The 117,269-nt window shown below is 37.8% G+C and overlaps 5 protein-coding genes across 8 annotated transcripts; 2 read left to right on the forward strand and 3 right to left on the reverse strand.

The window, feature by feature from the left end:
• Positions 1 to 3,839: 3,839 nt before the first annotated feature.
• Positions 3,840 to 7,512, reverse strand: LOC106538740 (transcription cofactor HES-6). Its single transcript, XM_014053338.2, has 4 exons — positions 7,231 to 7,512; positions 6,995 to 7,081; positions 6,771 to 6,852; positions 3,840 to 5,810 (listed from the first exon to the last, which is right to left on the reverse strand). Exons 1-4 carry the CDS (start codon positions 7,309 to 7,311, stop codon positions 5,365 to 5,367), a joined length of 696 nt encoding a protein of 231 aa, XP_013908813.1. The 5' UTR covers positions 7,312 to 7,512; the 3' UTR covers positions 3,840 to 5,364.
• A 19,003-nt stretch (positions 7,513 to 26,515) lies between these two features.
• Positions 26,516 to 31,938, reverse strand: LOC148043605 (transcription cofactor HES-6-like). 2 transcript variants are annotated; one of them, XM_087724936.1, is made up of 4 exons: positions 31,604 to 31,938; positions 30,527 to 30,622; positions 30,323 to 30,401; positions 26,516 to 27,855 (listed from the first exon to the last, which is right to left on the reverse strand). In XM_087724936.1, the coding sequence occupies exons 1-4, from the start codon at positions 31,664 to 31,666 to the stop codon at positions 27,446 to 27,448; spliced, it is 648 nt and encodes a 215-aa protein (XP_087581062.1). In that variant the 5' UTR covers positions 31,667 to 31,938; the 3' UTR covers positions 26,516 to 27,445. The 2 variants fall into 2 exon arrangements, with proteins under 2 accessions (XP_087581062.1, XP_087581061.1); XM_087724935.1 differs by having other exon boundaries at positions 26,516 to 27,858.
• Positions 31,939 to 54,641: 22,703 nt separating this feature from the next.
• CAB39 (calcium binding protein 39) lies at positions 54,642 to 89,627 on the forward strand. Of its 3 annotated transcripts, none has more exons than XM_014068594.2 (9): positions 54,642 to 54,841; positions 66,597 to 66,755; positions 72,372 to 72,536; positions 80,542 to 80,660; positions 83,874 to 84,042; positions 84,995 to 85,054; positions 85,671 to 85,736; positions 86,335 to 86,478; positions 87,202 to 89,627. In XM_014068594.2, exons 2-9 carry the CDS (start codon positions 66,642 to 66,644, stop codon positions 87,388 to 87,390), a joined length of 1,026 nt encoding a protein of 341 aa, XP_013924069.1. In that variant the 5' UTR covers positions 54,642 to 54,841; positions 66,597 to 66,641; the 3' UTR covers positions 87,391 to 89,627. The 3 variants fall into 3 exon arrangements, with proteins under 3 accessions (XP_013924069.1, XP_013924077.1, XP_087581636.1); XM_014068602.2 differs by having other exon boundaries at positions 54,642 to 54,837; XM_087725510.1 differs by lacking the exon at positions 54,642 to 54,841 and adding an exon at positions 55,169 to 55,189.
• An 8,059-nt stretch (positions 89,628 to 97,686) lies between these two features.
• Positions 97,687 to 110,053, forward strand: LOC106550665 (integral membrane protein 2C). Its single transcript, XM_014068612.2, has 6 exons — positions 97,687 to 97,892; positions 102,309 to 102,476; positions 104,794 to 104,982; positions 107,445 to 107,555; positions 108,259 to 108,409; positions 109,394 to 110,053. Exons 1-6 carry the CDS (start codon positions 97,779 to 97,781, stop codon positions 109,483 to 109,485), a joined length of 825 nt encoding a protein of 274 aa, XP_013924087.2. The 5' UTR covers positions 97,687 to 97,778; the 3' UTR covers positions 109,486 to 110,053.
• A 2,232-nt stretch (positions 110,054 to 112,285) lies between these two features.
• On the reverse strand, positions 112,286 to 116,913 carry LOC106550675 (tubulin alpha-3 chain). Its single transcript, XM_014068623.2, has 5 exons — positions 116,408 to 116,913; positions 115,670 to 115,892; positions 114,898 to 115,046; positions 113,884 to 114,564; positions 112,286 to 112,947 (listed from the first exon to the last, which is right to left on the reverse strand). The coding sequence occupies exons 1-5, from the start codon at positions 116,408 to 116,410 to the stop codon at positions 112,651 to 112,653; spliced, it is 1,353 nt and encodes a 450-aa protein (XP_013924098.2). The 5' UTR covers positions 116,411 to 116,913; the 3' UTR covers positions 112,286 to 112,650.
• Between the last annotated feature and the right edge of the window lie 356 nt (positions 116,914 to 117,269).

The raw sequence follows: 117,269 nt of genomic DNA on the forward strand, positions 1-117,269 counted from the left end.
ATGTGGATGCCCAAATAGACATTAAACAACCAACGAAAAGAAAGGGTTAGTTGGCCATTTCCAAGCCTTAATGGATAATTCCCCTTCTGCGCTTTTGTCCCTGCTGGCCAGTTAAAACTTACATGCACTTATTTCGACAATATCATCTGTACACACTGAGAACTATTGTGATGTAGGGGTTAAAGGATTGGAACTGGAGTGGGGATGACCCAAATTCTGGTTCACCCTCAATCACAGAGGCTGATTTGGTGAGTTTGACTAGTATCTGCTCCTCTGCTCAACATACCTCACAGGATTGTTGTGGGAAAAATAGGAGGAGGAAGCATCAGGTATGCTGCTTTGAACTCCTTTTTCAAAAAAATGGGACATAAAGCAAATAAAAACATTTCCCCCCTCCATTGATGTTGTATACTTAAGTATCAATAAGCTTCCTTTGAAGCCTTTTTACCGGGATCAAAATTATTCACAAGAAACTTTACTGATGTTAAAGTTAATTGCTTTAGGGATCTTCAGTCTATTTCTTACTTGTTGCAGCATGATAGGGTAAGGGATGTATATTGGTTTACAATCAAATACATTTAAAATCAAATGATTTTCAAAGTATTGAGAATCCTTGGCAAATTTAGCATTATACCAATATAATAAATAACTGTCCAGTAAGATTGTTACAAAATTTTTATTCCTTAACAAACAACAAAGTAATTACAAAGCATAATAAGACAACAAAGCAATCAGTAGAGGAGGAAAGAGGAAGTTAGGGGAAAAAAGAGAAAAAGGGTGAATACTCCTTGTATAACTGCTGGAAATCACATTTCCCCCATCCCTTGGAGTGTTCCTCTTCCTGCCTTTATCAAGGAAGTGTCAAATCTGACACCTTTGCAATAAAGAAGTGAAAGTTTTTGAAAACCTTGTAACACCTAATCAAGGGATGTAAACTTTCTGTAAACCTAATTTGTGGATTAAAGTATCTCTAACACTTCTCAAATGTCTTTTTTGTCATTTTAATTATAAATTAGCCAGTTGAAAAAGAAAACGATGAAATGGTCTCCAACCTACTTTTCTGAAAGGGAGAATAACTTTACATACTTATCTTCTATTTTAATTCTAGTGCCCTAACCAGTAAACAATGCAGCAGAATTCCACTTTGTTGTTACTGTATTACTCATAACATCCTTTTAAAAAAATCCATTGACATTTCTCAAATTCTGAAATCAAACCTCCCTTCAGTTTGAAGCACTACTAATTCTCTCCCCCTCCCCCCCATTAGAATTTGTTAACCTGAATAGAGCAGGGGAACTGCAGCAACAATCACTGCAACTCCCTTTCCATGTAGTAGCGAAGAGATCATCAGCACTATAACTGGTTAAACTAGTTGATTTACTGTAAACTGAGGCTGCAAATCATGCTCCTAGGCTTTTAGTAGATTAACATTACTAACATAACATTAACAATTGGGTACAGTATTTACTCTTAACATTGCTATTGTTTCTTCATTTCTAAGAAGCTTAAGAGTTCTTGAAGAAAAGATTGTGTATAATTATCATCCTTTATTTCAGACCGTCCCTCACCTTTGAGTCCCATCTCCTGGATAACCCTATATTTTCAGTTAGGGAGTTTTCCACTGATCGACTCTACCTTGCATATATGACAGATATTATATGTACGCACAACATACCTGATTCAAGACTATTACTATTGATGTCGTTTTGAAGCCATTCTATCCATGGCAAAACTGAGAGGGTGAGTTCCTGGAGTTTATTTTTTTTTCATTTAATTTTTATTAAATATTTTTAAGGGAAGAAAACAACTAATATGAATATAAAGTAAAAATTCTTGCACTTTTAGATTTCTCTTTGATCTCTTTTGTTTCTTTTTCTTACTTTATATTACTTTGTAGTTCCTGAAGTTAACTATTGGCTTATTTTGATGGCTTCTTCTCACGTACAAAAATGCTTTTGCACATGAAATATGTGAGAGAACTTTTCCACATAAAGATAATTTGATAATGAAGATTTTGCAGTTCTCACATAAAACCATAGTGCAAAATATGACAGGGGCAGGATTTTACCATTATCTGCTCTATCCTCTGAAACAGAAGAAATGGCCAACTTATCTATTATCTATATCCAGTGGTGCTGACATAAAGTGTATATGTAAACTTTTATTGTTGCCTTTTCACTGTACCTCCATAACCACAAATATTCATTGGTGAGGATGGCTACATTTTAAATAATTGGAAGATTATTTTAAATCTTCCAATCCCCAGTTCTCTGTTTTATTGTGGCCAAATTGTCATGTGTTTTCCCACCTCTGGCTGCAGCCTCCTTTGCTGCCATACTTCCAAGGGAGATGGGGCAAAAGTCCAGTTCAAAAGGAAAACACATAGTAGGGTGAGAAGAAAAATCCTCTTGCAAGACTTAATTGAAGTCTGTTCATTTGTTCCAAAGTTACTATCTCAACACATTGTACTATGTAGTGTTTTTTGCAAATATACACAAGCTCAACTAAGCTCTCTTTGTAGAGCCTAATGACATTCACTTATCTTATCCATACTTTCACCGAGTATCATTTTGACATGCTCATATACCCCTTCAAAAGAATTGAGGTTTGTAAATGATAATTACATTTCAGTCTTAAATGTTTATACGTAGATCTATAATCTTTAGGACACAAAGTTTCTCTTTCATTGACACATGCACACAATTTTTTAAAATGATGGACACAGGACCTAGGAGAACACTGAAAGTTTCTTCTCCATAGATGGAACAATTTTAAGAATTCATTACCAACAGACACATTCCTCAAGTGTTATATAGTTCATTTGAAAACAGAAGTTCTAAATATATGAGACAATCCTAATGCTTTCATCAATTAATGTAGTTCACTATGTGCAGTGTAGTTCAAGAATGAATTACTTCAAAAGCTTCCAAATTATCCTCTCTCAGAATAGCTTGATAATAAACGTGTTTACACTATTGCTTTCTTCATTCCAGATGGAAGATTACAAAACACCTTTTATTACAATTTTATTATTTAGTAACATTTAGTTTCTGAGAAGTATTCTATTCTGGTCTGTCTCCATGTATATCAAAATATTTTCTCAGCTCTAAAGTTTGAGAACATCCTTTCCCTCTCAAATTTGAAGAGCATGGTGCTGTAAGAAGATTCTAAATAACAAATTGTATTTTGTTACATTTATCATTTAGCGATGCTTTATCATGGCTAAAACAATGACTCTTTGACATAGATTTTTGACATTTCCCATGGAAAGGGGACTCTATAGCTCCTCATTACAATATATTCTCATGGTTGACAGAGAAAGAAGCTAAGGATATAAAACCTTTTTTGTTCTTTCAGTGTTTTTAAATGCAAACAGCCTTAATACTGGAGGCAGACTATGCTTAATGGAATTTAATTGCATTACTGAATTTAGGTGAGTTCCCTTGCTCCAAATACTCATAGAAGTATCATCAGTATATCATCATTTTAGCCATTGTCCATCCAATGCAGGATAAAGGCCTCTTCTGCATGTTTCCAACCAATATGGTCCTGAGCTTCCTTTTGACAATGCTTGGGCCCACAATGCTTGGGGATGTCGTCAATCGATATATGGTGTTATTTCCACTCTTGATACTATTGCTTGATTTACACAAGAAAATCTTGCTCTATCTACCCTAGAAGCAGAAAGGCCCTTCCAAGAAAGCTCATTCCTTCTTGGGGAAGCAAAAGGGGAGAGAATGGTGACAAATTAGCACAACTCTTGGGCTAGGCTTTGAATTCAGACCATTCACATCAGATGACTTAAAAGGCAATTCACAAAGCACACACCTTCCAGTCAGTGTTGTTTCTGCTTTTTATTGTTCCACATAGTTAACAAAAAGAACTACTACACAGACAGTCCACATCTTACAAGTTTATCCCCCCTTCTTCCTAAATTGGAGCACTTTCATAGGTTAACAACTTCTGCAATCTGGTGCCCCCAAAACACTGGATCTCAACCGTCTTTGCTGGATATACTGGCCGAGGATAAAGGAAGCAGGAATATCAGGTTGAGAAGACTGCCATAGATATCTATGATATGAAGGCTTCCTGGAAAAATAACAGTAAGAGTACTAACTTCTTTTCTTCAAAGATAAGTTTCATGAGGAAGGGCACAGTGGAAGATTTTTGTTTTAAATTGTGGTTATAAGCTTTCTGAACAATTGTGTGTCATTAACTGATTTCCATTCAACCAGGTTTCATTTGTCCAAACTGTCAAGACTTGTTAATTTTAAATTGGTTTCTATGCAAATTTACTTAGGTTAAGCACTACTCAACAGTTATCCTTGCTTCTAAATGAGCATGTTTGGATAGCTTGAAAATCTGCAGATATATTTTCAAAAAATGAACCTGGAAGATATAGAACAAATCTGAGGAATTTAGTGTGCTGAAATCAAGATCAGTCCAAGAACAAATGAAACATTCCAACTTCTCTGGACTTGAACAGACAAGTTCAGTACAAGAATTAAGTGCTTAATTACCAATGTTTGCACTCAAGGATACATATTTGTTAATCACTAACATGGAATTGAATATCCACAGCAGAAATCTTGTGCCTTAAAATACAATCACTGAACTTTTATTTTAAAGAAGATTAAAATAAAAGATTGACAAGCAAATATACATATTACAGTAAAATTCATATTCATTTTGTGCTAGATATGCACAAAACACATTTCTAGAAGGCACCAATGTTTTAAAAGTTTACCTAATTCAATCCTGGTTTCCAGTTTCCTCTTCCTTCACTGAAGGAGAAATCCTAGAATACTAAACTTAGCAAGAAACTAGCTGCACCAATCCCTTTCAGGGATTTTTCTTGGCTTTATTTATTTATTTATTTAAAATCTATCATTAAAATATATGAAATTCTGCATTAATGCTTTATTCCATACCTTTAATTGGATTAAACCAACAAGTTCTCAAAATCCACAAAGGCTTTTTCTTAGCCCAAACTACATGGTATTGGAGGCATTTCCATCCCCCACAAGAAAAAAGTAAGTTGCAAAAACAGTGCTGTGCATCAACAAAAGAGCTCTTTTGCATACACTTCCATATCTTTTAACCCACACACCTTAGTAATAATTAAGAAAAAAAAGACATACAAATTTCAGTTCTCATACTCACAGATGAAACGTTAACTTAGCAATTCAATCTGTCAGGATTTGACAATGAAAGAGTGTCAGCTATACAGTCCTGCATACAATAGTTTTATGACATAAATGCACTATCTGAAATCCTCACCGTCTATATTCCAATGGCTAGAAGAACACAGTGCTCAAGTATTCTCCCTATTAGGTAGATCTGCGTTGGTTCTTGTGAAGTTTATTACCATGGTCTCCACAAAGATTTGGAAAGGCTGGAGGAAGGCACATTTTGACTCCTAGACCTGTCCAGTCCATCCAAAGAGATGTGGCTTTGCTCTGCCTCTGTGTCTTCCAGATCTGAGCAAATCTCTTCACTGGAGGAAGGTGAAGGAAGAGGTGAAGTGAGACTGGACATGCTTAAAGTTCCATGTGAACTTCCAGGCATTTGAGAAGGCCCATCTCCACTTGGCCACTGGCTGATGGAGGGATCTGATAAGACATCCACAATCAGATCTTGAAAACTGCCTTCGTTCAGCGGCATTGACTCCAAAAGGTGATTCAAGAGCTCTGCTGCAATGGTAGAATCAATCCCAGGACAACTGGAGACAAATGTATGAACTTCATGCATGCATTGAATATATCCAGCTGCAAAGCGTTCACTGGCCTCTCGTTGCATTTTGTCACCATCTGAGATGCAAGTAAACAAGGAAACAAAAACAACTAAGTCACAAATCACCTCTTTCTATTTCTTCCATCAATAATGTATTTGAATCAATCCCCTCCCTCCTATCTGTCTTCTCATAAAATCAACTAGATGTTTCAACTGTATTACACTTGCAGTCATGGCTGTGAAAAACCCTTTTAAACTAACATTAAGATCTTGAATGGAAGGATAGTCAGAATTCATTTCAAAATTTATTGGAAAAGCCACATTATTTCCAAGGGGGAACATCTAATTGAACAACCTCCACTTTCAGAAGACAAAATGTAGCCTTTCAGTTTCTGTGTGTAAAACTCCTAAAAATATTTTTATGACATTTTAAATTTTTTTCACTTTTATGAAGCTGCAGGGTTGCAAGAGACCCGGGTGTCCAGTTAATTAAGATTGGGAAAAATAATTTATCAGTTACGGATCTAACATAAAAGATACAGGCATCGGGAAAGGATACACTGAATTAAATGTAAGTGCAGTGGCTCAGGGTGGCTGGAAAGTCAGCAGACCAAAGTGCCATGCAATGTGGTGAACCACCCCCTTCCTTGTCCCAGGTCCTGCAATCCTAGCAGTTTGGATTGACCTAACAGGTCAAGAAGGAAGATCTTTGTTTTGTTCTAAAAGAATATGTTCAAAATACCAATATCAACTAGGGCCTAAACAAGTTATAAGAAAGGAACAATGTATACTGTCCAAGTGAAGGAAAGAACCCAATCACAGAGCGCTTTGAAAGATATGACTGCCTTTCCCAAAGAGTAATTACAATTAGTCCAATTACAAACTCAATGGAAGCAGCAGCCTATATTCTGGCAGGAACGGGTCTTTTAGAACTGTTAGCACCCCTTGTGCGGAAAAGCCAAGCAGAGGGTCCCTTTTCATGTAGCCAAACCCCCGGAGGATGAGGCGCAGGGACGACGGAGGCAGCCGACACTCACCTAGCGACCTGCTCTGCAAGACTCCCTGCACTCGCTTCACCGTCAGCTCCAGCACCTCGGCGTTCTCCATCTTCGTCTGGAACTAGAAGGAAGCAACACGCACAGCCGAACACAAGATGGTCAGCCCGAGCCTTCCCCTCCCCTCCCTCCCCGCCAACCCATCTCACTCCACTCCCCGCGTAAGATCCCCACCCCTGCCCCGAAACCTTCGCCGGCCAAGTCACCTCGGTTTCCGACAAGATCAGACGCAGCTCCTGCAGGCTTTCGTTGATTCGCGCTCGCCGCTTCTTCTCCACCAGCGGCTTCCTTGCCTGGCCAAGGCGGGAGGAAGCAAAAGGAAAGGGCGTAACTAGCAATCGCTGCACGCGCGTGTGGATGCCTAGGCGAGCCCGCTGGGGTTTCACCCACACGAGACCACCCCTCCCACTCCCACCCCTCCCTCGGCTCCCAGGCGCCTCACCTTCCTATCTCCTCTGGCCTGGGAGAAATCCTCCTCGTCCCGGCTCGATCGGGGTTTTTTGGAGAAAAAGGAAGGAGCCATGGTGGTACAGGGCAAACGCGGCGAAAGCAAAGGACAACCAGACAGGACGGCGGGTTAAGGGGGAGGAGAGGAAAGGAGAAGAGGCGGCTCCTATCGCAGCAAAGCCGGGCGACCCCCTCCGCCTTTTTCACCACCACCAAAAAAGAAAAAAAAACCTCTCCTGGGGCCGATTTGCAGCTCTGAAAGCCCCACTCGGCGCCCCCTCCCGGAGCCGCCACCCCAGCCGTATTTATAGCATCTGATTTACATGTCAATGAGCCTATTGGACGCCGCGCGCAGAGAGGAAGCTCAAATGTGGACCCGAACCACCAATAAGAAGCGGGCGCTTTGTCTCCTCGGAGGCCGCCGAAGCGGCTTCCCCGGGCCTCGCAGGAGGGGAGGAAATCGGACCAATGGACGTGAAGTCCCGTCCTACGTGCGTGCATGGGAGTTGAAGTGGGGGGAGGCGTCGGGATCGGTTGTGCGGAGCGTTTTGTGTTGCCGTTGGCGTGGTTTTTTTTTTTTTTTTTTTTTTTTGCGGAGCCTTTCAGTCTCGTCAGTTATAAAGAAGGGCGTGCTCGGTCTTCCCAATAAATCTCTTTACTAGGTTGGCTAGAAAGTTATGATTCCAGAATCTGGCCAGGATAAAAACTGCATATTAGGGAAACAGATCTCAGAAATGCATATATTTCTGTATACCCTCCTCCCCTTCAGACACTGAGATTTGGGGAAATTTATTTGCGTAACAAAGAAATGTTGACCGGTCTCTATATACAGTGGAAGTTTCCCTCTCATATTCAGCCTTTGGGATTTATTTTATATTCAATATTGTGTTGATTTACATCTAAACTTGGAAATCTCGATCTATTGAACTGAGAAAGATTTCATTATTTCTTAAGGTTTTTTCTTTTTCTGCCAAACTAAACCTGACAAAAGTGACTGTGCTATTACAGAACTTGATAAAAGTGACTGCCTGCTGTTACAGAACATCTGGATTGGAAGGATCTCTGGGAAGAACAGTGGAAGCAATTTTATGGAGTGACACAAAAATAAAGTAGTTGCAGCTTTATGCAGAAGAACATTCACAAGGCAACACTTGTTCTTGGAACGAATGCTAATATAGCAGCACTGATAGATACGCCTGGCACATCACTAGCAATTCTACAGAGGCTCACTGTCAATACAATTGCTCACTGCTTTTTTTACTACACAGGTACCTCAACCTACAATAGTTTGCTTAGTAACCGTTTGAAGTTACAACAGCACTGAAAAAAGTGATTTATGATTTTTCACACTTCGCACAGTTGCACATGATTTACTTTTGAATACTTGACAACTGACTCACATTTATGTTGGATGCAGTGTCCTGCCGTTGTGTGGTCATCTTCTGCAACCTTCTAAGAAGCAAAGTCAATGGAGAAACCAGATTCACTTAACCATGTTACTAATTTAACAACTGCAATATTCACTTAACAAATGTTGCAAAAAAAGTACTAAAAGAGGGCAAAACTCACTTAACAAATTTCTCACATAAATTTTGGTCTCAAATTTCAGTCTTAAGTTGTGGGCGTACAACCATAGAGCATACTCCCAGAGCGGCAACAGCTGGAAGACTCGGCATCCTATCTCTGTGGTTTGGAAGCCGCAGAGAAAGTCATGCTGGGGCAGTGGCAGCAGGCGGCGGCGGCAGCAGAGGTGCCCTGGCTCTGGGCCTGTGAGCGGGGAGCGGAACAGCCGCTCGTGCAACCCCCCTCTCCAGCCGTGCAGAGCGCCATTCACTGACCTAGGGGCATTCCGAAGGCGCTTTCATCAAATGCACAGAGAAGCTGGACTGATGTATAATTTAAATTGGGATGACATGAGGGAGGAAGATAAGTTGAATCCATATGATAATATCATCAAATCTATTATATATATAGGCAGACCATATGCCATAGTTGCATTTGTTCCAATCCACTTGACAGAAATGCTCAATTGAGGAAATTAAGCCAGACATTCAGGAGATTGAGTTAACCATTTATTGAAATTTATTGACAAATCAATAGAGACAAATCAATTTCCAGGAGACATCATTTTAAAGACCACATAAATAGAACTATAAAACGCCACTGGTTGTTAATAATACCTTACGGCTCAAAACACTCAAATGTATTATTAATGTGCTGCCAGAACTCATAACGGACAATGATGCTGTGCTTTTTTAGATACTGGGTGGCATGTCCATATTTACATACAGAGTTCAATCCAACCTGTGGTAGATTCTCACAAGCAATTAAGAACAGCAAGACGATTATATATCACAGGTATCAGACCCTGTAAGAAACCCAGATGTCTATTTTTCCCCCATTTACACCAACAACGATATCACAGGTTCCAACAAGTACAAACACAAGATTAGAGGGACCCTCATGTGCTCTGCTCCAATATGGTAAATGACATCATCTGCTAGCAACACCTCTCTCGATTCTACATGGGGCATATTTGTGCAAAATAAGTCTTGGAACAAATTTGGCATCAGGACTCAAAGACAATGTTGAAACAGCATTTTAGTCTTCTTGGACCAATGACGTGCGGTGAGCTTCAGGACCGGTGAGGCAAGCGCGAAAGCCCCACTGAAGCCCTGGCTCCGCATCCGCCATAGAGCGGGACCGGGACTGGCTCTATGGCGGACAGCGCCGGGACTTTAAAGTCCTGCCGTCGGGGCCCTGCCGCCACTTTAAAGCCATGCCCCCGGGCACCGACTGCTCCAGCGAGGCTTCCAGTTCCATCCTGATGGGCGGAGAGGGCGAGGGAGGACTGGAGGCGATGGGCGGGTGGGCAGGCTCAGAGCACCGCTGCATCGGCAGAGCCAGCCTGAGGGACGAGGGGCAGCTGAGCGTCCATGGCGGCAGGGCCCCAGCGGCAGGGCTTTAAAGTCCCGGCGCCGTCCACCATAGAGCGGGACTGGGTCCTCCCTTCTATGGTTCACCCAGCCTTCGCGAACTGATTGTTGACAGAGGGGAGAGAGGAGAGGACTGCTGCCCTCCGGGCCAAGAGTCTCCAGCTGCGGGCTGTAGCTCTGCCTTTAGCCAGGCTGGGCGCTGGAAGCTAGCTGGCGCCCGACAGCCAATGGCTGAGCGGCCCCAGGGACAGCTCCCAACTGGCAGCGAAGCGAGGCTGCTCAGGCAGCTGAGGCTCGGTTACCCCTCATCCCTCAGGCTGGCTCTGCTGGTGCAATGGCGCTGCTGAGCCCACCCACCCGCCCGTCGCCTCCAGTCCTCCCTCGGCCTCTCTGCCCGCTGGGATTGAGCTGGAAGCCTCGCTGGAGCAGTCGGTGTAGGCGCGCATCTTCAAGATCATCGTCATAGGGGACCAACGTGGGCAAGACCTGCCTGACGGTCCGCTTCTGAGGCGGCACCTTCCCCATCAGCACCGAGGCCACCATCAGCGTGGATTTCAGGGAGAAGGCGGTGGAGATCACTGGGGAGCACATCAAGCATGTCCTGCTGAATGACCATCCCAGAAGGCATGCCGGCACTTTAAAGTGCATGCCGCCTTGGCCCACCATAGAGCGAAACATGTCCTGGTTTGTAGCCGGGAGGCACGTTGGCACTTTAAAGTTCCATGTGAAGTGCCAGCGTGCCTCCCAGCCACAAACCAGGACATGTTTTGCTGTATGGCGGGCCGAGGTGGCATGGTTTTAAAAATAAATAAATAAATAAATGTGCCAGCCCGCGCTCCAGAAGAGGCGGGTAAAATACACACACACACGCACACACACACACAATAAAAATGAATTACAATTACTTTCGTTACAAATAATTTTGAATTCCTCCCCCCTGCCCCCTCCCTCTGACCCACATACCTTCCAGCTGCGTCAAAAATGCAAGATTTGGTCTAGCCAGGGCCAGGCAGGCTAGGATAGTTGCTGCTAGATTCACCACGTGAATGACTCTGCTTAACTGTTTTAAAAAAGCCTCCAAACAAAGTGCCCTCTGCAGGAGGAGGCGTGCCTCCTTTGCATAAGGAATTTTTCACCTTTTAACCCTTGGTTAACTCTGAGCAACGGTTAAAAGGCGAAAAAATCCTTATGCAAAGGAGGCCCATAGTTCTCTCGTCTCCCCCTACAGTTAGCACTAAGCAGAATCAGAGTCACTGTGACTTGGAGTCTGGCAGCAACTACCTTGGCCTTTTTAATTATTTTAAAAATTATTTTCTTTTCCTCATGAGACTGGTGAGGCCCTGCCTCCCCTGACTGCACGTCCCTGTCTTGGACATTGTGGCAGAACTCGAAGTGACTGTTTTGGAAAAATGGATCTGTGACTTCATCACTCATCACTGAGTGAGATCTGAATTCACATACATCAAAAGGTATCAGGCAATCTTAGAAAGTCTGCAAGAGCCTATTCCCTCTTCAACACAGCGTCCTGTGCTCCATAATGGAAACATCTAAGATAAATAACAAATAATGATTATTCCCTGTTGTCAAGCAGCAATAAACCATTTTCTATAAACAACTGCACCCATTATGTCATGTATTCTAATATAATCATAGTGATATTGTGACTTAGCATAGAGGTAGTAGGTCTGCTTGACAAGCTGTATGACAAAATGGTTTATAGATACAACTTTAGCTATCATTACATTTCCATTATCACATTCAAACTAATAAATCGTGCCTTTTCTTGTCATTGAATTGCCTATTCTTCACTTATATTTCTTAAATGTATAAATGAGTTGCATTATTGTTCTACACATTTATCTATCTCTTACAGTTTTTCCCAGTTTAGTGCCTTCCAGAGTGCTGAGTCCCAATTTCCCCCCCATTTTTTAAAAAAAAGGGGGGAGGAACCATTACAATACTTAGTCCAGCAGAAAGCAAATCAAACTAAAACTGCTTTTGTTTTTGTTTTTTAAAAATGTATCAGAATGTCAAATTACAATTACATGATCATAGGAACTAGGAAATTTGGGAGGTCTGCATAATTCAGTTTGATAATATTTGAAAAGCATATACCTTCCCTGCTTATCTTTCTTAAGTAGAACGGAGAAAATCCTAATAATTACACTAATTTGACTGACTGATTTGGTTTCAGCAAGAAGGTTCAAAAAAGACAAGGTAGTGCCATATGGTCAAAGACCCGCACGCTACCTGTGTCACTTTCACAATGCACTTTAAAAGGCTGGATTTTCTATTGCACAGTCACCTTTGACTTTGACCTATCCCTGTGGAAGTCATTGGTGATGGGATGGAATCCATCCTCAGGTGCTAAAAGATCTCAGCCCACTAGGAAGAAATATATTTTTTTCCAAAGATTAAATAAAGATAAACTCTAAGAGTGAACAGGATTTTTCCTGAAAAGGTAAATGTAATGGTTTGTGGCCTTTGGAAACAGGACAAAGCCACAAACTAGGCAATGGCAAAAAAAAAAAAAAAAGAGACATGTGAGCCCACAGAAGGGATAGGGGCGCACAAATATTTCAAAAGGAAACCTGCTTAGTTTCTTGGATTGTAAAGGTTGGGGAGAGCGAGATCTACTTTCAGTCTTGCAAAATTCTGCTAATGTAATGTTATAATAAAATAGAAGTAATATGTTGGGTATGCTTCTTGTCTGGACTACCTTGAAAGTCTGACAGGATTATATACCAGCAGATATCTTTCCAGGATAAGGCATGCTATATAAAAACCCAACCCAGCCCAGTCCATTTTATTTTTATTCTTGATTTCTATTAACAACAACAAAATCCCTTTCCCTTCCTTTTTAGTTAACTACTGAGTATATTATGCTATCATCTCCATGGCTTATTCTGATTCAAACTTTAAACTGCAGTTGGTTTTATGCAAAATATCAAGCATTAAACCGCATTAATAAGAACTTTATTTGGGCTCATGCAACATACCAAGCCAAAACCAGCCAAACTAACCATATTGTAGCTTAGCACAAAATATGAAGCAGGGCAGGATCAGGACAGTGAATAAGTAACAGTAAGTTATTATTAAAAGTTATTTTAACTGTCACTGAAACTTTTTCTTGTAGTAGTCTATTTGTTGCTGATCTGGCGTCTTTGCAAAACTACAGATTCAATGTTCAATAATTCTTAGCTCTGCTGACAGTGCTTACAAATGTAGCATGGAAGCATGTAATAAATTAGTTCCACATTTTACAGAACCAATTAATCATTTTGAATGTCTTGCTCCTTCTATTTACCTATTCACAAACTTTTATCACTTGGCTTTCCATTGCAAAAAAAAAGTAATTCAGGAGAATTCAATAGAACAAAAATCACTGAATGCTGAACCATTGTTTATCTTTAATGAATATTCTCTATGATACCTTAATAACTGCTTCAAATGTGCCTATTTACCCCCAAGATGAGACTGTAATCATCATCAAGAAAGGCCACACAAATTTCATATTGATATGGCTGAAAACTTATCTTCTTCATTCATTTTTGCTGCTGGCATTTCTTCTCAAACTAAAGAATGAATTTCTGCAGGTTTGTGAATGTAACTTGATGGTGATGACAGTTGGCAGCTGCAATGCTGTCAACAAGCAGAATCAAAGGAAAGCATTAGATCTTGTCCCTAAGGAGAACAACAGGTGTTCATTCTGTCTTCTTTGTCTCCTTTTTGGTCTTCTCTCTCAATGCTCCCAGTCACTTAGGCAAAAGATGCCATATTTTCCCTTATCAATAAAATGAAATATATCTACTGTAGATGTAGGATGAGTTATCAAAGGCATGGACAAGCTACATGAAGATGCATTCAAGTATATTTTTTTCCTATCTAACATTTTTATAAAGCATTCTTTATTATTGCCAGCTGTTTTATTTAATTGTTTAAAACTGAAATTAAATTGTTAACTGTAAACCAAGAACTGTAAACTTCTTTTTCCACAAGACATATAGATATGCTGTTAATAAAGGTGATGGTGGTGATACTATTAATTTTGGCTCAACTCAGAATTATGAATTATTGGTTATCATTATGAATAATTGATTATCATTATGAATAATTGATTATCAACTATTCATAGCTAGTCAGTTGCTAATTCAACTGACTAACACGTAAGTATATAATAAACACCCTGGAATAGGCAAGCCAAATGTTTCTTTTAAGTATTGTAAAAAACTGCATGGTCATTTATGCATAATCATAAGGGAACATTTGTGTGGTGATGGAGGTAAATTTATTTTTATTACTATAAACTTGATGTTTTGCCTGTATGAAATGACAAACATGCTTTTTTCTATGTTATATATATATATATATATTTATTGTCTATTCAAATTTTAACATTAAAATATTTTTTAAATATTAAGCCAAAAAAATTCTAATCAATTTCTGGATTAGTCTCTTAAAATAAATCATGCTAATCTCTCAACCATATTGATTTATTAAAAGTAGAGATTCATCAATATTTAAGTGCCTTAAGGAGCTTGTGTAGTTTATGGTACAAAACATCATGAACAGTCCTAAAGAACCTTTGTGTGTCTACATTCAATAATAATTAGGGCTTATGGAACAGCTATGAATATTTTATTTGCCTGGGAAATATATCACCATAGATTACAATGTATAGGATCATCAAGAGGTGTGTTGTAATATAATATAAGGTAACTATAGGATAACTATATAATTACACATAACTATAATAACATTATAGTAACTGTAATAACACTATTTTTACATGCCTTTCAACTTTTGTATTTCTGCTATGGTAAAGTAGATTTCAAATTTTGTTTGATTACAAATACAAACAAAAGAGCCAATGAAGGCCTCTTTGACTGTGTTTCCTAAATTGTAATCTTGGTGGGCCCCAAGTCCCACTCAGAAGTCTGCAAAATCAAAATTAGTCACCATACTATGTTGAAAAACAACGTGTTATAATCCTATCGAAAATTATGACAAGTGGTAGCAGCAGAGAATGTGTCAATTTTAATTTTAATATGGTAAATATTGATAAATATAACCCATACAAATAAAATCTCTTTTGGTGTTCTCCTTAATTTTTAAAAGTAGGAAGGGGTCCTGAGAGAAAAAAGTTTAAGAGACCCGCTTTACACTATGGCAAAATTTGTAAGCAAAAATAAAGTTGGCAAAGGTATGTAAGATGCATTGGCAGATAAAAGAGACTGTAAATGACATTTTAGCTCTAGGTATGGAGGAAATGTGAAATAGACTAAAAATAATTGCAACTTAATTCCTTATAGTAAACTAGGAACTGAGGGCAACTCTGACAAGGTTCCAAGCTTCTATTATTATACCTTACAATAATGAAATACGGTTTCAGTAGTCCTTTGTGTTGTCAACAGCTACCTCCTAGCTGAAAATGTCGTTTCTCTTGTCAAAATCCTGAAGAAGATGGTGACCATACAGTTACAAATTAATTTAGAAGGAGCTGATTATTTAGATCAGGGGTGTCAAAGTCAATTTCATTGAGGGCCACATCAGGGTTGTGTTTGACCTTGTGGGGCCAGGGTGGGTTGCCTCCTGCAACCCTCTGCCAGCAAAAACAGAGCTTGCGAGGGCTGCCTGCAGCCCTCCTGAACTCTCTTTTCACAGGCAGAAGGCACCATGGCCAGTCCTTTGCTATTTCCAAGGCGACTCCATGGGTCAGATCTAAGCACCCTGTGGCCTGATCCAGCCCCCCGGCCTTGTGTTTGAAATCCCTGATCTAGATCCATTTCAGTTTGGCTTCAAGTCTTACTGCTGTCTCAAGTCAAGCTTGATTGGGCTGAATGATCATTTGTTGGAAGAGAAACATGAGTGCTACTGGTTGATTCTTCTGGTTCTCTGATGGCTTTGGCTTTGTTGCTCATGGGATATTGCCAGAATAGTTGAGCAAGTTCAGAACTGGATGCCTTATGCAATAGCCCAGCCACGAAAACTGACACCGGACCCAGAACAACACAGGACACCATCATCAATCACCCTCACCAGACTCAAACCCAAACCCATCCCATAGACAAAATGCAACCACCATCCAGAAGCCAAACCACGGCGGCATCACCAACTGCTGTACCCCCCTCCAATCCCCACACAAAGCAAACTGACACATGGCATGGACACATGTCCAGACCGCAAACTCGGAGCCAAACCAAAGCCCGGGATGTTACATCTGCTCAGGACATTACATCACAGAACTCAGGAGGTTACAACGCAAAGGTTCAGGACACAGCCAACTTCCCAGGATGTTGCAGCACAGGACTCAGGATATTGCTACACTAGAGCTCAGGATGTAATCACACAGCCCTTTACCAGGTCATTACAACACAAAAGACTAATGGGCACACAGCTAGTACCTCAGCCATACAGGATGTTACGAAACAGCCAACTTATCTGCATACATCAACTCCATCAACTAATCAAGATGTAACAACATAGCCAACCAACCCGCTTACAGCAACAAAGCCAGCACTGCACACACCCCCACCAATATTTATAGAAAAATGGCAGCTCCAATCACACTTTGCTCACACAAGCATGAAGCCGAAAGCACCAGCCTGAAGATAGCAAGTGGGACCTCGTCAAAATGTTGCCAAATGTTGCCAAGATACTCTCAATCTTACATGGGAAAAGACCTCAATACGCCAAGACCTGCATACCTGTACCCGTGAAAATCTATGAAACCAAACAAACACACACACACAAACACACACACACACACACACACACATATACACACACACACACACATACATACATACATACACATACATACATACATACATGCACTGTAGTGGATAGACAATGGTTAAAATGATGATGATGATGCCACAAGATAAGATGTCTTCTCTCTTTTCTTCAGAACAATTGGAGTTCTTTCCCTCACATTACTACAATATTACTCCAATTGTATTGTGATTGAGTGAGGTGCAAAAATTGATCAATTTTGTTGTAATGAAATGGGATGGTGATGCTAGATATTCACTAACAAGACAGGAAAAGGAAATAAGCCATATTTTTCAGCAAAAAAGCAGGCTATTCATTATACTAGGTTATAAATTGGTTTTATATTAGATAGTTGTATACGCCTGGATTTATGGTTTATAATCCATGGTTAGTGCAGTGTGTGAACCCACACAATGTTTTCTTTTGAATGTGTAAATAATGCTAAAATTGTAGCTATGGGAGTTTTATTCCATATATTACCTTATATCCGGTCAAATGGAGATGGCCTAATTTTTAAAAAGAAAAATTTGCACTTTCAATACTAGTTTGTACTGAACAAGCTGTAAATGTATTATCTGTTCCTGATACTATAACAATATCTTCCAGGATATATTGTATATAAAGCACAATTTCATTTCAAAAGATATAATTTTGAAGAAGTTACTTTTGTACTTTATTCAAAAGTATAAATATAAATATCAAGAAAAACAATTACACTAAGAGCAAGAAAGTAATCTGAAGGGAAAATAGATTTATCTCCTCTCTTAGAGATTGAAAAGTAATCCCACATCTCCCCTAATCTCCATGGTATAAAACTTCAGAAGTTGTGGAACTAAGCTTCCATGGTTTCCATCATCCCTGATAACTGGTCATACTTTGTGGAGCTAAGGAAAGTTAGATTCCAACAAAGAAAGGTCATGGTTTGTCATCTCTATCTTATCCTGTGATAATAATTATCTAGTCAGTTGAACTAATAGTAGAAAAAAACATAATAAAGTACTGATTTAAGACTTGGTCTTAAAGCCCCTAACTTGCTTTTCTGCTTTACTTTTCCTTTGTTGAAAAATAAATGTCCCATGCTTAATACAACAGGTATGTAAGACAGTCTTCTACAGGCTGGTCCACCAAGCTGTACTGTATAACATTCTAGTCATTCCCCAGACTTTTAACTTTTTTAAACTTGCGTTAAATTCATCCTGCTGGCTTTCTTTTTTTTTTTTTTGTTTAGTTAACTTTTGTTTGGTTGGTTTTTGTATCAATGAGTTTGGGCTGCTCTCTACTGATTTTATCCTTCACTGGAAAAAAAAAACCACAGCAGCATTTCAGGTTCCAGTTCATATGTACACATGAAGTGCATAATAAGTATTGTTGGGAGTCAAAACAAGTTTTGTGGTGGGAAAAACAGCACTGAATGCTAGAATTTGCAATGCCCTCTGTGATTCCTTTGACCTTATACCCTTTCTTGATTAAAATATTAGGGCACTGGTGCTGTTGTTTTTTCTTTAAACAAACAGACAAATACTAGGAAGTCTGGCAGAAGGATTTAGCAGATCTGAGACTTGTCTTTCCTAGCCCCTCCCTGCCCCCAATCCTCCATTCTGTTTCCCCTTCCCCCACCCACCATCTGTTTGCCTCCTATTGTGGAACACTTAGCTTTCCAGGTCCCTCTTGGCAGCCGCTTCCATTGGCTATTTTGCATTAAATGCACTTCAAGCAGACTACTTGTCTACTTTCTCTGCTGCCTTCCTTTCCCAGCCTTGCTTCCCAACGTTTCCATCAGTCAGACCTCTGAAATTTCAAGGATACTGATATCTGACAAGATTCTCTAGGGCTCTAACTAGGCGATGTTCGAAAGCTTCTCCCAAGTGTTAATAATGACATTGTTTTTCATTATAGCTCCATCCAAAGCAATGGGCAATCAACCCTGAAGGATAAAATGAATAAGTGTTTGTATTTATGTGCTCATGCCCGCTTTTCAGTCCTAACCAATCCGTTTATAATGAACATCTGCTGTGAAATTATCTTCTCAGACATGCCATGGAAATATGTTTTCTTTCCATACTATTTTCCTCTCTTTCAAGAACATGAAAATCTGCTATATACAGTGTTAGGCCTACCATTATTAACCCTGAACTACTTCACATATTATTTGTTAAATTACTAATTGGTAGAGTAAACAACAATGGTTTAGTTCATTCATCCTAATAAGCCATAAATAAGGGTAGCAAACTATTTTAGCTGCTTTACCAAACACATTAAGGCAATGGAAACAACATATGTTTGACTTTGCATGAAGGATATCCAACTTTGCTTTTTAAAAATATTCTGTTTATGTCAGAGAAAGAACTATATGTTCTTGCCCAATTAAGTTCTATGTCCTTTCTGTTTTTGATCTGTTGAGTTTTATATTGTAAGCTCAGAGGCAAGGACTTGTCATCAATAATGATAATAACTATGCTGTATTCTCATGATTTTACACAAATGCAGAGGTAGATTTACTGTGTGACATGAATGAGTATTGTCAATATACTCATCTGGTCCTATTAATTATTGTTTTAGAAGGCAAATAATGGATATTTTTTGTTCAAAAATCATTAAATTAAAAATCTGGAGAAGAAAGATTATTCCATATACCATATCCAGTGTAGGCAATCTAGGCATCCTATGAAGATACTGTATTGTCTGCAAAGTGAAATTGAATATCTTCCACAATAAATAGTCCTGCTGATACCATAGAACTGCCTGCTGCACTTCTAGAGAGGAACTTGGAAGAAGACCAGTATCTAAGAATTGTGTCATGACTCCCTCTCCTGGTACTGAATGAGTAATGGTATGATAGGAAACACTAGACAAAATTCATTTTTGATAGTTCATTTGAATTTAAGGGAGGAAAAAAAACACCAAAGTTTCTTACAAAAAAATCTTGAGCAAACATAGAAATCATGCAATATGAAATGTGACCCCTTTCTTGACCAGTTTTTCATTTAAAGAGAGAATAGAAAATCATCATTCCCACAGTGGAAAGAGAAACTGGGTTTCTTTAGATATCAATGAATGCCTGCATGTGTGTGTTTAAGTCAGTCTTGACTTATGGCAATTGCCTGGAGAAGTCCATGGAAGGTTTTTTGGCACTGTCTAAGGCTGAGAGAGTGACAGGTCCAAAGTCACTCAAATGGCTTCATGTCTCGGGCGATGCCAGATGTCAGAATCTCCTGATGTCTAGCACAGTGCCTTTAATCACTACAGCCAACCGACTCTTGCACATGTAGCACTAAAGGTAGGGAATTTGATCATAATAAAAATTATTCAGAATAGTTCATTTTTAAAAAGATATCAGAAGGTTATAGGGTTTAACTAATATCTTAAAGGGCAAGCGTATGATGAGCTCAGCAGATTGAACACAGCCCAATAATTGAATAAGGTGGGTCCACTGGTGTGAAGCACAAGATCTTGCAACTGAGTAATGAAATATCAAAAGAATAAATACAAGAGACCTGGTTTGACAGCAATGAGAGGAGGATTTAGGAATCCTAGTGATCCTTAGTTTACTATGAGCAAGAAGTTTACTATGATCCTTAGTTTACTATGATGCAGCAGCTAGAAATGTCAATTCAAACTTGGTTTTCATTAACAGAAACAATGCCTTCATATTATGGAAGATAATACATTAGTTTTGTTGTACTCTGCACTGGTAATAACACACTTGGAGCATTATGTTTTGAACTGGGCACCACACCTTAAGTGGGATGTAAAGAAGGTTCAAAGAGAAGTTGCTAAATGAAAAGGAGTCTGGAAAGCAAGTTTGATGAGGTATGATGAAAGGAGATGGACATGATTAGCTTGCAAAAAGGAAGTGCTAAAGGTTAGTATAGTAATAGTTTATAAGTATCTAAAGGCTTTCATGTGCAATATGAGGTGGACCTGTTCTCTGTAGAATAGAATAAAATAGAATAGAATAGAATCATAGGGCTGGAAGGAACTGCTGAGGAATCTAACCCTCTGTCCAAGACAGGAGGCCTTACACTATCTTTGGCAAATGGTTGTCCAGTATTTTTCTTGAAAACCTCCAGCAATGGAGCACCCCAGGGGTGGGTTTCAGCTGGTGTTATACTGCCTGTTCACTCATGCGTGTGCTTTGCGTTTGTGTGCTAGATGCACACTGCACAGTTCAATGGGGGGGAAAAAGATGGCAGTAGTGACCAGGGAACCGGTTCAGGGGCATGACCAGCCTGGGTCACTGCCAGTTCTGTAACCCAGACTGGCGTGCCACTACCAGTTTGGCTGAACCAGGTGAACCAGTAGGAACCCATCTCTGGAGCATCTCCAATTCCAGGAGGCAAGGTATTCTATTGATTAATTGTTGTTGCTATCAGAAAATTTCTCTTTAATTCCAGGTTGAATCTCTCTTTGATAAGTTTCCACCCATTGCTTATTTTCGTATCCTCAGGTGCTTTGGTGAATAAGTCAACTCCCTCTTCTAAATTGCATCCAGTTTAGTTCCCTATTTCTAGTACTGAAAAAGTGACTAGTGTAAGAGTTTTAAAACTAAAACTCACTCACCTAATCATACCCAACGTCTCTGGACAAAAAGAACTACTTTTCCTCAGCATGGACACTCTCCAGCTAAAATGTCTAAAAGAAATCAAGATTATCTGTGGAAGATAATCAAACTTAGGGCAGGATAAGGAGTAAAGGTTGAAATTAGAAGATTTATTAGGAGGAATTCCTTACAGTGAAACTGTTCAGTAATGGAACAATCTCACTAAAGCAAGGTGAACTATTCCTTGATAGTGGTTATTAGAAGAGAACTAGATAGCTATCAGTGAAAGATGGTGTAATTGAGATCTGCTTTGCAGGAGGTTGGACAAAATTTATTATTTATAAAGTCTTAAAGTTAATAAAACCACTATCATCATTTTCATAATTCAATGCCTAATAGTGAAATTTCTGAACACAGTACATAACATGTTCCCTGATTACATTCTTGTAGTTATTGAGGCAAGTTGTTTGTTCTGTCAATACTTAAGTCATTGGGATCAGTTTGATAAACAATAGGAAATAGTCTGCTAAGAAATAGGCATTGTACCATATTGTAAATATACTTTCTTCATTTGCACTCAAATATTCTGAACTCTTATTAAAATCAGGTAATTACATTAACATTGCCCTAGTTGTGTTTTGCAAGTAAGAACACAGCTGCCAAGCCCAGCTATATGAAGTATTTAGGCAGGAAAAGTAGGATAACAGGTATAATGAGCTCTTGCATGTAGTTATGAGATCTTATAAATTTAATTGGCTTTGTATCACATGACTTTTTGCAAGCATCAACATGTTAATCATGGTGAAATTTGTGAGCAAGTCATGAATGGGCTGTTGCTAAGCTCTATTACAAGACTGTTCCTGGCTTATAAATTGTAGTAAACTTTAAGGAACTTTTTACATATCCACCAATGAAGCAACATTGGCTGCGGTTATTCAACATATGAAGCCATAATACAGGCAGACTTTTACATACAAATGAATAGAGAGCTTCTCCGTTACAGTCATATGTCATAATGGCCAGTCATGTGGCTGACTGAATTTTACAATCTTTTTTGCGGTGGTTGTTAAGCAAATGCTACGGTTGAAAAGCAAACATTGTCGTTAAGTGAACCAATTATATTGGTAAACCATTGCTGGTTTTATTTTATTGCTGACACTTCTGTAAGTGTCAATTTTCAGAAAAACCATCATAAAATGCGATCATGTGGTCATAGGCTACAAATGGACATAAATACAGTCATGTTGCTGAGTGCTCAAAGTTCAGTCAAGTGACCCAGGAGATGTCCCAACAGTCAGAACTTTGAATCTGGGTAGTTATCCCCTTTTTGGATTGGTTGTAACTATGAATGGTTGCTAAGACTACCTGTGTTGTTTTGCCTCGTTTGGACTCAATATGTTGTAAGAATTCAGGTGCTGTAGTTCCAAAATGATAGTTTGTGGCTTTAATATGTTACTACACTCAATTAATGGTTCATTAAAGCATGGGTAAGCAAGCCACAACTCAATGAAATGTGTAAATGTAACAATCCAAAGCCGTGCTTTTGCATTCAAATTAAAAATGGCAAATGCAACGGCTACTCTGAATAGTTTGTTTAAGATGATGGCTAAAGTTTGGGCATACTTATCTAGGAAGAAGCCCCTGTGAATCAAGCAGGTCTTATGTTTCAACTAATTCATTGTACGATCAAAATAATTCAATTACAATAAAGAATAGTTAAAGCAATAGTCTCTCCATTGGTTTACGACCACAATTGAGCCCAAAATTTCTGTTGTTAAGTGAGACATTTGTTAAGTGAGTTTTGCCCCATCTTATGACATTTCTTTCCACTGCTGTTAAGTGAATCTCTGTAGTTGTTAAGTTAGTACCATGGTTGTTAAGCAGATCTGGCTTCCCCATTGATATTGCTTATCAAAAGGTTGCAAAAGGGAATGACGTCACCTTGGAACACAGCAGTAGTCATAAGTATGAACCAGTTGCCAAGCACTGAATTTTGATCACATGGTCATGGGGCTGCTACAAAGGTCATAAGTGTGAAAAATGGTCATAAGTAACTTTTTCAGTGCTGTTGTAACTTTGAACAGTCATTAAATGAACTGTTGTAAGTTGAGGACTACCTGTATATAGTTAGGAATATGAGATACTGAGAAAGTAGATGACCAGGCTCAGCCCGAGGGAGGAGTCAAACGCATCATCAGTCTCCAGTCTTTTCAACCCACAAGAGCTTAGTCCAGTCCACCTCAAATCCATTGACTCCTACCTACCATCTATTTCAGGGGTGTCAAACACAGGGCCAATGGGCTGGATATGGCCAGCGCAGGCCATGCCCATGCCCACTCCAGCTTCACAAGTGCAAAAACAATCCCAATACATCATGATACAGCCAGCAATGAGATTGGGTTAAACATCCCTAATCTATTTGCTTTGACTGTTATTAATTCAGATTTTTGTAGAGCGCTTAAACTTGCAATAAACCTTTATATTCATTTGAATTGCTTTGACTTCCTGATTTTTCCCACACTTGACTTTAAGGGAAAAAAGAGATGCAGCTTTGAATAGGAATATCAAAGCACTTATGCTTAATACCATGGACTAAAAAAAGGAACCAATTAATCAATCCTGACCCAAATGGAAGACTGACTGCTCCCTTGAGATAATGATCAATTTAAATTGTCTGAATAAATTTTGCCACTGTTTAAATCCAACTGATTTTTGGTGGCTCACAATAGTCAGGCAATGTACGTCAGGTAACTGAGGATTTAATAGCTGCCATCTGATGTAAGGTTGTAATCTGTAAGCTGATACAATGAGGATGATTGAGCAATATATGGTATTGCCGCTTTAAGACTCTGGTGAAGACTCCGGAGAGGTGTCTATATATAAATGGCCATTAGAGGTCACTTTTTTCTCATTGTGTATCTCATTTCTCTCCTTGTGTCCATACCTGAGTGGTAAGGGATTTATCATGTGTTTGTCTGTATATATGTATATATAAACCACTATTAATTGTCTAAAGGCTCTGTGTGCCGTGTGCTTTGTTTTGCTCCTGGGTTTATCTGAGTTTATCTCATAATAATAGTCATACTGCCAAAACTCTGACAGTACAAGGGTAAATGTTATGATGGTTATTGCACAGTCAACCAATTGTTTAAATTGCATTTGGCATTCTTGTCCACCTATCAAGTCCTTCCCAAAGATCTGGAACAGACAGATGTTTTTGTTTAATAATATTAAAGGTATCATAACAAGATGACAGCTGTTTCAGGTAAAGCTGCCTTTTGCAGCTGACTGGTGATGATTTTGTCAATGCCTATGGTGTTCAAGTGGTGCTCCAGATGTTTTGGAATTGCACCCAAGGCACCTCTTACTATTAATACTATCTTTGTTTTCTTTTGCAGCAGTTGTTCTACATCTATTATTATGGTTGGTTGCACTGTCAGCCAAATGTTTAGACTAGATTTGGCATTTTTGTCCACCTTGGGACTTGGACTTGGGATAGCAGATGTTTAATGGTATTAAAGGTATCATCACAGTGGGCCCATCAAGAGAATAATGAGGTCTTCAAGGCCTTATGGAGTTCTAACAGGGTGTGGACAAGATGCATTTTTAGGTGAGATCTCATTCCAGAGCCAGGCACCATGACATAGAAAGCACCTTTCCCAAGCCCTGATAGATTGCCAATGTTTAACCAAAGAGACCTAGACTCAGCCAACTCTGTTGGCATATACTGACCAGGCAGAAATCTATGGGAGATGGGTCACACATATGTTTAATAGCATGAACATGTCATTCCTTATCTAAAACGGTAATGTTGACTTAATATGTGGAATTAGGTTCAGGCTTCCAGCTATTTTAAAATACGGTAACATTTTTTTTGTTGCAAAGGCTGACTTTAAACAAATATATTTAAACCACAGCATTCAGACAGCTGAATACAGCTTTTCATACGTATTATTGAACTGTGGTAAAATTATAGGATTAACTGGGGTGATGGCATTATTAAGTAAATAGTATCTAATCCATGTTATGCATTAAATGTACTAACTAGATTTGTAACCTAGGACTGTACTTTAGTTTTAGGTTACAAATCCGTTCTCCAGTTACGACCACAATTGACCACAAATGACTGTTGCTAAGTGAGATAGTTGTTAAGTAAGTTTCTCACATTTTATTATGTTTCTTGCTGCCGCTGTTAAGTGAATTACTGCAGTTGTTCAGTTAGAAAAACAGTTGTTAAATGGCTCCCTCATTGACTTTGCTTGTCAGAAGGTCGCAAAAGGTGATCACATGACCCTGGACACAGCAACCATCATAAACATGAGTTAATTGCCAAGCATCTGAATTTTGATCCCATGACCATAGGGATGCTGTAATGGTTGTAAGTATGAAAATGGTCATAAGTCATTTTTTTCAGTGCTGTTGTAACTTTGAACAGTCACTAAATGAACAGTTGTAAGTTGAGGACTACCTGTATATGAATAGTCTGGTAGCACTCTTTTATGTTAAGCATCCATTTGATTAACAGAAATGCAACAACATGTTTTTGCAGTGTGAAGATGCCAGTTAGTAAAGAGTTTCATGTCCCACTGAATTTTTCATAGACACACTACTAGTAGAAATGCTGGTAGATTAAAGGAAAAGGATTGTGTGCCAAAGTTCTAAAGTGTTATGCATCCACCTATATGAAAGAGAAGCAAATGATCAGCTCGTGGCAACATAACGTTTCTATGAACCTGCTGAGAAAATAAGAGTGATTAAACACTGATACTACACAAACTAGGAGACATATTTGTTTTTCATGCAGATAGTTGTTGTTAACACTCTTCAGGAGAGCAGGATAAAAGAAAGAGATTCCCGAAAAGTAAAAAGTTAAACTGTAAGGTCATAACATTCATTCATCCAAAAATTCATTAAATCTGTAGGTACAATTAGCATCACATTTCTGAGGAGGATTATTAATTGGTATGCAGACCATTTGTTGAAAGAGTCCCTATCCAACCTGTGGATGCCAGTAACCACAGGTTAGCTCTGCTGATGAGAAATTATGGGATAGTGTAATATACATACTTTTAGTGAAAAGAAATATAGAGACTTTTTAAATCAGAGGACAATTGGAAGAGATATTATTATATTTAGGGCTCCAGAGCTCTCCTGCTCTAAGGAAATGTAACCATGTAGTAAAAAAAAAATCCTAAATGCCTCCCATAACTAATACATTTGTAGGTTAACTAAACAGCCTACAAAAATAGAAAGCAATATGTTCACAGACCTCCTGAGGCAATATATTTTTTTATTCTATCGAAACTTTGTGAGGCAAACCATTTTTTTGTCCTGAAGATGCCAGCTTCTACAGTCAGCAACATCAAACCCTGTTCAGAAATTGAATTATTTGAAGTGACTGGTGAAAAACAAGTGTTTTAGAAGTTCCTCCATTTGTTTTCTTTAAAGCATTTAGCCAGCAGAAAACAAGATGCCAGAGACAAGACAATTTTTTCATTTATTTTCACAGAATTAATAGAAATAAGGTTTTTTGATACATTATTGTTGTGGAGGGGATGGGTAAGAGGTTGGATGGGAAGAGTGCATGTGTTAAGGAGAGTTTAAAAAATTATCATACAAACCAGAGGCAAATGAGAATGGCTTGTATTTGTTTCTATTTTTATTAATCCTTTGTTAATTTTAATAACATAGAAAAAGGAATTTTTTGATGTCATATACTGTGTACTAAGCAGCCACAGAGAAGATTCTGTAAAATAATTTAGATGTATTCAATAAATACAATATAATAGCAGCCTTCTACAATGCAGGCTACATAGAGATTTCTTCCGGCTTGAAGTACCCTGGTCTTTAGTACACCTACTGGAGCAGACATGCTCCAAAAAGTGTTTTAAAGAGACATATCTATAAGATACATATAAAAGAGGGTCTAAAATTAGAAAGGATTTTCCCCCAACATATTTTTACCACGGTCTCCACATATCCGATGACCCCACGTTAACACCATTATGTGCAAAATGAGGTTGCAAAATCGCCCTGGGATGCGGCAATTCATGCTGATTACATCGTGATGATGGTTGTGGCTGAAATGACTTTTTCAGTCCCAGTTTGACTTCAGTTGGATACATCTCATCCTGAGATTGGCTAGAGCCTGTTGTATTTCCATTGCCATTGACTGGAGTGGAAGGGTTCGGATTCTCCTTGCAAGTCTCCTCATTGGATTTGGGCAAGGATTTCAATAGGTGGTTCAATAATCGTGCTCCAAGAGTCTTGTCCATCCAGTCACAAGTCAGGAGGAGGTTGTGGACTTCATGCATGCACTGAATATATCCAGTGCTGTACCTCTGCTGAGCTTCAAGACCCATTTTAGAATCTGCTAATTGAAGAAGAGAGATGCTTTCAATCATTTAATGCATAAAAACTCAAATCTACTAGACTGACTCTTTCCCCATAATATTAGGTACTACTCTGATTTTAAGTTCTTGCTTTGGATCATCTATTGGGATCTAATCATTTGCAAATAGACATGAAATGGATTAAAAACGAGATTATAATTATTCTTTTATCTTAATACAAAGGAATTGTAGAACTTTTGGTACTCTATGAGCTATTTGTTTACAGATGTTTCACTACCCAATGCCATGCACTGATGATGTTATCTAGCTGGGTAATGATACGTCCACAAGCAAGCAATTAAGCTCAGAGAGTAGCAAGGACTGCACAATTCAACACTGAGCTCCATGCATTGTCTTCTATTGGAAACACCTATGAATGTATTAAAAAGATTCTAGATCTAGTTAGTATAAGAAAATCTTTTTGTGCATGGGAAAGATAAGTTGCTTCTCCAAATAGCACTTTTTGAATAACGTAAGAACACTCTACCATATATTACATAAACTCGACTGACAGTGAATAGAAAGTTATCTCAGTAGGTACTGTTAGGCATGTAAAGAATAAGGAGAAAAGAGTTACATGGTGCTCATTATACCAGGCCTTTTTCAAATATTCAGAAAAAAAAATCCAAACTTCTAAACTGCTTTTACAAGATGAATGGAGCAACTACGGTACATTAATGATACATATCATTGATACAGGGAAATAGAATAACCTAGAAAAGATCTTGTTGGTTACCAAGGAGAGAAAAATTGAAACTAAGGGTGATTGAATGTATTGGTATCCAAGCCTCGTGTTGAAATTCAGTTCTGTGCAGAGATATGACAAGTGAAATTAGTTGCTAAATTCAATAGCTATCCAATGCTTCAATTTTCAAGAAAGACTAAGACCCCCCATACGTCTTTCTAACCAAAAGATTTTGGCAAATATCACTGGAAAACAAAACAAAACAAAATAGCATTCACTACTCCCAAAGCTATTTCATTTCAACAAAATTCGCTTCAGAGCACACAGGACCCTGCCATGCTCCAAAGATTTATACATAAAATCCTGGCAAGGGAAAATATATGAAGCCTACATTGATGATCTACTGATCTTCTTTTGGGACAGCTTACTACCAGAAGTGTAGATTACTCTTTGCTGGCTGGGGAATTCTGGGAGTTGAAGTCCGCCAGACTTAATGTTGCTAAGTTGGAGACCCCTGCCCTACAACATGGTAGAGTAAAAGGTACAGCATGAAAGAGTAAAAGGCAGGGGTGGAATGCTGCTGGTTCGGACCGGTTCTTCTGAACCGCTAGCAAAAAATTCTATGGTTGCCCAAACTGGTATTAAAGGTTCCAACAATCAGCTGTGACAGTGCCACGCGATTGCGGGAACCTTTTTATTTTACTTTGGCAGGGTTGATTCACCAGCTCTTTAGGGAAGGATTCCCCATTCAGCCTCGAGAGAAAAGAAGCATGCGCTTGCTCCTGGCCTTTTTCCATTTGGTGGAAGCTTCAAAGCCAGCAAGTGCACGCTTGGGAAATCCTTCCCACCAACCTGGAAGGAAGCCATGCCCACAGAACTGGTGGCAAAAAAATTAGATTTCACCACTGGTAAAAGGTATCTTCTCTCACATGAATTATTGAAGTATGAGGTTTTTCTTATGGAAGAAAGAATTCCATATACTACATAGACACATTAAGCAAAGCAGTTCAAACATAGCATCTTTAGCTATGAGTAGAAGGGGATTTGAAAGAGAAGGGGCTGTTCTTTCTCCCAGAGCTATGGTACCAGCAGGAAGTCTGTCTTGCAGCCTGATGACAAGCCAATTGCTCCAAGGAAATAAAAGGCTTGTGGTAAATAAAATCAAGAACACAGACTGTGCCAAGAGAGTAATTCAAGGACCTTAGCAGGGGGCCCAGATAGAGCCTCTGCTCAGACTGAAGTTCAGAAAATTAAAGGACCTGGAAAGGGTTAATTAAGTCAGGAAATGAAGGCTAGGGCACATGGGTAATCTGGCTGAAACAGTAGTATGCATTGTGTTGATAAGACAACATTATGACATTAACTATGAAGAACACACTGTATCCCCTGAACAATGGGGAAAGTGGGGGGAGCTCAGGGAGGTTTGTATCTGAGAATCTTGAACCCAATAAAATTCAAAAACTATTTGTGTGCTCATCTTTGGTCATTTCCCAAACAACCTTATGTTATGTCATCATTTTATACAAAGTACAACTTCACTGAAGCTAAATAGGTACATACAACCTTGTTTCTTCTCTCTCTCTCTCTCTCTCTCTCTCTCTCTCTCCGTCCCTCCCTCCCTCCCTCCCTCCCTCCCTCCCTCCCTCTACCACTCTCATTCTAACTTCATTATTTCTTTGAATTACTTTGCCAAGCTATTGGGCTGGTTTTCATATACAAAACAGAAGCAGCTACAGCCAATATACAGAACATCAACTCACCTATATTTATGTTGTGTTGGATATTCTGGAGATGTTTTACTGTCATTTCCAAGATATCTGCTTTTTCAAGTTTTGACTGCTATTTTAAAATGAAATAACAACAATTATTATCATATTTGATAATATTTGAAAGCTGCTGCAAAATGAAATATAGATGGAAATAAAGAAATGTGGGAACAGAAAAATGTTAAAATCTATGCTTACATCAAGCCGAAAGGCTCCAACAACTGTTTCCTTGAGCTGGTCCAAACAATTGTTAATCCTCTCTCTTCGCTTCCTTTCAATCAAAGGTTTTCTTAACTGAAATAATTAAGGGAGAATATTAGGAATGGCTTGCTTGACTTGAATCCATATAGGCCTTCATTGGAAGAAGTTATTTTCCAAAGCAGATTCTTTCATCGTACAATGGAACGACATATATGGGAACTATCACACAATCTTTATGATCAGTATTTAAATAATTACAATTCTGGAGCATTTTCTATTAGGCACATTCACATAATGTAAATTTAAATCAATACAGTCAAGCAAACTGATAGTATAATTCTATGTGCATATATTCAAATTCAGTCTTAACTTTAGTCAGTGGAGCATATTTTCAGATGTATCTATATGGGGTTGCAGTGTTGTAATTTCTAATAATCCCATTATGAAGAAAATGTGAGTGTAGTTCCTAAAACTTAGAAGTGCAATTTGCTTTCCCTTTATCTCATGTATTGTAACATCAAATTTTATTAATAGATTTGCATTCCTTGGCTATTTCTTTTATTTAGCCTAATTAGCGCTATAGGGAGGTAAGCTTTTTTAATGAAAATCATAATCAGCACATTTCCCAAGCCAGCCATGCCCTGTGCCTTTCATTTTTCTAACAATATATATTTCAGTTTAACAGTCCATAAATGTAGTCTGCTTTTATATAGCTCTGTTTTTCTACTGCATCCTACAGCTAAAGTCGAGCTCTATTATGTTGTACATTAAGTACATAAGAATATATAAATAGATTGTTCCACCCTCAGGATTTCTGCACATACAGTTTTACCTTGGGTGTTCTACTTGCTGCATGCACTTTTAGATTTTATTTCTATCAAGGGTCGGAGATAAGCAATTTTCCTACTAGAAGGAATTCTTGGAAAAGCAAAGAAACACATCTAGATAGCACACCTGTGAAGACAGCCTTTTAACAATCCCACGGAGCCACTGGAATAATATGGCACCATTTGTTTGATCCCTTCAGAGATGGCAAGCTTCTTACAATGAATTTATTTATAAAATAATGCATACCTTCCTTTCCTCTTTGGTATTAGAAAGTTTCTGTCCACTACTTGCTAGGGTTGTAGCTGTCATTGTAGTCCTGCACGCCTGCCTGAAGGCTTAGGGGAGAAAAGGGAGAAAGCCCTATAGCAACTGGCTTCTCCTGTTGTCTTCTGGAGCATTCTCTGTCATGAGAGCTGCACTCTGCTAGCATTTATAGCTGGATATTAGCATGTGAATGAGGGAATTGCTTAGCTGGTCTCCTTTTCCCACAGAAGGGGTTGAGGCCAGAGGCTTGTGACCATCAATCAAGGCTGACAGGTCACTACTTATCAATGGCCAGATCTCACACACACAGTGCCTAAAGAACGACAGATGTCCAGCTTCATGAAAGCTTTGCTTGGTAGAAATCTTTTGTTTAAGGAGGCAGAAAACAAGTGCCAGTGATTATTTGGCTCCCTTCTCAATCAGCACTGATTCCCAGGGGAAAAAATACCAATAATCTAAACCATAACCAACTGAGAAATACCTGGGCTGCTAGGATTAATAGATATACCAGCTTTGAATATAGATCTTTCTTTGCTCCCTTATTTTTGTGCCCTTTGGAATACTTGAGGCAGCACTAAAAATCTTCAGGCAGGAACTCTTGTGTATTCTTATTTCACGCATTGAATACAAATGTGTACAAATGACAAGTGAGTATTACGCACTTATCGTATTTACAGTAAGTGGAATGTTCTTGAGAACATGGGATTGCACAACTCAATATCTTGCAGCTTCTGAATATTTTTCCACAGAATGAATCATCACCACAGGAAAATAGTGGCTGAGACGTTTTGCCTCTCTGCAAATGTCCATGTGCCCATCAGAAGCAGGGTTGAGCAAACTACATGATATCAGACACTGGATTAGGGCAAAGTTGCTTTGTCTACTCATTGACTACAAACAGACTTTCTGTTTCATTATAAAAGTATGATGGAGAAGTTATTGTTGCCACAGAAAAGGTTGGGGAACACAATTTGGAATTTTTCTGTAACAATAATTTATAAATAGAATGCACATTCCAAAATTTAATAGCAGACTTAAAAATCAGTGTCATATATCAGTAGCCCTAAAGTGACTTGACGATTATCAGTCCTAAGAATGTTTATTTTAGATCGGTTTCATTGTGGACATTCAGTTTCTTCTTAGGAATATCGTTGTCATCGTCATCATCATCATCATCACCACCACCACCACCATCATCATCATCACCATCATGAGTTGGAAGGGAGCTTGGAGGTCTTCTAGTATAATCCCCTGCTCAATATGTATTAGCTCTAGGTTTCTAAAATATATATTATTGTTTTAAATTGTATCCAATCTTTAAAAGTTGAAATGCACCGTAAAATAATATTTAAAACAAAACTTACTTTGAAAAAATTACGGTAAAGCAAGAAAGAAGTTGTTAAACTCTTTTCCAATCCATCACAATATATCTTTAATTAATACAACAGATTTCAGGACTGGAAAAAAAGAAAAAAAATACAACAGATTTCAGGACTATGGCAAACCTATATATAATTATTTGATGTGTTGTATCAAGGAAGGTTAAATGATGTCAGTTTCTATCTGCTAACACTATGGCTTCATATTGTATAAAAATGCCTTAATTTTCATGGATAGATATTTTTTTGCAAATCACTTCTCTAATCTATAAGTTTAACATTAAGAAATATAATTCTAACTTTAGAAGATTGAATTTGAAAATGTCCATTGGAAAAACAATTTTAAAAAGTAATAAGAACGAACCAAAAGTGTGACATTGGTCCACATGTTTTTCTACATTAGGAAAGTTTTGTTTTATTGAGCAAAAGAGCAATTTTTATACATTAAGTTTTTACGGTCATTCCTACACTCTTGATACAATCAATCAATCCAATATTTCAGAAAAACCTTTGCTTTTTCATTTTTTTGCTGCATGCAAACATGTAATACCTCATCCATCCTGGAGGAGGATTGTGGGGCCTTCACATTTTTCTGGCTCACTTAGATCTAATCAATATTTCTTCAACCTCAGAAAATAGCAGAGAGGAAATTACTGTAACTTGCTGATCCAGGAACTCATCTTGAGTTAACCATAATACATACATACAGGACAGGGGTGGGTTGCTAATCCCGTTCCAACCGGTTCCAGCCGGCAGCGTCCTCGTGCACGCGCGCAGTTCACGCATGCGTCTTAGCGCCTGCGCGATGCTCTAGCTGCTCGCGGAGACTCGCGCAGGTGCTGTATGTGCCATCCAGCTGCTCGCGGAGAATCGCGCAGGCGCTGTATGTGCCATGCGCCTGCGTGGAAGCGCAGAAGCCTTCAAAGACCGGTAAGGAGCGTGGGCGGGTGGGTGGGCCCTTCGCCGTTCCCGGAAGTTACTTACTTCCGGGTTCGCCGACCAACCGGTTCGCGGGGACCGCCGCAAACTGGTTGAAACCCACCCCTGATACAGGAAGAAGGAGGAGGAGGAGGAGGAGGAGGAAGAGAAGGAGAAGGAAGATAAGAAGAAAAAGAAGAAGAAAGGCCAAAACATGTGGTTTTGTTTTTAACTTGCTGAAAAATAGATTATGACTTCAGTGCTAGAAGTAAGATGACCAGATTTTCAGATTGGTAAAGAGGGACACCTTTGACTGGGGGAAGGGGGGGGCTTGATTAAAAATTTTATACGGAGCAACAAAAATTTTCATACAACGCAAAAATAGTATTGTAATATTTTTTTTATTTCAGCATAACTACAATTTACAAATATAAATTGTAACTGTTGCCAAACATCAAAATTTTCATCACGTGACCATGAGGATGCTGCAACGGTCGCTAAGTGTGAAAATGGTCGCTAAGTGTGAAAAATGGTCATCAGTCACTTTTTTCAATGCCATTGTAACTTTGGTCACTATACCACCTTTCTTGCCACAGTTCTTAAGTGAATAACTGCACCTGATAAGTTAGTAACATTAGTGAATCTGGTTTCCCCATTTGACTTTGTCAAAAGGTCACAAAAGGCAATTAAAATGACCCCAGGACACTGAAACCATCATAAATACGAATCTGTTGCCAAACATCAACATTTTGATCGCGTGACCATGAGGATGTTGCAACGGTCGCTAAGTATGAAAATGGTCGCTAAGTGTGAAAAATGGTCATCAGTCACTTTTTTCAATGCCATTGTAACTTTGGTCACTATACCACCTTTCTTGCCACAGTTCTTAAGTGAATAACTGCACCTGATAAGTTAGTAACATTAGTGAATCTGGTTTCCCCATTTGACTTTGTCAAAAGGTCACAAAAGGCAATTAAAATGACCCCAGGACACTGAAACCATCATAAATACGAATCTGTTGCCAAACATCAAAATTTTGATTGCATGACCATGAGGATGCTGCAATGGTCGCTAAGTGTGAAAATGGTCGCTAAGTGTGAAAAATGGTCATCAGTCACTTTTTTCAATGCCATTGTAACTTTGGTCACTAAGCCCATTATACCACCTTTCTTGCCACAGTTCTTAAGTGAATAACTGCAGCTGGTATTTTGTATTTTGGATAGAATCTTTTTTTAAATAGTCTAAGACAATTTAAAAAAAGAATCCACACAGAATAAATTGAAGTAAAACATTTCAAACTATTCCACACAGAATAAATTTAAGTAAAACTATTTTTAAAAATTCTATGGACAATATATTTCAAAGTATTGTGCATAGAATTTTTAAAAATGGTTTCACTTCAATTTATTTTGGATAGAATCTTTTTTTAAATAGTCTAAGACAGTTTAAAAAAATAATCCACACAGAATAAAGCTATTTAAAAAAATTCTATGCACAATAAATAAAATATTATTTTAAAATACATTAAAAAAATAAAAGAAAAAAACCCAGCTCACTTACCAGCAGGCAGGAACTCCAAGTCAATCCAGAATGATGTAGATGTTAATACAAAGAACTGAGCAAATTAAAATGGTGAAATTAGTCAGGGAAATATTTTTCAAAGAAACTTTGCCACCATTTTTTCCACACAAGCCGACCTCCAACCTCCGTGCCCTTCCCCTCTGGAAAATCCAGGGAGGAACACTTGCGACTTCTCTAGCCAAGTATTTCCTGGAGCTCTATGGTACTGGGTCATCTTTTCTTATAAAAGTAAGTAAAATGGGTGGGTGGGGGGGGGTCCATTTTCTTGGTTTAACGTTTTAATATCTTCAATGAAAGTACTGAGACATAGAGAGGGATTAGACAGAGTGTCTTTTGTCTTGCCCCGGTTAGAATTTCTTAAGCAAATCCACTGGGCTTTCAACATGAAGCCAGAAAATCGGGACTTTTTAAAAACGCCCCGGGACACGGGACAAATTGTTATAAATCGTGACTGTCCCGCCAAAATCGGGACATCTGGTCACCTTAGCTAGAAGAGATCTCTTTTGTATTGTCTTTGGTGGGAGTAATATTTCCTCAGAATTAGGAACAATGAAAACTATCTTAGAGAATCACCCCTCTTGAGAAACATGTGGGTTATAACAGTTCAGTGACTTTCCAGTATAAATAAGCTTGGCACTAATTCGAAGTCAGGAAGTCTATGGTGGAAAGATAATTGTGAAAAAAAAATTATTTTATTTTTGGCCATATGAAATTTGTTGAATGACTATTGTCAAGTCAAAGTTTATTACAGTGATCAGAAAAAAAGACCAGAAAAAGTTAAAAACACTCAAGGAATATCCAGTTAAAAATTCTAGAATAAAATAAATAAGAGATAAAATCTATATTAAAATCACAATTTAGCATCCAATCAGTTACACACGAGCACATTACAGCACTGTCTAACCATACTATAATATAAATCCTTAATCTGTGAGGCCCGTAGGAATGACTACTGAAAGGTACATTCCCTTCTTCTTTCTAGCATTATTCCCACACTATGGCAGGGTCCACTTGTCAAAAAAACCATCTCCATTTGGATTGACCCAGCGTGTTTTCAGAGGAGACGCCCACATCATAAAGGTACATTCTAAAAAATATTAAAATAACAACAATGCAAACTTTATTAATTTGTACAATTTCAACAGACCACTATTTTGTTTAGCTATTGTAAGTTACAACTTTGTTTATATTGTGTGAGCAGTTTTGTGTCAATATATTGAAATCACAACTGGAATAATTTAAAGACTTCTTATGGAGATGCACTTTTAATATTATAAAGGAATGGGACTTTTATTTAGAAACATGATTTTGTCTGCTATTTATCTTAGTTCCAATAAAGAGCTAATCTTATATTTAAATTATAGAAATAAAAACATGCTCCGTTATTTCTGCATTCAGGATAGCAACTTTGGGCTACCAAGCTCTAATGGGATCATAGTGCTATTTGGCTGAATTGCTACATAGCACTATGTGGTACATTTTTTATCCCTATCTAATTGACTTAGCGGAATTGCTTGCATACACAAACCATTTTTAATTGACTTGACATGACCCATGGCTCACAACCTATACTAGTTGGGTTCCCAAATCATACTAAAGCAAAATCAAACCAACTCTCAACTTTGCAAGGTCAGTCCAAGCTATAACATTCCAATATATCTGTTAAATTAAAAAATAAAGACGTATCCAGTTAAAAATCTCCCATTTGTTTACCTTGTCCCTTTTTCTGTACATGTTGTATGATTCCAAATATGTTACTTTTGTAGACCAAAATATATTATTCCATGTGATTCCCATAAAAATATTCATATATGGTAGGAACTACAGAATGAATATCTTTAGCTGGATATTAGTTTTTATTTTGCACTTATGGTTAGCATTGAAACTTGGAAACTGGGTAATTATTCTTATTCAGGCAAAGTATGACATTTTTCTGTGTAATTGAGTGGGAAATAGGAATGCAAATGCAAATGTGTCTACATATTATTCAAGGGTCTACTCTGTGACTTGCTTTCTTCTCCTTTTTATGTTGCTCAATGCCCAGTTTTTAGAAAAAAGAAAAGAAAATCCTTGAATTGCAAAGCTATGGATTTTTTCTGTATTTCTTAAAGCAGTGGAGAATTCATCTTAACTCTCCTTCCTTTTTCAATATGTCTGAATATTTCACATAATTTAAAAAGAAAACAGCATTAAACATCTGTTCCTATACTTTTTTTAAGAAGAAAAGGAGGCTTGAAACTAGAAGACAAAACAAAAAAATATGGCAGATGTTAGTCAATCCCCTCCAAGGCAGATGTCCAGGTTAAAAAAAAACCTTTAAAAATCAGGTTTAAGAATTCATGGCTCCAACTCTTTTCTGACTTAGGACACGCGACTGCTTGGCTTGTGGAGGAATGTGGGAAAACTCTAATTCACAAAGAACTTATTCAAACCAACCTAATAGCCATGAAGAATCTAATCGCCAGCAGGAAAATGGACAGCAAGTCCACCAAAGAGGCCGGTAGAGAAAATTAACCCTTTCTGATTTGGTATGCAAAATAAAGATAGAATTCCCACATAGCTTTATTTGACATGGTTGGCCATTCCCACGTTACACAGCAGCTTTGTCAAAAGATTCTATCTGCAGTATTAATCTGTGCAATGTCCAAACTGCTGGGCTAAGGATTCATAATTTACAGAGAATTCAACTCCATCAGATTTTTTTTTTAAAATCAATTCTTTCAGTCAATGATTCTTAATTTTCTCCTTATATTAGAATACATACCCCAATCTTGGATCCCATAAGAGCTTTCATGTCAAGAATGAGCAGTTCAAGCAGCTAATCAGTTTATTCCTGTTGACTATGGACTGACTTTAACCTTAGTTCCATAAAGTCAGAACTTATGCAGTACTATGTGGTTGGTGGGGATATGAATTAGCAGAAGACAATCAGAAATATCAATGCTTATTGAGAGGAATCTAGTCAAGCAGACTCTGAGATGAGCAACTTAAGTAAAATATCAATGGATGAATGCAACTCCTTCCCTTACTATTTACAAACTACCTGGATCTGTCAATGTTCAGTAATCACTTAAAGAGTTATAAGTCTCTCTCTCTCCATCCATCCATCCATCTTTCTATCTATCTCTATCTCTGTGTTTTCAACAGAATCTGTTCAGTTTCAGAATTCCTTAGGACATGTTACTTTAAGTGGGATTGAAAAGGGAAAAGTCTGTCAGGGCTTAATAACATTTCAAGTATAAAGCTGACCTATTGACAATGTTGAATCCATAGTTTCCTGTTCATATTACACATTAATTCCAAATAGGATGATTTTTTTAAAAAAAAATCTACCTACATAAATATATTTAATGATACATTTTCTCTTATCCAGGCTCAAAGATCTAGAGTGGTTTGGCCAGTATAATGTTTTCCTCATAACAATCATGAAGTAGACTAAAATAAAATATCTATGATTGCATTATATGCTTACTCATATTTAATTTAACTATATTTTATCTCAATACACTAATTCTGAGAATACAACACACTTGCCACAAAGGCTGGATTCATACAACACAGTTAGAATGATATGTGCAACCTAAAGGGGTAGTCAATATCCCTCCCATCTCATTTTTGATTATAAACTGTTTGTATTGTTATTGTTATTATAGATATCTATTTCTTTACAGTTTTATTATTTTCAATGTTGTAAGTGGTTCAGAATTACATATGGCAAGACAGATGGCAAATAAATTTAATAAATAAACAAACAAACAAACGTTCAGTTCTGCATATTTAATCTGCATTTTGTTTCTTTGGCTGCATTAAATAAATGATACTAATCTGTCAGTTGGCTTTAGCTTAGTATGTGTTTTCAGTGAAATCATCATCACTACTAACTTAGCATTCTGTATTAATTTTGTCATTGTGTCTTATCAAATACATCATAGTTAAAGCAAACATAGTTTCATGTGATTTGTGAACCCAGCCATTATGGTTTATAACTCAAGAGATATTAATACTTAAAGTAAGGTGTGAACCAGCAACTATTTTCAATAGCCCTGAATAGTGGCTTGTTGATTGGAGTTAGCAGCAAAGGTGCATAAGAGTTTCCACAACTATTCCTATAAGAGAAGAGGCAGGTCAGTGAATCATTAAATCAAAGCAATGCTCTAAAGCTTTACACAATCCTAGTAGCTACTTTATCGATGTGTATTTAGTCACTGAAGTATAGTAGCCCTCATTTATATGAACTTTCTATTTAAGCTGAAGCTTTAATGTTTGGAATGGAATTAAATTAAATTTTGTGAAACATTATACTGCAGTACATAGTAGTACTGCAGTATAAGAAACAATACTGCAATAAATAATACAACAAGATCTTCCAAATGCAGGGTTGATACTGGTACTATCACAGGAACATTTGGGCTCCTTTTGAAATAACTAAGGTGTTACATATGTAAATGGGGAGTGAAGCTGGTGGACAGAGACTTCACTCAGGTCCATCTCTTAAATGGGAATTACCATACCCAAAGATCATTGGTCCACTTGAGCGGCAGGAAAATAGAGCAATCTCAGTGGCTGGGCTGCCTGACAGGTCCCTTTAAAAGAGGGAGCTTTCGGAGACTCTACTTCTATTCAATAAAGAGCTGAAGTCAATGCTAGTCCTGTCTCTTCATTCAACCCCAACTTAATATAAGGGAACTACTATCTGCTTCCATGAGCTAAAATGCAGGTACAATAACTTAACACAGACATTTCTCATAATCTGGGCAATCCTCAAATGTATAAAATCCAAATCTCAACAATAATCATGTTGGCTGGAAATTATGGAGATTGCTGTTGACTTACATGGAATTTCCCCAAGCTGTAAAATGATATCTCTAAGTGTATCCTGTTACTGCTATGTACTTTGCATTTAATTTTTCCAGGTGCTACATTTTTGGAATAGTCCTTTTAACTAGTGTTTCAGACTGTTATAGATTAAGAAATAAACATCCAGTATCCGGATGTTCTATTTACCCCACTGAAATATTTTTTTTTAAAAAAAATGCAGTTATACAAAACCAGAAGAATGTCATGCCATTATTAGAAACGTATGTTATGTGAAAGAAAGAGAGAATAATTAAGCATTCTTTTTTTAAAAAAAATGTACAATTAAAAAAATATATACTAAGTTGGAAAAATAAGATAACATTATTTTAGTATCTCAGATCTTATATATATTTACTTTTACACAGAGGAGATGCTGCTACATGCTTAATTATAAGTCAACCTACTGATTTGAAAATTCTAAATTATACTTTATAAACATCTTCCAATACACCACATCGAATACATGACAATGCATTTTATGTAATCTAGTCAGACCAACCAAATTGGCAGTGAATCATTTTCTGCAGTTTCATCACAGATCACAGCCCCTGGATCAAAAGGTTAGGCTTCGGTCCCAGGAAATGACATGGTTAAGCAAGAAGGTCAACTGCTGGCTAAAGGCAGATGGTGGGCCTGTATCTGCACAGTACAAAGCTCATTGTATCTCAAAGCAAAAAATCTTTTAAAGTAGTAAATGCAACCCTAAATCAGGATTTTAAAATGGAGTCAAGCTCACATCCCATCCAGGCAGTCCTTCAAGCAATGTGTTTATGCAAAGAGCAAAGGCTTTTTCACAGCATTAGATGCAGTCTTTGACTGCACACAAAATCATTATGAATTTCAGTGGGGGGAAATGAATATATAGTATAGGATGAAAAGCATCCATCCAGCAACTTTGCTTTGTTTGATCTTTTAAAATATTGATAAGAAACAGCACAGAGCTCAACTGAAGGATTGGATCATTTGGTCCAGTGTTCTCCTAGTTGATAGGAGGCAGCTAGAAGCTTGATATCTACCTATAGATCTGAACATAGATGGTGTGCCAGAAATTAAATCCCAGATATTCTGCTTGTATGATAGGACTTTGCTAATACAGTGGGACTCAGGTCATGAACTGCTCAGGCCATGACCAAATCGGATGCCGACTAAAAAATCTGCTAAATGTTTTACTCAAGTCATGGACACATCCTTGGGTGCGGATCAAACACAGCTACGGTGATTTTCCCTGTGGCAGTGATTTCACCTTCTGCGCCATTTTTTTGGGTGTGCGTACATGCACAGTCAGTCTTGCTTCTGGTCCCTACCAAATTGGGTGCCAACTGCAGTCCTGGAACGGATTATGCTTGGCACCCGAGGTCCCACTGTAGGTGATTATTCCCTGCCTTATAGTTGGGTTTGGAGATGGTTAATAGTGATGGCATTTCTTTACACATCTTCACAATAGGCTATGTTCTATGTTCTGTGCACATATTTTCTTTTAAAAAGTTAAATAAACTCACTTCACTCTATTTAAAATTCCTGATAAATTTACTGGTAATCTTAAATATTTTAAAAGAAATAAAAAGAACGAAGTAATAAAAGAGTCAAATAAGGCACAGTTCTACATAGTATAATAATTCTATGGTCCATAAGAATATGGATTTCAGACACTATAAGTATCGTGTTCAAAGTTGGACTCTTGACTTAGAGGGTGAACACTAATATCAGATTCTTGCTCCTTCTTCTTGGAGTTGGCTCCTTCCAATATTGGTGGAATCTGATACTGTAGTGAAAAATGACACTGAAGTGTACTGTAATGTGCTCTACATGGGGCTGCCCTTGAAGAGCATCCGAAGACTTCAGCTAGTCCAGAATGCGGCCGCGCGAGTGATCGTGGGCGCACCACGGTTCGCCCACATAACACCGATCCTCCGCGAGCTGCACTGGCTACCTGTTGGTCTCCGGGTGCACTTCAAGGTCTTACTCACCACCTATAAAGCGCTCCATGGTAGTGGATCTGGCTATTTGAGAGACCGCCTTCTGCCAATTACCTCCCTGCGTCCCATCAGATCGCATAGAGTTGGCCTCCTCCGTATTCCATCCGCCAGTCAGTGCCGACTGGCGACTACTCGGAGGAGAGCCTTCTCTGTTGCGGCTCCGACACTATGGAACAATCTCCCCGTGGAGATTCATACCCTCACCACCGTCCAGGCCTTCCGTACAGCCCTCAAGAACTGGCTAACCCGTCAGGCCTGGGGATAATCTTATTTTGCCCCTCCCGAATGCTGAGTGAATGTTGAGTTTTATTGTTTAATTTACTTTGTGCACATTTCTTTTTTTGTATTGTCCTACACTCCCCTTCCTTTTTTTGATTGTAAGCCGCCCTGAGTCCCCTCAGGGAAAAGGGCGGCCTATAAATAAACTACAACAAAAAAAAAAGTGGGTATGATTGAGTTGGGCAGGGGCTGGAGATACTTTGAATCCAGATTTTACACTCATCCACCCCTCCATTTTTACATGTTTTGTGTGTAGGTGTGGAGTGACAGAACTAAACCAGTCTTTAATGGTTATCTCCAGATTTTCCTTGTCTTTGTTTCCAGTTATATAAATTCTGGTATATGAAAGAATTAGTTAACCAAACGTATAAATAATATACATTACAGGTAGTCCTTGGCTTACAACCATAATAAAACCAACAATTTCTGTTGTTAATGAAACATTAGTGAAGTGAGTTTTGCCCCATTTTATGACCTTTCTTGTCACAGTTGTTAAGTGAATCAATGCAGTTGATAAGTTAGTAATCCGGTTGTTAAGAAAATCTGGTTTTCCGTTGACTTTACTTGTCAGGTTGTCAGAAAATGGGATCCCATGACCCTGAGACACAGCAATGGTCATAAATATGAACCAATTCCAAGCATCTACATTTTGATCACATGATAATGGGGATGCTGCAAACATTGTAACTGTGAAAGATAATCATAAGTCACCTTTTTTTGGTAACGTTATAACTTTTAATGTTCACTAAATGAACAGTTGTAAGTGGAGGATCATCTGTATTACATTGCATGCATTGTCCTGGGCTCTCTTAATTTGGTTTTATTTCTGAATCAAATAAGTTTTGCTAAATTCTTAAGCTGCTATATTCAGCTTATTTATTAGACCTTTGTCAAACAAACCAACCAAAAAACAGTCAAACAACCCACTAGTCTTATCACCATCTTTTTCAGTCTGCTACCTTCCCAAAACTAACCATACTCTGAAAAGACCATGGTATCCAAGAACTAAGGAAGCAGTGTCATTTGGAGAGTTAATAAAAGATTTGGGAGTACAACTAACCAGTTGTACTCTTCCATTTGATCATTCCATTTAGAAAATATAGCTTTTCATTATCATGATGAATATAAGAGGCTCTGAATGGAGATTTCACCCAAGATCCTAAAGGTCTAAGCACATTCTTGACCACATACAGTAGCCTGGGATAATTATCAGAATTCTGCCAGCACAGCAGTTTCTGAATCCCAAATGCTCTTTTTGGGGATTGAAGATCTTCAATGAACTATTATATTATGGCAGAAAAGATATCAAGTATAGGTAGATTAACTCCAGCGGATTTATCACTAAGATGTTTTGTGCATTCTTTCACACAAGCAGTCTATTTTAATGACTTGCATTCTTCATGGACTACCTATAGAAAATAGCTAAATGTTCTCCATTTTGTAGTCTAAGCCTTTCTACTAGAATTCAACGTGTGTACAATTGGGCTTATCTGGACCAACTAGACTGTTTCTCCTGACAACTAACTAGATAGGAGATTAAGCATTTATTTGGGGGGGGGGATTACCACCATTCTACAGGCTGGCATTAGAGCACAAAATTTGTGAGCCATGAAAACTGGTCTGACCTTATAAAAATGTATAATATCTATTGAAGCCTGTAACAAGCTCTGTAATACCTGTCAAGGGTTATAATCCAATAATGCATGGAATAGGGATATACTTTAGGAAAGGTTTCAGGAGTTTTAAGGAATGAATTGAATGCCTTAAATATTTACACCCCTACTGTCCTTTAAAAATCTCCCCCACCCAGAAAAGAACAAGAAATCTAAGCCTACCACTCTATTGTTTCCTATGCTGACTTGGTCTTCAGGAATAACTGGATCCTCTTGTTCTGTAGTTATTAAAGGCAAGAAAGCTCTTTGTCCATAACAATCATTTGTATGTGCTTTAATTCTTTCTGTTTATCTTTAGTTATTAAACAAGCAAACATAAGGGTGGTATTAGTGCTATAATGTTCTATAGTTTGATTATGACTCACTTTTAGGTGTTAGGAGCCAGAATATGACAAGAACATAGGGATAATGGAAGATCTCATCCAATGCATCTAGATGACAAAAGTTTATGGAAAGCTATTTCAGATTATGAGAACATTACCCCACAGCCTTCATTTTTTAATCTTGTACCACAACTACATATTTCACAGGACATAATTTGCATGCCACATAAGAAACATGCAGTTGCTAATACTACTCGGTGACAACTGTGTTACAAATTACCTAACAAGATACCCCATCCGAATCTTTATTAGGAGGAGCACAGTTGCAGCATTAGGGCCATGAGGGCAAGTAATTGAAAACAATGTCAGAAAGATTCTGGAACATTCTTAGATGAAGAATTTGGCAGAAGTGTATTTACATTAATGACCAATGTTTTCTTGGGATGTTAGACAAACACTGATATACCAGGAAAGAGGATGTAAGAGGAAATGAGAGAAGCAGTCCCTACAACGTTACTAAAATATTTAACCAAAATCTAGCAATAGACTGCAAGCATATACTGTATGATGTAGAAAGAACTCTCACCCAGAATTAGTCATAGCCTTCAAGATATTACAATTCTCATTAGTCTCAAGTTGTATAATGGTGAGTAAATCTGGAATTGTAATTATTCAATTTTTGGTTTCCTGTCTTCGCCAAAATGTATTCAAAGACAGAATTACATCCCATTAATATCTATTTGTTAGATATTCATCCAGGCCAGCAACTTCAAGAAAGATGACTGAATAAGTTGCATATGGCCCTGGGTATGAGTATATGCTAGCAACCAGGAATAGTTAATGAGATGTAGTATGAGAGAAGAATAAAATGACAATAAATATGACTACCTCATACTAAAGACTAGCAATGATATTGAGAATTATCTAATAACAAAAGTAATTTGTGGACGAGGGATTAGGAAATACTTTTCATTTATCCATCTGTAGAAGGAGACAACTTTTTAGTTCATTGCTAAAAAATAGTTACAGAATGTTCTTTATTTCGAATGAAAAATCAACATGTATTTTTCCAAAACCCTTTCTTTTGCTTTTAATGTTGATGTTCACTTCCCTTTAATTGAAGAGAGGATGTGGGAAGTAGATCTACGAAAGCCATTGTTATGTTTAATTTAAAACATGACGGTTGTGTTTAGAAGTACAGATCAAACAGAAAATAAAATATTACATTTTGAAGAGCTCTCTTAAAATGATAATAAGGAAAGAAACTACCTTTTGGTCTCCTGTATTTGCATTCCTGAGTCTGCAGTCATCCAATGAGGTTAAACTGTTTTCCAATTCATTTATTTTTATGTCTCTTTTCAAACTTGCTTCCTTTATACAGTAACACCAGTGCATATGGATTCCCCCTTATATTAACCTCAGAATAATGTTGTGAAGATCATTGGGATGAAAGACAAGCAGACCCAAGAGTTTAATGCTTAATTGGGAATTTAAAACGAGTGGTTCCTACTACTGGTCATAGTTGAAGAAACATATTTAAGAGTCACAGCCTTCCTAGATCTCCATTTACTTACATTTCTGAAAGCCATTTACTTAAAATGAACTACACTAATTAAAACTTATTCCAAACAATAGGATTTGTGCTTACAACTGTGGCAATGGCTTTGACCTAATGCTTACTAGTATTATACATACGGTCATAAAACCTCCTTCCCTATACATTTAAAATACCACAGCAATCTAGTATAAAAGTTGGGCTTATGAAGATCGGCAATTCTTGGTCACCCAACCTTACCTGAATTGTTGAAATGTTTCATATGTATGTGTCTAGGAATGTCTGCATGCAAATTAGAGGCTCCAACACATGTCCATCTCCAAATTGTGTAGTCTTACAGTTTTATTCCCACTATTGGGTCTGGGAGGGATTAGTATGTGCTATACGTGATGCCTGAATTGTTTCCCAGTTTGCCTTCTCCAGAAATATTACTCTTGTTCCTAGTAAGCAGAAAGTGTCGGTCTCAAGAACTGCCATATAGATATTCTTGATTTTACACAGCTGGTATTTCCAAGGGCACATACTTTCCACTAGATTTCACAAGTTCCTGGAAAACTGGTTTTGATAACAAAGTAGAAACTGTCTATTGGCTGAGTAAGTCACTATGTACATTCTACCCTGCCTGAGATAAATATACCTTTTTTGTGCTCATGACACAACTTCCTTAAACTTCTTGGCTTGAATGTGGGCCAGTAAATGTGTGTGCCAATACCACATCCTGATTTCTAAAGCTGAATGACATCTCTCACTTAGCAAGCTCCCTTCAGTAGTCCATTGGATATTTTTAGCAGTGCAAAGAACAGAATACACTTTGAATTTTCTATGTGTGAATTCACAAGCAACATTTTTTAAAATGGCATCAGTAATGCAACCTATTTATTAATGAGTTTTTAAAAGAAGTTTGTTTTCCTGTTTGGATTGTAAATATGGAATATTTATTAATAAAGGGAAATGTCTTTAAAATTCTCAGAAGTCATATTGCTTTTCAGTATATAATGCAATTTCAATTAGTACAGCAGGATATAGTACATCATTTCCTTTATTAATACGTAAATGTTGTCCTGTACTTACAATCCTAACCAGAAAATAAACCTCTTAAAATGCATTGGATTCCTTACTCGTCTTGCAAACCAACAGAACTATACTATTTTCATGAGTTTTTTTGTTGCTAGCATAAAGAATGGAGTACAAGTATGAAATATTGACATACCTGGCTTTTTAAATATATTTTAACATCTTTTAAAGAAAGAGAAAAAAATGCAAGAGCTTTTATAATCAATCATATTCCTTCCCTCCTCTTGGGTTTTAGTTTCAAAATGTAGTCTTCGTCGTCCCCCCCCCTCCCCCCACCCCTTAGGGAGATACTGCTGGATTAAAACACTCAGGTGAACAGATGTCTCAGGAGGAAGAAAAACAATTATCTTCAGCAAGGAAGACAATTAGATTGCCTTAGAGGATTATGGATTCTCTGGCTGGCAATACACTAGGAGTCAAAACTCTACTTGAAAACCAACAAAATGTATTTTTGATTTAATATGTATGAATAACTATTTATGATTTGAAACCCATGATCTGTGAATCAGTGTACTATGTGGAGAGAGCCAATTATGACTTAGGCAACAAACAGTAGCTAAGCACCAGTGGATTAGTATAAAATGAAGGAACTTCTTTTACCTATTTTACTGCAGAGATTAAATATGCACATTAGGGATGCTGAGCAGTAGCTTTTCTGCTTCAAAAGGATCAGATTAAATGATCTTTGAATTCCTTGTCAACTCTATTATTGTGAACTTGTTTTTAAGATGCCATGACCTTCATATATTGAATGCATTGCTTTTTCAGGTTTAGAACCAATCCTAGCAACAATGACTTCCTTCTGCCTCATGTACAGCTCCATTGTTTCCAATTCTAGCATAGAGTCTGTTCTTTGAAAGAGCCATTGGAGACTCTAAAAGGAAATGATTTCCTTGAATTGCTGTTGCTGGGTGTGGGTGGATTATATCTTGTGAGCACAAGCTTCTCTGGAAGAAATGATGCAGCTTGTGCCAGTGATACAAACACAACTGGTTTAAAACAACAGAACAGCCTGTGAGATATGAGAAAGCCCTAGATTCTTGTTAGCCCCACAGAAGCAAAAGAAGTGGCAAAATAGTGTGTGTGACTTGACTTTTGATAAGCTTCACAATGCAGTTTTGTGTTGTGACTTTCCCCTCAATGAATCTTTTGTTGCCACTTTTGTCATTCTTATTTTTTCCCCTTTAAAATATTACATGCACATGTTTATCAGCTGAAGTCAAAAGTTTTAGAGAATTTTTTTTTAAAGGGCAACTATCCAGTAATATAATTCAGCTTCATGCTCGGAACCTTCTCTTTTGCTGCTCTGCATCTCCTTTCCCTCTTTTATATTCTTCTTCTTCTTCTTCTTCCTCCTCCTCCTCCTCCTCCTCCTCCTCCTCCTCCTCCTCCTCCTCCTCCTCCTCCTCCTCCTCCTCCTCCTCCTCCTTTTGTCTTCCTTTGGACTAACCACAAAAGTTCCCTCCCTTTTTCTTTTTCCTTTGAAACCTCAGAGGAATTAGCATACATTTGCATTGCATTATCCCTGTTGGTCTGCCTTTTGCATCTTTCTTTTCCATGTAGTTTGAGGCAGGATTTCTCTTTTTCCTATTTTCTTGGAGTGGTGTGTACAATAGTAGTACTCTAAGGCTTCAGCTGGTTGCTAAGCATTACTGAAATGAACTTGTCCATCAACAACATGAGGAAGAATGAATCTGAGGACTGTGGCAAATCATTAGGCATTAGACATGTCTATAAGGTTAAATGGCACACATCTTAAGAGTTTTAATGAACACAGCACATCATTTCTTAGGAGACAATGCCCTGAGATATTACAATTATTCCATGATATTCTATGCATAGATTTATTACAATTTTGCTACAGCTATTTACTAAAAATCCACATGTAGATCTATTACTTCTGTGGCAAAGCCAAGCCATTGTTTTTGCTAAAGCCACCTACATGACATCCCACTTATTTACATTAAATAGGTCCTAAATATAGGTGATAGGCAAATCTAGTGAACTGTTTTCGATCAGATCAGAGTCAGAAATGACTGAGAGGGAAAAAGATTATCTACTATGTGGTATCAATATGGTTAGAATCAGGGGTGGGCTGCTACGGGTTCGCCCAGGTTCGGTATAACCTGTAGCTAATGTATGGCCAGTTTGAAGAACCTCCAAAAAGCACCCCTGGCTGGCCCCGCTAATGTACACAGGAAGAGACTCTTTTCTAACATCTTTTCCATATATATTCCTTTGCAAGGATAACTTGGAACTACAATTTAAATCTTTTCAAACTATATCCTTTTAGTGTTTGGAGCATGGTTAATAATAGTTTAATTTTAATGGAAACCTAAAGATGCTTCCAATGTGAAGATTCTCAATTGAAACTATGTTTATGTCTGTCTATATGTTGTAAAATAAGGAGTTTTCATTGTATTCTGATTGGTGTTCATGGATGCACTTTGCTAGTCTTTTGCCTGTTTGTCCTACAGTGGTTAACAGTTTTTTGTCTTCTGGGGCTACTGGGTCTTTTGTCTTACTTAAGATGTTTTAGGGGGCTTTAGTTGGTTTGTATACTACAGTGGTGCCTTGTGGTTGTAATAGTCTGTTGTTTTCGACATGTTTTTGATGTATGGTTGAGTGGTCAGGCACTTTTTGATAAAGTGGCATGAGCATTCATTTTGTTGGAAAATGTCCTAGTGGTCTGTTTCTTTTTTCTGGCATTCCTGGTTGCTGCAGTGTGCTTGTGCCTGTCTGAATAATGTTCTTACACAATTCCCCTTGTGGAGTTACTTTACTTTAATAGTGGAACACTTGGTTAATGTGGGTGATTTTCAGGGGTAGGTTTCTCGCCCCGTTCCAACCGGTTCAGTTGGCACAGGGCCGGCGGCGTCCTCATGCACGCGTGCAGCGCATGCATGCGTACTAGCATCTGTGCGATGCTCCAGCTGCTCCTGGAGGATCATGCAGGCGCTGTATGCGTCCTGCGCATGCGTGGAAGCGCAGAACTTATCAAAACCGGGTAAGGAGCGCGGGCGGGCAGGCGGGTGGGCCCTTCGCCGTTCCCGGAAGTTACTTACTTCCGGGTTCACCGACCAACCGGTTCGCAGGGACCAACTGCGAACCGGTTGAAACCCACCCCTGGTGATTTCAAAAACATTTGATGGGCCATTTGAGAGCAGAGTATATTAAACTATACTCAACTTTAGACTGATTCAGTATAACTGTTCTAATGGGTTATCTTCCAAAGCAAAGCAATAGTGGTTTATTACAAGAAATGGTTCCACCACAAAACCGCATTCAACTAAAGGGCGCTCGACGAAACCACGTAGCTGACGTCATCACAGCGCGACAACAGCGCGGAGAAAAAAGCACGCTGTAAACGCTAAACCTAAAATTGGAAATTGGAAATTAGAAAATTTATTTATAGGCCGCTCTTTTCCCTGAGGGGACTCAGGGCGGCTTACAACTCATGGGGAAAGGGGATACAACAGTGAGACATAAAACAATACATAATTAAAAATAGAACACAACATTCATCATTCGGGTGGGGATGGATTACAATCTAGCCCCAGGCCTGACGGGATAGCCAGATTTTAAGGGCTGTGCGGAAGGTCTGGAGGGTGGTGAGGGTACGGATCTCCACGGGGAGATCGTTCCAAAGGGTCGGAGCTACTACAGAGAAGGCTCTCCTCCGCGTAGTCGCCAGTCGACACTGACTGGCAGATGGAATTCGGAGGAGGCCTAATCTATGTGATCTAATTGGTCGCGAGGAGGTGATTGGCAGGAGGCGGTCTCTCAAGTACCCAGATCCACTACCATGAAGGGCTTTATGGGTGGTAAGTAGCACCTTGAAGCGCACCCGGAGATCAACAGGTAGCCAGTGCACCTCGCGGAGGATAGGTGTTATGTGGGTGAACCGAGGTACACCCACAATCGCTCGCGCGGCCGCATTCTGGACTAGCTGAAGTCGCCGGATGCTCCTCAAGGGCAGCCCCATGTAGAGCACGTTGCAGTATTCCAGCCTTGAGGTCACAAGGGCACGAGTGACTGTTGTGAGAGCCTCCCGGTTCAGGTAAGGTCGCAACTGGTGCACCAGGCGAACCTGGGCAAATGCCCCCCTGGTCACAGCCGACAGGTGGTGATCAAAGGTCAGCTGTGGGTCCAGGAGGACTCCCAAGTTGCGAACCCTGTCTGAGGGGTATAGTGTTTGACCCCCCAGCCTGAGTGATGGAACACTTGCCAAATTATTGGGAGGGAACAGCCACTCGGTCTTATCCGGGTTGAGTACCAGTTTGTTAGCCCTCATCCAGTCCCTAATGGCTTCAAGGCCCCGGCTCATCACGTCCACCGCTTCATTGAGTTGGCACGGGGCGGACAGATACAACTGGGCATTGTCCGCGTATTGATGGTATCTTATCCCGTGCCTCCGAATGATCTCGCCCAGCGGTTTCATGTAGATGTTGAATAATAGGGGGGATAAGACCGAACCCTGCGGCACCCCATATGTTAGGGGCCTAGGGGTCGATCTCTGCCCTCCAACTAACACCGACTGCGACCTGTCCGAGAGGTAGGAGGAGAACCACTGCAAAACAGTGCCTCCCACCCCCACCTCCCACAGTCGTCGCAGAAGGATACCATGGTCGATGGTATCGAAAGCCGCCGAGAGGTCAAGGAGAACCAGGATGGAGGCATGGCCTCCATCCCTGGCTCTCCAGAGGTCATCGGTCAATGCGACCAAAGCGGTTTTTGTCCTGTAACCAGGCCTGAAGCCGGACTGGAATGGGTCAAGGTAACTAGTTTCCTCCAAGGTCCGCTGAAGCTGGGAGGCCACCACCTTCTCGACAACCTTCCCCACAAAGGGGAGGTTGGAGACTGGACGATAATTGTTGAGAACGGCTGGATCCAAAGATGGTTTCTTCAGGAGGGGTCTCACCACCGCCGCTTTAAGTGCGGAGGGGAAGAGTCCCTCCCGAAGGGAGGCAGTAACAACCACCTGGATCCAGCCCCGTGTCACCTCCCTGCTGTTGGCAACCAGCCAGGAGGGGCACGAGTCCAGTACACAGGTGGAGGCATTCACAGCTGTCATGGCCTTGTCCACATCCCCAGGGGCAACATTCTGAAACTCAACCCAGCAATGGTCTGCCAGATTATCCTCCTGTGCCTCGGCTGGATCTGCAAAGTCGGAGTCCAAATCCGATCGAAACCGAGCAACTTTCTCCGCTAAGAACTGGACATAGTCCTCAGCCCTACCCTACAGGGGGTCCCCCGTATCCCTCCTATTTAGGAGGGAGCGGGTTATCCTAAACAGGGCGGCTGGGCGCGACTCAGCGGACGCAATCAAGGTGGCGATGTACGATCTTTTTGTTGTCCTAAGTGCCCTGATATACTCCTAATCCCTAAACCTAACCCCCCTAAACCTAATCCTAAACCTAACCCTAACCCTTAACCTAACGCTAAACTAATCCTAACCCTTAACCTAACCCTAACCCTTAACCTAACCCTAACCCTAACCCTAACACTAACCCTTACCTTAACTTGAATCGGCTTGCTTTCAAAGTGCTATTTAAAGTGCCCTTCTTTCTCCGCACTCACTGTTGTCGGCCTGCTGATGAAGTCAGCGACGCGATTTAATCGGGCACGCTTTAGTCTAGCGTGGTTTTGTCGTGCCACAACAAGAAATATATCCAGAAAGTTTCCAAATTTCTGCAGAAAATCTAAATGTTGAACCATAACTAAATCATGGAAGAAATAAAATATAGAATTCTTCTGTCTGATTGAACTTTTTGATCTTATAATTTCAAGATCAATATACGACCGATATGCTGAAACTTAAAAAAACACCACCCTAGAGCACATCTAGGGTTTGAAGTTTGAGCATTATGACTGAATACTCATATTATGTCTACAAATTCGTTTTGAATCTAGTATGTCCACCCATTCTTCAGGTCAATGATTTCCAGATAGACTAGAATTACAATTTCCAGTATCTCTAGGTTAAAACCCAGTCATATTTAGATAGCATGAAGTTGGCAAAGACAGCATAGTACATACCTTTTCCATTCAATTCCAGGTAAAACCATCTGTTGAAACTTGAACACTGTAACATAATTACAACCTAGTATTATTTTAAATGAGGCATACACAACCTTAATATATTGGCTTTGAAAATTTGCTATTCTCTCACAAATATAGTGAAGAAAATGTTAGATTAGAAACCACACCCTTGGTCTCAAGAGGCTAAAATAAGCCTGGTTAAAAAAGCTTTCCTTAGACAAAACCACAAGTTTCACTGTATTTTGAAGTCACTGAATGAATGCTCCAGTTGTCTTTCTTCTAGCAAAGGTAATTCATAAAAACTATAGCTATGAGACTGAAACAAAGGAAACAGTGCAATCCTATACTTGGATCATCAAAGAAAGAGTCAGTGGTGGCACTAAGTCTTTAGTTAAAATATGCTCAGTAGCCTATATCTTCCTGTTGAGTTTGTAAGTTACATGTAGCTCAAGGCACTTTTTGCAGGCTTGCCACCCAGGTGAAAAGGAAATAACCTCACCTAGTTCTTCAGAAGCAAAGAAAACTTCAAAAGTGCACATTCGAAACCCCACCTTACGCTGCTGAGTCAATCAGCCAAAAAAAAAAAAAAAAAAGCAATGATACAAAAGATACATGGGCTAAAACTGCAATTAAAGTTTAACTTTTCTCCTCCTGAAATCCCAGTGAACCACTTCCCCAAATATTTATTAAATACTGATTTGCACCACACTAAATTGTAAACTAACCAAACACAGTTTGCTGAGTGATGTGATGTGAATGCTGAGCCTAGGGCTGAGTATTGTATAAACACAGATAGTTGCATTAATTCGGTAAACCACAGTTAAATTAACCTTGCCTATAAAGGTATCTGCACGGGCACAACCCAGTTAATTGTGAGATGAGAGACTTCTTCTTTCTGCAATCTTAATGTGTTGGGGCAGGTTTACGTTCACATGACATACCAAGGAACAAACTAGCCAAACCCTATTTTAACCTAGCTTGCTGTAAAAAGCCCGGACTATATAGTTATTTACGGTGCAGCAGGATGTTGTGCAAAACCAGAGAACGAAGCAGGGCTCCATAGTTAAATAGCCCTTGGTTGCCAAAAGCCTCGATAAAATTGAGAAACATTTGAATTACAGGTCAGACTGCGACTGGAGCTACCGAAGAAAAGCCCACCGCGGACTTTGCCCAGGTCCGGCTCGCGGCTCGCCATTAAATTCTCCTGGCTAGCCGTGAAGAGCGGCCGGGCGGCACTTGTGGCCGCTCTGATCCCTCCGCGCCGCAGAGGGAAGCAGCGAGCCGGCGTTCCGACGAGAGCTCGAGCTTCCTTTCCCTTCCCGCCACTGCTCGTCTGTCGTTAGTATCCGCCGCCGGGCTGGGAAGGGAAGAGAAGGCGAAAAGAAGAGCAGAGAGAGAGAGAGACAAGGGGGTCGGGTCGCTGCACAGCCAGGACCGCGGGGCGAGGGAGGGGCCAGCAAGGCCGACGACTAGTCGGCTGAGGCCTGGTCTGAAAGCGAGCCGACCTTCCAGCGACAGCAGGCCGAGGCCGCCCGTCGCCTCTTCGCCGGGGGAAGAAAGTAGGTAAGCGCCGGGTCTGTTCGGGCCTTGCGGGCCGCAGCTGACCAAGTCCAGCGCGGAACGGAGCGGAGCGGAGCCTGGGGAGGAGGAGGCCCGTCATGAGAGAGCATCCTTCTCTCCTCTTTGCTTTTTCGAGGCCTGGCCGGGCGGGACAAGAGGCTCTCTGCCTTCCCAGCCGCCTGGTCGTGGAGTGGGCGAGGGAAGCGCGTCTTGGGCGGCGGTGTGTGTGCTCTGCGGATGGCCTCTTAACCCCGTTGGGCGGAGGGAAGAGAAGCAGGTTTCTCGTCGCCGTCGTTTCCAACAGTTGAGGCTTCTAAGCCGCCTTCGTGATCGTCGCCGGGGAACTGCGAGGTGGGAATCGGTGCCTGATTCACTGTTAATTGGGGTGCAAAAGGGAGACGCAACCCTGCAGCTCTCCTGGCCCTTTGGTGTAGGGAGAGGCGAGCATTGTTAGCTATGTCAGCCAGATCCAGGAAAACTTTATTTGCCTATTGGCCCCCGTCTCTCCGTCTTTAGGGAAGGAGAGACTTTGTTCAATCCGGAAATGTTAGGTTTAAAATATATACATATACATGCGGCCTTAAAAACTGAAAGGCAAAGAGATTCTCGTTAGGTTTGTTCGTCCAGTTTAGTGTTGCTTTAGAAATGAAAAGTTATTTGCCTTTCTCTTGCAAAACTATTGAGCAGAGAGGCCCAGTTTAGGTAAACATATCTACATCGATAAAAGTAGCACATCTTAATTGCTAGATACGTTTCATAAATGTTCTAGGCCTGGGATTATGTTTAAATATTTAAGCGTAGTACTAGTTGTTGTTCATGTTACGAGTGATTTACTATATAAGTTATTCCCGGTGGGTGCTCTCTTCAGTTAATTGGTTTGACTTACTGGTGTGGGTATTCATCGCACTCTAAAGCTAGATAATTGTGGCTTTCTAATGTTTATGAAAATGCATGCTTCTGGATTGGTTTTCATAGAGCTGAGATTTATTTTTTTCAGTTCCTGGTAAATGTATGAAGAATAGCAGAGGGAATAAAAGGCAATGTAGATTTTTGTTTGGAAATTGTAGGTCAAGGTCTTCACAAAATGCTTTGCTTAATGGAATTGCTTCTTTAAGTAAAGTTTAATGAATATGTTTCAAATCATACAGAAGTTACAAACATGGACTATAGACAAGCTGATTCTAAAAGCTGAGAAATGAATCTGTCTCTCTCCCTTAGAGAGAGTGGGGTAAGATCTGAGTAAGTCTTGATCAAATGAGTTCCTCTTTTTTAGTGGAAAAGCTGATAATAAAACTTTCCATGCTGATTAGTGGATGCAAAATAGAAGATTAAAAGTGTAAACTTTTCGTTCTGTTTCTAAAAATAAAACAGTGATAAAATATAAACAAAAGTATCTGACCATTTAAATTACATTTTCTGATAAAATGTCCTTGTAAACACATTCCAAGAAATGGTAAAATAAAGTTTGCTTTGATAAGATTTTATATGATATATGCTGCAGATAAGGCTAATGAATTATTGGATATATATGAAATTAATTAAATTCTAAATTTATTTGTAGGTACTAAGAAAATGGTAGAAAATTGAATAGGAATATTTTTCTATGTAAGAAATTAGTTGATGTAGTTTCTCTTCAATGAATCCTAATAACTTTCAACAAAGCACTATTGTTGCTTAATAACATAAATCAAATACTTTGATAACAGTTCTAAATGTTTGACAAATATAACGATCATAGAGTTTCTTAAATTTAGCTTATTTATTTTCTCTCAGTATTAGTGTTTCTTCTGTCTCTCTTTCTTGATGCCTGTCTGGTGACATTTGGGACAGCTTTTCATGGGGCTTGAAAGATGCACTTAGAATGGAGTATTGAGAAACCTTCCCTAGTATGGCTTTTTAGATATTGGCCATTGTTTCCACTAGCCTTGTAAATATTCATTGCAACTACATGCATTTTGGAAGTCACATAACAGCTTTCTATACATGCATGCCTACTGACTGTTTCAGTGTTAAAAGACTTAAGAGATTATATCATGTATTACTGTTAGTTACAGGCCAAAGACTTGTTCTGCAAAGTTATGTCAAGAATGCTCTACCTCCCTGAAATGTCTAGATTCCTAAGATAAAATGTTTGTTCAGGAGGGGAAGAATGCTTCTGATTCTGATATGATTGACACTTTTTAATATTGGTTTTTAAAATTGTATTCTTACTATAGTTTTATTTTAATAAAGGCTACTTAGATACTGTCTTAGTTCTATAGTTCTTTATAAATACTGGCATTTTAAGTAGTCATGAATTCATGAGGATCAGATTAATATCTGCAAAATTAAATAGCCTTTATTGTCATTATACAAAATAGATACAACAAAATTGGTTCACTAACACTATTTAAAACATATAGTTCCTAAGGTATATTTCTATTACAGCTTGTTCCCTTGAGAACAATTTCAATGCATTTCTTTAAATTGGAAGTCTTCTTACTAATCACACATGTATTTAAATCATATTGGAACTAGATTTTTAAAATATTTAATCAGCCTTAGTATGTACATTACTTAATATAATTATTTGCAATATATTGGAAGACAAATTAGATTTTCCACAATTGAAGTCTAACTGAATTTTCAGTGTCTTATATTTAAGACTGATTTAAGAAACCCATGATTGATTCTTAATAGAAAAACTTTAGGTGCTCATGATGATTTTATGAATGCTGTTTACTTGCAAATCAAAACTCTTAAATCATGTGGCAAGTAGCAGAATTTTGTTTGGCATTTTGCCAGAAATGTAGGAAGTTTAAGAAAGTAAAGAATACTGGTTTCCTTTTTCATTATTGCAATTTACATTGATTTATGTAGTCATATGTAGTCTGTATATCTCTAATTTTGTTTTAAAATGAAATGGTGTAATGCTTCTTTGCTATTTGTTTGAAATAATAGTAAATTTGATTGGTTGGTTTAGAAACTACAACAGTGTAGGTATATATTCCAGGATCAATTTCTATGTCATATTTCATGAAAAAATAGGTTCTGAAGTGTTAATAGTATGTTCTGGTCTTTTCATTGAATGGACACCTATTTTTTTAGATTAATTGAAGACCAGCCACAAATAATCTACTTTTAAAATTTCTATTCTAAGGGGAAATCCAGTAGTTAAAAGCACATCAAGATAAGTATCGTAAGATTTACAACTTGCTTTCAAAATAAAGCATCTTTATTTCAGGAAATATTTACAGAATAAATATTAAATCCATGACACTGTGATGAATTCAGTTATAGTTACTTTTCCTAACATTTAGGTAGTGTAAAATCAGGCAATATTGTGATTTAAATGCAGTATATAACACTTGAATCAGTATAGATTTTTAGGATCAAGTTGACAATTTTGTAATCAAATTCAATTATTTGGCAGAGAAGTGTTCCAATTACAGGTAGGATATCTGGAGGCCCTTTCACTCCCTTGTGCAAATAAATACTCTCTTGTTTTATCTAAACAACACCTGGTAGTTAACTGAATTCTGACACCTCTTTCCTGGTTTTGCTTGTAAGAAACAAAATTCCAATCATATTAGGGCTGCTTCATAAGGCTGGACTATAGTGTAAATTTGTGACTATCTTCTACACAACATTTTTCTAAAGTTACAGAAAGAATGGAACTTATACTGCTACATTTTGTTTGTTGACACAACTTAATTTGTATCACAGTGCTGACATAACCTTTCAAAATGCTGTAGTTTTTATATTAAATTATTTGTATATTAGTCATCCTTGCAAACAATCCCAATCTGATTTACAGATTCTTAAATCATTCCAAATTAAAGTAAATTGTTGAGATGTGCTGTGACACACATTTCTAATGCATTCTTACATATTTATATTATATATAAAAAGAAAAAAGCTTTACAGATAGTCCTTGCTTAATAACCCTAATTGGGACCAGAATTATGGTGGCTAAGTGATATTATTAGGTAAACAACATGTGAATGCACTGCTTAGCAATACCAGTTTCAGTAGTCCTGGTTGTTGTCATTAGCCAGGACCTCACGCTTCTCCTGCCCTGCCTCTCTAGTCTCCAATTCTCCTTATCTTCCTATCTCCCCCATCACTGCCCCATCACACTGCACTCTATCCTGCACCTTGGCAGTCTAGAGGTCAAAAAGATCAGAATAGTGCAAGCAGGCCAAACAGTGGTATTCTCTATGACACTTTAGGGAAGCAAAAATTGGAATTTGAAAAAGTAGGACAGAAAGAGTATTGACTCTTCTGAATTTTTAGTGGTAGCAAAGTCTTGTGAAACTGTCATGGACAGCCAAGGAAACAAACGAATGGATCATCACGCAGAGCAATCACAGCGGTCAAGGCACAAATTATCTTACTTTGACTGACTATGGAAGAAGAGGATGACAAATGGCATGGGGAATATACTGAATTATGATGATAGAAATAACATTGGAAGACATGAAGGACCAGGTTAGGGACATATCCTAATGAAGATTATCTATGTCATTGCTAAGAGTTGACACTGAGTTCATGGCATATAACCAGTGAGTTAAAGATTGATTTTAGGGTCATGACTATCTCACAGATGTTTTATTCAGTAAATTTTCAAATCTTTGAATAGAAATAACTCTTGCACCTGAGTTATAATACTGGCAATCTTGTATTCTAAATGTGGCAATTATGACAAATAACTTTTTTCCCATTTTTGTCTATACTGCTGTAGGCCTTTGTATTCCTCCCTAAATGTCTTACACCTGTACATTTATGGCTGTTGGCCATTAATAGTTAAACATTAGAATGTAGCTTATATAATAATATTATAAAGTATTAGACATCAGTTGTAGATAGTTTATTGATTAGAACCATTCCTTAGGTGGAGAAAATGAGGATATTTACATCTTATAAAATTGCTTCAGAATTGCTAAAGGATTAACTATCCAGAGATAGATTTGTCAATGTAGTATGGTAGCACTTTTATACTTTGCACAGCAGCAATTGCATTTATGGTGCCAATTATTGTGATATTATATTGGTAGGTACAGCTATTAGCTAGGGGCAATTGTTTGCCATAGGCAACCAAAATATTTTGTATCATTAGAATTCATGATTGCAAATGAAGTTTTGTCATGCATAATTTTCTTTTGAAACTAGTGCTTTTTGCAACTTATATGACTGGCTCCATGGTGTCTAGGGAAGCTAAACATGTGCTTTGCGAATCAGTTACAATGGGTGTTTTTGAAGCTATCCAATTTGGGCACATATACTTTAAAATAACAAAATATTGGAACAGTGTGGAATTTATGGCATCCTCTGTCATGAAAGACTCAAGCAGCCCTTTTGTGTGCTAAAATAGTATATAAATTCCATCTGCATTAAGTACAGAGCTGTTGCCTTATGTTCTCCTTCACCACCTCCACACTAAATATGAATTAAATAATTGTATAATGTCCACAATTTATAGAATAGTCTTTTTGTATTGCACTGTGAGCATTGGAATAATGTGCAGTTATAGAGACTTTACATTTGTATCCCCACCCCCACCCCAAAAGGTCTGTGATACTAAACATGCAAATAAGAAACATTCCTTTTCTTTATCATTTTCAGAATTGAAATATGCAGAAAATATTTTATATTACTAGCGGAAATTACATTTTCCCAGCTGTGAAGCAGTACAATTTATAAATGCAGATCCTTGACTTATGACCCCCATTAGGAATGGAATTTCCATTGCTAAGCAAGACAGTTGTTAAATGAGTCATGCATGATTTTTCCCTATGGTGGTTAAGTGAATCACTACAGCTGTTAAAATGAATTGCACGCTCTTTAAGCAAAACTGCCTCCCTCCCCTGCTGATTGTTCTTATGGGAAACCAGCTGGAACATTGCAAATGATGATCACACTAAGCCAGGATGCTGTAGCCACATGACTGTAGTGATGCTGCAGTAGTCATATATGTGCAAGGACCACGTGTAAGACTTTATTTATTTATTTATTTCAGTGCTGTTGTAACTTTCTAAAGAATTGTTTGTAAGTCGAAGACTACCTGTATTTGTAGTTCTGCTTCATGTTTTGAAAAGGGTTTTCAGACACCGTGGAATTGTTTTATGTACAGATATGTACATAAATTATTAGGTTATTAAAAAGTTGACTAAAGGTCACCTCACATTTTAAAGAACTTCTTCAATCAGCTTGCAATATGTGCATAAAATTTTCATTAGCAAAAGTATTTACTTACCAATAAAACTTTGTTCAATTATGTGAAGTGAATAAATTGTTCAAAGTTAACTTGTATTAATTCAGATAATATAAAAAATAATATATTTCCTTTTAATGTCACCTGTATTATAAAATCCTACAGTTCTTTTATTTTTAAAATGAGTTAAAGTGAGGATGGGGAGTATAACATAATAAAGTTGTGTTATAGTAGGCAATTGCTAGGTTTTTGCCATGTCACTCAAGATTTGAATGAAAGAGACTGACAAGCACATTGATTAGGTAAAAATATATTTTACTTTGTTGAATTGTTGAAATGGTTTAAAAGCACTCGATACAATTTCATATATTTAATTACCTTGTTGATTCAAGTTGAAGGAATAATTCAGTCAAATTGTCATTGAATTAAAGCTTCCCAGAGTCATATTAATAACATTTGTGTTATCTAGGTATTAATCCTTCAAAGAAGAGTAACATAAAAATTGTTACTGTTTGATTAATGAATATAATGAAAATATGTCAGCATGCTTGTGGAAATAGTTAATAGAAATACTTTAATGATTGGTATTTATATAGCTTGTGCAAAGGATGATAAATGCAAAATGGACATTGAGTGCATTGCCATTAATCTATGTAATGATAGTGTATTAATTATAATTATAATCCATGTATAAGTTCTTATTTGGTGTAGGCACCAAGTTAGAAACAGGGAGTTTGTGAATTTGAGTCCTGCCTTAGGCACAAAGCCAGGTCTGTGAATTTCAGTCCTGCCTTAAGCACAAAGCCAGGTGGGTGACCTTGAGCCAGGCACACTTTCTCAGCCCTGGAAAGGAGGCAGTGGCAAACCCCTTGCCAAGAAAATTGCAAGGATTTGTCCAGGCAGTCTATAGGAGTCAAGTCTTATTTGAAGGTATAAAAAAACAAGACACCCCCTCCCCCTTATTAATTCTGGTACGGTATTACACAAGAGGTACACTAATAATAGTAAACATGCATGCACACAGTGTATGATCAGGGATATATGAAAACCAATTTATGCAAGGATTCATGAAGCAAACTGTAATGTCCAGTTAGTTGAATTTTATGATTTAAATGGCCCCATATAGTTCTGATTCTATAAACTGCCTTTTTAATTCTATCATCATTATGCATATTATATATAACAAACCAAAGAAGTTGGTGTGATGGCATTTAAAATGGGACAGTTATTGAATAAAGTGACTTAAAACTTATACCTTATGCCTTTCTATAAGGGCTAAATGCTTTATTCTTATCATGTTGAACATTATTAGTATTCATTATTAACAATTAGGCAGATAATATATGAAAAAATCTTCTATTCTTCTTTATTGTGCATGATACTGATATCCCAGCATGTTTGTTTCGGGATCAAAGTTACTTGTTTTGGGTTTACATGTACTATTGAATGAAAAACAATGCAAGGAACTGTATCTTTGCCAATAGTGTCACATGATCACCATGAATACGATCATTGTGTCAGCATTGCCATCTGCCAGTTAACATTTAAATCTAGATTAGTAGCTGCTACTAGCTATTCAGTGGTATAATGTGTACATTTCGACCTTCAATGTCAGAACATTTCACCTTTAGGCATGTTTATAGTTTAATTACACCACGTGTCTTGGATGCATCCTAATTTGGAAATTTTCTAATAGAAATAATTAGCCATGAATTCATAGATTGAAGGTAATATCCTTCATGATTTAAAAAAATAACCGAGCATATTCAGTTCAATGTTAAATTGATCATAAATTCTTTTTAGGCAAATATTATCAATTGTATTATGTTTGAAAATAAAAAAGCATGGTATAATCTCAATCTCTTAATGATGACTTTGGGCTTTCACATATTTTATTAAATCTCCCAATTCACCTGGGCAGGAGGCAGGGCCAAGATCTGTGGGTACCTCGCCAGGCCCAAAGGACCCAGTGGCGTGAGTTGGGCGGGAAAGATAGATGGGCAGGGACAGTTGCAGTGTCCCTGTGGTTGGTTGTAAGGACAGGGCACTACAGTGACCATAATGTTGAGTACACATTGTGTAGGTAGTCCTTGACTTAAACCATAATTGGGTCGAGATTTTTTGTTGCTAAGCAAGGTGGTTGTTAAGTGAGTTACATCCTATTTTATATCTTTTTTGCCTTGGTTGTTAAGTGACACTGTAGTTGTTAAATGAATCATATGGTTGTTTAGCTGATCTATCTTCCCCGATTGACTTCCCTTGTTGGAAGCCGGCTGGGAAGGTAATGAATGGTGATCATGTGACCTTAAGATACAACCATCATACAAAGCTAAATGCAGTCATTCTTTAGGAAAAGTGCACTTTAATTTTTAATCTTTGATTGAAAGAAACTAGTGGATAGTACGGTCCTGTATGTGTATTCTCTTAAATGTGTTCATGTCTCCACTCCTAAGTAATAAACAGCAGCCTTAATTTAAAAGAAAGAAGGTATAAATTCCTTTCCTTCTGAACAAAGTTCAGCTGCAGAAGTTCTAGAATCACGACTTCAGGGAAAGTGGGAATTTGGGTAGGTGTCTGTGAAATTATGTTACTTTTGTTAGAATAAACCTTTTCTTGGTATTTTTAAGTATTTTTCATCTGTTAAATTATTGGTGATTATGAGATGTGTTAAAACTGCAAAGTTAATTCTTCTTAACGTATCAATATTATTTATAGCACACAGCAGATCTACCTTTCTGAAAATAAGCAGGCTTTGAAGGTTTTATGTCACCAAGAAAAGCTACGTGAAGTTTGATATTAGCTATCTCTTGGTGTAAGATGGGGGATATAAAATGATTAAATACCTACTTAGTATGTATGTCAAGAGTTCATTGAGTTTTGTACTTTTTAGCTTTCCCAATGATTGGTCACTCCTGACTTGCCTCCTGGATGAAATCATACTCAAAACATTATAGCCTGCAGGCAGGACTTGCTTTAAATTTTAATTGGAGAACTGGACAGGAAACAACTTTACCTTAACGCTTCCTTTTCAAAATTGCTCTACATATGACAAAGTAGTAGTTAAGATTTGAGTATTAGCCAAAACAGCCATCCACTGTTTGAATATGATTAACATTTAGACTCTTGTATATGTTTATTTTTTAGAAACTTTTTAATTAATTGTGTATCTCATACTAGTAGTCCAGTTGCTTAGCAACTGTTCAAAATGCTGAATGAATGTTTACTTATGCCTAGTTTTTGTAGTTGCAGCTTGTATTGCCATCACAATCAACATTTGAGTGCTTGACAGCCACTTATAACTCAGGGATGCTTCGACTTCCCCTTTCCACCTATCTTCCCTCACCCCCACCTTCATCTTTGCCCTTTTTGCCTTCCTGTATAGCAGAAACCCTTGGCAGCAGCCCTCAGCTGGTTGCCATTGCTTTACAGAAAACCTCTGGAAAGCTTCTGAGATCTTCTGAAGCATCATAAAAATTGGAGGATGGTACAATCAGATTTGCGAAGGAGGCCTGGTGCAGCCAACAGTTGCCTTAGGATAGGGTTGGGCTGGCCTCAGCAGCAGAAGGCAGCTATGGTCAGCTGGACATAGCGGGACCTTGGAGTGCAGGGTAGTGGAGGCGATGGGACCATTGCTCTGTGATACTGGTGTACCTGACCATGGCATGGAGCTTGAGACAGCACTCCTTGGCAGAGGTGCCACTAGGGGTGAAGCTGAGGTTCAGTAGCAGACAGCTGAAACTGAAGACTCCAGGCCTTACTTCAGTCCCAGCACGGCTGCTGATGTTGAAAAGTAGAGTTGTGCAGGGTGTTATTTAACTTTCCTATATTCATAAATATCACATAGCTCCTAATTCTTCTTATCTGTTTCCCTTTTCCATAAAATAGATTTAAGGAGATATATTTTATAGCTTCTTGAATATTATGCACCTCTGTGCATGTTTTTGATTTGGCACTTCTCACCTGCTGACAAAAAATGACAGGTGTTTGCTAAGTAGGTTTCTTTTTATTCTGTCATTCATAAAAACAAGGAATATAAAACTAGTTGCTTAATAATTAATGAAAAATATTTTCAAATAATCAATGTCTGTGGTATTGGCATGTCTCATAGTATTTGAGAAATAGTAACAGATGATTTGGAACAGGTATTTTTCCAGGATTAAAAATATTGCTTTAATTATATTATCTAATTAGAATATTTTAATATTCATTTTGCTATGTATTCAATAATCTAATGTTATGAACCCCTATCTTCTAATGTTCAAGAATGCTTTTCTGCATTTCAAATATCTCTGCTGGTCAATTTCTCATTTAGCCTTCATTTTAAATGATGTTTCTTAACATTTAATTGTTTACATTTGTTTCCAATAATTATTTAAATTGCTCTATGAACGGGGCAGCCCACCAAACCTACGGTAATTCCTCTGGAAATGTTCGAATTCCACCTCAAAAAGTTCCCAGCCAGCCTTAACTATGTTGGTTGAGATTAGTGAGGGATAGCTAGGCAATTATGTTTTTCTTTCTGACTACATTTCATGGGGCTGCTATGTAACCTTAGCTTCACCAAGCTTTTTTTGTAAACAGCCCCTTAGCTTTTTTAAAGAAAAGGCTGTTTTGTTCCTTTTTGTCCAACAGATTCCTCTGGAAGCCCAGTCATAAAGTAACTTAAGGGATTAATTATTAAATAGCACTTTCACCTACTTGGATGCGGAAAAACTAATTAAATAAATTCAGGTTAAACTTGATTCCTGTGCCGATAACCTTACAAATAATCTATCTTTTCGGCAACAATATGGAAGTGACTTTCCATTGCCTTCTCCCAGGATGTCTTTTTTGACTTATCAGTCATGCCTCCAGACATGGTATTCTTTGGAACTGTCTTGCTCAGCTGCTAATGAAGCCTGATCTTGCTCAGTTTCTAAAGCAGATACGTTTTGGGCAGTAGCTACCACCTGTATATTTTATAAAATTAAAAAAGAAAACTGCAAAAATTGTGTGGAAGAGTTCTATACCAGCTGTCCCCAACCTTTGGGGTTTCAAAGACTGGTTCCATGGAGGGTAGTTTTTCTGTGGGTCAGGGAATACATGGTTTTGCTCATTGCTTGTATCTTGTGCATATATGGATTGGGCCTTGCTTGCTTGCATGGTCCAGTTCCTGGCAGGCTACAGACTGGTGCTGGTCTGCAGTCCAGGGGTTGGGGATCCTGTTGTGTAAAGATAATATTTTGCATATTTAAGATGCTTCTGATCGGTAGTTTAAAATAAGTGGTTTTTTTGAAAGTTTATTGCCCAAAATATTAATAAAAGTCACAATCGGTTTTGTAACTGTAAGATATTAATTTGAAAATTAATTAATTTGGGAAGGATAAATTATAATTTTATAGAGAATGCTAACTTCTGCAGAACTAAAGTTATGCTGTTATACTCTATGCATTTACTTCAGTGTTCTGCTTTAATTTGGAGCTGAAAATCTCAGGCTCAATTCTAACAAATGTTATGATGTCCACTTTTTGTATCCAGATGTTATATGCTTTCTTTACTACTCTTAACTCTCTTCTTAATTTTCAGATAAAAGAAGACTTCTAGAAGAAAAGACCCTTGTCGTTTGCAAGCATGCCATTTCCCTTTGGCAAATCACACAAGTCTCCTGCAGACATAGTGAAGAATTTGAAAGAAAGCATGGCAGTTCTAGAAAAACAAGATATTTCTGACAAGAAGGTAGAAAAGGTAACATTTACATTTACTTTTTATGAACCTGTCCTGGAGGAATTGTTTAACAGTACAAATTTTCCCAAGCATTTTTGTTAATCCTCAGCAGCAGAATCTGTTGTTTTATTTTTGGCAAATAATGATTACTGCCTTTGTAGCAGCTTTTCTGGACATTACGTGGGAAATGTATTGCTGTTCAAGCTTTTCCAACACATTTGTTATCAGCACTACTTTAATAGCATTTATATTTTCTCTGAAAATTTTCTCTGCTCCTAGATAAACATTTAAAACACATTTCAACAAAAACTTTCCTTACTTTCCTGTCTGCGTTTTCACTGTCACCTGATTTTTTTTCCTAGTTGATACCCCACTGTTATTAATCTATTACTAGTCTATTAATCTATCAGAATCCCTGTCCAACTAATCTGCTTCTCAGTTGAAATGGTAACTTTATGTTCACGAAATATTTCCTTGGACTAAATGCCTAGGAGTAGTAGTCATGAAGGAAGATTTCATTGTCATAATGCAATATTTAAATTGCAACACTTCTGAGTTAGGCCTGGAATCCTTCACACGCGGTTCTTGCTTAAAATATCTTTCTCCAATAAAAGTAGTCCTCAGCTTATGAACGGTCATTTAATGACCATTCAAAATTACAACAGACTAGGAAGGGTGCTTTACAGCCCATAAAGCACTCCTAACCTTTCTGCCCTTTCTGCAATCACATGACTTTGGGGAGAATGGATTTACATAATGATTGCAGTATGATTCAGACCTATGATTTCATGATTTACATAATAACTGCCATTAAAACCATAAATTGGGTCCAGTTGTGAGTCCCTTGACTAATGACAACAACAATTTACAACTGAAATTTGGTCCCATTGGTGAGCACAAGTCAAGGACTATCTGTATCTTCTTTCACTTTTCAGAAAGAGGACTGGTTGATTAAAAGAAGAAAGTAGTCTTTCTGGCTTCTCCTTAACTAAGAATTCTGTTTCTTAGTTTAAAACCTTCACAATCGGAGAACACAATTTTCCTCCATTTCCTGCTTCAGTTTTGGAAAGCCGAAAAAAATCTATATTCCCATTTTCCTATTATGAAAAGTAGTCTAGTATAACCACATAAGCACATAAAAACAAATGGATTTTAAAGGAATTATTTCAGGAGATAGCTAACATTACTTTTGTATGTGTGTACCTACTTACATATCATATTTTTCAGAGTATAAGACGCACCTTTTTTCCTCAAAAAAGAGGGTGAAAATCTGGGTGCGTCTAATACACTGAATACAGCATTTTTGGCCTCCCAAAACCCCGCCCCCTTTGAAAAAATGGATGTGCAGAGGGTTTGGGAGGCCTGTAAAGTGCTCCTGTGGGCTGTGGAGGGCAAAAACAAGTGAAAAATTGGCCGTTTTTTGCTTGTTTTTGCCACTCCACCACTCACAGGAGCACTCTCAAGCCTCCCAAAACCTATGTATGCCCTGTTTTTTGCAAAACAAACAAACAAACAAAAAACCGGGCCCATATTACAAAAAATGGACCGTTTTTTGCTCATGCCCCTGCCCCCAGGAGCACTTTGAAGGCTTCTCAAACTCTCTGCATGCCCCGTTTTTCACAAAAAATGAAGCATGCGGAGGGTTTGGAAGGCCTGCAGAGTGCAAAAACTTTTTTTATAAATTTACTTCAAAATCTTGATGTGTCTTATACTCCAAAAAGTAAGGTGTATATATACATTTTCCCCCATATCTAGTGAAGATGTAATTATAGTGAAATAATTGTTTTCAAAGTTAAAAATTCAAATTATATTATTATATGTTATTTTTTAAATATTTGTTATGCATTTTAATATATTTGTTTTATATGTATACTGCCAAAGTTCACATAATTGAAACAGTATAAAATCTAATAAAATTTATTTAAATTTAAATTTATTATACTTTATGAAGTATGGATTGCATGCAGAACTTGTTGCACTGGTAAAACAATTTAAATGATTAACCATATTTTTCCTGCATATATAAAGCAGGGGAAATGAGGAGAGGTCATTTTACTTTTTCAAATTTATAATTCAAAATGAAGTCATAAAACCAATATTGCATTCTCCTGACTTTCTCATGGTAATTCACAGTTTAAAAAGGCATACACAGTATGCACCTGTACAATTTTTATGAAGGGTAATTTTTTACGCAGTGTAATTTCATAAGCAGTTTTCCTCAAAAAATGTTGAACAGAAGCCAAGAACAAACTGTAGTTTGAGTCTGGTTTAGAGACAAACTTGTATCCTGACTTGAACATAATAAGCAAAACACAAGGTCTTTTTGTTTTTGGTTTCAGTTATATCCCTCGAAGGAGAGAAACCTTTTCTTGGGATTTTGGGAGCAGAATCCTAAATAGATCCATACAAGTGTGGCTGGTATATTAGGGTGATTTTTTGTCTGCTTCTGAATATATGTTGATCTAATTCTATCTTTTTGGTTAACCTCAGCATTTATTTTTAAATGGGCAGTGTGCTTGTGGTGTGTAAAATTGCTCTTGATGCTATAAATAGTTAACTGTGTGAGCTTAATTAACTGTCTGTCTCCTCTTTCTGCCTGGCATTTTTTATCCTTCCAGGAGATTATGTTTAGATGATGCCTGATTTTTTTTTTACATCCTTCAGACATTCATCATTACCACTCTAATGTCCCTAAAATAATGCCCTTTGCTCCTACCAATCTATCTGGTTTCCTTTTCCTTTTCCTTTCATAGAATCGTAGGGTTGGAAAACACCTTGGTGGAGGTCTTCTAGTTCAATCCCCTGTCCAAGACAAGTGTTCTTATACTATCCTAACAAATGTTTTGAAAACCTTCAGTGATGCAGCACTCATAACTCCAGGAGGCAAGCTGTTCCATTGATTAATCATTCTCAATGTCAGGAAATTCCTTCTTCTTTCCAGGTTAAATCTGCCTCTGATGAGCTTTCATCCGTTGCTTCTTGTGCTATAGAAAATTGATGTCCTCTTCCCTATGACAGCCCTTCAAGTATTGGAAGACTGCTATCATGTCTCCACTGAGCCTTTTGTTCACTAGTCTAAACATAACTAGTTCTCACAACTGTTCATTGTATAATTTAGACTCCAAGCCCCTTATTATCTTTGTTGCTTTCTTCTGCACTCTTTCTAGGGTCTCAGTATCATTTTTTGTGTTATGGTGACTAAAACTTGACATAGTATTCCAAATGTGGCCTCACTAGTGCAGTATAGAGTAGTACTATCACTTCCTGTGATCTTGATGCTATTCCTCTGTTGATGCAGTCTAGAACTGTGTTGGCTTTTTTGGCAGTTTCAGCACACTGCTGGCTCATACATAATCAGTGTTCCACCTAGCTCACTCTCAGTTATACTGTTGAGCCAAGTTGCTCCTATACTATACTTATGCCTAAGTACAGGATGTTATTTTTTCACCACTGAACTGCATCTTCTTGGATAGGGCCCAATGATCAATCTGTCACAATCCTTTTGAATCTTGAGTCTATCTTCCAAAGTGTTGGCAATTCCTCCCAGCTTAGTGTCACCTGAAAATTTGATGAGTTTTATCCCCTCATCTACATCATTTATAAAGATGTTGAAGAGCATTGGGCCCAAAGCAAACTTTGAGGTACCCCACTTCATGTTCCTTTCCACATAGATATAGTTCCATTGAAGACTGTCTATTCTGCATTGTTGTATCTGCCAAGAAGTATACTGTGGTCTACTTTGTCAAATGCCTGACTGAAATTCAAGGATACTATATCCACAGCATAGTGATGACTCCCCCAGATACCTCTCCAGATGCCAGCTTGGAGGAGGGTGAACCAGTTCTGGGTATGTCTGGAGAGGGGTTGGTCAACAGCTCCAAACATCTGTCTGAAAGGGATTTGGCTGAAGCACAGCTGCAGCAGGACAGCCCTGAGACTTCTGGTGGGGAAAAGCATGCCACTGCAGATGGTCAGCAATGAGGAAGAGGAACCCTTCAATACTTGATCTGAGAACACATAGGGCAGAGAAAAGGCAGGAGCAGTGAAGCTGGATATTTAGCACAGCAGACAGATGGAGGCAATGCTGGGAACAATGTGTTCATTTTCTAACTGTGTGGAACCCTTCAACACTTGATCTGAGAACACATAGGGCAGAGAAAAGGCAGGAGCAGTGAAGCTGGATATTTAGCACAGCAGACAGATGGAGGCAATGCTGGGAACAATGTGTTCATTTTCTAACTGTGTGGTTCCTAGATGTTGTGATTCCTGCCTTGCTTTGGATTGATACTGTGCCTTGACGTGGATCACACCTTGTGAACTCTGGATTTTTCTTGCCTTGTGAACCCTCTTGTATTGTGGATTTGGGTTTGCCTAGTGGGTTCATCTTGATTGGGATCTTTCAAGTGCCTTGTGGACTCATTGGCCATTGCTCTGTGGACTGGCAACAGACTGCTTTTGGCTGGACTTAATTGGGACAATTCTGGGGTTTTGGTGAAAGGAATTGCTGGGGGATATTAATAAACCCACTAAACTACTGTTGTGCGTGCGTGCGAGAGAGACAGAGAGAAAGAGAGAGAGCGCACAAACACTTCCCTGTTTAACTAATTTAGTCATTTTATTAAAGAAGATAATGAGGTTCATCTGACATGATCTGTTTTTGACAAACCCATGCTGGCTTTCAGTAATTGCTCTGTTCATTTCTAAATACTCATATTTTCCCCTTTCTCTTTATTTTCTGGAGTATTGAGTTTTGTGACTGGATATTCCCATCATAAGGGAATATGCAGGCCTTTCCAAGGTGACCATTTGGTGACATATATTTGATATGTCAAAAACTAAATGTATTTAAGTGTACGAAATAGCTTGGGCACCTGTCTTTTTATGGACTATAAAAGCCAAAAAAATTAAAAGCAAACAAGGATATTCTACTTGTATTTTATAGGCTCATAAATAAGAAACTTTATAATAAAAATGAAGGTGTGATTTGGAAGTATTTTAATGGAGTTTTGGAGAAGTAAAGTGGCTAAACGAGATATCTTCAATTCCTGAATTGTTCAGGTTAATATTTGGGAGATCAGGTATTTTTCCAAAAGGCAACTGGAATTTCTTGTTTTATTTTTCCTTGAAAACATTTCACTTCTCATCTAAGAAGCTTATTCGGTTCTGAAAATCTCCAAATACATCTGGGAGATGTTTTACAATGATAAAGATGCTATTGTTTTAATAAGTCATATTGAGTTTTTGGTATTGCTGAGAGAATTTTTTTGAAAATTTGGGATTTCAAGAATTTCAAATAAGGATTTGATTCAAGAGGTAAGTAAATTGGTTTTTTTTTTGAAAGACAGTCATATATTAATAATACTATTATTTAATGACTAAATATGTTCTTTGGCATTAATTTTATGATATTTTGTAACATTAGAGAACCACCCTTTTAAAATGCAGAATGAGAAGCCCCTTCACAATTTGATGAATATGCTACAGATTTTCTCTTTCGTTAGTGTTTTGTTAAGTTGCTTGCTGTTTTCTTTGAATCTTATTGTAAATATAAATTTCAAAAGAAATGAAAAAGCAGTAAAATTAGTGAGCAAAAGATTTTCAGCTTTAAAAATAACTAGGCTTTTTTCCCTTGTACAGGCTACCGAAGAAGTTTCAAAAAACTTAGTTGCCATGAAAGAAATTTTATATGGCACCAATGAAAAGGAACCTCAGACAGAAGCTGTAGCTCAGCTTGCTCAAGAACTATACAACAGTGGTCTTCTTAGCACCCTAGTCGCTGATCTACAACTCATTGATTTTGAGGTAGGAAAATATGTACTAACGGTAATTTCAGATTTGAATCTCAGCAAAGACCAGAGTAAAAAATTTTTTTTTGTAATTCCATGTGTAGAATATGGGGAGAAATTGGGTTTCTATTGGATTTATGGATTATTCCTTGTATCTATTGTAAGGCCTTTTGAAAACTAAACTAATTCATTACTATAAAGCAGAACCCCCCCCCCCCCCACACTGTTGTCTTTTTAGGTATAAAAGGATTTCTTCGTACATATAGTTATATAAGATTATGAAACACACACAGTTTGTCAACAAGAACTGAAAGTGCCCTAGAACATTCCAGAACTGGCAAGCATTTTGCATAGTTGGGTACTCATTGAGGCCCATGGACAAGTTGAGGGATTCATTTAAAGAAAAAAAAACACCTCCAGCAACAAGATGAATGAATCGTTTCCCCAAAACCTGACTATGCCAATTAATTCCATTTGGCTATTCTATTAATGGGAAAATAAAAACTGCTGATAAGCTATCATTGTGGGAATGTGGTTTCTCTCTCATTATCTATATTATTAGTTATATGTGATTTTTATATAACAAACTATGAACTCTGGATGACAGGATGAAAAAAGTTAATGCCAATTGGAGTTTTTTGAGAAGCAAACCACTTTCTCTTCTCTGTATCATAAGTGACTTGTATTTGAAAGCTCCCTGTGTTTCAGAAGCAATAAGAACTGGAACATGTCAGAGAGGTCCAATCTGGAAACGAGGAATTTCCTGACAGTGAGAACAATTAATCAATGGAATGCTTTGCCTCCCGGAATTGTGGGTGCTCCATCGCTGGAGATTTTCAAGAAAAGATTGGATAACCATTTGTCCGGGATGGTATAAGGACTCCTGTCTTGGGCAAGGGGTTGGACTAGAATACCTCCAAGGTCTTTACCAACCCTACTATTCTATGAGGAACACATGTTCAAAAACAGATGTTAAATGGGAGAGTGCAAAACTTGTTGCCTAATCTTTGAAGCCTTGCCTTTATCTAACTGTTTTGATAGAATGAATTACATTTGTATAACCTAATAATGAAATATATCTTTAGAGATATGCATATATACTTTTCTATCAAAAGGATGTTTTCTATTTTCTTGTGCGCTGCTTGGAGAGTCCAAGCATGGGTTAACTACAGCCAATCTGCCCAGGACTGAATTGAAACTTTTAGCCACGCTTCTTGGTGCTGACCAGTCTCCAGTTTTTTTCAATTCAGTCAGCCCAGTGGACGGGCTTCAAGTTTCTCTTCATCCTTGCAAATAGCTTGGACTCTCTCTCCATTTTTTTATTTTTTGCCTTTTCTTTTACCTACATTGCTTCCTTAGCACCCCATCAGCCAGTCATTCAGCCGCCCGCCAGGAGCTGCCCTGCAGAGGATCAGGGCCCCGATCGTTCAGTAGAGATTCAGGAGGTTATTTCCAGGGCCATTTCCCAGGGGATAGAAGCAGGCATGCAGCAACGGGCTAAACACCTGCACAGGTTCCACCCAGACTTGGCCCAAGGTTCGACCCAGGTGGCTCCTCTGGCCCAACGCCCACCATCTTCTCCTCACTCCCCATTGGCAAGTGAGGATTCGGCCTGGGAGGAGGAAGACATCCTGATCCAGAGCCTGAGTTTTCGGGGGACGAGGGGGCTATTCCTGACAAGCCCGCGTTTACTGGTTTGTTCAAGCATGCCCATTTCAAGACTATCTTGAATAAGGCTAAGGCCTCAACCCATTTCGGTTCTTCCCGCCCCCCGCCCCCCCCAGTTCAGACAGCCCCTGATCCCATGGACCTTAGTGAAGACCTCTTCGAGGAGCCAGTCCCAGCACAGGAGATTGTGCCTATCCTGAAATTGTTCCTCAATGTCATGCAGAAGCAATGGGTACAGCCAGGCACCCTTGCCACCCCTAGTGGTAGCGACAGGAAATTATATAAGGTGGATACGAGTCTGGAGGACTTACTGAAGCTGCCTCCTGTAGATGACCTGGTGGCAGCTCTCACTTCTTCCTCATTGCTCTTTCCCGATTTCCTGGCTCAAAGCGGAGGACAAAAGAGCAGAGAAAGACTGCCACAAGACCCACCAGGCAGTGGCTTGGGTGATTAAGACATCAGCCTCTGCCTCCTTCCTATCCAGGGCCTCCCTCCTTTGGTTGAAGCAACTGCTTACCAAACCTACGGCTGGGGACACTAAGTTAAGACAGGATGTCAGTAAGATCATTGCGGCAACAGAATACATGGCTGACGCCACTTTGAACGCCGCTAAGTTTGCATCTAGGGCCAGAGCCTCCAACAGCACCACCTGTCGCCTTTTATGGCTTAGACACTTCCAGTGTCCAAGTGGAAGCTTGCTTCTGCTCCATTCAAAGGGGGCAAGCTCTTTGGGGAGCCCTATATCCTGTACTTATTGAAAATAAAGATAAGAAGAAGATCATACCTTCAGTCACAAAGAAGTCTTATCGTAAGGGTTCTACAGGGCGGGGCATAACCTTTTCCTAGGGGGTCACAGCAAGATCGACAGCAGTTTACAACTTCCGCGACACCTCATTTTAAAGCCCATAAAAAACTGAATTGAATGAGCTATTAAATGTTAAATTTGCTTTAAGAATGGCTGGAAAATTCGATTCGGAAGAACAAAGGATCATTGACAGAATAAAATGCATTGCCTTTCGAGAGGCTCGCGATGCTGGAGCGACGTTTATCAATCGAAAATGGATTGCAAACAAATTGAAACGTCATCCGGATTGGGTTACTGATAATTGGAACAAAACAGCCCAAGAATGTTTCACAAAATTTGGAGAAGGGCGTCCTCTGCAACTGTCCCAAGAAAGCAAAGCCATCATTGCAACTGGCAGTCGCAAACAACGAAAAGGAAACCGAAAAGTGGCCCAAGAAATCCTTCAAATTCGTGGAAAACGAGTTGATCAAAGGACAATCGGCCGATATCGAGAACGAGAAAGTTTGAAGCCATTCCACGTCATTTGCAAACCATTGAAAACTCAAACACACGTTCAAGATCGGCTTTGGTTGTGCGATTGGTTGTCTGAATGGACCGAGGAAGATTTTCTTCATTTGGCGCCATCTGACGAATTCTTCGTTTATGCCATTCGAAAACCGAATTTCCAGAACGATCGAATTTGGGCTAAAGACGTCGACGACATCGCCAAACATGAACGATATCGACAAATCGTTCGCAATCCGACTTGCATTGGGATTTTCGTCATTTTCACAGCCAAGAAACTGCATTGGGTTTTGAAGGATAAAGGGGAATCCTGGGATGGCAGTTATTTCCGTGAGAAAATTTTATTGGAGAATGTCATTCCATTTCTCAGTGATCCAGACAATGTCTTGGTGGTTGGTGAGGCTGTCTTTCTTCATGACAAAGCTCCTTGCATGCGTGCAAATGCGACTCAGCAATTGTTAAAGGAAAACAATGTTGAATTTTGGGGCAATGACGTCTGGCCGGGAAATTCGCCAGATCTCAATCCGGCAGAGAACATTGGGGCCATAATTAAGGATGAAGTGGAAGCTCTGATGATTCAGGAGCAAGGTCAAAATCAATATTCGGTTGAAACTTTGAGAATGAATTTGGAAACTGTGTTGAAAAATCTGGAAAATCGAACGGAACTGTTTGAAGATTTGTTGTGTTCTTATCCACCTCGTTTGAATGCTGTTCGAAGGGCTAATGGTGGTCATACTGACTATTAAATCGTGTCAATAAACTCAGTTTTTGATGGGCTTTCGAATGGTGTATGAATTATTTGTGTTGTTATTACAAGTGTTGCTGTGACCCCCTAGGAAAAGGTTATGCCCCGCCCTGTAGCTTCTATAGAAGGCAGCCCTTGGAACACAGAGCTGTCTTCCAGCTCCAGTTCCTTTCAACGTTCCTTTTCCCAGGGTGCGGACAGGTCCCAGGACTGTCAGCCTTTTCATGACAGGGGTTGTCAGCAGAACATCTCCAAATGTCCCTTTCGTGGAGGGTCTGGCTCCAGACCCTTCAGGCGAAATAAGTGACCGTCAGCAGATGGCTCTCATCAGAGAGCGTCTTCAACTGTTCCACACCTAATGGGAGCAAATCACATCGGACCAGTGGGTCCTGCAAACCATCCACATAGGTCTGACCTGAGTTCCTATCCCCTCCTCGTCACTTCATTCGAAGCCCAACCCCCTCTTGCCCGATCAAGAAGGCTCTCATGGAACAGGAGATCCTTCATCTCAGGAACATCAAGGCCATAGAACCGGTTCCACCAGGACAGGAAGGGACAGGGTTTTATTCCATACTCTTCCTTGTCCCAAAGAACTCCGGGGGTAGTGGTGGTGGAGGGGAATGCTAGATTTAAAAAAGCTGAACCATCACATAGTATACAGGAGGTTCAAGATGCAGTCCCTCCAGTCAATCTTGGGCTGCATCAGGCCGGGAGATCTACTAACATCTATACATCTTAAAGAGGCATACATTCACGTCCCCATTTGCAAGGCTCACTGCAGATTCCTTAGGTTCTTTTATGCAGGCCACCACTACCAGTACAGGGTTCTTCTGTTCAGCCTGTCATTGTCCCTCCCCCCAGATGTTCACCAAAATCCTTGCAGCGGTAGCAGCTTTCCTCAGATCTTGTCCAGTGCGGCTTCATTGCTACATGGACGACATCGTCATCCAATCATCCCACCAACAAGCAGTGCAAGACCTTCAGTATACAATGAGAATCCTCCAGGATCACAGGTTCTCGGTTAATAGAGAAAAAGTAATCTAGAGCCGACCACCAGGCTGCAGCATCTTGGCACCATCATCAACACCGTGAGCTGTTAGGTCTCCCTGTCACCACAGCGGATGGCAAGCATCGACTGGGTCCTGCAGATACAGCAATCTTCTCAAGCCACGATTGTTCAGTTGTTCCAGCTCTTAGGCAAAATGATATCCTGCCTGTCCATTATGCCCTGGGCGTGGCTTCACTCTCGGCACCTCCAGTGGCACCTCTTACCTTACCAAAGGACTAACGAGAGCAATTATTCAGCATTGATTCCGGTCTCATCGCGGGTATGTCAATTCTTAAAATGGTGGCTGTCTCCCGCCCTGTCCAGGAGCACCTTCAAGGAGGCAGACCATCTTATCATCACGACGGACGCCAGCCTCTTTGGCTGGGGAGCTCACCTCCACAACCACATAGCGCAAGGCAGGTGGTCGACAGCCGAGATAGCACACAGCATCAATTGGCTGGAGCTGAGAGCAGTGAGGCTTGCCGTTATTCACTTCCATAGCAGCATCCAGGGACACCATGTGATGATTCTTATGGACAATGTAGCGACCAAGGCGCACATAAACTTCCAGGAGGGCACACGATCCAGATCGCTGATGGCAGAGGCCAAATCCCTGGGAAGGTGGGCAGAAAGGCATCTATGCTCAATCCAGGCAGAACACATCTCCAGGGTAAACAACATTCAAGCGGATTGGCTGAGAAGGGCCACGGTCAACCACTTGGAGTGGCGCCTGCATCCGGACCTGTTTCAGAGGTTCGGCCAGCCGCTGGTCGACCTGTTCGCTACCCCGGAGAAGACACCTTCCCAGGTTCTTTGCCAGGTTTCAAACCCCGCAAGCCGAAGGGGTCAACACTCTTCACTGTCTGTGGCCACCAGGACTGCTATATGCGTTTCTGCCATTACCTCTTCTCCCCAGGGTGATTTGGAAGATCCTGTCGGAGGAAGCGGAGGTCCTGTTCGTGGCTCCTTTCTGGCCCAGACAAACCTGGTTTGCCGACCTGGTGAGTCCCTCCGTCAATCCACCTTGGCAGATTCCTCCTGAGTAGGGGCAGACTCTCCACCAAGGTCATTCACACCATTCAGGCATCCAGACGACCTTCCATGACCATAATATATGACTCCACCTGGAGGTCTTTTGACAGCTGTTGCACAGCACACGAGGTGGAGGCGACCTTGGCTATGGTTCCACAAATATTGAACTTTTTGCAGGACAGACTAGACCAGGGCCTGGCGCCTAACACTCTCAGGAGTCAGGTGACTGCCTTATCCACAATTCTAGCACCTGAGGACGCTATGTAAGTACATCAAACGCATGGCTGCATTCCGACATTCTGAATCGCTCTTCGTATCTTTTCAACCTGAATCCCAAGGCCGCAAAGTTTCTTCTCCTACCATTGGGCATTGGCTGCGGGCATGCATTACCTTAGCCCACATCCTCCAATCCAGTGCCACGCCATATCACCGCACATTCTATGAGAATCGCCACCACCACAGTGGCCTGGGCAACCCAGGCACCAATAGAGGAGATATGCTGGGCGGCAACTTGGACTTCCTTGTCTCCGTTTGTTCGGACAAATTGGACAAATTTGCTTCTGCGGAGGGGGAATTTGGGAGGCGAGTCCTTCAGAGCATTCATACCAGTGGAGAGACCCTGGAGTCAGCAGCTCCCTGCCCTAGTGACATTTATATCCCACGCTCGGACTCTCCAAGCAACACACAGGAAAATGACCATTGGCTTACCTGAAAGGTCCTTTTCTGTGCGCTGCGTAGGAGAGTCCAACCCCTCCCTGGAATCTGTCTCTGATGTTCGTTGCAGACATTTTGGACTGGCCATATGGACATCATTACAATCTTGTTGTGGATTTATAGTATGGACTTCGTTGATCAACTTCTCAGCCCACAACAGTTCCACGCCTTCATTGAAAAAAACTGGAGACTGGTCAGTGCCAGAGGCGTGGCTAAAAGTTTCAATTCAGTCCTGGGCAGATTGGCTGTAATTAACCCATGCTTGGACACTCCTTCGCAGCCCACAGAAAAGCCAATGGTCATTTTAGACTAAAATTTAACAGTACATTTGATCTTCAGTATTCTTGACAGATACAGAATATGATTATAAACTCTTTCACATTGAAGACAAATGCTTAAAAACTATTAAATTTTTGCTGTTTGCATCAAAAACATGGAACTTTTCTTTTTCAGCACTGCCAATGTAATATGTGTAATTATTATCATCATTATCATGATGAAATTATGTCATTTAGAAGTAGAAAATAGTTCAAACATATAAAGTGTTGCTGTTCCTCATAATCAAGTTTCTTATGACAACTGCTGGCATTGATGATGAATCCAGAAAAAAAATCACAAGACTTGAGGCAGAGTTGGCAGGGGTATTGAGTAATGTTTGATTATTGTGATATTCACTTTGAGTGAAGTAGTTTCTAGAAACTTTAGTCAAAGGGAAAAACTATTCCTGTTTTGGAGTCAGTTTGCAATGGAATTACAAATATTTGTATTTGGACTGTAGTCAGTCAGTGCCTCTTGTCTTTCTACAGAAATATATTTTGCAACATTTATTCCTGTAGTCTCATCTCTGCTCCCTTAGTAATATAACCAACAACCTTTAAGAAAACATTTGCTTTCTTACCTCCTGTGAATAAATACAATGAAATACAAAGAAACCTAAATAATATATGTAAAAGGAGGAGAATCGTATTGCCTATGTGTATAGAATAGAGAATTGTGGTTAATACAAACACTTGTGTGGCTTATTCCTTCAAAGGGATTTAAAATATTCTATTTTGATGTGCCAACAATAAATTTAGAGCTACTCAAGATGAACATGGTGTAAACTATGATGACTGGAGAAATTGGAGTCTTGGTGGCAAATAGAAATATTCTTCTATAGCTTTAGGATGTAAATATCAGTCACAGATGAAAGCAGTAGCTAAAGGCTTTTATTGTTGGAGAAAATAAAATCCTGCATACAGAAATTAGTTTGGTAAAAATAAGGCAATAAAAAGTTGATAGAGCGTTGTAACTAACTAACTATATTGGCTATTCAGTCGAGAATAAAAATATATATTTAATTTATAAAATATATAGTTTATACAAATAGTGATAAAATACAAGTCTTTCTATTGAATCAATTAGTTTTTGCCTTTAAAACACAAAGTGAAGTTATATATTTCTAATGTTATTTCTGCACTGTATGTAATGTACCAACATAACATCCTACTTTGTATTTTTGATAGGGCAAAAAGGATGTGGCTCAAATATTTAATAATATTCTGAGAAGACAAATTGGTACTAGAACACCCACAGTTGAATACATCTGTACTCAGCAAAATATATTATTCATGCTGTTAAAAGGGTATGTATTATATTGTAAATATGAGATTATTGTTGTTTTTCTCTTGTAAACTAGTTTATATTTAATTTTCTACCTGGGTAGGGCTGTAGTATTTCTACCTTAATAATTAGTTGTAATTAAAAAGGTTGCTGTCAACTAGTTTGTAGACCTAAAGAGCTGCTGGTATTCCTGTAATTAACTGCAGTGGCTGGAAAATTCGGAACTTCAATTACTTGTTAAAGGACCTTCTACCTCCCAACATACTACATACAAAAGCCCGTTTCTGCCAAATTTCATGCCTGGGCTCTGCCAATAGTCTTGTCAGCATAACAATGAGAAGTTTGGAAACTTTTGCATCTATCATTAACCACAATTTATTATGTCATCTTAACTCTGGGCAAACTGTATTATTAAGTCTGATTAGTGGAAATGAGGCTCGTTTCCATAAATCATAACGAAAGAATGGGGTATTATACTAAATTAAAATTAATGAGAAATGCAAACATACTAGCAATATGTTTTCATCTTAAACTTACAGTTTTCCTGCAAGACAGAAGAATTAGAATTTCTACTTCTATGAAATTCTTACCACATTCAACTGTAGCTTAGCATTGTTTTTTTAAAAAAATATATAGTCAGTGTTTTTCTAAAACCTTCCATGCCATAGTTTATGGGAGATAGATTTAGGATTTCTCTGAAAGACTTGAGTCAAATATCCCTGTGGAAGAATACTCAAAAGTGTCTTATTTGAAAGATAAGCTTCACTTTCTTTCAATATGTACCTTCATAGGTAGCCTTTATGTATGGAATTGTTCTTCTTAGTTTGTCTGTGGGTTTTAATTTTGTAATTATTTGCATATTTGTCACCTTATTATGCAAATTGGCTCTTAAATATTGAACATTTGCTTATCATTCATTGTCACCTTATTAAGCAAATTGGCTCTTAAACATTGAACATTTGCTTATCGTTCACAAAGTAGACCGAAGTCTTCCCACACAATGCACTCTGTGTTTCTTGATATACAATTCATAGCCTTGTAGCAATGATGAATTATTGGTTCAGTTTTCTCAAATAAAAAACAACTCATTGTGTATGTTCCATACCAGATTGCTATTTCCTCGGCATATATCATGTGCATTATTATATTGGAGCATCATGCTTCATTTGTGTTCACAGTCACAAACAAATGTGAAACCTTTCAACAAGTTAATGAATAGTGATCTATTGTTGCTGTTTAGCACAGAGGGATATTTATAATTGTTTTTTCCTACGTCTGGGGGAAATGAAATCTCTTCCTGTCATTTAAAAAAGAGTTAAGCAATGTGAAAAATAACAAAACAGAATAATTTGTAAACAGAAAAATACTTATTTCTTTTGAGCATTGTTTGCTTCTTACTTAACACATGAGCAACAAACACGATGCATTCAAAACTTACAAAATGTTGCTTATTCATTCAAACTCAGCAAATAAATAATATACCAAAATTCCACCAAATTTTAAGGTCAGATAGTTAAGCTGTAAATTACTTAGAACTTTGCCAGTGAAACCAGCACATGTGTAATTGAAGTCTGGATATTATTCGGAGTATGATTGTATTATTCTTGGAATTCCATTCATGAATCTATTTTGAAATCTCTCTATAGAGGCTTCTAATATGAATGTAAAAATAGCAAATCTTTGGACACCATTTTGCCCCTTGGTTCTTCTTTGAACATAGCAGTTGGCAAATCCCTTCCCTTGCACAGAATCCACTGAACTTTATATACACCCAGAACACTCTTTGATAAAAAAGAGAAAGGTGAGATTGTCTTGGCTGCATCTCACCTATCCAAGCTTCATGAGCCTGACATTAGCAATGGGGGTGTGGTGGGGGTGGGTGGGTGAGGGAGAGTGAGAGTGAAAGATTGGAATGTGAGGAAGATGGGAGAGATGGAAGCCCAGCTGAGCTTTGTGAGAAGTTACAGACAGCCAAGGTCAACTATTGATATGCAGAGCTGGGAATTGAGAAACTGTTTCCTAAAGAATATACTAATTGGACATTTAAGATAACTGGGGGATGGGGAAAATTTACTTTGTATTGTTTGCATGGAAAAAAATAGTAAAATATACTCTTGGCAAAAACAAATGCCCAGAAGTCTTTTTTTACTAGATGACTGAGTGGGACGGTTGACATAACTACATGACAGAGCTTTGCTAAAAGAAAAAAGACCTTGACAAAAGCAGTGATCAAGGAGAGTAAGTTAGCAAAAGATGAAAAAGAGAAAAGGAATAAAAGCACACATACCTGTATAAAAGGGGATACTTGAAACACTTTTTACCCAGAATAGTTTTTTTTCTTCCAAGCTCCAGTTGTATCCATAGCCTCCCATATATTGAAAACCTGTTGTTTAACAATGTATTATGAAGGCAGGAATGACAAAGATGATTAGCCTCCTAATTTTATTTCTTTATATTTTGTATTTACTATTCATCCGCCTTTATTATTTTTATAAACAACTCAAGGCAGCAAACATATTCAGTATTCTTCCTTCCTCCTATTTCCTCCATAACAACAGTTTTTTGAGGTTTGTTGTGTTAAGAGAGAGTGACTGGCTCAAAGTCACTCAGTTGGCTTTCATGCCTAAGGTGGGGCCAGAATTCACGATATCCCAGTTTCTAGACCAGCACCTTAAATCATGACACCTAACTTGCTCTCAGTTATTATCTCTAATAATGTGAAATTGGTAAAGACATCCCTGACATGGCTTCAGCCTTAGTTTTATGCTAACTGACCTATCAGCATTTTATGTTGGTGAACTTCACACAGAAAATCAGATTGTACTTTTTCAGAAAAATTATCTAAAACAATCAAGATTTTTTTGCTTGTAAATCCCTATCATCAAAGATTTTAAAAAAAACTAAGTTAGAAGCTGCACAAGGTGCCACAATAAACTTTCATGACTTTTTTTCAATAGCTGTTGTCCCTTTATAAAATTTGAACATTGACAACTTACTTGCTTGCTGTTTTCATAGCATTTATCTGGTACTGTTTCCATGTATGAAGCCTGTCCATTTACAAGATAAATGAAAAACTAGGAGGGATATCTGTCTGAACATACAGACATTCATGAAACAGAAGTGTTGTTCCAGTAAATATGAACTTATATTTTTAGTAGACAATTTAGGACATACATTAAATACCTGCCTTGACTGTAGGACTGTTTTGTTGATACTATATTTTTTACCTAAATAGATATGAATCTCCAGAAATCGCTCTGAATTGTGGAATCATGTTAAGAGAATGCATCAGACATGAACCACTAGCGAAAATAATCTTGTGGTCAGAACAGTTTTACGACTTCTTCAGATATGTGGAAATGTCAACATTCGACATTGCTTCAGATGCATTTGCCACTTTCAAGGTTGTATTGTTTATATTTGACAACACTTAAAAAATTTACACTATATTGCCAAAAGTATTTGCTCACCCATCCACATAATCAGACTCAGTTGTGAGCGAATACTTTTGGCAATATAGTGTATATCATAACTGCTGTAATTCATTTTGGAAAATATATCAAAGAATCAATCAGACAGCTACCAAATAACATTATTAAAATTACAGAAATAACACCAATGTTAAAATGTACCCCAGTCTTTTAAAAAAGAGATAAGCAAAAACATGCGGCATTTCAGCTGTTGAATTCCAGCAACATAATGATGAGGTTTTATAGGAATTACAAACTTTGTAATATTGAGAGGGGAGGAACTGCAGGTTCTCCATCCCTACTCAAGTGAAAATTGTACTAAAATTATGGTTGTACTAGTTTTCCTCAAAATAGATGAAAGCTTCAACTGAGTTATATGGCATATAAATAATTAACTAAATGGAAAAGAATTCAGGTAGTCTTTGACTTAACAACAGTTCTTTTTGCGATTGTTCAAAATTACGACAACACTGTAGAAAGTGACATGACCATTTTTCACACTTAGGATCGTTGCAGCATCCCCATGGCTACATGATCAAAATTCAGGCGCTTGGCAACTGTTTCAGATTTATGATACCTGCAGTGTGCTGGGATCATGTGATCACTTTTTGTGACCTGACAAGTCAATGGGAAAGCCAGATTCACTTAATAATCATGTCCCTAACTTAACAACTGCAGTGATTCCCTTAACAATTGTGGCAAGAAAGATTGTAAAATGGGGCAAAACTCACTTAACAAATGTCTCACTTAGCAACATAAATTTTGGGCTCAATTTTGTCATAAGTCGAGGACCACTTTTATGTTAAAAATTGCTTTCAAACATCCTGAAATTTTCTATAAGGAGAGGAAATATCTTTTAAATAACAGCATATTTTCTTATTTTAAGGATTTACTTACAAGGCACAAATTGCTGAGTGCAGAATTTTTGGAACAGCATTATGATAGGGTATGTATTTTTATTTCTTTGTTATAATTTTTTTTCAACTATCAGAATAATCATAAAATAAAAGAGTGAAAAACAATGAAACATTTTCTGTCCAGACAAATATTTTTATTTTCAGCGTTTTCTGGTTTATTGTACCAATACAAGTTGAACCTGGGATGTAAGGATTTTTCTTAGGCTTGGACAGGAATTTCTTGTAATTGTCTTGATCATGCTAAAAATAAAATTGTTCTTGTAAGAAGCAAACAACATACTCTCACTGTGTTGCCATTCCTGGTAGTCATGCTAATATGACAAGTATGTATATATATAAAACAACCTTGCTCCATCTACTGGCATAGGTAATGATAAAAATATAAAGCTGTTTGTTTATAAGCTCAGATTGCCTGAAGAATTAACTGAAAACTCCCATCAGCTGCAGAATTCAGAATTCAGAGGTTTTGTATATGTAGTACAAGAAAAATGTTAAAAAACAATTAGAACAGTCTAAATGCATTGAAATTCGGTTTCTATGATTCGCATCCAGTCCTCTCTGTTTTTATTATTTTTAATTAAATGAGTCATTTGGGATCATTCTTTTGATTGGAAAGGTCATAATTATTTTTCTTCTTCTATCCAGTTCTTCAGTGAATATGAAAAATTGCTCCACTCAGAAAATTATGTAACAAAACGACAGTCACTTAAGGTAAAAAAAATATCACTGTGTAATGATATAAGAATAATATGATATGATGCAATGATATTCTGTTCTTTTACATTAAAATAAAAAGTGTCAGGAGAATTCTGAATTTTAGGAAATTTGTATGCTATATATGTAACTTGTTAATACCAATTCTACAAGAATACTTTGCCAGCAAATAATTACTAAAGCTTTAAGCATGTAATATAAATTTATCCTTTTTACTATAAACACTACTCACTTTTTTTTAATTGCTGGCAGAAGTACTAAAAAGATTGTTTTGCCATTTTCTCCCACTTCTTGCATCTCTGGTCTAATCTGGAAGAAGACTTCCATATTTGTTCCTTGTCCTTCCATTTGATAATTATTTATCCATAAGGCTATGATAATCTCCATTTTTTATGATTTTTGGACCCAATTCAGATAATCTTAACAGTTCACTTGACAGAGAATAGGGCATAATAGTAAATTAGCCTATCACTACTTATCTTTGGAAAATAACAATTGTGCAAGGGGAAATGCAACCGTTGGCTCTGTTAACTATTGCTACTTGTGTGCTTTATAGTCCTTATGAAAAAACAATCCTGTTTGTTTATTGCTGTAGCTACTTGGTGAATTGCTACTGGATAGACACAACTTCACAATTATGACAAAATACATCAGTAAACCTGAAAATCTCAAGCTAATGATGAATCTTTTACGGGACAAAAGTCGCAACATTCAGTTTGAAGCCTTCCATGTGTTTAAGGTAATGCTGATTTACAATCACAGTAATACAAAGTTGCCTAGTAAGATTTGAAAAAATGGGAAAGGGATGGAGCCAGGGATATTTTTTTTGTATAAGTTTCAGAATCATAGTATACACGTAGTCAGCAATTCATAAATCCATCTAATTATTCTTATTTTTTAAAATCTAAACTAAACTGTGATCTAAACAGATCTAAACTATGGTATGAATACCTAAATGCTGATTTTAGTTTCTTAATTAAGTTCAGTCTATTTATAGAACTTTTAAATAGGTTTTCTTTGTATTTTGCTAGGCTTTTTGTGGATATGTGACCTACTTCCCAATTTGGAAAAATCATTGGAAACACTGCCTAAAGAGCAGCATGGTGGTTCTTGCCTCACAATCAGAAAGCTGTGAGTTTGATCCTAAGAAAGCAGCAGATATTTTACTCTCTGGCCACAGAGAGAAAATATCTGTTCCAAACACCCTGTAGGGGTCAGTAAAGGCTCAGCTCCATTGAGTCACCCCACCCAATGCAAGAGAGTACAGGGTCATTGAGAGAAAGAAAAAAATGGAAACACTGCCTACATTGTGTAATTGTGATTCTGACAAATTCTTATGCATGTATTACATATGGTACATTGTACTTCAGTCTTTGTAAATTTCATGCATTGTATAGAGAAAAACTTATTCATCTGTTAATATTTTCTAATAATTTTAATTTTTCTGAAAATTGTATTGCAGGTGTTTGTAGCCAATCCTAACAAGACGCAGCCTATATTAGATATTCTCTTAAAGAACCAGACCAAACTTATTGAGTTTCTCAGCAAGTTTCAGAACGACAGGACCGAGGATGAACAATTTAACGATGAGAAGACCTATTTAGTTAAACAGATCAGGGATTTGAAAAGACCAGCACAACAAGAAGCCTAATCTTCTATAAACCCCTAAAATATTAAATCCAAATTCAGCATTTGCTGTTAGATATTCAGCATCAGGCACTCTTATCACTTCATGAGGAACATTACTGCTAACCGCTGTTCAGTGAACAGTTTGTTTGTTTTTCTTCTCTTTATTTTTTTAGTCCGAGTTGACAAACCTAGCTGCTGCTTTCTTGCACAATGTGGACTTTCTTGATATTTGTGTCTGAATTCAAGCACACCGCTTGTTTTTGGAAGTCCAGGGTGGGGGTGGGATGGGAAAGATTATTGGTTCATGAAACAAACATATAAGGTAGTTTGAGATAGGAGAGAAGGTAGTAGACTAGTTTATGACAGGGTGCATGCTAGCAAATCTGATTCAATCCATGTTTGCACTTAACCTTGTATGAGATGCGAGCACAATGTGATCTGTGCATATTTGGCACCATAGTATAAGATTATATGCCTTGATTTTTTTTAAAAAAATGTGCAGTGCTTTAATTGTAATCAAAGGGGAAATGTATCTAAGATGTGAGCTTTCTGGGATGAACATTGTCTTGCAAATAAAATTGATACTGAAACTTGGCAACTTCTAAGAATGACATCTCAGAGTTCATGAGGAAAATGTATATATGCCTTTCATTGCTTTATAGTTTGTTTTTGAGAGTGATTTTCTGAGAATTGAGATGTAGACTTGGAAATACATTATAAGAATTTTTGTTAATTTTACTTCAAATTGTGTTTCAGACAATAGAGCTTAGCAGTGACACTTTGTGTTTCATTTCAACAATGCTTGTTTTCTTCTGTATATAACTCCTACGCTGCTCATTTCTTTAAAAATGATTTAATTTGTACAGCAGAGGAATGTTAATGTATTAGTCTGTAACTTTTACCTGATACTGATACTGAGTTTTGAAAAATGAAAGCTCATGTAAAATGATACGTTGGATCACATGAAAATACTGATTTCACATTTCTTAAATACTGCAGCATTAAAAAGAATCCATTTTTCTGTATTTGCAAGTATAATGCAGTGCCATCAATTAAAGTAGACTAAAAATATAGCTCTGGAACCCACTAAACCTGTATTCCTCAATGTTGGCCTTCTCCATTTATATTAGTGCTGTGTTTGGCCAATTGTAAATTATAAAGATTATGCTAAATTAATTTAGATTTGTTTTTCATGTGGGTATAAAGAGAATCTCTCTTTTCATATCGTTAGTATAATAGTTGTGTTGTATTTAACTTATATTTTCCATTCAACAACCATAATTTTCATAACTGTCCTAGTGTCAATATCCTGTTCCTTAATGCTGCAAACTATCAGTATTTATTTTTTTTAAAGACTGATTTTGCACCACTTTTTGTTACTGTGATCATAACAAAATGCTAAATATATCTGAAGTATGTTATCAAAATCTTATCTATACATAATAGTAGAACTGAGATCACAACCAGCCAACTTTTTGAATTGGGAGAATGAAAGTTCAAATTCCGCATGATTGAATCTGACTGAAAATGCTATACAATTATTTATTGTTTTCTAGCATCTATATGGTTAAATTATTTTACAAATGATTAATTTGCTGATTTAGCTAATTTTTAAAGCCTTCATGATGGAAATTGGAATACAGTCCAGCAAATAGGATTCTGATAATGTTGGATATATACCTATGTTTCTTTCAGCAGTCATTTGTCTTTTGCAAAATGGTCTGTAATATCTATTGGAAAAAATCATAACCCTCTATTGAATCATTTATTTAGACAGGCAAAAACAACCGTAGAGGTGGTAATATTATAGATCAGTACAGTACTCTGACCTTTTTTATATTTTGGTTTAGTATAGCTAAGACAATGAAATATTAGGTGGCAAGTTATTCTCCATTATGCATAAGGCTTCCACTTTTAGGGAAAAAAAATATAGACATGCTAAAAGTTGTATATCTGTGTGTGTATATATATATCTATATCTATATGTGTGTGTATGTATGTGTGTGTACACACACATCTATCAAAATAGATATATGAAAGTTAAAAGATGGATCTGGATATTGATTTTGCTTCTCTTATTATTTGGCATGGGACAAAAGGCTATACTTTAAAAAACATTAATCCTTGGAGTGTTGGCTTTCAAAAAAAGTTGTATTTAAGACCATTTGATGTGCTATTCATATTAAAAACTATTGTACTGGAAATGGTTTCTTATCTGTGTGAAGGCTTAAAGATATTACTAAAAGTTATTTAATGTGACCTGTTGGGGTTTTTTTTCTAAATGTGTACAATTGTAAATTTCCTTCCATGAAAGCATTTCTTCAAATGAATGCATTTCTTATTAGAAGATCTGGCTGGCCCTTTAATTTAAATTGAAATAAAATTTTGAAGAAACACAAATTGTGTGCTATAATATGTATCAAGAAGGTTCCCCCAAAAGCGAGTATTTTTCCTAAGAAGTATTCCGCTTCTTGTAAAACATTGGCCATGCATTTAAAATTGTCATACAAGTAAACAAATAATATTCAACCAGACATATTTACCAGCTGTTCTGTTCATGGTCTACACTGTTGTTAGAGTTCTTAAAACTATTTTAGGTTAAATTTTGATCTTGCTAATAGAAATGATCAAATGTATTTGTAAGTTTTTTAAAAAGCTAATTTTTTAAAGGACCAATTTGTGGTTATATCTGTTTTACTATCATTGTCTTCTCTAAAGTATCCAAACAACTATTTATGGGTGAACATGTTGAGAATAGTAAGGTATCTGAGCAATCTTCTTGCTATTACATTTCCTTGAAGAGATTATTACTAACTTCAAGTTTCAGTATTTAGAATAGAATTGCCATTGAATATTATATATAAATCTATGCCATATTATACATGGTTTTGGAGTTCATTAACAATTACTTAGGCAGACTCCATATATCGATTTTCTGTAAGAGTAGTACTTCCTGTTTCCTAAAGATATACTCACTGTTAAAAAGCTTTATGCAATTAAAAAAACAACACTTAGATCTGCATCACCAAAAAAGTCATTGTTCCCTCCCCACCCCCAAAAACTTTCTTCTGGGCCTTATACAAAAGTGTATTAAAATTATTTATAATATCACTCTTGTTCATCACTTAAATTTTTGACTTTGAAACTTAACTGAAATGTTAGAATACAGACTTTAGTACATCTTGAAATAGCATATTTATAAAAAATAACATTCCCTAATTTTTACAAGAGTCTTGATCTAGTCTTGAATCTTCTTTTGTCAAAAATGCACTATAACTACAAGCTGGCAGAGGAGCTGATAACCTATAAACTTAACAGAATGAAGTGGGCTAAACCAAACCTTTTTGTACCAAGAAGAAAGTATGTTTAAATATTTGGTGTACACACAACCGGGCTGCTTCGGGTGGGAAGCATATAATTAAAACATGCCTAAAATCAGCACTGCATATCCTTCGTCTTTCTTATCCTCATCTTAACTAACCTTTGGGGATGGAGTGGGTGAATGGGTAAGACATGCAATGGATATATGATTTATCAGTTTTACTATTGAAACTAAATCTATCCTAAAATAATCAATTCATGCTTTACTGCTATCATCTATTAAATTACAGATAGTCCTTGACTGAATGTTTGAAGTTACAATGAAATTGAATTTTGAAGGCATTCTTAAAAAGGGGTCTATAGTGCAATGTTTTTCTTAATATGTCTCCCTGACCAGGAAAAAGCGTGGTGGCGCAGTGGTTAGAATGCAATACTGCAGGCTACTTCTGCTGGCTGCCAGCTGCCTGCAGTTTGGCAGTTTGAATCTCACCAGGCTTAAGGTTGGCTCAATCTCCCATCCTTCCAAGGTCGGTAAAATGAAATGAGGACCCAGATTGTTGGGGGCAATATGCTGACTCTCTAAACCGCTTAGAGAGGACTGTAAAGCACTGTGAAATGGTATATAAATCTAAATGCTAAAAAGAAATCCTAGTAAAGAAATATCTGGAAGGCTAAATGAAGTTGTACTGAGGCAGTCATCAGAAAGGCCATGTTTTTAGTTTAGAAAGCTTCAGAACCCTGGTCCAGCTGCTGTTGGTCTATCGGAGACATAACCATATTTTATGCTAGCCTGCTGTTGCCCCTGCCATAAGGACTTTGCCTTACAGGCTATTCTCCCCTCTGAAAATAGAATGGCCCTAACCCTTTGGCTTTTTGCAAAGTTTTAAAAACTTTTTAGAAGTGTCTGGAGCTCAGAATGTATTAAGGATCCTGTTGCTTGGCTTTACTATTAGTTGATTCATCATCATTGCTGTTTTTTGTATTTATTTACTTTTTGTAAGCCGCCAAGAGTCATTTGATCTTGACTGATTTGATTTGACTGAATTGAATAAATGGATAAATAATAAATACTACGGTAGTCTTGTGCATACATATCAAAAGCTCTAAGCTGAGGACATTTGAGAACAAACAAAAGGCAACATTGTGAAGTTAGTATAGTAGCAAAATTAGATTTTCCACAGAATTATTCCAAGTTAACCAGAAATATCTGCTTCTAATGCTAGTACTTTACATATTAAGTCCAGAAATGAATTTTGTATTTTGAAACAGTTTAGCAAACTTCGATGAATTTATTGCCTGGTAGTTCAGGTATATACGTTATCTGTCACCTAGACAATGAAACTGGCTGCCATAGAAACTGGAAGGCATCATTTCTCACCAACTAGATTTTATCCCAGCTGAAAAATAGCTCAGTTTTAGAGAAGTAGTTGAGCCATCACATTTGAAGGACGTGTTAAACTCTTTTTTCCATAAATTAAGTTTATTTTCATGGTCCTCTCTAGAACTCTCAGAGTAGACCACACTGTTAGTGATTCAATCTACTTGTTATTTACTCTGAAACAGAAACCACTGTATTCAGTGAGGAGAGTTCTTGTATATGTGTGCACAAAATTGCAATCATACAAAAATAAAAATACAGATTCCAGTGTAAGTATCTCATCACTGAACTCTTGCTTTGTAAATTGAGTAACTAGTAATAAACTAAAATTTGTTAGTTGATTGATCAGCTGAAGAATATCTCGTACTCTTAACATAAAAGAATCATTGAGAAAAAATTACATATATAGAGATTACTAAATAATATACAATAAAATTTTATCCCTAGCCACACAAACATAGAAAGAAAAGAGGGAGATAAGAGTCTGGAAAATTTTCTCATAAGAAAACAATGTGAACAGATTGCTTGATTGTTCTTTATTGCTCATTGTTTAAAAAAGGTAGGCTATAGGTTCAAGAGTCTTAAATTGATTCCTAACAACCATAGAAATCAGTCAGAAATGGCTTTAATTTACCAAAAGCTAAACATGAATGAACTGTTTTTTAATTCAGGCTTTGAAACAAAAGTTATTTATATGAGATCTAGTAATAATTTGATAAAAGCCCCAATAGAAAGTAGATTTAACTGGTATATAATGATAGCTTTTTGTGAGCAGAAGAGCCGAGATGGTATCTGCAAGCAAAGTGCTTTTCAAAAGGCAACTGGACTTCGTTTTTTTTCCTTGAAAACATTTCGCTTCTTATCCAAGCACCTAGGTGTCTTTTGAAAAGCACCATGATCTGGATGACTGAGAATTTCCATAGACATCTAAAATCAATATTTTGCTTAAATGTCTTACACCATAAAATGCAGATGTAGGAACTGATTTTGACACAAACTGGACACTCAGTAGTTGCCAATATTGCAACTGTGGAGGCAACAAACAGGATAGCTGTTCAGAATTGAAAAACTATTTCAGATTTAAAATAATGGATTACAGATTTGTTTTTGCTTTCTCTCCAGCAAATCATCATCATAGAAAAATGACACTTTTGCAATGATGTCACAATATCAAATACATATGCACTTCTACCTCATATTTCATATGCATATTTCCTCAGCTTCTTCATTGAGTCCTGATTATTGATGCCCATGGCTATTACATACAATACAATACAATACAATACAATAGCAGAGTTGGAAGGGACCTTGGAGGTCTTCTAATCCAACCCCCTGCCTAGACAGGAAACGCTACACCATTTCAGACAAATGGCTATCCAACATCATCTTAAAGACTTCCAATGTTGGGGCATTCACAACTTCTGGAGGCAAGCTGTTCCACTGATTAATTGTTCTAACTCAGGAAATTTCTCCTTGGTTCTAAGTTGCTTCTAAATTGATTGTTTCCACCCATTGCTTCTTGTTCTGCCCTCAGGTGCTTTGGAGAATAGTTTAACTCCGTCTTCTTTGTGGCAACCCCTGAGATATTGGTACACTGCTATAATGTCTCTCCTAGTCCTTCTTTTCATTAAACTAGACATACCTAGTTCCTGCAACCGTTCCTCATATGTTTTAGCCTCCAGTCCCCTAATCATCTTTGTTGCTCTTCTCTGCACTCTTTTTAGAGTCTCCATATCTTTTTTACATCATGGCGACCAAAACTGAATGCAGTATTCCAAATGTGGCCTTACCAAAGCATTATAAAGTGGTATTAACACTTCACGTGATCTTGATTCTATCCCTCTATTTATGTAGCCTAGAACTGTGTTGGCTTTTTGGCAGCTGCTGCACACTGCTGGCTCATAATTAAATGGTTGTCCACTAGGATTCCAAGATCCCTCTCACAGTTACTACTATTGAGCAAGGTACCACCTGTACTGTACCTGTGCATTTTTTTTTGTTGCCTAAATGTAGAATCTTACTCTTTTCACCATTGAATTTCATTTTATTAGATAGTGCCCAATGTTCAGGTTTGTCAAGATCCTTCTGTATCTTAAGCCTATCTTCTGGAGTATTGGCTATTCCTGCCATCTTGGTGTCATCTGCCAATTTGATGAGTTTCCCATTTATCCCCTCATCCAGATCATTGATGAAGATGTTGAAGAGTACTAGGCCTAAAACAGAGCCTTGGGGTACTCCACTGCATACTTCCCTCTATGTAGATGCAGTTCCATTGAGGACTACACGTTGAGTGTGGTTGGTCAGCCAGTTACGAATCCATCTGGTGGTGATGCTGTCTAACCCACATTCTTCTACTTTATCTAGTAGTAGGTTATGGTCTACTTTATCCATACTTTTACCACTTGTTATCAAACATTGAAAATAATTATGTACACATTATGGAAAATCTGAATGTTGAATTCAATAGTGCTAAAATGAATTATCATTGAGTATTATAAATGAGTATTGAGTATTTCATCTGACATATTCCTTAACCATCAGTATGGAAATATCCTCTCATCAAAGATTAAAATGGCTCCAACCTTACTAACCTTTTGTAAGGCCCTAAAAACCTGGCTATGTTTCTGAGCCTGGAGTGCTGAATATGCTAAGGGCCATATTTCTTGGCAGTATTGTTAACTGGCTAAGTATCTTGGTTGCTCTATGTACACACACACACACCCACACACACACACACACACACACACACACACACACACACACACACACATACACACATACACACACATACACATATATGTTGTATTTGTGCTGATAAATAAATAAAGGGAGATAAAGGGAGACTAGTATAGAGGCAGTATGCCTCCTCCCATATTTGGGCATACCAGGGGTTGTGACACTAAATATATATATATTAATAATAACATTGTTATAACATAAATAACATAAAACATTGTTTTAAAAAGTTTTTATTGTTTTTTAATTGTAAGCCACCCAGAGTCATTGATTGAGATAAGCACTTATAGAAATTGAATAAAAAATATCTCTTGTGCTTTAAGAATTACTGATCACTTATACTCTCTCACCCATGCTTTCTGTAAAAACTGCTTATCCTTTGAAGGAATATAGAACGTTCTATAAGAAAACAATATCAGTTCCTGTTTTAAACACTGAAATAGCACTTCTCTCTGTTTACAAGGAGACCCCAATTCTTTAATTCCAAACTAGAATGTAAATTTCTATAAATATTATAAACAGAATAACATAATCATAGCACCTTGAGTATACAAAGCCTTCAACAAAAGTATCCCAAACCAAATAAGTAAGCAAAACAAATAAACTTTTATCTTCCCAAATCTGCCAAATTTGGGATGGAGGACAGCAGGTTTCAGCTGAACCCTGGTAAGATGGAAATGAATTGGAATCCACAGCTTTATCATCTTTAATTCTGGATGTGGTGGCAGTACCCCAGACAGTCCCAGTTTCCAACTTGTAGGCTTTGCCTAGACTTGCAACTCCTACTTGAAATGCAGCTGGCAGTTGTGGCTAGGAGAGCCTTTACACAATTTCGGGTTCTGCACCAAGTGCAACCTTTTCTGGATTGTGAGGCTCTGCATTCAATTACTCATATCCTATTATGCATCTCCCATGTGAATCATTGCAACCTATGCTACATGAGGCTACCCTTGAAGAATATTCAGAAGCTACAATTGATCCAGAAGGCAGCAGCATGGACACTTGTAAGACCCTAGGTTGGCACATGTAACACCCACTCTTACACAGACTGCACTGGCTGCAGCTTTGCTTCAGGGTCCAATTCAAGATATTTGGTCATTACCTTTAAAGCCCTTTATGACGTAGATCCAGGATATCCGAAGAGCTGTTTTGCCTAAATGGGACTGTCTCACCCACTTGCCCTAGTGTTGCAAGAGGTTTACTGCGGACCCCGTCAGCCAAGAAATTGCAGCTGGTGGGGGTCCTGGTGAAGAATCTTTTCTGTCATGTCTCCCGCCCCACCTTGGAACGTCTCGCCACAGGAGGTGAGGCCCCACCGCCCCAATTTTCTGGCCTTCAGTAAATACCTTAAAACTTGGCTATAGTGGTTGGTTGACATGGAGCCCTGAAGAAGTTCTTGGTTGGAAGTGGGTAATATAATAACAGAGAAGTCACTACCACTTCTCCACTCTTGATTTTTTCCCCTTTGTTTTAATATTTTGTAATTTTAACCTGTTTTCATTTATAATTGCTTTTTACATCGATATGTTTTATTATGTTGTAAGCTTCTCAGTCTCCTTGAACTGCAAGATGAGCAGCATATGAAATTGGTAAGAAAATAAATAAATAGCTAGCTGTCAATTCCAATCCCTCCCCCCCCCAATTCATTAAGCTAGTAAGTAATAATAGCAGTTTAGCAATGACTGGTGAGTATACAAGCAGCAAAAATCCCTAGTGTTTTAATAAAAAGAACAGGATGGCCTTTTTATGCTCTGGAATTCCTACTGCATGTCAATTAGACTGACATTCTAGATAGCTGGTTTTTATCCCGAAACAGATTTTACTGGATTTTATTAACCCTCTTATAGGTGGTTCACCAGATTTCAAGCGGCTTTCACTCTCAGATTCCACCCTGTGTTCAAACATTCTGGGTAGAGGTGAAGCTTCTTCAGCTATGAAGGATAATGGGGAATGGAAGGATTTATATTCCTTGCTGACAGCTGGTAATTTGCATCCTTTTAGAGGTTGTTGGACATTCTAAAAACGCTTGGAGGTTTATCTGTGTCCTCAGGGTCACCTGAGTAGTGCTCCTGGTTCCTGTAATCTGCAATATTTTTCTCTGGAAATCCATTCCTATTCCCACACCATTCCAAAGGTGTTCATCCCAAATTATATACCTAAAAGTCTGTAGAGATTCTCAGTCATCCAGGCCATGGTAGTCTCAAAGGTGTTTTTTTTTTCCAGGAGGCAACTGGACTTTCTTGTTTTTTTTTTCTTTTGAAAACGTTTTGCTTCTCATCCAAGAAGCTTCTTCAGGATAGTGGGGAATGAAAGTACTCAGGTGACCCTGAAGATGCCTCCAAGTGCTTTAATGACCCTCTAAAAAGATGCAAATGACCAGCTGTTTGCAAGGAATATAAATCCTTCCATTCCCACTATCCTGTCAGAGCTGAAGAAGCTTCTTGGATGAGAAGCGAAATGTCTTCAAAAGGAAAAACAAAGTCCTGAAAAAAAAGCACCTTTGGGACCAGCATGACCTGGATGATTGAGAATGTCTACAGCACAGGTCTTCAAACTGGGCAACTTTAAGACTTGTGGACTTCAACTCCCAGAATTCTCCAGCCAGCATAGCGACTGGAGAATTCTGGGAGTTGAAGTCCACAAGTCTTAAAAGTTGCCAAGTTTGAAGACCTGTGCTCTACAGACTCATTCTGGGTAGAATTAAGGAAGGCTTTTGCGTAGGAAGTCCTGAGTTTTTCAGCATGTGCGAGGCGAGCCTTCCACCAAGCCCTTGCAACCAAAAGGCTAGGCTTCTGCAAAAGAGAGCGTGAGCCTTCCGCCAATGAAAACCCGAGGAGAAACGGAGCTGCCTGGGTGGAGCTGTCGTTTCCCTTCGCGGAGGCGGGATCTCAAAAGCCCTGATCTTCGCGGGAGACGCTTGCGCGGGTTGCACGAAAAACGGCTGGCAAGCTCGCCTGGCCAGTTGAAGTCCAGCCATGGTGAAAATCGGCTTCCAGCCGGTTACAACTGAGCTCAAGCCGGAGAAAGAGGCGGCAGTTGCAACGCGCCACGGGGCCCCAGCAAAAGGCCTCGTCCTTTCTCAGGATGCGGTAAGTACGTAGGAGACCACAGGGGCTTTTTTTGGCGTTTTCAGGTCGGGTTTGCATTTCAGTTAATGATGAATAAATGAACGCTCCCAGGAGACGACGATATTGTGTTGGTTTAAAAAAACACCCACACACCTTAAAAATACTTGTGTTCAACACCCGCACTAAGCATAGACGCGTTTCTGAGCGATTTGGTAATCTTTCCGAGGATGAAGCTGTTGAATCGCGCAATATGGCTTTACGGTATTTGAATAAAACAGGTAAGATCGAAGGTCCCGCGGAGGCTAGAAGTGAAGAAAAGCGCTTTCACCACAAATCATTCGAGCCCGGGTTCAGAACAGAAGTTCCCTTCATAGAGGGAAGGCGTAGTGTCTCTTTAAAAGTGATATTGGGCTTATCGCTGGCTAGTGAGCATTTCCGCAGGGATGCCAGAAAACCAGAAGTGGTTTCAGCTAATGAAGCAAACCAAATAAAAAATCTTCTTTCAACTCTGGCACCTCATATGCGCTGATGATCTCTTTCCATCCCTTTCTGCCTGCAGAGTGGAAAATGTGCTGCTGGCTGGGTATAAGGAGAATTTATGAAGTCAGTGTACATCAGGTTGTACAAGGTTCCACGCCACATCCTCTAGTCCAGTGTTTCTCAACCTTGGCTACTTGAAGATGTCTGGACTTCAACTCCCAGAATTCCCCAGCCAGCGAATGCTCTAGTCTACAAGTTATGTCTGCGGTGTAACAATTTGCAATCAGGCCCATATGCAGTCAGTTGCAACTCTCTGGATTTAGATAACTGTTTCCCAGCCCTAAAGGATCTTTTAATATTGATAGCACAAGCAACCTTTGCTTGGAAAAGGTTTATTAAATCCCCATCTTCCAAATATTTATCCCCTGAACGTATAAATGTGAAATTATTCTAAAGGATCAGGATCAGAGCCTGGTGCCTCAGTGCCAGGATTGTAGGATATGGATTGTTTTATACTTAAGACGTTTCGTTTAAATAATGTCAGATGAAGCTCTGGCAGAAGTCTGGTGCTTCTCCTCCCCTCTGTCCTTGTCCAGTCTTCCCCAAACATTCTTTTATTCTATACGTTTGTGACTCCAATTCCTGTACAGTTTCATGTTTGAATTCATGTGAGTTGCAATCCATAACATTTCGGAAGGCACCAAGTTAGAGACGGTGGTTTTTACTTATTTCACCTGATAGAGTGGATCCTTTTGGTGAAAGCCAAGCTATGAACTTCTGACTAGATTCTCTGTTCCTGCTCTAGGATTGGCTCGGCAAATTTGAATGATATAAGTTTCAGATTATTCCCTTTTCTTTGACATGGATGAATGACTAGTGTTCTTCTTAGAGTCTTGAATATCTCCAGTTATAAAACCAATGGAAAAAGGCCAAAGTTTTCTGGGCAAGCAGTGTGTTTGTTACCATGGGGATGTTCTCTATCAGGCCTTCTGAGGGATTGTTCTACTGATCCTGTGTTCTTTTTAAAAAATAATTAGAACCTGACTTCATTCTTTGTTTGTGTTTTTATATAATATCTCTACTGTTATCATGTTGGGGACCTATTCCAATAATTGCAGAACATTTCTCTATTTAAGATGAAATCAAGTTAAGAATATTTCTAGTTCTTCTAATTTCTAATCTACATCAGCAGAGGTAATCTCTCTACAGATTTCTAATCTGTAGTTTGCATGTGATCATGTTGATCGCTTTTTTTCAAGCTCTGTGGTTGCCTTCTGCTATGAATTGTAGTTGCATTAGTAAGTGAGATTTAAAGATATAACCAGCTCTACTAATCTTATTTTTAGGAGGCACATTCTGGCTAGACCATATGTGGTGTTTTGAGTAATTTCACAGTGAGGTACATTTCTGGTATTTGTTCCTCTGTATTTGGGAAAAGAGTTTATAGTTTATAGATTGCAGGCATACACTGCTTATACGAGTTCTATAGAGTTAAAAAGACTTAAAGGAGATTGTCACTTTAAAAAAGAAGTATTAGATTCATTTTAAAAGGTTTATTTTTATAATATTAAGCTTTTTTCTGTTCCCCAAGACTTTTTTTATTTAATTTATTTTAATATGGCCTAGATCAGTGGATCTCAACCTTCCTAATGCCACGACCCTTTAATACAGTTCCTCATGTTGTGGTGACCCCCAACCATAAAATTATTTTATGTTTTTCGTATTTTTTCAAAAATATGTGTTTTCCAATGGTCTTAGGCGACCCCTGTGAAAGGGTCATTCAACCCCCAAAGGGTCCCGACCCACAGGTTGAGAACTACTGGTCTAGATGTTTTTTATAATTGGAAAAAACTAGTGTATGATACGCTGAGGAAATTTTGGTTACTTGATATCATGATATGTATTAATTTTACCACTTTCTTAATTTCTTTTTCCACTTCCTTGAAAGACTGGGTGCTGGAGTTATGACACTCAAGGGTATCTGCATACCCAAAGACAATTCTCTGGTGCTCACCAAGTTCTGATTTTAATTTATTTTATATATTTATTTAAAAGTAGCATCCTTCGAAGCAAGTGACATCTTCAAGCAAGTATTTCTTTATGTAATTGTTGTGTCCAAAAATGCTCTAGAACATGGGTGTCAAACTCGCGGTGTTATGTTGCCATTACGTGATGTTTCACGATGTTTTTCCCATTCGTGGAGCTGGGATGGGCATGGCCTGCATCTGATGTACCTGGCTCCCCGGTCACCAGTTTCACACTCCTGCTCTTGAAGCATACAGTCTATAAGTAGCTTTGTTTGAAACGTGCCTGTGTGCCTAGAGAAAATAAGTGGTATATAGTACCGATAAAAAAATTCTAAAAAAGATGGAGTCAGAAGTGAGAAGTAATTTTATCTGTTGAGATTTATGATTTTTTTCTCCTTTTTTTATATTGCAATATGCTTATTTCTAATTACACACATACATACATATAAATATATGATGCATAAGCTGTGCTACTATTAGGCCTCCTCCGAGTTCCATCTGCCGGTCAATGTCGACTGGCAACCACGCGGAGGAGAGCCTTCTCGGTGGCAGCTCCGACCCTATGGAACAATCTCCCCGTGGAGATCCGTACCCTCACCACCCTCCAGACCTTCCGCACAGCCCTTAAAAACTGGCTTTCCTGTCAGGCCTGGGGCTAAAGATTGCAACCCGCCCGAATGGTATGAATGTTGTGTTTTAATGATGTTTGTTCTATATGTTAAAAGTTTGTTCCCCCCCCTTTTTAAGTTGTAAGCCGCCCTGAGTCCCCCCAGGGAAAAGGGCGGCATATAAATAAACTTAAATACAAATACAAAAAAAAAAAAATACAATACTTTAATTTTTGTTGATGGGAGATCTACAGACATCCATCCCTCTTTGTATTATTTGACTGTAGCTTGCTGTTATAATGTTGAAATGGTATTATCATTGGGTAGGCTGATCTCATGCACATTGGAACACACAGTGATATCATTTGTTTGTTTCAAATTTATGTTCTTCACACCCTTACACAAACGTCTCTGAGGCAATATGCAAAGTTAAATTAAAAGACATGGGTTAAAGAACCAGAAAGTGAAATGGCAATTGATTGTTGTTTGTTTAAGCTGCTTAGGAAGGTTACATGTATGTTTGTAAATATGCTACATCAATAGAATAAAAGAATTGGTTAGATTACGCTAGTTAAGCAATTCCTTGCAACCTCTTCCAGAAATCCAAATAAAATATCACCATCATAAGGTTGTTAGCCTTTGCTTTTATGCATCTAGTAAAGATTCCTCTGGTAATTAGTTCTGCTGTTAATCTAGTCTTACTCTTAGAAAGTTTTCCTTAACATTTAGTCAATATTTCCCTGCAACTTAAGTCATCTAGAAATAGAGCTTCTTTTTCTTCTTACAGTAGCTTCTTCTTCCTACTTATCAATGCTATGAATCAGAGGTGGGTTGCTGCCGAACAGATAGTAGTGGCGGCAGGAGGCTCCACCCACCCGCCCAGACCAGTAGTAAAAAAATTGGCAACCCACTTCTGCTATGAGTTTATTAAAAATTGATATTTTAATTCAAGATTCATGTCTGACTTAGTTTCCCTTCCAATAAAGAATTCAAGTATTAAATTATGACTTTTTCCAATGTTTGTTACTTTTGGTTCCTTGATTTAACTATTTCTTAGTATCAAAATAAGTTAGCTTATCCTATTGTGTTTCTTTCACTTTCCAAGGAGAAAGTGATCAGCAAGTCATGTCGAGCATGCAGTATTTCTATCTTTTATTACCTTTGAAGACATTATTTTTCCTTCTTGGGAAGCCTGTTGTAAAAGAAAACAGATGTACACAACACGGAAGAAGGAAGCTTGGCATAGAACCATCCTGCTCAGGATATTCTGCATTTACTGTGCTGTCCATTAATGAGTGACCCTGTTCCTTTTCTTTAAACAGGAGAAGCAGCCCTTATCTTTGCCACAGCAGAGTTGGAGATCTCTAACTTGCCTCTTCTTTTTGGCCTTGGGATTTTTGTTGTTACTTCTCGGCTTGATCTTAACATCGACGTATATCTACAAATATTTATCTCTCACTCACTCAGTTGCTCACATGGGCATGGATATGGTATGTATGATTTAGTTCAAACCATCCACACGATCGGAGGATTAACATTTCCACCTTAAAGCTTATAAAGTAGTTGCTCTTCTGATCTGCTTCAGCTACACAATAATCTGAGACAACTGAGCTTCCCATTTCAGATAGCCAAAGTAGTTTCAGCATACGCTCTCCCTTTGTATAGTTTCTAACCCAATATTTGATAGATCATGTCTCATATATGACAGACCCTGACAAGCATATAATTTCCAGTATAGCCAGAAGAGAAACATTGCTAAAATGACATAGTTCTCTTTAGTGATAGTAGATAATGTTCTACTATTAAACTATAATTCATATTCATCAGCCATAACTGATCATGAATTTATGCCCATTAATACTTGCAAAATTAGTTTTCTCTTTCTGTGAATGGATGTTTGATTTCACATCGAGAAAGCCTTTTGCTCTATGTCCACTGAATAATTTCCATAGGGCTTTAGTAAACAGACACTTGTTTTGATAGTTTCAGCCTTTCCCCATTACCTTTCCTGGAGACTTATCCTTGCTTGAGGATGTTCTCTTTCTATAGTACTATTATGAACAAACTTTGCATGGTAACTGCTCCTTGTATCTGTAGAACATGCCACTCCTACCCATGCCAACTTGCTTTTCACATTCCATTTAGCCTCTTTTTTGACATACATGAGGGAGTAATACTGCTTCACTACTTCACCCCACTTAGCCACTTAATTTCATTTAATAAGAGAGCAGCAAAATGTGCCTTCCCTATCTTGTTTATTTCCTGCTCACGTTCCTCAATGGAAAAATATGCTTAAATCAAACAGTAAAAACAAGCATTCAATTTTACTATATTTGGATCCAAGATGATCTCTTCACTTAAAAAGTATAATTGACAATTTGTGTAAATATGGTATACAGAATATCAGATGAGGCTTTTGTAATCTGCTTGATATATACAAATGTAACAAATCCCATCAGCATTTATGAAAAATTGCAGAAAAGCTGCTTTAGGAAGCTGCTCCATTGAAAAGGGATATGGATCTATTACAGTCAATTGCAAGTTGTTATTTGCAATCATGTTTACAAGAATTATATAAGGATGCAGTGGCTAAGAAGCTGAGCTTGTCGATTAGAAAGGTCAGCAATTTGAATCCCTAGAGCCGCATAATGGAGTGAGCTCCGTTATTTGTCCCAGCTCCTGCCAACCTAGCAGTTCAAAAGCATGTAAAAATGCAAGTAGAAAAATAGGAACCACCTTTGGTGAGAAGGTAACAGCATTCTGTGTACCTTCGGTATTTAATCATGCCGGCCACGTGACCACAAAGTCCACATAGTACATGACAGCGCTGGCTCTTCAGCTTTGAAACAGAAATGAGCAGCACCCCCTAGAGTTGAAAACGACTAGCACATATGTGCAAGGGGGACCTTTACCTTTACCTTACAAGAATTATATGTGAGCATATTTGTTTTTATTCTGCTTTTATTATTTTTTATAAATAACTGAAGGTAGAACACACTTCTTCCTCCTGTTTTCCCCACAACAACAATCCTGTGAGGTAGGTCAGACAGAGAGTGACTGATCTAAGGTTGCCAGTTGGTTTCGATGCCTAAGGGCATGATTAAAACTCACAGTCTCCTGATTTCTACTCTGATGTCTTAATTAAAAGACAAAACTGAATACTGAATAAAATAGAGAAAAAACTGCTTTTAGCAAGCAGCAAAAAAACCCCACCACCACCACCCCTTGGTAGAAAAAGAATTAGACTTCTTTTTTGTGACCAAAACTCCACTCACGTGTGTTAGAGTTACTAGACTTGGACTGCAAATATATGTACATTTAGCAAGGAGTTAAGTGTTATCTCATTATACCATCTTGTGGGTTTTTTTTAGCTTAGAGATGATGGATTCTCCAGTGGAAGTTTACTGGGCCAGGTTTTATAACCTGCTCCAGTAAAGGGACATTTATTTGGAGGAAATAACATTATAGAGCTAGGCAAAGCTTAGTACCTAGCCAACTGCATCCTACCAGGTGATATATTCAGAAGTATGAACCTGGGTAGACAGAAAGAAGTGATCTCAGATTAGCAATTTCATAGATACAGAGAAGACAGAGCGATAGGCCAAAACAGGACAGAGAGTATGAATAAGATCAACACTTGGTTACAAATTTCTTACACTGAATTGTGGTCAGCAGGAAAAAATATTACTTAGTTTTAAGTCTGTGTCATTCTGCAATCCAAACTCCATTTGTATATTTAAAAAGTTTAAAAATGAGGTAGTAACACAGCCAATTTAGCTTGAGAATTTTTTTATTAAACTATTGTAGCAAAGGACAGAGTATTACAATTATGAGGAAGGAGGTTTGGAGTGTGACTACTTTGAATTCGATGATTCGTCTGAAACCAGGACAGTGTATGAGGATGTGAAGATTTTCCTTGGAGAGGAATATGAGGAAATCAGCATCCCAAGGCCCAATGTTGGGCATCCTGCAGACATTATCCATGATTTTCAGCAGGTAAGAAATTAGGCTGCACAGGCTTTGAAAGAATGTCTAAAACAGAAATAAAGAAAGGTATAGAAAATACTTTTTTTGAAGTTATTTCCTACAGCACATTTTCCAGGAACTCCTATCATATATAATACTCTTCATTCAGTATACTTTCATAACACATTTCAGATATAGGTTGGATTGAAAGGTAGGGAACTGGGCAAAACCAACCAGAGATTTTATTGTTGAGTGGGAACTGAATGTTTCTCACCATTTGACATTTAACATTCTAAGCCAGATGTTTCCAACCCATGGCTCAAAGGCAGCCGTGGATAGTTAGTAATGTAACCTTGCAAGTTCATAATAAACTTTTAACATTATTATGTGATTTATACATATTAACTAAATTATATATTATATATGTGGCCCAAGACAATTCCTCTTTGCTCAATGCAGTTTAGGCAAGGCAAAAGGTTGGACATCCATACTCTAAACTACATAGTACATGGCCCTTTTGAGATTTGATAGTCTGGTGATTCACATTGGCTATCAGTGGGTCACATTGCTTTTCTAAGATAGAAAATACTGTCACAGGTCCCCTTTAATATCTAAAATGTAATTATCAAATGGTGGCCCAACACTGCCACCTTAACGAAACTCTGTCTCAGCAGTTCAGTAATAATACGAAATATTCATGTTGGAGAGACTCAATTCAATTCTAAGCATTTTAAACAACTTGATGGGATAGGCATATAATGGGTTGGAATGCCATGATATCAAACTTATTTTCATTTGATAATCTTACAGTTTTATAAGACATGAAGAAACAAACAAGATCCTGCTTCTTTTATTGGGGGATAATGTGGTTTTAATTGTCATATATTTACTGATAATAACCCTGGCATCACTCATCAGTGGAATCTTTCAAACTGGCTGGTCAGAACAGGAATGCTCAATGAATAAGGCATCTCAAACCTAATGGTTTCTCTGTTACAAAAGTCTTTACTTACCTTATAAAATGCAAAGTTCTCCAAATAAAAGATGTCCAGGTATCTTTCCATCAACAATGTCTACAGACTGCTGCTTCAAATCTTCCCCGTTAACAAGAATGTGAAAATGTAATTTTGTAATCCTATAATTCATCTGTAAGTCTAAGACTTAAATACTTAATATTCCCATATTTCTGAGAACCATATCAAATATATGGAAATATTTAGGAGGGTGATAATCTGGCCAGATCATTAATCAAAAAAATATATCTGTGGTTTTATTGATTCCCTAAACTTGGGTCTGAACTGCCTTATTCATTGTCCTCAGCCATAATTGGTACAGTTGAATTTGTGTTCATCATGCAAGGTGTGTGGATTTAAATGTATAACTACTGTTGTAGCTTTTTCCATAACACTTAACCGTATGTCCAATATCTTGCTAGCATCAAATTTTAAGATCTCCTTTGTCCTTACTTAGAAAATGCAACATGTTCCATTCCCTCCTGATAAGGTAGTTTAGCCCAGCACATCAGCCACTTCAATAGTTTTATTAAGAATTGCACTAATAATAAAAAACTGATAGAGTCATATTCATTATTCTTGGTCTAGCACATTAGCTTGACATTTGCACTTTTGTAGGTACTAGAGTAGGGTACCTGGTCTCCCACTGGTGAAAAGAAATAAATTATTGTGAACAACCTGTTTTTATAGTCTTAAGTTTTTATATATCCCTGTTTGATATCTCTCATCACAAGTATATAATGGGATGGTACTGTAAAGAGAACAATGTACTTTAATAACCTTTTTTTGATTTTATTTAATTTTTGGCCTCAATTGGATATGTGTTACTAGAAATTTTGATCAATTTTGATCAATCTCTCATTTATAGCCTTTTAGCATGTGTGCTTGAGTGTGGGGTTTGTGTTCCTATCCTATTCTGGCTCTTTGAGTTTCTTGAATGGGAAAGCAGCTTCCTATGAAAAAGAGTATAAAAGGTTAAGTCATATGATTCTAGTACCCTTTTCTCTGAGTGTCAAAGTGATTGACATTGGTTTGTCTCCTAATACAATCTTTGCAACAATAAACTTTGTGAAGTTGGGCTGTGCGTATCTTCATGTCAGCATTGATTCTTGGTATTAGTCCCTACATTTTTCTTAGCAGAATTCTTTGGAAGTGGTTTGCCATTCATTGCTTGCTAGGGCTGAGAGGGAGTAACTGGCCAAGGTCACCCCGCTAGCTTTGTGCCTAAAGCGGACCTAAAACTTGTGGTCTCTGGATTTCTACTCCTGATGCCTTAATTTGTCCTGAGACAATACATCACCCAGTGAGCACCAAGATTGAGTGGGGACGTGAATCGTATTATTTCCAGTCCAATTCAAGCACTGTTACCTTTACCATATACTAGTTTTAAGCATCCCAGATTCTTCTGTGAGAGTTCTTTAATCTGTTTTGAGCTCATTCAACCCCTTTTTAACCTGATTTTATTTGGTGTGATTTCAGGGATTCACAGCTTATTATGATTGGGTAGTAAATAAATGCTACATTGGCGAACTAAATACTACTATTGTCATGCCGCTTAAGCATTTCTGGGAGCTGACACTTAATATAAAGGTCAGTAAATAATCTTTTTTATTCTATATTTGATTACAGCTATATTCTATAACCATTGCACCCATCCTTGGAACTGATAACGCTTTCACTTGTGGTTCCAATAATAGTAGCCAGCTTTGAAAAGCTGTAGTAGGTTGATGGACTTTAGACTTTTGACTGAATGTTATGAATTGAGAAATTATTATACAGCATCAATGAATTATCATGAGAAAAATACAAAAGTGATCATTTTGTAGCACTAATCCCATTGTTACTTCAGTGTATAGGTTGAGATGAATAAAATATTGTTGCTTGAAGTAATACAAGTATAAACTTTTATTGTCATTGTACTTAAATACGACGACATTGGTATTCTGGATCAAAAATCCATGGCCTTCTCCAATTCGAAGAGACACTTGTTCGGCAGGCTGAAGCAAAGAGGCAGTCCTGGAACCAGCGAAATCTGGGGTCTGGGCAGGGGACAGAATATATCTGCCCTCTGTGGAAGGATTGCCACTCCCAAATTGGCCTTTTTAGCCACACCAGATGCTACTTTAGGACCTCTTTCCAGAGCACGATACCATAGCCTTTTGAGACTGAAGGATGCCAATGGATCAAAAATTCCTGAACAGTGAAAATAAGTTGTGGACTTGTTGAAGAGATGTTTCTTTCCAGATGTTAAAACAAGCAATTTCTCAGTGAATCGTAACTTTTTTGATTGCAGAAGGGGGTATATTTGTCACAAAGCAATATGATCCAGGAAGAGCGGATGGTGTCACAACATGCCACTGACCCAGATCTGTTTGGCTCCTATATTCATAAACTCTGCCAAGGGAAAGAAACCTTCATGTTGGGCCATAGAATAGCAAGAGGACGTAAGGGGAACATCATTTTATTTCTTTTTCTGGTTTATTTATATTGTGCTTCTAAAATGGACTGTAAATTTACAGCAGTTATTTTTAAATTCAATATGTGATATTTGCAAAAGGAGAAATATACTGGTAGAGTGAAGCTATTTTTAAAATAGTACCTAACTCTAAACGAATGTTCTTGCATATATATTATCTCATTAATGAATTATTGTATGTATGATAATTGGCTCATCCACACAACTTCCTTGCCCTGGATTGAAGATACCATTAATTCAAACTTGCTGAGTATCTACCCTCATAGTTGAACCTTCATCTAATAGCATCCCAGGGTTGAACAAGGTTGAAGCCTATCCAAGATACACCATCTTGAAAGCAATGTTTCTTGAAAGCAATGTTTCCTTTTGGAAATTAGAAGAAAATCTCCTATTCAGGTATTCTAAGAGGTCAGTGACCTGATGAGCTCCAGTAGTCCCACTATAAGACCATGTCATCCAAACGAACGAGCTTCTAACTGCTGGCTGGTTAATTAGGGATAATAGATCTCCCCCCCCCCCCCACAACTCCTGGCACTTGGTAAATTAGTGTTTGTATTTTGCACAAAATCTAGTATCTTGTATCGTTACCTCAATGAGATGGGCAGCTGTCTACATTGTTTAAATAGCCAGCTATAATTGCAAATGTTCAGATTAAGGAAGGAGAAATTTATGTTCTTCACTGACAGTTTAAAATTCAGTGTTTAAAAAACAAACATTTCTGTAATCAGAACACTTTATTCTATGTAAATCACTGTGAGAAAACAGCTTTTGAGAGTTGGGTGTATTAATACATGACAATGCCAGTAATGTCTGTGTCCCTTTCTGTGATTTGTATTGTTTTTGTGCTCTTATTTCTACACACTTAATTTAGAAATTAAATGGTTGTATTTCTTTTTTGTCTCTAAATCTCCAAGAAACTTAATTTGACTTTCTTTTCTGGGTTTTTTTCCAGATATCCATCAGCGAGCTACTGAGAAGTGTCATCACATTCGCCATTTTGCAAATACTTTTGTGGTTGACACAGCAATTTGCCAATCATTGTGAGAACTGCCACTCAGATTTTTTGTATCTTGGGCTTTGCTTCATTTTGTAAAGATTTCTAAGAAAAAAAGTATGCCTACTATAATGTGTTACTAAATTGTTACGTCGCTGGCGTTTGATACTGGACCAATGCTTTATATATTAATCTTCATTAATTTTTAAAAGACTGATAATAAAACATAATATAGTAATATAGCCTTTTCAGAGTACATGATGCTCTTTTAAGTATAGAGTTGGGAACAGGAAGATAATGGAAAAAACACAAGAAAAGCTGGAATAGAAAATTTCAACATAAATATTGTTTTTGTGTCTTTTGGCCTTTTTCATAGACAATATTGTATGAGGTATTTCTTTGTAAAGGCATCTGCTGACTATAAGAAAAAGCAAGAGCATAATAAAATATTTTTACAAACTTAATATTTAAACCTTGCTTTGCTACTATTTTCTATTAAATTGATCTCAAGGCAGATCTTTTAAGAACCCACTTTTCTTAAATCAAATTTTCTTTGGTCATTGAACTTATTAAATTGTGAAAAACCCAAACCATGGTAATGCTGTATTTTTTTTTTTTTTTTAAAAAAACATCACTACTGTAGGATAGCCATCTCCAACCTGCTTGGGAGCTTTTCTAATTGAAGTGTCATACTTTTGAAGGATGGACATCTGGTTGGGAAAAGCTGCTCTGGCATGAAATAAAATATTTAATGCTTTGTATATTTTATCTACAAAACGGAAATATTTCACTAAATTATTGTTTTTCTGGAGGACTTTTTAATTTTGAATAAGTTTGTTAATTTTTCTAGTTATGTGTGCTTGCTATCAACCTCAAATTATACTTTTGGTGTACTATTTAAAGACCTAGTTCTCTTGAAAAGTTTATAACCCTGCCAAAGGTGAAAAGAATGAAATATGGCTGCAGCAAAAGGGCAGGGTTTTCATTCTTTTAGGCTATGGAATTTTTCTAATTCCCTGAAATCCCTGATCAATAGGCAAAGCTTTAGAGACTGGAAATAGGTTATATTTGACTGAAACTTCCCCCCCCTTTAGTCTCAGAATCCTATTATCTATATATTCCTGATATGATTTTTGAAACCCTTATCATAATTGTTTTTCTAACAATGACTGCTCATTTCATAACATTGGTCTACACGGGTTGTCATGACAAGTCAATTTTGCATTTCTTTCAATAGCATAGCTGTTTATTAGTTGTGTCATTTGGAAAATGTGATATATATATAAATCCTTTAATGTGTTTTTCCTATTGCTTGCCTATTAAGTCTACAGCACAGTACTTTGTTTTAACTTACACCGTTTATCTTTCATGAGATCAAGTTCAATGGTTTATATGGCAATAGCTGAATATTCAAACTAAAAAATAAAGAGGCTAGTAAAGAAACAATGAAAAAAACCTTAATTACCACAATTATGTCCCCTCAAATCTGTCATCTCTTGCCCACCAAATAAATCTCCAAGATGATCCGAGCCAATCTGGACCCTTTAGGTTTTCTAACTATGCACTTATTACTGCTGTGATTGAATCCATCTACATTATACCCAAGTTAATTTCATCTACAAATTTGCTAAGCATTTGTCTCTTCACATAACTTACTGGAGTATAAGTTTAATGAGGAACCAATGACAATTTGTTGAGTACAAATATAATTAAACCAGCTATGTATCTAATTGTTCAGACCCTCTAGTTTCCAATAGTTTAAAACTAGTCTATCAAACTTTAAATGTATAAAAGATGCATTGATTAAAAAGATGAATGCTATCACTGATAACTTTATGTGACAACATCCCAGAAATATATTTGCTTGACAAAGGCCTTACTGTAGAGCCAGGGAGATGGCCCTGAAGCTAATATTCAGCACATAAACAGAAACATTACTTTAGTCCTGGAAAGGTGATAGTATTATGAATCCTATTGACCCTCCAATTCACTTGGTTATTTGGGGTGCGAAGACCATAACTAGCAACAATCTATTAATATAGCACACTTCAATAAGCTCAGCTGTACTCTTCCTGAGACTTTTATTGCTTTAGTATACTTAAAAAGGTTGACACTTTCTATTCCAAACCATCACCCTAAATGAAAGCAGTACAAGATCTGATTTTTCAGAAATAATTTAAGTGTACAGCTGAATATAGCCTGATAATAGTTAGGAATAGTACAATTCCTTGATTTGAAAATAAAGGCCAATGAACTGAATAGGGCTTCCCAATAGATAGTCTAGTTACCTGTAATTTAAGATAACCAACACATGCACGTTACTTAATTTTGCCATGCAACTGATCAAGCCCATCTATGTCATTTGCATAATTCAATTAAGTAGATTACGTCACTTCATGCTATTATATTTTCAGGCCTTTATTAGCAAGTGACAGAAAAGTTTGAAATCTGATATACACTATATTGCCAAAACTATTTGCTCACAACTGAGGCTGATTATGTGGATGTGTGAGCGAATATTTTTGGCAATATAGTGTAGCTGAGTTTATCATAAAATGTGTTACTGCTGCACCTAAACCTTTAAGCTGTTTATTAGCTAGCAGAATGTAAGAACCAAAATGTTTCTTTTAATGTAAATCAAGTTTGTGCTAGTCTTAGGATCAATATGCTTAGTTGATTATGTAGAATATTCATCCATTTCATTTCCATATACTAAAGATCAGAAAAGCTGCAATACTATCTTTATTTTATAATCTCCCACTTTTATTTCCAACCAGTTCTGAAAATTTAATGAATAAAAGTGAAGATGAACGAGTAGACCAAATCCACTGATAAGATTGCAACAAGATAGTTATTCACATTACTTTAATCAACATAAAATTCCATATACACAATCAATGACATCGCCAGTATCATTTTATTATGTACATACATTCTAAGATGCAATAACACTTTGACTATTTCAGAATACTTACTTTATAAGTTTTTAAAAGATCCTGTAAGAATAAAAGGGAGAAATAAAGAATGGATGTTTTTGAGACAGTTTTACAGAAAACTTATTTATGCTTTGCTCAAAGTTTATAGAAACTGTTTCAAGGGATGATTTTAAAGCTATTTTAAATAATAGCTATTAAACTTCTTAGAACACTTAAATGTTTATTCAGAACTGAACACGTGAACCTGAAAGTACAAAATATTGAAATATATATCATAGCTTAATATTCTTCTCCTTCTTCAGCTTCAGCTTCCACAGAATCAACACCAACTTCTTCATAATCTTTTTCAAGTGCAGCAAGATCCTCTCGGGCTTCAGAAAATTCTCCTTCTTCCATTCCTTCCCCTACATACCAATGCACAAAGGCTCTCTTGGCATACATTAAATCAAATTTATGATCAAGGCGAGCCCAAGCTTCTGCAATTGCAGTAGTGTTACTCAGCATACATACAGCACGTTGCACCTTGGCCAAATCTCCTCCTGGTACCACAGTGGGTGGCTGATAATTGATGCCCACCTAGAGGAAGGAAAAAACATTCATTACATTTCCCTCAATAATGCAAGGGATTTTCAAATTCTATTTTTTTCTTTCCCTGCCTTTCCTTCTCCCTGAGCATTTTGTGGATAAAAGCATAATGGGAAACAAAAAATTAGATATGAATTCTTGAATCAAAAAAGGAGCTAGAGAAAAAGTGAATGTATTCACATTTACCGCATAAATAAAAAGAAAACCCCTAATCTATGTAAATTGCCTCACTTTTATCATGAGAAATACATTAATAAATTGAAATACATTAATAAATTGAATTATGGTTTAATTCTCTTAAATATACTAAAGGTATAAGCACACTAGCTTTCATTTAAAATAATTGTTTATTTATCCTAAGTATGATTGTACTAGTCTAATAACTGAAAAAAGTGCAATTTGGTGTGCAGCATTTATTTATTGAATTTATTTGCCACCCATCTCATAATGAAATGACTGTTCATGTAACATGATTTACTTCACTGAAAGCCAGCTGCAAGACTTTGGGTTAGTCACTCTCTCACAGCCCAATCCATCTCAAAAGATTATTGTACAGAAAATAGGAGGAAGGATTATTTGGTATGTCTGCCACCTCGTTATTTTAAAAATCTTAGAAGAATTTAAAAAGTCGGCTCAAGTTACGTAAGAAGCTCTACACTTAGCACCACACAAACATTAATAAAATAAATGCTGTTCAGCATTTTCAGAATTGGGAGAACGATGATCTGATCTGGGCAAGAAAAATATTACTGCTATATTCATGTCTGCAACATAATCCCTTTATGTGGAAACAGTTATTAGGTAAATACAATCTTGTTCATATATTATATCATGCTTTTATTACTTTATATTAGGAAGTTTCCACCCAAATCATTGGAGTTCACTAAGATTATACTCCATGTTTGTTTATATTCAACAATATAGTACCTTGAATCCAGTTGGACACCAATCCACAAACTGAATAGTACGTTTTGTCTTGATTGTTGCAATAGCTGCATTGACATCTTTTGGCACTACATCACCTCTGTATAGCATGCAACATGCCATATATTTACCATGGCGAGGATCACATTTTACCATCTGATTAGCTGGCTCAAAACAAGCATTAGTAATCTCAGCCACTGACAACTGCTCATGGTATGCCTTTTCAGCTGAAATGACAGGAGCATATGTTGCCAGGGGGAAATGGATTCGTGGGTAAGGAACAAGATTTGTTTGAAATTCTGTCAAATCTACATTCAGAGCACCATCAAAACGTAGTGAAGCTGTGATAGAAGATACAATTTGACCAATGAGACGATTGAGGTTGGTGTAAGTAGGACGTTCAATGTCAAGATTGCGTCGACATATATCATAAATAGCTTCATTATCCACCATGAATGCACAGTCAGAATGTTCCAATGTGGTATGTGTGGTAAGGATAGAATTGTAAGGCTCCACCACAGCAGTAGATACTTGTGGAGCTGGGTATATTGCAAATTCCAGTTTGGATTTTTTCCCATAGTCAACTGAGAGTCTTTCCATTAGCAAAGATGCAAATCCAGAGCCAGTACCTCCACCAAAACTATGGAAAATAAGGAAACCCTGTAGACCAGTACACAGATCAGCCTACAAAAAGACAACCCCCCAAAACCCAACAAAAAGTGAGGTCATTGATCAGAATACTTAATTTCAACAGTATAAATTTAACATGCTATTATTTGCTACTGTATTCATTTAAAATATTTGCATTAATACCATCCAGTCAATTAAAATTAAAAAATCAATATAGTATACTTAGTTTTAAATATGCATTCCTTAAACAGATCAAATATTTTTAAACATATACTTTTGAAAATAAAAGACTAGAATTTCTATGCTCCTGACTTCAAAATGGTAAAATTTCAAATTTCACATTTTTATTTGCAAATATTTTCTAATTCACATCTCATAATGACTCACCAATTTTCGAATGCGATCTAGCACTAGATCCACAATCTCTTTCCCTATGGTATAATGGCCTCTAGCATAATTGTTAGCAGCATCTTCTTTTCCAGTAATGAGTTGCTCAGGATGAAATAACTGTCTGTAAGTACCTGTACGGACCTCATCTTTGAGGATTAAAAAAAAAAAACCTTAATTCTAATTCAAAATCCAGAAGTGTTTTATTATTTCTAATAATATTCCACACTCAAGAAATAATGTACTTAATAGAATAACCAAGTTGGAAGGGATTCAGCTGTTCTTATTCCTTGCTAAGCATATGTATTGTTTTTACATTAGATCAATGAGATAAATTCTGGTTAATATTTCTGAACAAAAGATAGGGCTTCTTTTTGCAGGAATTAAAATTAATCATAGACAGACAGAAGACTCTCGGCATGAAAATATGTCTTAGTTCACTTCTGATGACTATATGGATATATATAAAAAACATAAAAAAATAAATAGTGTACTTCTATTCTTACTTTTATTAATATGAGAGGGTAAATGAAATAACTTCCTATGTTACCTTTTTAATAAATTAATAAAATCAATGTGTAAAGGCAAACTTAATTTAGTGCCGGATTATTTTAAAATAGCTTTAATCAAAATTCAAGTTTATTTAGCATTCCCCCTATTTTTATTACTTCTAAATAATGAAAACATTGTATAAATATAAATTATTATTTAAATATAAATTATTTCTGATAATTCACATGTTGATACCACCTTTCCAAGCCCTTATACATACCAACAACAGTTGGCTCAAGGTCCACAAAAACAGCTCTAGGTACATGCTTGCCAGCACCGGTTTCACTAAAAAATGTGTTAAAGGAATCATCTCCACCTCCTATGGTTTTGTCACTGGGCATCTGACCATCCGGCTGAATTCCATGCTCAAGACAATACAATTCCCAACAAGCGTTACCAATCTGAACTCCAGCTTGTCCAACGTGGATAGAGATACATTCACGCTATTTAAAAAAAGTTAATTTTTTTTAAAAAGGCATGATTAATGCTTATTTTTGAAAGTATGCGTAATAATAAAGCACTACAAAAATGTATGCTGACCCATTTCTGTATTTTGATAATGTACCCATTTGATTTCTAATGTCTGTTTTAAAATATGCACTATTTTAATGATCAATTGCCCTTAGGACACCCAGGTTTTAAAAAATGGTCGTTGAAAATGGTTTCTCCCTTTCCGCTCGCCTTTCAGCCTTGTGCCTAGCCAAATACAAGATAATACAGCGCCAAGCAACCCCTGATCTCCACCGAATCGCGCTTTTACGAAGTACGAAGCCTCGACCGAGGCGAAGCTCGCGCGGGAAAACTCGCATGAGGCGACAGCATTCTTCCACGAGTATATCATTCTCGTACCCTACGCTCGCGGTTCCCTCATAACATTACTACGCCAAGAGGCTTAAAGAGCTGCCATGACCCCGCTCCCCACTGAATGAAGCCCAGCCACCCAAGCCCCACTTCCCACCATGATGCCTGACGAAGATGGCGAGGTTCAATGCTTTCCCTCAGAGGTTCGACGTTCAACTCCCGTTTGAGGGTGGCCTCAACTGTCGACCGTTAAGAGTAACGGTTCCCGACCGCGAACATCCAACTGCAGTCTGCTACTCTCCATTGGTGGAGGCTGTTCAGCACCTGGAACCTGATTGGCTGAACAGGTTTTTTGTTTTAGTCTGGGATGAACTTCTAGTGATGACGAATTGGAGATCTGTGGAATTTTGAGCGGGAAATGGGTTCTCCGAGTGGGCATCTGTTAGGATCGAGATTTCATGAATTCTCCTGCCGCAAGCCTCATTTTTTTAAAAAAAGTGAAATTCATTGCAGTGTGGTTCTTGCTATTTTCTGAGGTATTGTTTCATTGTTAGATTTTTTAGTTTCTTGAGAGCCGGAGTTCAGATGTTAAAGTTAATGAGAGGCAACCTCTGTCTGTAGGCTCAACACTAAAGTAAATATTGTATATAGATAGATTAATCACACACACACACACACACACACACAGAGAGAGAGAGAGAGAGAGAGAGAGAGAGAGAGAGAGAGAATAGATGTAGATGGATGATAGATAGGCAGGGGGGCAGATAGATAGCTAATGGCATCTGAAAAGAGAAATAGAAATATTTTTTTCCTGAATAACATTCAGTCAAATATCCCAAATTCATCTCTCTCCCTCCCTCCCTCCCTCCCCCTCTCTCTATCTATCTCCCTCCCTCTCTGTCATATAGATAGATGAATGACACACACACACACACACACACACACACACACACACACAGAGAGAGAGAGAGAGAGAGAGAATAGATGTAGATGGATGATAGATAGGCAAGGAGGCAGAT

Source organism: Thamnophis sirtalis, unplaced genomic scaffold (genome assembly GCF_051295495.1).
Source record: "Thamnophis sirtalis isolate CommonGarterSnake01/CBP01778 unplaced genomic scaffold, rThaSir2_p1.2 scaffold_11, whole genome shotgun sequence".
Lineage (NCBI taxonomy): Eukaryota > Metazoa > Chordata > Lepidosauria > Squamata > Natricidae > Thamnophis > Thamnophis sirtalis.

Coding starts and splice junctions, on each gene's coding strand:
- LOC106538740 (XM_014053338.2), bottom strand. CDS start 7,311: ATGGCTCCTTCCTTTTTCTCCAAAAAACCCCGATCGAGCCGGGACGAG. Junction 7,082..7,230: donor AGGCCAGAGGAGATAGGAAG/GTGAGGCGCCTG, acceptor CGCCTTGGCCAG/GCAAGGAAGCCGCTGGTGGA. Junction 6,853..6,994: donor TGATCTTGTCGGAAACCGAG/GTGACTTGGCCG, acceptor GCTTCCTTCTAG/TTCCAGACGAAGATGGAGAA.
- LOC148043605 (XM_087724935.1), bottom strand. CDS start 31,666: ATGACAGCTACAACCCTAGCAAGTAGTGGACAGAAACTTTCTAATACC. Junction 30,623..31,603: donor ATACCAAAGAGGAAAGGAAG/GTATGCATTATT, acceptor TAATTATTTCAG/TTAAGAAAACCTTTGATTGA. Junction 30,402..30,526: donor TTGGAGCCTTTCGGCTTGAT/GTAAGCATAGAT, acceptor ATTTTAAAATAG/CAGTCAAAACTTGAAAAAGC.
- CAB39 (XM_014068594.2), top strand. CDS start 66,642: ATGCCATTTCCCTTTGGCAAATCACACAAGTCTCCTGCAGACATAGTG. Junction 72,537..80,541: donor TACAACTCATTGATTTTGAG/GTAGGAAAATAT, acceptor TATTTTTGATAG/GGCAAAAAGGATGTGGCTCA. Junction 85,055..85,670: donor TGGAACAGCATTATGATAGG/GTATGTATTTTT, acceptor TCTTCTATCCAG/TTCTTCAGTGAATATGAAAA.
- LOC106550665 (XM_014068612.2), top strand. CDS start 97,779: ATGGTGAAAATCGGCTTCCAGCCGGTTACAACTGAGCTCAAGCCGGAG. Junction 102,477..104,793: donor CTCACATGGGCATGGATATG/GTATGTATGATT, acceptor AAACTATTGTAG/CAAAGGACAGAGTATTACAA. Junction 107,556..108,258: donor AGCTGACACTTAATATAAAG/GTCAGTAAATAA, acceptor TTTTGATTGCAG/AAGGGGGTATATTTGTCACA.
- LOC106550675 (XM_014068623.2), bottom strand. Junction 115,047..115,669: donor CCTTGAGCCAACTGTTGTTG/GTATGTATAAGG, acceptor TAATCCTCAAAG/ATGAGGTCCGTACAGGTACT. Junction 112,948..113,883: donor GGTGTCCAACTGGATTCAAG/GTACTATATTGT, acceptor TCCTTCCTCTAG/GTGGGCATCAATTATCAGCC.